The sequence below is a fragment of the Spermophilus citellus genome (genome assembly GCF_964194105.1).
Source record: "Spermophilus citellus genome assembly, chromosome: 5".
NCBI classification, from domain to species: domain Eukaryota; kingdom Metazoa; phylum Chordata; class Mammalia; order Rodentia; family Sciuridae; genus Spermophilus; species Spermophilus citellus.
Window position 1 is genome coordinate 120,005,919 of NC_138186.1, and position 144,179 is coordinate 120,150,097.

Genomic DNA, 144,179 nt, shown 5'->3' on the forward strand with positions numbered 1-144,179 from the left:
TGAGAGCACCAATTATAATTTATGAGATTGAATTAATAATGAAAATTCTCCCAACAAAGGAAAGCCTGGGACCACATAACTTTCCTAGTGAATTTTATTAAACTTTTAGAGAACTAACATCAATTTTTCTCAAACTATTCCAAATAAATGAAAGGGAACCATTCCAAACTCATTCTATAAGGTCAGCATTACCTTGTTATCAAAACTAGACAAGTAAACAACAACAACAAAAACAGACCAATATCTGAACATATAGGCAAAAATTCTCAACAAATTACTGGCAAAACACAATTGACAGTACATCAAAAATATGATTCATCATGATCAAGTTAGTTTCATTCCAGGGATATGAGGATGGTTCAACATAAATCAATAAATGTAATATACCAATAGAGTGAAGGATAAAAATCATAAGATTATCTCACTATATGCAGATAAACATTTAATATAATTCAACATTCTTTCATGATAAAAGATCTGAACAAATTCGTTGTTGAAAGAACATATTCCAATGCAATAAAGCCTCTATATGACAAACCCATAGCTTTGAAAAACCCATTACAGATATGACAAATCTTGAAGATCAGGGAAAATACAAGATTTTCTACTCTCAGTTTTTTTTAGAAACATAATACTAGTAGTTTTAGCTAGAGCAGTTAGGCAAGAAAGAAATAGTAGGCATGTGTTATCCTTTGGATGTGAGGTATCCCCTAAAAGTACACATGTGAGACAATGCAAGAAGGTTCCGAGGAGAAGTGATTGGGTTGTAAGAGTCTTAACCCAATCAGTGATTTAATCCCCTGATAGGGATTATCTGAGTGGTATCTGAAGTGATAGAGTCTAACTGAAGGAGGTAGGAATTGGGGCATGGCTGGTAAGTGAGGCCTGTGCTTTCTGATCATGATATGAGCTGCTTTCCTCTGCCACACTCTTCTGCCATGATGTTCTGTCTCACCTCAATCCCTGAAGAATGGAGCTATCCTTCTGTGAACTAAGACCTCTGAGACTGTGAGCCCTGAAATCAACTTTTCCTCCCCTAAAATTGTTCTGGTCAGATCCTTTAGTCACCGCAGCGAAAGAGCTGACTAAAACAGTATGGACATAGGAAGGAAAGAAGTCAAAATTATTCCAGTTTGTAGATGATGTGATTACATACATACAGAAAAATCTAAGTACGTCACCAAAGGGTATTAGAACAGATAAATGAATTTAGAAATCATGAAAACAATCCCATTCATAATAGCTCTTAACCTTAAGTGGAAAACCTCTACAAAATAAATAAATAAATAAATAGATGGATAGAGAGATAGATAAATAAAACACTGAAAAAAGAAATTTTTAAAAAGATGGAAAGACTTCCCATATTTATGGATTGGAATAATTAATAGTATTAAAATGTATATACTACCTGAAGCGATCAAAAGATTCAAAGCAATCCCCGTGAAAATACCAATGACTTTTCTTCATAAAACTATTTTAAAAATCCTAAAATTCAGATAGAAGCATAAAAGTTCCTGAATAAATAAAGCAATATGATCCAAAAGAACAGAGTTAAAAAAGGCATCCCAAGTTCTAATTTTAAAATAGACTATAGAGCCATATTTATCAAAACAGCATAGTATTGGCCCCCAAACTGACACACAGACTAATAGAAGATAATTGAGATCCCAGAAATTAACCCAAGCTTCTATATCCAAGTGGTTTTCAATGAAATTTCCCAAAGCATACATTGTGAAAGGACAGCCTCTTCAAAAAGTAATGGGAAAATTGGGTATCCAGTTGTAGAAGGTTGAAACTTAACTCCTGTGTCCCAATGTAAACAAAATGATCTCAAATTAGATTAAAAAAAAAACTATGTAAAACTTGGATCTGAAGCTAGTAGAAAAGCACATAGGAAAAACACTTCAAGGTATTGTTACAGGCAATGCTTTTTTGGATAGGCCCACAAAAGCACAAGAAACTAAAGCAAAAAATTTACAAATGGTATTACATCAAACTAACAAGCTTTTTCACAGCAAAGAACAGAACAGAGTGATTGCTATCTATGTAATGAGAGCAAATACTTGCCAACTCTTCATCTGAGAGAGTTAATGTCCAGAATATACAAGAAACTCAAAAACTTAATGGAAAAAAACAAGTAATCCACTTAAAAATGGGCAAATGGTCTGAATAGATAATTCTCAACATGTCCAACAAATACATAAAAATGTTCCCAGTATCATTATCCACCCAGGAAATTCTAATCAAAGATAATAAATACGACCTCTTAATTATTACATGAGTTAGGGGAAAAGGCTGGTTTGCCCAATAAAGAAGCCCAACCAATATTGTGGCTTAAGAACCTTGAAGTTTCCTTTCTGGCTCATTTAACAGTTCTGAAGTGAAACTTTCATATGCCCTATGGTAATTTGGAGCTGCAATCTGAACGGAGAACTGCTAACTTCTACTGATGACTTCTAAGGTTATCACAGTCATTACCTTTCAATCCACTAAAAAGGAAGTTTGGTAGTAGGTCATTAGAAATTGCACATTTGTATCTACTCATTTTCACTAATCAGAGATAGTCACATGGCCATCGTTAATTGCAGATAAGTGGGGAATTAGAACTTTAGATGGGAAATGGGGATGAGACACATCCCAAGTCCGATTACTATTAAGAATTAAGATAAAAATGCATTTCCGTCTTTTCATCTAGCAATATCTTTCATGTCTTACAAACTCTGAACAACTTTAGTACTCTAAAAAGGGTAATTTTTCAGTCTCATGGAGAGTGATTATCCACTCACTGTATTGGGTGGGCATAACTCTTCCTCAAGCAATTACAGTATAATTGCCCAGAAATAGACAATATGTTCTGATGATTTTCTGATTTATTTATCTATCTATCTATCTATTTATTTATTTATGACAGTGGAATGCATTACAATTCTTATTACACATATAGAGCACATTTTTTTCATATCTCTGGTTGAATACATAGTATATTCACACCAATTCATGACTTCATACCTGTACTTTGGATATTAATGATCATCATATTCCACCATCATTAATAACCCCCTGATGGTTCTCTTATACCAATTAGTAGGATCATCATACATCATTGCGTATTTAGGAAAACTTAGCTTTCACCTACTATAAAAACCAACGGAGTACCTCATTTAATGGTGGTTCATATAACAAGTTAAATTGTTACCCATCAAACATCAAGAAAATTAATCAGATCATCACAATAGACTCTGCTCAGGAAATTTTGAGCCTGGCCTAGAGAATTAGAATTCTAAGCCTCATGTTTTAGTCAGATTTTTTCACTGCTGTGACTAAGGAACCAACCATAACAACTGTAAAGGAAGAAAGGTCTCTTAGGGGGTCCTGGTTTCAGAGATCTTAGTCCATTGAAGGCTGGCTCCATTCCTCAAGGCTCCAGGTGAGGCAGAAGAACATCATGGCAGAAGAGTGCGGTAGAAGGAAGCAGCTCCCATGATGATCATAAAGCAGAGAGAGAGAGAGAGAGAGAGAGAGAGAGAGAGAGAGTCCACTCTTCATATACAAAATATACACCCCATAGCTATGACCCCAAGGAACCACTTTCTCCAGCCACACCCCACCTGCCTCCAGATACCACTCAGTTAATCCCACCAGGGATCAATTCTGATTAGGTCGAGGCTATAATCCAATCATTTCTCCTCCACACCTTCTTGCATTGTCTCACACATGAGCTTTTGGGGGACACCTCACATCCAAGCCATAACATCCCACTACAAATTTGCAAGAGATCTGTCACACCACAGTGATGCAAAGATATATTTCCATATCTATCATAGACTAGGAGATGATACTCTCATTTCCTGTGTATACATATTGCCTTCTTTCCATGTATACTATTAAATTTCTTAATTTATTGATTGAAATAACTTATTTGTATACTACTGTATGTACCATTTAATAAGTTTGTGTTTCAGCATTTTTTTTCCAACACTGTTCACCTCATAGTTAAATCTATGATCACTCTAGGATGTAGGCTAGTACATAAAATTTAGTAAAGACTGACCTTCAGAGGATATATGTTAAAGATCAATAGATAATGATCCATAGTTGTATAAGGTACTGATTAAAAATGGGGGTGAGAATAGAAACACTTGACATTTATACATATTATTTTTATCCTCTGCATCATCTTGTTATTATTTAGTAGTGTAAGACCATCTTTTTAACTTTTTTTAAAATTCTGTAACCTGTGTCAATTATCCCTTGTTTTCTAATGAATGCTTTCTGTGAACCTTCTAAAATATTCATCAATGGGCATAAATCTATTTCACAAAGGACAAAAAGAGCCACACTTTTTTGAATATAAAATAAAAGTATTTATTTCATAATTTCAAGCATATAAGCTATGGGATGACCTAATACAATATATAGATTTCTTGCTAGCAATTGTCATTAATAATCTGAACTTGAATTACAAATTGTGGTCTTTTTTATATATAAAGTGAAAGGTAGAGTTTATACAGATAGGGTTTTTTCTACACTGTAAATCTGAAAAGTAAAAATATCCTGTCATTGTTTAAAAAATGCATTAGCATAAAAATGTATTGATGAAAAAGAATAAAGCCTAATTTGAATTGTGTGTGCCTCAATGAACAAAACTAGATACCCTCCTAAAATTTTCTCCTAAGTCCCAATATGATTAACATTCACATTTCAGAAATTTACACCTAGAGGGAATTTATTTTCCATTGAAAAGTGCCTTCTATTCAGAAAGATTCCTATGTTGCAAAGTAAATTAGTCATGTTGAAGGATGTTGGTATATTGAGGTTGGGATGATTTATTCAACCTTTTGCAATTCAAACTTGGAGGAACATAAGTGAAATATCCATCAGTAAAGCTGTTTGTACTCATTCGCAAAGGCATAGAATTGCTTTGAGTATTATTTCTGGTGTCTTGCCAGAGCCAGGTGTTGGTATGTAAAAAAATAGGGAACAAGACTAAATAACATGTGAACAAAAATGAGTCCTAGGATTATTGATAGCAAAATATAGCTGCTGCCATCATCTAAAAGGTAGGTATTTGCTATTTGATCCAGGTTCCAGGAAAATTCTAAGATGCACATTTTGTAGAATTTATAAGCTGGCTCTACCTTTCACTTTATATGTCTGCCTCAGAGTGATTGCTCTAATTCATTAAAAGAGTTATTTCCATAAGTGAATTCACCTGTGAATGTTTGGAAGGAACCCTTATCTCTTTTTTCTGAAGCATGCTTTTATGTATTTTGCCTCTCTAGGGTTATGGCATTTTCTCTGAGTCAGGGGTCATGCTTTTCTGTCACTACTTGCAAAATCCCTTCACCTTAGAGAAGCATGGGTGGAGGCATCTGGTTTCTACTTACTGAAAGACTCTGTGCTCCATAACACAACTAGGAGAAATAATGTCCTCATAGTAAATGAATTTCAAAATGATTGCAAAGTCTTTGAAAAATTGTAATAACTCCAGAAGAATGCTAAATATATGAGTAATGTTTATTGAGCCAAATTCAATTTTGAATACTACCACAGTTTACAGTGGATTTGTTTGCAGTCATTGAAACTTAAGTACCTGTGTGTTTGTGATTGTGTTTGTGTGTGTTAATGACTCTGCTCTCATACTACTTTTAAAACTTACATTATGAAAAAAGTTCTTTTAAGAAGTCATAAAGGGGCTGGGGATGTGGCTCAAGCGGTAGCGCGCTCGTCTGGCATGCATGCGGACCGGGTTCGATCCTCAGCACCACATACCAACAAAGATGTTGTGTCCGCCGAGAACTAAAAAATAAATATTAAAAATTCTCTCTCTCTCTCTCTCTCTCTCCTCTCTCACTCTCTCTTTAAAAAAAAATTAAAAAAAAGAAGTCATAAAAATAAAGATACTACCACAGTTTAAAGTGAATTTGTTTGCAATCATTGAAACTTAAATACTTGTGTGTTTGTGTTTTTAATGACTCCGCTCTCATACTACTTTTAAAACTTACATTACAAAGTACTTTTAAGAAGTCATAAAAATAAAGTTTATTTCTGAGATATTAATGGATTTTTCCATTTAGTAAGTACCTTTCTAGGCATTGCGAATAGAAATATAAGCCAAACAGACAAGGTCCCTGCCTTCCTGAAGCTTCTGATCATGTGGAAGAAAACAATTCAGTTCAATTCAAAGGTATAAATGCAATAAAGATGGAAGAAATTAGCATGACATGGGAAGGAGAGGTTTGGGGGGATTTACTGGAATTAGGGTGCTCTGGAAAGGACTTTGAAGAGTCAATGTCTTAAAAACATGAGAAACATTCAGTTAGAGAGCCAGGAGGATGCTTCCTTCTGTGGCGGTAAATGAAAATGTGGAGGTCTTAAATGTGGGGAGGGGATGAAGTGAAGAAACCCAAAGTAAGATATTGTGTGTAGCACTGAGCATCAAGGCAGGGAAATGAGATGAAGTGGAAATATGTGCCAAGTCCTGTAGGTGTGTCATGGTCCCGGGGTTGAATTCCTGGGAAGCAGTCTCTGAGACACAAACCAGCATGTGGGACACTTGCTCTCCAGATCAACTTTGGAAGGTGTGCAGGATGCAGGGTGGGGCACAGGCAGAAGGTGTCCACTAACTCCTGGGGAGCTGGGATGGCCCTCTAGAGAGGTCCCAAGTCTTGTTGCAATGCTGCTCAGTCACTGGAGATGAGCTGCTCCTGAGAGGAGGTGTGACCTTGGGAGAAGCAGATTTCTTCTGCCAAGGCAATCCACTAAGAATGCTGATACCTGAGGGCTGACTTGGCAGCATTCCCAACAGGGAGTGAAATAAATCCTCATTCCTGACGGGAGAGCTGGGCATATGGATTTTATTTCAAGCACAATGGGGAGCCACTGAAGAGTTTTGAAAATGGATGTTGTAGTCTGATTTACATTTTCATATGATTACTCTGGATGCTTTTAAGGAATGGACTGAACAGAATGCAGGAGTAGAATTGGGGAAATGAAGAATAATTTTTGCATAAAAGCAAGAGGTTTGGTTAAATTTGTCCAATGATATTTTGTCTTAATTAGTGAAAGTCACAGGATTTGAATAAATTGCAAGAAACAATTTTTATTTGGATTTAGTGATATTAAACATGATAGGAAAACTAATATGACTTCATTAAAAGTTCCTTTGCTCAGTCTTTCCTGAGAACTGTTGAAATGAGAAATTATTTCTAACTGTGGTTTAATGAATATGAGAGAGAGAGAGAGAGAGAGAGAGAGAGAGTTTTAATTATTTTTTGTTGTTGAAAAGTTCAATCTGAATTTTTGACTCCTCTGGGTCTTCCCCTTCAGGATTTGGAATTTGGGGGTCTCACTTTAGAGATTCATGATGGTTGTACATGATAGAGCCACCATAAGCCATTAGTTTTGTTTCTTTGAAAATTCCAGAGTTTGTACTCAGCTCACCTCTAGTCCTTGAGAAGTCCATGCTCACTGGCTGATTAAAAACCAAGATGCCTATTGATAAAAGTGATGGTAGGAATATGGCTAGAAAATAAAAGCATAAAGAAGATCTTAATGGTGATAAGATCTTGATTCTGTTGGTAGCTGAACAATCTACATATGTGGTCAATCAACATACAACTATACCAATTCATTTCATTGTACCTGGAGCAGTGGCATGGTTTTGATATTGTGCTATTATACAAATATCACACTGGGAAAAACTGAGTGATGGTACGAAGTATTTCCTGTAAATCTATAATTATTTTTAAAAAGGTTTGAAAAATGATAAATCTGCTGGGCATTCCACTGCACATTTTCCTTGGGTCACTGCAGCCACTCTGATGACTAAAACTGTTTCAGGGGTGTGGAGGACTTGAGATCCTCTACTTCATTCAGACCTCTCCTCTAAACTCTACACCACACAACCAGATGAATGTCTCTATGGGCACCTTAAACTCAACCTGGCCAGTGTTCATTCTCTTTCCAAACCACAGAATAGATTTTATATTGAAAAGTTGTTATCTCTGGGCTGAGGTTGTGGCTCAGCGGTAGAGCGCTTTCCTCACATGTGCGAGACCCTGGGTTCCATCCTCAGCACCACATAAAAATAAATAAGTGAGATAAAGGTATTGTGTCCAACTTCAACTAAAAATAAATAAATATTTTTTTTAAAAAATAAAAGTTGTTATCTATATTTTATTTTCTCAAAACATTTAAAAATACGTATTTGATTTTCACAATATCCATCCTAGTTGTCTGGCAGAAGTATTATTATGCTAATTTAGGAACTAAAGGAATCAAAGAAGGATGTTAGGGACTTGTCTGAGAACTATGTATAAAATAGTGGAAGCAGAAGAATTAGAACCCACGTCTGACATATTCCAGTGCTTTTTTGTCAACATACTATTAATGCAATCTCAAGTTGAATACACACTAGTTCATCTATGATATATTGTAATTTATAATACCTGTCTGTTTATGTTTGTTTTCCAAGCACCCCGTTAAATAGTTCTCAAAGGAAACTCACATGAAGCAGTTCTATATTCTTGGGAATTTTAAATGGGCTACTGAAATGCAGTGTCTCTGATCAGCCATTCAACCTGTACTGTTCTCAATTTATCTCTGTTTCTCTGTGCTTTAATTCCAGGTGATAGGGGCACTTAATCTGACAAGGTATAGCATGCAGTTCTATTTTTTCTTTCTTTCTTGGGGATTTATAACCAATTGGAGAAATTAACATTCTTATGGAAGAAAAAAAATCTGAAATACAAAGTCTCTGACATCTGTTTCCCTCATTTATTTGGATCTTTTAAGATCTGCTTATCTCTCTTGGCTCTTGGAGTCTTAAATTGAAAACACTGCTTTGATTTATGTATGCTGCCATGATTTATGCACTGTTAAAATGAGTATCAGATGGCTTTACATTTTTGCAAAGGCAATAGCTCAAACAGGTAAACCTTATCTTACCATCTGAAAACCAAGATGCTAAGACATAGTATCAAGTAACCTTGCTTAATTGTTTTAACTACCTCAATATTTTAAAGGCTGAGCCTTAACAAAAATTAATACAAATTGAGTTGTGGGAAATAAATCCAGCAGATATTTATTCAGTACCTGGGCATAGATATAGAAAGCTAAGAGGCACCTTTCACCAAGGAAGTTAGGCAAAGATTCAGATAAATTCCATTTTAAAGAGAAGCAGATGACTGAAGAAAAGGCAAAACCCACCAAAGACAAGGTTGTGCTTGGATGGAACAAGCTATGAAATGAGCTGTGCAGCAGCATGAATCCCTCAAGAGGGAAATAGCAATGGCTGAACACTAAACACTAAGTAAAATGCCTGCGGAAACTCTTTGTAAGATATTTTCATAGGAAGGCTGGGGTTGTGGCTCAGTAGCAGAACACTCGCCTAGCACATGCGAGGCCCTGGGTTCAATCCACATAAAAATAAATAAATAGAATAAATGTATTGTGTCCAACTACAACTCAAAAATAAATATTGTTTTTTAAAAAGATATTTTCACAGGAAATTCAAACCTGATAAAGAACAATAAAATCCAAAGAGGTTGCTGATAAATTGTGACTTTTAAGCTTCTTTGTGTTTCTTTAGATGAATGATTTGATGACATAAAGTCAAAAGACACCAGACACTACATTGTCCCTTAATTCTTGGTTCCAAAGCAAATGAACTCCTGTTTCACTTGAATAGTGAATAGCACAGGAAACAGATTCAACTAACTGATACTACTCTTATTGATTGACTGACAGGTCTGAGGTCAGGATGTTGTCTATGTATTGGAGGGGGTTAGCTATCAAACAAAATAGGTGTAAATTTTGCTCTTGTATCTGTATGTGGTAAATTCCTGAAGTCTTATTAAGTCATATTAAGATTTTACACTTGTTGTGTCATGGTACCTGTAAATCCAAACTATTGAACATGAAACCTACAAGGAGGAACTTTCCAAACAATATAGTGAAAAGTGACTCTACCAACTCTTCCACTCAATGATTTGTATCTCTTCAAACTAAACTTTTCCATATGTCTACTGAAGATAATTGCTCATCAGAGATGTGAGGCTTGTTGACATGGAAAGTCACCTTTTCCACCAAGATTATGAGGCCTTGAAACTATATCACAGGAGAAACTGATTTCATGCTTGAGGTGCCTTAATAAACCCTCTTCCTCCTTCAAAGCTAGCCCAGACAAGTTTTGCTATGGTGATGGTAGTAGGAATGGAACAAGGAGAGCATAAAGGCTAGAGGAAGAAGAAAGATGCAGTAGCCACATTCTTATCTTTATACATCTACTCAAAAAATTTCTAGTAGAAGGTATGGGATACCCTCCTGGAAAGAAGACTGAAAGGAAAGGTGAAGCCCAATTGTCACCTGCAGAGCTATCTTTCCCTCACACCTTCCTCTTGTTGTTTCTTCCACCACAAACTGAGTGTGTGTGATTTTGGGTGGTGTTTCAGTTCTGAACCTGGGGCATGGATATGAGAGAATTTCCTAAGTAAAGAAACTAAAATGCTAACATTTTTCATTTTCAAGTAATATTGATCCTGAATCACAGGTTACAAACTTGATTCTGGAAATTTACTTCAAATTTCATGATTTTGGTAAACATTATTATGATACAAAAAGCAAAGAAAATAGATAAGTCAAGGCCAAAAATGATAGTAAAAGCAGCAAAGCAATTAACTTATTTGTAAATATCTCTGGAAGTACCTGTAAATAAGTAATTATTTAGGGATATATCTCTTGAAAATCTACATGTATTTTACAATAAAAGTGGAAATAAACCTATAATGCTTCTAAGTAAAACTCATTAATATGCACATGTGGTTAGTCTAATAAATGTTATTGACTTGAACATGGTAGACTTCAGAAAGATAACACTTTTGATCTTCAGAAAGATAACACTAGATTTTATCGTTCAAGTTTAGTCAATAGTAATAATCAAAATAATAACAAAGTTTGTAGTAAAATTACACTTGCTTATCAGCTTATTATTTGGTGATGAAATATTGATGAATTCATATACACAAGAGAAAAACATGACAAAAGTTCACAGAGGCTATGTCTGTAGCAGCATCACAAAACTATGGCTTTATGATACTTGCAGTCAGATGAAAACAATGTTTTTTAAAAATCAAATTTCAGTGGAAAAAATAAGATATTTTGCCTTTCCTCCCAATTTTCCTTTACACACTTCCTATCATGATTTATAATCCCAAAGTGAAATTCAATAGTATTCCCCTTTTCTGCTTTCAAAAGGAATATCATTTCGAATTCCAGTGTTTCCAAATCATTTTGATACTAAGATTGAGCTTGTATTTTGCCTTAAAAATTTTAACATTGTGGAGCCAATTACCTAACTATAAACTATAAAATATGCTTAACTGAAAATGATTTATCTAAGTCACAGAAATAAATAGATTAAACAGTAGAAAATTACATAAGTAAAAAGATTAAAGAGTAGAGAATTTTGATACCCAACTATTTGCTTTGCATGTTTTTTTAATCTACTTCCAATTATTTCATGCCTCACTTGCATCACTTATATGTATTTACATTTTTCTTAGATCTGTTGGCACAGTTAACATTGTTTTTTTAAAGTGTATTTTCCTGGTGTAATAAATAGTTTTTAAGATGAGGCATCACAATAATTTCTTACAGAAATAGTTTTATACTATAAGAGCTGCATGTTTTATTTCCCACTATCAATAACAAGATATTAATAGAAAGTATTGAAAATGAGGTGTCTGAATTATTTTGAGTTACCTGAAATGCAGCCTACTCTCATTTTATATAGAATGGCATAATCAAAATATTATAATTTTTTATATTATGTGATACTAAAGTGATCAGATACTAAAGTGAAATATACAGTGGAGCAGTTTTCATTTCAAGGAAAGAATAGACCATCTTCTGATATTTCATTTGGATTTGAGCAATGTATGATGAGTGAGAAATGATTCTTTGTTCATTGAAAGTGCTACAATGATTAAAAAAATGGGGGAGGTCATAGATTTTAAGCAAATACATTATCTAAGGATATCTATTTTACTGTAACCTACTTCCCATGGTATTAGAAAAAGCATAATGAAAAAGAAGAGTGATTGAAAAGCCTCTGATCAAATCCTCCCTGAATTATTCCATAAAACATTCAGCAAATACTATTCCTGTATAGATTTTAAAGCAGACCTGAATTGAATTACTGCTTTAGTTCTCAATCTCCTTGAATATCATTATTTTCTAAAATATGTAGAGGTGGGGGTGCATGAAAATTAATTTACTCAGAGCATTCCAACCATTTAATCATCTGTACTGCCCGGAGACAAATAATGTTTATGGGGGTTGGGAGATTGAAGAAATTATTCAATTTCCTTTTTTACCCATGATGATTTAGAAACAGCTAATGGAAAGAGATGTTTGACATGAGAATCTCTGGTATTGGGAGGATTAGTTCCCAAGCTACGATTCAATAAACATTTCTGAGACAATTGTCAAATGTGAGCATTCACATCAGCTTAATATTAATTCAGTCCCTGCTCCTATCTTAAACTCTGAACCAGATTATGAATTTGAATCTCATCTCTTACAGAAAGGCCATCCTTAATAAATGTAATACCCACGGCAGAAAAGGGATTATGAAAGACCCTAATGTTTTTCCCCTATACTTGTACTAGAAGGGAAATAGTGTCTTTCACTACAAATATTTCCAGAATAACATTCTATCAGTAAGTATGTTATCAGTCGAGGGTCTGATAACACTTCTATTCTTTCAAAATGTAATAAAAACTAACTACATGGATGTAATAATACTAGTAGCATTTGTACGGTATATTATAACTTAATAGCCTACCAATGTTTATTTCACTTGATTCTCACATTTAGAATCCATGCAGAATTAATTTTCTATCATTAATATCAAGGGTCACTGTCAACTCAGTTCTCTAATAGTATCCATGAATGGTGAACTACAAACTTCATTGTAACTGTGACTATTCCTAATTCATAGGTGAGGAAACTGGGACTGTGAAATGTGAGGCGACACACGAAGGTCATTTTCTCATTGAGTACTAAAACAAACTGGGCCCTCTTAGGTCAGAGATACTTGCCTCCAGCCATGTGGGAGTTTATGGAGACCTCCAGGTGTAGGTGTATAACGGGTGTTTTGCTTGTACTTGAATCTCTTTCTTTCTTTTCTTTCTCCCAAACAATCTCAATTGTGATTCTCATGAGAACATAATTTGTTTGGGGGGGAATTAGCATGGGAAAACAAATTAACATAGACATTTAAAACTTTATATTTATTTTATTCTTGAAAAAAATAAACATCTAACTGTTAGATCTGTTTTTAACATTAGAAATATACACAAGTCTACAGAAGTAAAGAATTCTAGTAGTATAATTTTTTTTCAGTTTGTCAAGATGGATGACCTGCCTATCATTGACTATGAGAATTACAAATATTACATTTGACCAGGAAATTGATGGATGAATAAAATAATAGTTTATTTTCAATTAAAGAGAGTTAATATCACTTTTATTTTTTACTTAATACATCTTAAGTGTACAATCTAAAATTATGTCTACTCAGAGAGTAAGATTTAATGATTAATCCCTCTAAATAATAAAATAATTTTCCTCATGAGCGAAATCTTAAATTTTAATTCTGTGCAAGAGTTATAAAACTAGTAAAGTTAAGGCCATATGCTTGCATTATCTTTCCTGTTTAATACATGTTAATCAACAATAAATGCCAAGAGCCCCTGGGATATCCCAGGATATCCCTTGGGATAGTTATAAATTAATGCAATCATTTAAAGCTGTCAGTTATTGTTATTTTAATTTTTTCCAATAAAACACTTGTATTCTTATCAACTTTACCAAAATCTTTACTAAAAGGTCAGCAATCAATATGTTTTTGTTGATGCATGAATGAAAGAATGGTACATGGATAGATAAAAAAATCCATACTCAATCCCCACAAGACTTTTCATTTCTGTCCTGCATAGGGAGACGGAGGCAAATATATTTTAAATAGAGCATCTTCTATGAAGTCAACACAACTTTCCTTCCTTTCCACAGAAAGAACATGGCAGAATGAAAGAGAATATAATTCCTGAAAAATGAATTAACCATAACAAAGCTCATTTGTCCATTATTCAATCCAAGTGCTCCTGGGCATCTATATCATAAACCATTACATCTTGGTCTCTTGTAGATTCTGCTAATAGTTTAACCAAATGAGAAACATTCTTTAAATTCCTTCTACACCAGCATGTTGCACAGTTACAGAGACTAGATCAGAGCCTTCCACTTTGTGAAATAGGGAAACCCTGACTGGTAAATATCAGTGTATGTATAACTCTTTAAAACTTCATCCTCTTGCTTTGCTCTAACTTCCTTCATTCTTATTTCAGATGGGCTTCTACTTGGGCTCTTCTTTTATATGTGATATATGATGATGCATATATGATATATGTTCTTGCAGCTGCCAGTTCCCCATGAAGCTTTCATGTGAGTTTAGGATTGATTACATAATGTCTAGGTCCAAGATTGCACACCTATGCAGGAGGTCACTGTCTAAGAGATGCACCCCTCTCCTTCAGGTGCAAAACCCCTGACTTGGGCCTTTTAATCTCTGGAGCTCATTCACACTGGGGAACGTGCATGTATCTAGGAGATGGCAAATTAATTCAGTCCACAGTTACCACGTCTGTTTGACCCAGATTTCATCCTGAGTCCTTCAAATTCATGTTGTCCTTCAGATTTGAAGAAGCTGCTGCCATTGTGCATACAGACGTCTTTAGTTCTGATTTTATTATCATTTTATGGTTAAGAAATTTCAAGTAAATAAAGAAATAATTATAATAAAGATATGTTGATTTTGTTGTATTTTTATGTTGATCTTTTTACCATAAGCATATGTATTTATCAAAATTGTTTTGTTTTGTTTTGTTTTTGTACTAGGGATTTAACCCAAGAAAGGTTTTTCCATTGAGCCACATCCCTAACCCCTTTTATTTCTTATTTTTAGACAGGGTCTCACTAAGTTATCTAGGGCCTGGCTAAATTGCTAGAACTGGCCTCAAACTCAGAAATCCTCTTGTCTCGGCCTCCTGAGTTGCTGGGATTACAAGTGTGTACCACTTTATTTTTCAGGTTTTTATCATGGGGAGAAAAAATGCATCACATGGACAAACATGCCACCCCCCACACACACACACATACCCACGCACCAGGCCATCAACAACATACATTGGATTAACAAAATCCAGTCTTCTTTCCTTGGTTTTGCATTATTTAAATTCCTTCTACAAGTTATTGAAATTGTGGGTATGTCTTCATGTGTGCATACTGTGGGTGTATGTGTGTGGACTCAAACACATTTTAGAAGTATCTGTGGGAAGCATTGCCCCACCTTGGGATCTAACATCTGGGCTCCCCCTGTGGATTATGTTACTTCTGTCCCCTCACCAGCTAACCTCTATAAGTGATGTTTAGTGCACTTTTCACGAGACCCAACATCAACTTGGGATCAAGCAGACGTGGCAAATTGTGGAAAGAGTGAACTTCCTTTGCCATTTTCTGGGCACATGCACTTGCCACAGTGTCCCAAAGCACTATCTCTAGACCTCAAATCCCTGTGTCTTAGTTTAGGTTTCCCAGGAGTGAGCCCTAAGTCAAAGATTTGAATGAAAATGGTTTACTTGTATGGTGAAAGAAGAATTGGTGTATTATTGTATTTGGGATGCTTTGACAAAAATATTATAGATGGGGTAGATTATAAATAACAGGGGCTTATTTCCTCCATTTCTGGAAGCTGGAAGTTCAAGATCCTTGAGCTGACAGATGTGGTGTCTGGTGAGGATCCTTTTCCTAGTTTGTAGTTATTTGCCTTCTCTGTGTCTTTGTGTGGTGAAGAGTAGATAAAAGCAATTTCTCTGGGACTTGTGAAAGGGCACTAATGTCATTCATGAGGGACCCATCCTAATGACTTCATCTAACTCTGATTACCTCCTAAAAACCCTTCCTCCTATACCATTGCATTGGGGATAGAGTTTCAGTATTTGAATTGGAGTTGGAGGGGTACACAAACATTTAGTCCCTAATGATTGAAAAAGAAAGGAACAATTGAGACTAGTAGGAAAGGCAACAGAGGTGCTTTGTCAAGTCAGCCACCACCATAGGCAAACTGAGTTTCATGCCACTGGAAACCATGGAAAATAAGGAACAGCATGTCCTCAGAGATATTCCACTTGGAAGTTCCCAGGAAGCTAAAGTATTTATGCAGAAACTCCAATAAGTCACAAATCAAGGGCTGCTCCCTGAGGCATGAATTCCCTGGCTTTTTCTGCCTGCCACATTCTAGAGGCAGGAGAACATTTTCAGGCCAAGGAATGCAGTTTCCAGCAGTTAACAATCAGGTCCTGTGCATTCAAGTGTCAAGGGTGAAGTGCTAAAGGAAGGATTCTGACACATCAATCTTAAGGCCAAGAGTCAGTCAGTCTCCTGACTTACCTAAGTGTTGAGCTGGTAGTCAGGCTATTCTTTCTCTGCTCCTCCAACTTCTGATCAGAGTTCAGAACAGGGGGTCAGATTAGAGGAGTGCATGCTAGGTCAGCATGCATGGACATAGCTCTTCCCTGTTCCTGAAGTCAACCCCACCAGAGCTAAATGACTTTTGTCCAGTTTGAGATGCTTTCCTAGACTCCTTTCTGATTAGTACCCAGGAAACAAATTCATAGATGCCAGAACACAAATTTGAAGCTAGTCTCAAATTTTATTCCCTAGAACACCTTGAAGCTTATGACTAGAAAATTTGCAGAAGAATTAGGTCTCTAAATGCAATGTTGGGTCAGGAATTGACCTTAAGAATGGCAGGTATGTTCGGGGGATGATGAAGTAAAAAGAGAGAAAACCACATTCTCAATCATACTACGAAGACAATTTATAGTTCTAGGTTATCTTCCTTAGGAATTCCTTCCTATAAGAGAAAAAATAACTTTTATGTTTTTTAATCCACTGTTATATATTTTTTGCTATATGCAATTGAACATATTTTCAACTAATATAGAATTTGTTGACTACCTACCATACCAACCTATCAAGGTCTATTCTCTCCTTAGCTACAGTATTGCTACACTAAATTGCAATAATACTAATTTGTGTTCTGATTTTTATTTCACTGTATTAATATTTCATAAGTCATTTCTTTGGTTATCATTTAAATTTTTTCTCACCAATTTTCTTGTTTTTCATTTTAATTACTTTATATATGACACCATTTATTAAGTTGATGGTATTTTAATTTGTTTAACTGCCCCCTCCCAATGTAGGCTATAAAGTTACTTCTACTTCCCAATGGTTACCACGCACAGAATTGTGCATATTATACTTAATTTTGTTGTCAATATCCTTCTCTGATAAAATTGATATGAATAAAAAATTTTGCAGCCTGCCCTGTATTTTCTCGGTTTAAACTCTATTGTTCTTTATTCCCCATTTCAGGGGCAGATTTCTTTTCAGATTATACATAATATGCTGTTTACTGCCTCTGGCCAGCTGATTTCTTCTTTCCCCATTACGTTTGTTTTTGGAAAAATCTCCAATATCACCATATTATCACCTAGCAATATGCTAAGGAGGATCAACTATTCATACAAGGCTTTTGATTTAAATTCAGTGATTCAATTTTAAGTAACTTAGAGGGGCACTTACACAGTGACAATTTTTGCCAACTACTTGCACAAGGAAAATAAAATTTCAACTCTATTTAACTTCAGAAAAGTTCCATTAGATCACAGAGCTAGGGTGGGATTGACTTGAGACACCAAGACCAGCAGGTCTCACATCTGGCTGCTCATTGATATCACCAACCAAACTTATAAAGTACCTTGATCCCATTACATACCTATTGAATCATATTTGTGAGAAAAAGATTAGGAAAAAGTTAAAATATGGAAATTTCATTACTAAAGCATCCTCATGTGATAGTGATGGGCAGTCAATTTGGGGAATTACTGGCATAGATATACCAGTCGCTCACAAGTTGATTTCATATTTTACAAAAATAAATGATGAGTATCTTTTGATTTGTCTTTCCTTCCAGTATTCTGCCATCATGCTAGTGTCTTCATTGGCCCTCACTTGGATTATTAAGCAGTCTCCTAGGTGGTTTCTTTCCATCCTCCTTCCTTGTCCATCAGCTACTATGGCACCACAAGACTCAGCTCCAGGATTATACAATTTTTTTTTTCTTCCCTGTCTCCCTGGAATTTATATAGCCAGTGTTATGGCAAGGTCACATACATTTCTTTATTCAGTCCAAATCTCTCAACTGCTTTGAAACATCTTTGCAACTGACATTGAGTGTCTTGGAATTCAATTTAATCAAAAGTGTTGTCACTATCTTCCCCACAATCTCCTCCAAATTTTCATAAAGAAATATTTGGTCGTCTTTGTCTAGCATTAGCATATCTGACTACAAGCAGCGTTTCAAATTTTGTCTTTTGTTACATGCTTGCATTTATCCCCTGGGCACACAAACCTGTGTTCTTTCCTCCAAATTTCTCAGGGTCCACTTATTCTTTCCCTTCCCAGTTGGCGGCATATCTGCAACTGGCTTTGCTAGTCTTGAAAAAGTCTCTTCTAGCCTTTTTATTTCCTGTATATATATTCACATATTTAGGCTTCTTCTATGTAAATAGTTGTATAGGTTAATTAATTTTCTATGGTAGTCTAATTTCTAAAGCAACAAATGCAGCATTATATTGGTCGTAAACATTAATACAATCAGGAAGTGTTTCTGAGACTTTTTGTTAACAACAGTTTTCAAAGATGGGAAATGTTCTATGGTATCCTATGATTCAGCATATGAATGATCTTTATTAGCAATTGAAAGAGTTTGGGGAAAATTGTATGAAATTTTGCCAGGACATCAAAGGAAGCTTTCTATAAGTAAGTATGCTGATTCTAATAATAAGACATTTATTCATGCATTCACTCTCCCACTGAAAGAACACATCAAGGAAGCAGATTTACATGTGTGCTGTCAAGGATCTCATGTTCTAACAAAGAGGATGCACAAATCATAGACAAAAAAAATGGAATAGTTTTATTTTATTTTATTTTATTTTAACTGAATACCTGATATTCTAGGTCCTGGGAAATAAATTTAACTCCATGCAAGAAAAAACATGAGTTTGCATCCAGGGCCACAACCTAATAGAAATGAAATCTTGGCCTCTTGGTTTGACTCCATAATTTCTTCATCTGCAATATGGGTTTCTTGGGAGAAGCAAAAGAGCTAAAGTTCTTAGTAAAGTACCTGACACTTGGGAAGCTACAGAAATTGAGTTAACTGTAATAATGGTAATAATACTAGACAATTATTGTCAATGATAATTATTACTATTTTTGGCAGATGATAGTTTTAAGAGGTTGAGAAATCTCATTTGATATACAGTCAGTACATTTCTAATGTTTTTCAAAGCATTCTCTGTGAATAAAACCATGCTTTAATAAAAAATTCCTTGCATATACGGTGACAAATGTCCTTTCATTTGACATTCATAGCCTCCTTCTGGTATATTTATAAAGGTCTCATTTCAGATGGTAGAAGCATGGTTCAGAAGATTTAATATCTTGCTTAAGATCACACAACAAATGCCACAACTTTTGTTCTATATTATTCTAAGCATGTCATGTAGTTCTGATCTCAGTTTTTTTTGTTAGAGGCCGGTAGTCCCAAACTGAAAAGAGCAGTACATCATTTTAAAAAACATGAATATAAATGTCTTCATGTGGATGGATCAGTGATCTTACTATTTACAGATCCTCATACTGTTAAATACACACACAGCTGGCAAGTTGAGAGTAACAACTTTAGCAAAAGTAGCTGCTTAATATGCTCCAAACCTTCTGGGTGTGATGCCTCAAACCTTTAATCTCAGCAACTCAGTAGCTTGAGGCAGGAGGATTGCAAATTCCAGGACCAGTTTCACCAATTTAGCAAGATCCTGTCTCAAACTAAATAAAAGAAGGTTGGATATGTAGCTTGATGGTAGAACTCCTTTGGATTCAATCCCCAGGATGGGGAATATCTATACATAAAATAAGGCATTCATTCATATGCTCACTCACCCACTGAAAACACTGTCCTTAAGAACACATCAGAGAACCAGATTTACATGTGTGCTGTCAAGGATCTCATGTTTCAGTAAAGAGGATGCACAAATCACAGATGCACAAATCATAGACAAAAGAGCTTTGTTTCTTTTTAATTTTTAGTATAACTTGTGTGGGTCTTGATTAATTCATTCAACACCTGTGGATACTTTTTCTGTGAAAAAATTTCCTTTATGTCTTGAACGAAAGAGAGCATCTCTAGACCATACTCAAGAAAAAGAACTAACTTAGGAAATCTTCCTAGGTTATATTTCCCAAAGCACTGGGCAGAGGTGGAAGATATATTGTGCAGCAGAAATGGTGCATTTACCCATTTAACACTCTTCCACTCAACTTCTTTTCCTTCCTGTAATATATAAAAACAAGTGTTAAAATCCCAGCTTCCTTTGCAGATAAAAGTGTTCAAGGAATACTGTTCTGTGCAGTGTCTACCAATGCTTCTTTCGCCACTCTTCTTTTTTTCCTATACATTGAACAAATGATGTTTGAAAGTAGCCAGTTTCAAAATGGTACATTGGGAAACTAAGAATCAGCCCATGCACTGTCCCTAAACCTCTGCATGAAAGGAATAAACTACAAGGTGTTGGAGCTGCCCTTAAGCAGGGTTTTGCTATCTACTGCTATATGGAATTCCTACAGGAGACTGGCTGGCTCTGAGGACTCTGGGATACAGGTACCATGTTTTATATTTGTGCTCCATGGAAGAAGCATCTGGTGGGAATTTTTGATAGTCTTTGAAGATAATGCATTGGAAGCATGAAGAACTGATCTTTCACTAGAGGTAATCAATAAATAATCATTATTTTGCTACCTAAAAGTGAGAATTTCTCTTATGGAGTAAAGTGGCTAGAAGCAGAGTTATTTCTTATTCAAGAATAAAATATCTCCTGTAGTGGTATTTAATAGACAATAAATATCAAAACAGATATGTGAAGACAAAGTAACCATCTTGAATCATGATCCCAATGAAAGGGTGACAACAAGGGAGTTTGGACTTTCATGCCTCTTTCATGCAGGCCTGAGATGGATGGACAGGACACTCATTTCCTGAGGGAGGTGTTGGTGGACACAGACACTGCATGGTCAGGCTGTGCTGTCAGGCTGATGGTAGACCCATTACTGGGAATCTACCTGAACTCAGCAAGTCAGAAGCCCAGAGGTCCTCCTTGACTGCTGTCTCCCTCCTCTTCCGTATCTGACCCGTTGACAGCTTCTGAAATTTATCATGTTTTCTTCTCCCCATCTCTTTCACTGCTCTGTCCTAAGCTTCTATGTTGGTCTGTCTCTGATGCATCCTTCATATTACAGCCTCAGCTATAATTCACTCCCTTATTAAAAAATAGACAACTGGTAATGAACAGTTTGACCCTTTTCTTTTGGGACCCTTGCTTGGCACAAATATTTCTATTTATCTTCACATTCCAGCCTCTCTGCATCTCTCTCAGTTCCTCATATTTCCCGTGTGCTCTTTTCACAACTACTCCACATATTAGAAAGTGCTCCTTTCTTCTTGTCACTTAGGTTAGTCTTACTTAAACTTCAGACACCAATTCTTGTTCACTCCCTCCAGGCTACCTTCCCTGACTCTCATGGCCTGACCCAGTAGCTGTGTAGACTCTCATACCCTCTGTGTGTGTTGCTCTCCTAGTGCCCATCACAGTTGATGCTGGCTTTATATTCATCTTTCTCACTCAGACGGTTAGATCCCGGGATGAGATTGTGTATAATGGCTTCCCACCATGTCACCAGTATCTTCTACAGTGCCTGCCATTCAGTGAGCATGCTAATAGACATGTTCAGGCCAGGAGGTTACTGGTAGCATAAAATTATTTATTAAAAGCATTAAGCTTTTTATAATTGGAATCTCATTAAATAACATAAAACTTCATTTTTATTAATAAAAAAAATGTTGAAAAGGAATTGGGGGGTGAACCAGACATTGAACTCAGGGGCACTTAACCACTAAGCCACATCCCAAACACTTTTTATTTTTATTATATATTTATTTTTTATTTTAAGATAGAGTCTCACTGAGTTATTTAGGGCCTCACTAAGTAGCTGAGGTTGGCTTTGAACTTAGGATCCTCCTTCCTCAGCCTCCTGAATTGCTGAGATCACAGGCATGTGCCATCAAGCCTGGATAATGTTGAAAATTTTTCAAACACCAATATATTTCAAATTCAATGAATTTCAAAAAGGTAAATAAAGTAGTTTATTTTCAGTCTTATTGAACAACAACTAATATACACTAAACTATACACCTATGTAGTATATGAGTAGACAAAGTTAAATTTAAGTTTATAGTAGGTTGTGAAACCTCACTACTATCAAGCAAATGAACATATCACATGTAAATTTTCTTCTTACTCCTGGAGAGTCCATCCAGCCATCCCTCTCCTTCCCCCATATCCTTGGGAAATCACAGTTTATTTTTTCTCTCTATAGTAGATAGCATTGTCAAGAATTTTCTGTGTCATCTCACTGTTTTCTTTTACTTGCCACAATTATTTTGACATGTATTCTTTTTGTGGCATCTACCAATAATATATAACTTTCATTGATAAATAGCATTTCATTTTTAGGAATACAGTTTGTTCAAATATTTACCTGTTAATGAACATATAAATCATTTCTATTTTTTTACTAATACATATTAAACTATTATAAATAGTCATTTACAAATCTTTTATGTGGATATATGCTTTCATTTATCATGGCTAAATGGTTAGATCTTAAGCTGGTGGATGTTGAAACTGCCCATTATTTTTTAAAGTGGTTGAATTATTTATAATTAAATGAGTAGTATATGAAAGTTTAAATTTTTATTTTTTATTTTTTAAATTTTATTAGTTCTTTTTAGATATAAATGACAGTAGATCCATTTGATATAATTATACAAGCATGGAATATATCTTATTATAATTAGCACTCCAGTCTTGTGGATGTACACAATGGTGAGATTCTTACAATAAAATGTGTGCATTTTTCTTCTAAAGCATATAGCAATTTTCTAGATGATCAATACAATTTTGGTTTACTTGAGAAAATTCCTCTTTCTTTGATATGTATGCTGTCAACTATCTATGGGCACTTTGGAAAATAACATACGGGGAAAACATTGAAAATACTTCAGTGATTGACTTGAGTTTTATTTTTCATCTGGCTATTTTTAGTGCCTGGAAGATTCTACTTTATTTCAGAATTAATTTCATTCAGTGACTCTTCAGTGAGTATACTCTGACCCTTCCCAATCATACCCACATATGCTTTTATCTCGTTATCAAGTATATTTTATTGTGCCATAGACCACATGAAGATCCACTCTACACCCAGGGACCTTTATGTAGAACTGCATTTAGAAGAGTGTCCAGATACATACAATATCAGAAGGAACACATGTATGTATACACACATACACTTATTTAACTATACACATATAAAGATACACACATATAATATGCTTTTAATTATCAAGAGCTTATCAGAAAAATAGAAATTAAATTTTGCTTAAGAAACTTCAATATATAAATAATCCTTCCTTTTATTATATTCTCAAATCTATCTTTGGAAAATCCTGTTATATGATTTTAGAAGAAACATATCTACTAAAAGTGTAAGTTTATATTATATGCACAAACATGCACACACTCACCCCCCTCCCCCCCCCACACACACAATTTGAGATAAAAATATAACTTCAGAAGTTTCCTATTTGGAAAACCAGTGATTGCCTAACTGACTGCTCTTGTTGATCTCCTCTAGGACTGACCTCCCAGGATGAGAAAACAAACCCTGGAAAGAAGTACAAATAAGCTATTATAAATGAAATTCTTACATTCTTGAGGAAGCTACTTTGAGATCAGGGAACAAACTTATTAACTTCATCTCCAGATGTGCCCCCTCTTGAATTTTTAGTCCTACACTGAACAGCTAATATAATTGTGTTTTTTTTTAATATTAAGAGCTTCTAAATCATATTTCATGTAGCATTTCTTAAATACAAAGTTTTAAAAAATTATGTAAGTTAAATGATACATAAAACTGATCCAAAGAAATTACCTGGAATCCTAACTAATATTTTTAAAATTAGTGCAAGAAGTGATCATCAGAGAAATGCATTAATAATTTGTGAAGTCCCTCAAACTGTCCCAAGAGCTCTCCATGTTGCGTTCCTCTTGGTGTATGAGAAGCAAGTGGCAGAAGTAGTTGAAAGTAAATGAGCTGTCCTTTCAATTTAATTCAAGATGTTTTCAGTACTCTAAATAAAAGACTTTAGAAACTGTTATTTTTTTTCTTCTGGTCTTTATAATGCCCTTTGAATTAAAGCTAAGCTGGCACTTTAATTGTGGTCAGGCCAAAGCAGTGTATTCATAGACTGGAACGAATGCTAATTTGTCAGCCAGGCTAAATTATGCATGTCCTCCTATCTTTCAATTTCCCATGACTGTTCACAGTTGGGGGTTGCTTCTCTCTCCCTGGTTTCACAGACTTCTCTAGAAATCTTTCCAAATGAATCACAGAGATGCTTCCTGTTAGCAAGATATCTCTCTTTCTCCTCCCCTACCTATTCTGAAGCTTCTGTTTTCTATAGAAATATTTCTGAGTCCAATGCAAAAAGAACACACAATGTGGATTATTTCCAAAATTAAGTATTTGAAATTAAAATTCATTTTACATCTGAAAATTTCCAAAAGCAACCAAAAAGAAAAGAAAAAATAGACAATCCAGTAATAGACAAAGAGAAGCACTGAAGGATTCTTATTTGTTATTGCAGAAAGTAAAGGGACTTGAACACATTTTATTTGAAATTTGTCATAAATTTATAAAGTTGTGTGGAATTTTATTCTGAGAGAATCTTTAACAGATCATAGTTTCTACATAAGACTAGAGAAAACCAATGAAGCAAAGGTAAAATACAAAAGTAACTAAATCAGTGCTGTTCAAATTACATTCCAGGGAGTCTCACAAGTCACCGAACTCAATGAAGGTGTTTCAAGCAATGGAATTCTATCAAGAGTCAACATGAGCAACCCCTCTTTTGACTGATTTGCATCTTGAGATTTTCTGTTTGGTTCTTATATTGAAACTATTAATTTATAAAAAAAATATGGTTTACAAGTCACTGAATTCAAGCTCTAGTTATGTCTGTCATACATGAATATTATACAATGGCAAAAACTATAAAAATAAGCTAATTTTTCAGGCTATTCTGAGCCTTCCAGCAAGATATCTAGCATTTCTTAAGTAGAGATCATGTTTTGTTGGTTTGGCTGTTGTTTATTCTGTGGATAGCAAAGCCTTCAGAAATGCTTTCCCCATATGAATAAATTAAATGTTCTGAACAAGGAACTTCACCATTTATTTGGTCCTTCAGCAGAATCCCTCTTCACTGGATAGATTTAGAGTTTGGAAAACAAAGCCCCAGGACTCAGGCCCCCACATAAAGCCCTGTTGGACAAGATTCACCCCTGAAAAAAAAAAGCACTCATTCTTCAGTACTAAAATAAAAGAAGTTTGAAGCATCCCGACACACACACACACACACACACACACACACACACACACACAAATGATAAGTGTTTAAGGAGGTGGAAATGGTAATTACCTTGATTTCGTCATTATGTATTGTATACATGTATCAATTATTACTCTGTAACTCAGTAACATACAATTACAATAATGAATTAAAAGCAAAATGGAAGATTTTTAGAAGATACATGACTTTCTTTTCCTACTCACACCTTTACTTTTTTTAAATCTGTAATGATTCATGCACTATCATGTGTGCATGATTCACTAGGAAGTGTAACATTTAAGATATCATAAATCAAATCCAAATTTTCATATGGTCACTTACCTGGTTGAATTTTTAAGACAATATAGAAGTTGGCAAACTATGCTTTGCAGATCAAGCCTGATTCACAACATGCTTGTTAAGAAAATGGTTTTATATTTTTAAATATCTGAAAAAAATAGAAAAAAAATTTATTACCCATGAAAATGACATGAAATTCAAATTTAGCATCTATAATAAAGTTTTATTGTATCACAGCTATACTCCTTTATTTACGCATTGTCTGTGTGTGCCTTGGCACAGTAGTTGATTAGTTGTGACAGGGAACATATGGCCCATGAAGTCTGAAATACTTACTGCTAACCCTACACAGAAAACATCTACTGACCCTTGGAATGGTGGAACTCTTTTATTTATAGCTGATTCTCAGTCCTAATTTTGCATCATTCATTCAGTTTCCCTATTTTGGTTCCAATTTGGGCACAACATTTTCTCTGCTGGCTCTTCCCCTAACATCTTGAAAAGATGTTGTGCTGATACCAATTAATTTAGTCAAATACCTAATATCCTCTGTGTTGGCTCATGTTAATACTTTCTCCTGTCATTTACAAAAGAAAAAAAAAATCTGATCAATAAGAGAGAAAGAACACCACATTTCCCTTTGTATTCAAGGGACCTAGAATTGGAGCTGGTATTTTAGAATATATCCAGAGGTAAACACTCTCAATCAGACCTGGGATAGTCTTGTTTTTTCTAATTCTCTCTTCTTGGAGTGTGTATGGGTGGGGGGAGAGATTTTCTTTCCTTTTCTCCTTAAAAACGCATGTGCTAAAACTTATCAGTGCTTAATGGTCTTGTCTGAGGTTACACCTTGAAAGATATTTAGGGAAGATAATTTTAATTTAGCAGTGATTTAAGAGGCCTGCAAAGATGTACAGTAGTTCATTCTTTTGTTTCTTTATGGTATAAGATACAGAGTTACATTGTGATATGGGACTACTTACTAACCTATGATTTTTAACAGATATTTTAGTGATGTGATTTCTTATTATCCAGACTCTCCCTAACTAGAACAAATCTTGTTTCCTGGATAAATCAGTGTAGCATAACAGCTTCATTATTTGCAAACTCCCTTCAAATATATCTATAGCACAATAAAACTAAGGAATAAGAAGCAGTAGGGCTGCATTCTGGAACATTTTCCCTAGGTGTTTCATCTGCAGGAACTGCTTTGGAGCTGTGAAAACACTTTTGTAAGTGTTTTCAATTTAAACTTAGTGAAATGTGTTAATTATTACTCCATTTATAGAATGTTTCTTCTCACATATATTTGGGAAAAAATAAATTCATTTTACAGTATATATACTATACACACAAAAGCAGATGCATCTTCTAAAGACATTAAGATCATGCAACCAAAGTTCTATACTCTGACTTTCAGTATTATATATATGTGTGATATATATATATATATATATATATATATATATCATATATATATATGATATATGTGTAATGTATAGATATATATGTGATATTTGTGTTATACATGTGATATCATATAATGGATCAAGTTTGATAATATAATTAGCACCTACTGTTTTCCTTAAATTTGACAATATTATTAGATTTTTTCTTTAAAAAAATTGTAGTAAAGAATCCAATATCCATCGCAGGTATAAGGTATAATGCAAAGGATTAAATATCAAAATATTTTATAGTACTCTACTGACTTTACATCACATATTTGTTTATTGTCTGCCTTCCTCCTTGAGAATGTAAGTCCCATAAGTAGAGTCTTCAGCTAATTCAACACTATCCCCCATCACCTAGAACCATGCCTGAAACATGGTAAGTGATCCATATGTATTGAATAAGAGAGCTGTGAACATTACTCAATCTTTGAGATCTGGAATAGTAGAATTAACATGTGATGGATGTTATGAATTTGCTGCAGAAATCACTTTAAATGGCTCCATAATTCCAAGTTGGTAAAATGATAGTAAAATCTAAGTCCTTCTTGACAATTAGGAATCTGTAACTGTGCCAGTGATATGAACATCTGAACAAAGGATATATTTACATAGAAGCCAGAGAAATGGAACCTATGTGAAAGTCTCTGTCATAGTGTTTACTTCCCTTTGAGGGAGAAATACTCTGAACAGGAGACTTTAGTAAGTAGACCCCTCCCTACATCAAAGCAGGTACACTTCTTCAGAGAATAGGATCATGAAACCTGATCTCTCTGCCCTTTTAAGTATCATTACTAGAATGTTCTATAGCATTTAGTTTGATTTTAAATAAAGGAGCAAGTCTTGCTAGTGTATTTGAATTGGTTCTTCTCATCTCTAAAACAGCATTTTAGTTTATTCTACGTACTTTTTTTTTTTTTGGTACTGGAGATTTAGAGACAGGGTCTTGCTGAGTTGCTTAGGTAACTACTGCCTCAGCCTCCTGAGCCAGTGGGATTACAGGCCGTGCATCACTACCCCCAGCCTATGTACGTTTTATCACTTCCTGAAACAGACCCATCTTGGGTCTCTGAGTATACTTTTTCATAGCTTACTCTTTGCTTAGGTATGGCATCCTGACTTAGAAGATTATCAACTTACTTAAGCTAGGGCTTGTTCTTCTGATTGTCGAGAGAACAGAGATTTCCATGTTCCCAATGTTTAGTATGTCAGTGATATTGTCTTAGTGACATCATGCCACATTACACTGGAGTAGTTGAAATTACATCAACTTCCAATTCATAGATCAAAGAAAATCGAATGGAGAATAGGTCATATTCAAATGTTTTGGAGAAATGTGAAAGTACTAGTGAGTAGCACTTATAAAAACTACCTGTTGAAAAAAGAATTAATTTAACTGCACCACTTAAATGATGGATTCACAATATTTAACATATCAGTATTTTAATGTAATGCATAATTTTTCCACATGCCAATATGTATTCACATATACATACACATACAATAATTTTATATAATTATATTCACATAACTGTTAACTTCTTGATGATGAATAAGCCTTTGTGCTGATACCATAAATTTGGTAAACTAATTTAGTCAAATACCATATCTGGAAACATGTGGAAATATTTCTTTTTTATGTAATTAAAAGAATTTTAAAAATCTCTATTCAGAATTTTATTCATAAGAATATGGGAAGAGAACCATTTTCCCCACATAATTTCATTTTCATAAATGAGGAGAAGTTATTTTCACTTCAATCTAATAAAAGTTTGAAGCAAGAATACTACTAACTAAAACCTAAGGCTTCACTTCTTCCAGAAAAGTGAATACATATATCTACTTTCCTGGATTTTAGGGGGAAAAAAATTAAGAGTTGTATTATTCACTACAGGAAAGATGTGTCTCGACACTGAGAGGGAACTTATCCTTCATACTGCTAGTCTTGAGGAGCAGTATGAAGATTTTCTGTTCTGATATAGACAGCAGGGACTGGATGCTATGGGCAACAGGGTATTGTGTCTTTGAGTAGGTAACATGGGCCTAGAAAAGGATTGTCTCAGCATTGACCCTGATGGACCAAAGACCAGAGTCTTTTGGGGAAAGACCCTCCATCAATCTTTTGGGGAAAGTACTTGTTTCCTGAAACTGCATATGTGAGGATCCCTATTTCTTATATTACACATCTCTCATCATTCAAAAAAAATGTTATTTGATAATGTGTTAGTCAACTTTGTTTGCTATGACAAAATAGCAACTTAAATAATGAAAGATTTATTTTGGTTATTTTCAGATGTTTCAGTCCACTTGGTCTTGTTGCTTTGGATTTTTGGAAAAGTAGAACATCATGGCAGGAAGCAGTGGTAGAGCAAAGCTACTCATCTCCTTATGGTGGCCAGAAAAGAGAGAGAGAGAGAGAGAGAGAGAGAGAAAAAGCAGGGTGAGGGAGAGACAGATTGGGAAGATGATATAATCTTCAAAAGCATGCCCCAGTGAGCCACTTTCTCCAACTAGGTCCCACCTTCTGAAGTTTCCACCACATTCCAATAGCACCACCAGCTAGGACAACTGGGAACCCAGCCTTCAACACCTTCGCCTTTGGAAGACATTCCAGATCCAAACTATGACAGATAAAGAAAAATAATGTAATTGGATTTTTTTTGGTAAGTAATTGTAAAGGAGCATGTGTGTGCAATTAAAAGAAAAGTAAAATTAGTTATTTGTATAAATGTAGTTATCCAGAGTATTACTTCTATGTCCTGCATTAATGATATAAAAATCCCAGATAGGAATATATTGGGTATACTTAAATTAGCTTAAGGCCTTTAAAAATTATTTTAAGACTAATTTTTATTTCAATGTTGCCTACAAGAAATAAATGATAAAATTTTATGTTGGTTAAACACATTATCATTTCATCTTTGCATATTTTATGTCTAATATAATGTTTAATAGGGCAAATGTTAGATTCTAAGTGTTTTTGATATCTCAAAGCTGTGCACTATATAAATAGTAAATAGTATACCATTGATGGAATGACTCTATTATTCTGGGAGAAGATCATTTGTCATATATTTAGTCTATTGATGAGATATGGTATTTTACCTTATTTAACAATATAATAGCTTTAACAATAATCATAATAAAATATCATCACTACCATAGATTCAATGTTTATCATGTACCAGAGTAGTATTTAGAAATTTACATTATGTAACTAATCCTTGAAGAATACCATCATTAGGTCCGTTATACAGACTCTGAGATCAAGTGACTTGATAATGGTTTCAGAATTGGAAAGGAGGGGAGATAATTTCTTGGGAATAATTAACAGAGTACACTGTGTCACTCTGATGACTAGAATAAAACTGTCCTGTTTAGATAAATTAATTCAAAGCATTATTTTATTAAAAATTTAAATATTCAAGACTCCCACATCTTTTTTCATAAATGAGAATATTTCTCTAATTTTTATAATCTTTTTATTTTAGAACAGCTTTAGAACAATTTTAGAACAGCTTTGCTCACTTTAGATGGAAAGTTTGCAAAAATTATTCCTGTTTCTCATACAACACTCAATTTCTGCTATTATAAACATTTTATGTTAGACATAACCAATGAATTATTTGACTATATTATGAATAAATTCCATTCCTTCCTTAATTTTACTTGGTGTTAACCTAATGTCCTTCTTTTTAAGATTCCATCATAATACTACATTGAGTTAGATCATCTTGTCTCCTTTGACTCTTCTTGGATGTAACAGCTCCTCAAGTATTTCTTGAGTTTGTCTATCATTTCTTTTATGATGTCATTATAAAATTTTTATTTGAGCTGGTGTGGTGGTGCACGCCTGCAATCCCAGGGGCTCAGGAGGCTGAGGCAGGAGGATTCCAAGTTCAAAGCCAGCCTTAGCAATGGCAAGGCGCTAAGCAACTCAGTGAGACCCTGTCTCTAAATAAAATACAGAATAGGGTTGGGAATGTGGCTCAGTGGTCAAGTGCTCCTGAGTTCAATCCCTAGTACAAAAAAAAAAAAAAAAAAAAAAAGTAAAAGAAAGAAAGAAAGAAAATCTTGTTTGATTTTTCCCTTTTTCTGCCCATACCTTGTTTCTTATTTGCTGCTTCTGATCTGCTAGAGATAGTGATTAAGGCTAAGTAAATATCTAGAGTAAATGACACACAAATATAATACCTAGCAAGTTTTTATGTCTGGGGATATTATGTCTGTTCATCTCAGCAGCATTCAAAAGTACCAATTTTCCTCAGAAAAGTCAATTAAAATTATGGTACCTGCCCAAGATTACAGGTGGAAGACAGCAAACCCAGCAAACCTTGTTTTGCCCTAGTAGATGACATGCTATTCATTTCCCTAGATTCTTCTAAGAGTGAACTCAAGAGTAAAGTACAAAGTTTTAATATAGAGATTTTTAAAATAACTTCATATTTAATAACTTTTTTCTCCCTTTCAGCTACGAAATTGTGGAGGTTAGAATTTACCAGCCATTTGACCTTTGAAATAAAGACAGATGAATTTTCTTTTTCTGAATTTATGGAGAGAAGGACAAAATTTCATAAGAGGTGAGCACAAATATGTTATTTCCATTTTACCAACATGTAAAATTCCACATCCATTGACTGTTCATACAATTAACAGCTATTGCATTGAACTTCTGATTTATAAAGCATGTCCATTATGTTTTTTAAAAACCTTATTCCAAATGACCAACTGATGAAATAAACCCCTTGTAAAATAATCTGTTATAAAGATCAGAAATAGGAACTTTCCACTTCCTCAGCTTCAGGTGGCCCTAATGATACAACACTTCCCAGTAGATTTGAGCCTCCCTTGTCATAACCACTTCAGAACATATCATTCTAAATAGAGATAATTTCAAATTAGAAAAAAAATGTGTTTCTAAAAAAAAACCTTATGTTTGGGGAGAGGGGTTTCTTCATTTCACTATAAAATATTGCTGCTTTTAGCCCCTCTTATTTGATTTATTAAGTAGAACATGACAACCTTAAGAATAATTTGCTTTAAACAAAATTTTATAGTAATATTTTATCATGTAGACCTATAAATCTCAATGGAATGTCACAAATAGAAACTGTCACTTTATTTTATAAGATGGAACTATGTTTAGCTAAAGGCTGCTTTTCTTTGAGTGTACATTTTAATTACTAGGAAAAATCTTTAGATGTGATCAACACCAACATACATTTCCTTTTTTAAAACATCCACAGCAAGATAAAATTACAAACAGCAAAATTTACTATTTAAAATATGCAAGTAGATGTTCAAAAAATTTTATATTCCCATAATCACGACCCAAATCATTTTATAGTAAATTTCCATCATCTGAAATTGTGTTTCTGTCCACCTGCCCTGCCTCTCTCCAGGACATCTTCTCTACCTTCCTTCACTGTAGTTTACCTTCTTTCAAAATTGCATATTAATGGAATCATATGGCACATGACATCCTGTGTCTCATTTTTTTTTTTTCACTTGGAAACATATGTCTTTCAGGTTCACCAAAGTTGTGGTATGTTTAATAGTTCATTCTTTTATATTACTGAAAAGTATTCCATTGTTTGAATCTGTTTATCCATTCACAAATAAATGGACATAAAGGGCTTGTACTGGACATAGTTCCAGGTGTGTGTGTGGGGGGAGGGGAGCAGTGGTCTCAGGATTAAAGCTGCTGTTAAAATGCATGTATAATTTTCTATGGCCATCTATCTATTTTCATTTTTATTGAGAAAAAATTTTGGAGTAGAATGGCTGGATCCTCAAGAAGATGAATAATTATCTCTATTAAAACAACTGCCAAATTGTTTTCTGAAAAAGTGTGTACTGTTTTCACTTCCATTAACAGCAGCAGCACATAACTCAAATAGGCTGCTGCTAATGAGGTGAAAATGGTATACGTCACAGCCTTGTTGAGATGGTTGATTTTGTGTGTCAACTTGCCTAGGATAGTTAAGGGATGCTCACATAGATATCGTGGCTATTTCTGGATGTGCCTACAGGATGTTTTTGGAAAAGATTAGCATTTGAATTGGTGGCCTTGTAAAAAAGATAGGTTTCACCCATGTGGTTTGGCACCAGGGAACCTACTGAGGGTTTGAATAGAACAGAAAAGAAGAACAAGGGTGGACTGGTTCTCTTGGGCTGTAATGTCCATATTTTCCTGCCCCTGGACATTCTTGTTGCTGATCCTTGAACCTCTGGACTCTGACCTAGAACTGCACCATTGGCTCCCTGTGTTCTCGGACTTTTGGGCTAGTACTGGACATAATCCTCCGGCTTTCCTGGGTCTCCATCATGCAAATGACATTTGTGGGGCTCTTCAGACTCCATCATTTCATGAACTAATCCTTCATTAAAAAAAATCTCTTCTTGTATACTTATATATTCCCTTGTGGTTCTATTTCTCTGGAAACCCCTAAAAAATATTCTTCCAATAATTAGTAATGTGGTTACATTTAATTTTTATTGGAAATTATATTAACAGTATTTTATTGTAATATAGTTGTAGCTCATTGAAATTTTCATTTAAATTCCTTAATGACTAATGGTGTTGAACATATTTCATGTGCTTATTTTTTACTTACATATCTTATTTTGTAGAGTATTCATATTTCTTCCTGTTTTTAACATCAAGTGGATTTTCTTCTTACTATTGAGATGTAAGAAATCTTTGCATTTGAAACAAATCCATACTGTGAAATTATTTCCTCCAAATCCATGAGATAACTTTCCATTTGCTTAAAATAGTACTCTGATGAGTGTTTAAGAAAAAAAATTATGAAATGCTATTTGTTGATCATGTTTCTTTTATGATTTATGTGCTATGGTTTAGATGTGAGATGTTCCCCAAAATCTCACAAAATGTGAGGCAATGCAAGAAGGTTTGGAGGAGAAATAATTGGCTACAGCCTTAACATATTCAGCTAATTAAACCCTAATGGGATTAACTGAATGGTAACTGCAGGCAGGTGGGGTGTGGCTGGAGGAAGTGGTTTATCAGAGTTGTGGCTATGGGGTATATATTTTGTATTAGAGACCTGAGACTCTCTGCTTCCTGGTCATGATGTGAGCTGGTTGAGGGTGCCATACTCTTCTGCCATGATGTCCTGCCTCACCTTGAGCCCAAGGAATGGAGCCAGCCTCTTATGGACTGAGACCTCTGAAACTGTGAGCCCTCAAATCAACTTTTCCTTCTTTAAAATTGTTCTGGTCAGGTCTTTAAGTCACAGCAGTGAAAAAGCTCACTGAAACATTATGTTTCTGTATCCTATGTAGAAAATCTTTATCTAACCTCATGACAGATAAAGGATCTGCTCTGCTTTGTTCTGGAAATTTTATGAATTTTACCATTATATTTCAAAGCATGATATAATAAAGTTAATATTTACATATAATGTGAAGTAAGGGTCACAATTCCTGTGGCCCCTGCTCTTTTGTTGCATATGAGATCCAGCTGTCTATTTATGGAAAAGAGTCTTCTTTCATCATTGTGTTACCTCAAACTTGGAATTTTTCTCTGTACAAAGGCTTTTAAATAAGAGTTCAATTTCTTTATACATATGTTTTGTTTTTGTTTTTTCTTTTGTGGTGCTGGAGATTGAACCCAGGGCCTTGTGTATGCAAGGCAAGCACTCTGCCAACTGAGCTATATGCTCAGCCCACATATAGGTGTTTTTTTTGTTTTTTAAACCATACTTCTTTTCCTTCTTCAGTACATTCTGGTTGTGTCTTTCAAGGTCTTTGTCCACTTATATCTAAGTTTTTAAACTGTATAGGTATAAAGATGATGTTCCTGGCATTGTTACACTATTTGTTAGCTTTTCAGTGCAGGATGTGAACTAAATACTTGCCTTTTTTTCCCCTGATACTGCCAATTTGTGTATTTAAGGTTGTTGTATCTTTTTAATAAATTGACTCTCTTATTATTATGAGATGACACCCTTTTTTCTGGTAATATCCTATATTCTGAATCATTATGGTGGTTCTTTGTTTTCATTTTTTATTGGGCATCAAACCCATTGCCCCATACGTGCTAGGTAAGCACTCTTCCATTTAGCTACATCCCCAGCCTTTTGAAGCATTTTAAAGTAATTTTCTTGACATGGTATATATTTCTGAATCTTCTGAATATTAACTTATTTGTAGGGTACTCTTAATTTGGGATTCACATAGATGACATAAAGTTGAATCTTATTTTTTCAGTCTGACAATTTCTGTATTTTAATTGGAATATATAGACTACTTAAATCTAATGTTATTATTTACATAGTAAATTGTAAATCAATTATCATACTAAATGTTTCTTTTATTCTTTAGTCATTTTCCTCCTTTCTTTTGTTTATATATCTATCAATTTTTATATAATGATGAGACTTTGTCTCCACTGTTGGCTTCTTAGCATGTATTTCTCTGTTTTATATTTTAGTTTTCCTTAAAGAGTTTGCAATATACACCTTTGACTTATCCCTATCATTTTTATGTTACCACTTCAAATAACACATTTCACATCTAGTCCTTGACTTGATGCTAATTTGGTCATGTATATTAATTTTACATATGATATAAATCTCACAATATACTTTTATATTTCAACTTAAACAGCCAGTAATCTGACATTGCTTATTCCCTCCAGAAGATCCAAATCTCTGGTTATTTTCCTTCTGTTTGTAGGCAGTCTGATGACAATAAACCAAATGAAACAAAATTTTTCTTTCTTATTTATTTATTTATTTTTTGTCTGAGAAATCTTTATTTTGCTGCCATTTGTGAAAAAAAAATCATGAGTACAGAACTTAGGGTTGGTAGATTTCCCCCCAGTAATTCAAAGATGCTATTTCCATCTTTCAGCCCATTCAACATGTGACAAGAAGTGTGTCATCGTGTCTTTGATCTTCCCTATCCTGTGTCTTTCCTCTGTCAGCTTTTTAAGATTTTTTTGTTTGTCACCATTTTTTAGAAATTTGATTTTAATGTGCCTTGGAATACTTTTCTGTTTATTCTCCTTGGAGTCTTTTTGAGGTTCTGAGAATCTGAGGGTTTAGTTGTTCCCATCACTTCTGAAAATGTTTCCTCCTGTCGTACTGTGAACACACTCTTCTGTCTCCCAGCCCCCTCCTCCATACTTCCTGGAGTTCTAGTTGTACTTTCCTGAGACAGCTCCATGTCACTCCATGGTTGCTGACACTGTCTTCTATCTTCTTCTTCAGCATGCTTTTGCTCTGAACTTCATTTTCATTAGTTTCTACTGACGTGTGCTCATTCATTCTTTTCCTCTGTGGTGCTCAGTCAGCTATTAATGCCATCAAGTGCATTTAACAGATTTCTCATTGTTAATATGTCTTTTTGTTTTTTTGGTGTGTCTTCTATTTTCCTTTTCAACATATCTAAGTTTTCTTTTTTTACTCTTGAATGTTCTTTATAACATTTCAATTTCTGTTTCATAGGCTTCATCTTGTAATTCCATATTTTCTGTCATTTTTAGATCTGTTTCCATTGATTAACATTTATACTTCCCATAGGTTATATTTTCTTGTTTATACGCCATAGACTTTTGGTTTGAATGACCTAACTGATGAATTTAAAGTTCTTGGTTACTGGTGTGTTGAGCTTTGTTTGGCTCAATGGAACTCTTCAGGACCAAGTGGATCCTTTCAATTTTCTTTGAAGGTTTGTTAGGACCAACCCAAAACAACTTTTACTTCAAGTCTTTGGCTTTCTTAACCAAAGTACACCTTTCTTTGACTTTCTCCAGTACTTTACTTCTCCATTTGGACTTCTGGGGATGTAATTTTCATGTCTTTGTGAGCTTGGAAACTTATTCAGTCTGATCCCAGGTGGGGTTTTTATTTGTTTTGTTTTTCCCAGAGTTTTAGTGAGTTCATTCCCATATGTGTTCTGATACTTAGTCAAAGATGTCCACACATGTCCACAACTCCTACACATGTCCACAACTTTTTCTGTATTCATCTCTGGATCCCATTGTATTCTGTCTACCCATTTCTAGCCATTTAAGCTCATCTAAAGCACAGTTTCTCTCTTTTCACCTCAGGGAGGTTTGAGTTTACCTTCCTTTGCCATGGAGTGTGAAAGTTACTTCCCATGGCATAATCATAGGACTCATCTTATTTGTTTTCCTTTTCTGAAGAAGCAGGTTTCTATTTCCTGATTGAAATATCTAGCAATCATTATTTTGCATCCATATTAAAAGGTTTTTTCAAGTTTAAATATTTATTTTTAGTTTTTTTTAATAATAAGAGAGTAACTTTCTTAGCAGGTAAATCTTTATGGATGGAAATAGATCTTGGTTTTATTTTGATAACTTATAAATGGAGTTCATTTTTTAAAGTCAATATTTCTCACATGTAGGCCATAGAACATCTCAATCAAATGAGACTGGTTGTGTATACTCATAGGATGCACATACAACTTATTATTTTAAATAAGATTATCTGGGAGGTTGTTCCAGGATATGATTTTGTTGGAAAAAAGTCTAAATGTTTGTTTGTCATAAGAAAATTTATTTAACTGACCTACATGCATTTATGTTAACCATTTCTTGTTTATGTGTGTGTGTGTGCGCGCTCATTTTCTGGAATTATTTAAATTGAGTAAGTACCCAACAGCAACATGGCTCCCTAAAAATAAGGTGCCATTTGTAATAAAATTATAGCTTGATCTTTTTTCAATACCCTGATATTAAAGAATGTCTCTTTTAAACCAGTGATTCACCCAGAAGGAAAGCTGTACTTATACACTGAAGTTTTCAGGATCAATCCACTAATACTAACTAAGACTTACTCCTTAGATTTTAAATTCTGGGAGATCAAGGACTCATTCTATCTTCTTCAGCCTTTTTATAGACTTTATAGATTTTTGTGGATTGTGGCTGGAATATGTAGGCCTCCAGGAAATATGTGCTTCCTGAAGAAATAAATAACAGAAACATACCTGTCAGTTCTTCTTCTTATTTTTTTTCAAATTAATTTGATATCGTAGAGTCTAAGGAAAATGATCTAAAAGCTAACAGCTTTGCAGAGTACACATGATCTCAAGTTCATAAATCCCTAATTGTTATATTTTCAAATTTAGCTGAAATTAAGATTGTCTTCCTAAAGATGCAGAGAAATGCTATAAATATCTGATGAGCTCTTCATTTGAAATGTACTAGAAAAATATAAGCATGCCTACATGCATTTGTGGATATGTACCTCATGTGTACACGTGTACATTCTCTCATCATCGCTTGAAAGATACGACAATACAAAACAATAATGAAATCGGGCAACCACTTTCAAGGATCACACTTTGCAACTTAATGTTGACTTAAATTGCAAACTAAAACACATTAAAATATACGAAGGAGCTATAAATAGTTCAATTGTGAAAAAGGCATTCATGTACTTTATGATTTAACTTTGATGAATATGGGAAGTGCACAAGGTGAACCAAATGCAGAGATATGAGAAGATGCAGTTGAATTGTAGGCTTTCCACATCACTCTGCTGCCTCCTTCAATGACCTTTCTCCTGGCAAAGCTTTGTAGGAGGGTGAGATGGCCTTAAGTCTCAATTCTCAGGAGGAAGGGAGCATTGCCAGGAGCATCCTTCTTATCTTTATATACAGCCTACTGATAGACTTTGGCAGCTACTTACGCATGTTTCAAAGTATATGAAAGGGTCGATCTTGGCTAAATCAGAATGTGCCTAATTGCTTTTGCTAGATGCCCTGTGGTATTTTAGACAGAAACAATGTGTGGCCAAAGGGTATCAAGCTTTCCTAACATATTCTACAGCTTAGTGACCCTGCTGACAAATGACCTTTCAACGCTCTGCCCTCAAATACCTACAGGAACTTTTTCCCTGGATCAAAAGTTAGAATAATTAGGAGTGTGAAATTTCGTGGAACTCTCTAGTGGAGTTTTGAGTTTTCAACAAAATAAATTAACACTTAGTCAGACATTGCCTCCTCACATACCCCATCTTGACTGCTTTAATGGTAATTTTTCTAAGACCATAATGCATGAGGCAACACCTACTCACCTAAGTTAAGGCCATCACTCTTACATTTCTCTGCATATAAAACAGCTTGTCACCTCACAGCTGTAAGGTGAGAAATAGGAAAATAGATCTTTTAAATGAAAACAGGTATTAAAGTGACTGAATGTTACTTCTGAAAAAGCAAAAGCACAAAACTTTATTGTTTAAATAATGAGAAGATTAATGATACACAAGTCCCTTTGGTCGAACAGTCACCCTAGTAATTTATAGATGTAAAAGGTCATGTGCACATACAGTATCAAAATTTCACAACTGCAGTGTAGTTGCAAGTTAAATTTATGAAGTCATAACTGCAGCATATTATCAAAATAAAATTGAATTTACTAATGTAATTACATACCAAGATTGCAAATTCACTAAATTTATAATAGACCTCTTGATGACTAAGAATAGTTTTGTCATTATGAAATCCTTGCTTCTAAGGTTGTGTATTCTTTTATTTCATAATTTTTAGATTAATGATTTTCATAACAGTTATCAATAGCATTAATTTATTTATTCTTTCTCATAAAAACCTATTTTGATAGGTGAATGGCACTTGTTTCAAATGGAATCTCATAACCATTTCCACGGTAGCATATGTCTTTTAAAAAATACTTTCTGCTGTGTGTGTGTGTGTGTGTGTGTGTGTGTGTGTGTGTTTTAACTGTAATGCCTTTTTTCTCCAAATAAATGAGACAGCTTGATAAAAGGAAGAAAAGTAGTAACCTGTAAAATAGGAGTAAAATTAGAATATAAGTAGAAGCACCAGAAAATGTATACTTTGTGGATAACTAGATATTATGATTTGAACACAGAAACACTCAAATACTAATTGAATATGGAAATATTTAAAGAATTCACTATACATTTGGAATCCTGGCTCTCTTATATAATCAACTTATTTTGTTGCTTTTATCAACTTTTAGTTGCATATATAAAATTTATGATAAAATGTTGTCATTATTGGTCTGGGGAGTGACTCTGTGTATGTGTGTACATATGTATAAATATCTATATATGTACACACATATATCAACATATTTATTTATACACATGCATTTATACATAATTACAACATTCATGCATATATAAATACCTATAACATATAAAATATACAATATAATACTATTGATTTAGTTAACCATTCAAAATTCAAATATGCATTTTAATAAAGGTACTATGGAGACTGGATCTCTAGTATTCTGTGACCATTCTGAAATGTTGAATAAATGCTCAATCTGATTTTCTCTATGAAAACAGTGCCCAATCACTCATGAGTCTTTCTGCCTCTCTATCACCTGCCTTATTTTCTGAGACTGTTTCTATTAATTTAGAATAAACAATTCTGTCAGTAAAACAAATATTTTCTTATAAGAGGAGCCTTGCAAATCTTGAAAATTTACTGCTTTATTTATTGACCTCAAAACATTCAAGCCATTCACATTTCAACCAATCCTGTAGTTATTGATTGAGGGCAGAAAAGATAATCTAAACAATATTAAGTTGAACAGTTTTAGTTTACTTATAAGGATTTCTGTCACATGGTAACTCTCAACTTCATTTAAAAAATTTTCTCCGTTTGGACATTTTTCTCCTTTGTAATTCAAAAGAGATTTTTATCTTCAATTGTGGAAGTGACATATTGAAAGGCATAAAAAAATGAGGGTTTTCAGATAAAATCTAGGAGGTCCAGATAAATTTAAATTTTGATAAGCAATAAATAATGTTAGTTTAACTTTGTCCCATGTACTGCATAGAACATACTTATACTAAACATTCCTTGTTTACCCAAATTTCATATTTAACTGGGCATCCCGATTTTTGTTTTGTTCATTTTTGGTTTTTTAATTTACGAAGTCTTGATCCTATATGAAACTGATCTCTAGCATCACTGACCAAAGATTATAACTCCTCACTGTAGACTTTAACCTGCAGAACAAATAAATGAAGAGTGATATTGCTCCTAAAGTGTCTGGACACATTTCTTATTTCATTATGTTAGAGGCTGGTTGATTTCAATGAAGAAGGCCAGAGTCATCATTAATTGGGTCATTAAATCCCAATCAGGGAAAAGTTACGTGGGCAGGAGTGATTTTTAAAATATAAAAATCTCATCAAATGTCAAGTTAAAAAGCTTCTTTTTTCATTCTCTGTTCATCTTCATTTCACTCTCCTCAGGTTTCTATAAAGAACTTGCTGAAGGCTGGAGGCTGTCAGGTGAATGTGAGCAGGGTCACTTATCACAGTGATAGGTGCCTCTGGCAGCCATAGCAACTGACTTTAGCCACATGGCACAAGGGCTCTGGGACTAGGGCATGGACCTGGCTCTAAGGTGCAGAAGCTCTGGGGATAGAGCCCACTGGGTCATGTGGCTTCTGAATCTCAAGTTAGCTCTGTACCAAGGTAGTGCAATGAAGTTTTTATGTTTTGTGGATCCAGAAAAGATGAATTGAGATCAACTGTGGATCTTGCTTTTTAACTTTATAATGAATATTCATACATAGGTAAAATAACTGCCAATCAGCCTTACTGGTGATTAGGAATCTAAGAACAGAACAATTTCTATGATAGTTATACTAAAGTTTAACCTGGAAATTTAAAAAATCTCATCAGAGATAGAATTCTTTTTCTGTAAGATAGTAAATAACAGTCCAGAAATAAAATTTTGTGTTAAAATGCATCTGAGTGCTGGCCAAGAGTTGAAAATGAAAAGGCAGTAGTCAACACCATCTGCCAGGGCTGTTCTTTGAGTATGGGTACAACCAGTGTCTCCACTTCCAGTTTTCTTCCAGAGAGAAGAGGCAAGACACTCTGAAGAATCTCCATAAATTTTCAAGTAAAGACTGAGAGGTATATTTCTGTCGAGAATTGAAGTCCATTATTAATTTGCAACTATTCAATGTTGAGGAATCTCCATACTGATTTCCAGCCTAAGGACCCTTCAACAGATGAATGGATAAAGAAAATGTGATATATATATATATATATATATAAATAATATATTGAAGTATTACTCAGCCATTAAGAAGAATGAGTTTATAACATTTGCCAGTAAATGGATAGATCTGGAGTCTATCATGCTTAGTGAGATAAGCAGTCCCCAAAAGACAAAGGTCAAATGTTTTCACTGATATGTGGAAGCTAACCTACCATAAGGACAGGGAGCATGAAGAATAGAAGTTCAATAGATTAGACAAAGGGGAACAAAAGGAAGGGAGGAGAGATAGGAAAAGGAAAGGCAGTGGGATGAATCTGACATAATTTTCCTATGTACATATATGAATATGCCACAGTGAATTCCACCCCTCTGTACATCCACAAGAATGGAGTCCTAACTAGGATAAGATATATATAATTTTTTTCATGCTTGTATAATTTTAACAAAATAGGGTCTACTGTTATGTATAACTAAGACTAATAAAAACATATTTATAATTTGTCATTTATCATATGGATACTTAAAATTTCAGAGATTCTTCTTAGTGCTTTGCTGATACTTTATAAAAACAATAGTGAATTACATGACCTATGTAATTTTACATCATGTACAACCAGGAGAATGAGAAGTTACACTCCATTTGTATATGACATGTCAAAATGCATTCTACCATCATGTATAACTAACATTAGAACAAATAAAAAATTTTAAAAATGAAGATGAAAACTTTATCTTCAGCATATAGTATATAATGACATTGAGTGTCAGTATAAAAAAAAGTTCAATTGGTATCTATATAAAGAAAATTAGGATAATGTCTACAATTCAAATTCACATTGAGTATTAATGCTACCTTTTAAATAAAATAGCCTGTATGTAGACAAGTTGCTAATTTCCAAATAATATTGAAAGAGAATTATATTTACTTTTTTTTTTTCTTTTGTAAGCAGACCTCAATTTTCCTGAGGCTGGCTTTGAACTCGTGATCTTACTGCCTCAGCCTCCAGAGCCACTGGGATTATAAGCGTGTGCCACTGCACCTGGCTTACACATTCATTCGTGCTACTATTGTTCATACTTCCTTATTTTAAATCACCTTTTACCATTGTCATTTCTCTTAAAGTAATCATGCTTTGCCCTGTCCTATCATATTACTCTAGTATAATAAATTAAACTCTGGGTTGTAGATTATCATGGTAAAAATAGTTAACTATTCCATTAAAAGAACGGATACAGCTGCATCTTACCCCATTGTTTATAAATCAAACCAATTTGTTATTATTACTAAATATATAGATCTGAGATGAATTCTTAAAAAGTCCTTTAGTTTTCAAAATAAACATTAATGCTTTATGAGTATGAAGTCAAACTAATTAGTGTAGCAACTCATTAAAGAGCTGGTATGTATCCTTCTTTGAAAAATAATACCTTCCGATGAATGGAATGTGAATGAAAATAGGGAAAGAAGGACCTAAAGTTCACCTTAATTGAGAAGAAATTTGGAAATGTTGAATGTGATAGATTAAACATGACTGCAAATTCTTTGCTATTTTTCTCATTGAAAAGTGAAGTCCAATTGTCTTCCTCTTGAATCTGAACTGGTTCTAGTGATGTCTTTGACCAATAGATGTAGCAGAAATAATATTTGGGATTTCTGTGTCTCTGTCAGGAGATCCTTCTGTCAGTGCTCATGAGGCATCCAGGATTCTGAGATCACCACTCTAAAGAGGTCATGTACAGGTGTTTCTGCTGACATTCTTAGCTGGGCCCAGCATTCCAGTCCTCTCTACCAAGATGTCATGTATGTATAGGCCCCTTGGGCCCTTCAGACCAGCCCTGCATCCACTAAATACTAGCAAGTGATGTTCATGAACACCACATGAAATATAAGAATCACTCAGCCAAGTCCTCCCCAAGTTTCTGACCCACAAAAATCACACAATAAAGTATTTGTTGCTTTAATCCACAGAATTGTGGGGTTATGCTGGAATAGATAATGGAAATAGAATACCAGAAACTAGAGTTGGTTTGTTGTTGTTGTTCTTTTCTTTTTCTGTTTTTCTTTATTGATTTAAAAATAATTAATGACAGCAGAATGCATTACAATTCTTATTACACATATACAGCATAAATTTTTCATATCTCTGGTTGTATATAAAGTATGTTGACACCAATTCATGTCTTCATATGTGTACTTTGGATAATTATGTCTACCACATTTTTTATACAGGGAATGTCTCTTTGTGTGGGTAGTAGCTTAATCTTATTGCTTTGACTTCCATCCTGTGGATGTGGTTGGACTTATTTCCAACAATTGGAAAACACTAGATTTGGGTTTATTAATTAGGATGCCAGAGAAAAGGTGAGAATTAGAATGATTTGTTAATCTCCACTGTAAAATAATGTTACTGTCCAAATACTCTATTTGTTTTAAATTCTGGCCCTCCCATGTTCTTAGAGGTTCAGAAGTTTGAGCCATGATTCTGCTCCTCAGATCTGTATGTGGGCTTGAGTAACTGCTGCCAGATTCCATTGCTGGACTGGCTGAAACCAAGAAATGCTTGCTTGCTGGTTACCCTTCTTCTTGCTCAGCCTTTCTGATGGGTATGCACTAACGCCAGAAAACTGCTTGAAAAATGTTCAGATGCAGAGGAGAAACTAATCAACTTTGACTGGTGTGCAGAAAAGAGTAAAAAGAACAAGCCTGGAACTGCCATCTTCAGAAAGGCCTCCTTTTAAGCTTGGCCTTTGGCTGATTTGGGAACTTAGATGTGGGGAGGTTTCTCAATATTTCCTAATTGATAAGAGGGCTCACCATGCCTAAACTGTTTTTACAATGTGATTTATGCTGACCACTTGTTTTTCTTCTGGGAGTCTGGAATTTTGGATGTGCTAGACAGAGAGTGCCTATGCAACCATCCCCCAATAAAAACCTTTGGGCACTGAGTCTCTTATAAGCTCCCCTGGTTGATAATATTTCACACATGTTGTCACAATTCAGTGCTGAAGGAATTAAGCATGTCCTGTGTGGCTCCATGGGGAGAGGACTGTTGGGAACTTGCACCTGGCCTCCTCTAGAAGACTTCACCCCAAGTGCCTTTCCTTTTGCTGATTGTGCTTTGCATCCTTGCACTGTAATAAATCACAGTCATGAGCCTGACTGCACACTGAGTCCTGAGTCCTCCTAGTGGACCCCTAGAACTGAGGTGGTTTCAGAGACACTGCCTGAACAGATATAGCAAGTGCAAAATCAAAGGACAATTATATATAATTGTATACACACACACACACACACACACACACACACACACACACATACAACAGTGTTTCATTTGAGACTTTCCTGCTGAAAAACCTTAAGATCTTTAATGAAAAGATATTTGAGTTTTCATTAAATGATACTGGTAACATGTATGCTATAATGATTTCTCTTTGCATAACTTAACTGTGTCCATTTCTTTGCTTTCTTTTAACCTTGAGTTTCCTCTCAGCCTACTCCAGTGAGGTCTCTTTCCCAATTACTGGGCCACAACAGATCTTATCCAGATCACTCTAGCCTCCATCTTGCCCAATATCACTTCTCATCCTTCCTCTTCAACGCAGCAGCATCTCCCACAGTTGAACTCTCTCCTTGAAACACTTTCCTCCCTTGACTTGTGTAATATTGCCAGTTCATGATTTTCCTTTGAACTTTGTACTTTTAAGTCTCCTTTCTTAATGCTGCCTCCTATTTCAATGTTCCAGGTGTGGGAATGACTTGGTTTTGAACTGCTTTCTATTCTGACATATTCTTCCTAGTCTTGTGGCTTCTAGTCTCATGATTTTTACATAGCATCCATCAGCTTGGTAATCCTAAAATTTTTATCCCTTGAGCTCTGGACTCATATGAAACTATTTAGCTCTCTGCTTAGATGTATGCAGACTTTCAAACCTAGAATGTTCAAAACTGAACTCCAGGTTCTTTGTCCCATTACTCCTGCTCCTGCCCAAACTTTCCTCTCCCCCTGTCTTTCTCCCTTAATAAGTGATGCACATTCAATAATTGCTTTCTCTTCCTCCTTGCTCTTTACACACACACACACACACACACACACACACACCTGCTATATAAATAAACATATGTGCTACATGTATATGTAAATTTTTAAATAAACATAAAAATTTCACATCTTAAACCAAGATGTGAAAAAAAACTCAAAATTTTAATAAGTGAATTATAAACAAGCTTAAGGTATAGGCTAGGTATGCTGTAGTTACAAATTGACCCTTTCAATATAAGATTAGAATCTGCTCTAAAACCAACCAATGTAATTTCTTTTATGAATGTCAAAATCCTTGTAATGGTCTCTCTTATTTCATTATTGTTCCTACCCATAGTCATTTATTTATTTATTTTTAAGTCATAATGGACCATGGAGTAGAAGATAAGTGAGTGCTGGAAGTAGCTTGAATGAATGGAAATCTTTGACCTGAATTTTGTCTGGTTTGGGCAGTTTTCTTTTATCTCAAATGGTGATCAACTATTATTAGAGTTGTCATGGAAGTTACATAGGGTGACACATTTAAGCCTAACATATTTATATAACACCTACTAGTGCTAGTAATTGTCTTTATTACTCTATTAGGTTTGCCAAGAAAACAACCAAGAGGAGAGAGAGAGAGGTGGGAGGGGATGAATTGAAATGGATTAGCTGATTGTAAAGTATGAGTCCCAAAGTCTGCAGTCAAGCCCATAATAATACAGATTGAGCATTTCTAATCTGAAAAAAAAAAATCCTAAAATCTTAAATATTCCAAAATCCAAGACTTTTTGAATACCAACATGGTTCTTACCACAATGGAAACTTCCACACTTGATCTGATGTGACAGGTCGAATTCAAATGCAGGTACATTAAAAATATTGTAAAAGTTACCTCAGGCTATGTGTATGGGATAAATACCCTAAGATAATTTGTTATTTATATGAAATATTCTACAATCCACAAATCCTGAAATCTGAAATATTTCTGATCCCAGGCATTTGGGATAAGGGATACTCAACCTACATATGACTTTTCTGTTAAGTGAGTTTATTTCTAGACAGTTCTGCATCATTGATTCATATCTTAGTTTTTTACCATGACCAGCATTAAAAAATTATTGCCTTCTCATAAGCATTTCATTGATTTGTGGGACTATATGGCAATATATTTAATTGAATTTAATTCTTAAAGAGTGTGTGTGTGTGTGTGTGTGTGTGTGTGTAGAAATGGAATAAAAATGTGAAGAAGTGGAACTGGTAGAGTCAATGTACAGACTTTATATAATTCTATGTACTGAGCACTGATTAGATCTTTGAAGACTGTTTTTCTTTGACTGATTAAACTCCTAACCAAGAAATTTATTTTGTACAGTTGATTATCTGTGAAGTTCTGAATGGAAATCAGTAGATGAATGCACTCAGAGGTGCTCTTTATTCAAATTATGTTTTCCTCCCCACTCCCTGCCCAAGGTAAGACACTTGAAAAGCTAGCCACATCTCAGCAAGAGATGTCTATGCTAGGGACCAAAAAAAAAAAAAAAAAAAAAAAGAAAAAGAAAAAAGAAAATTAAAGCCATTCTCTTTGGTCCAAACTCCTGGAAAAATTGATAGGGAAATTTATTAAATTCTTTCAAGGAGGACTTGTAAAATAGATTTAGTATTCTATTTTTGACTTTGAGGTACAAAATGGCAGGTTTTCTTTCCTATTCTTTTTATTCCATGATTGCTCAGATTGATGAGTAAATGCAGACCCCTAAATAAGAGTAATTAAAATAGTGAACAGGAAGCAGAATAAAAGAAATAAGCAAATAGTTTAATTTGGATTTGGTGTGCACAATTCTCTCTAAAAAGTGACCATCTCTGCCTTTTAATGAACACTTCCAAATAGGCAGTTTAATATGTTGGAACAGAAAATATTGGCTTAATCTCACCTTATCTATTAATTAAATGGGTAAACTTTAACTTTTTGTAATTCAAGCACATTTTTTACTGAGTCATCACCATTTATCATTTTAGCATCTTAGGAAAATAAAACTTTCAATATTATGATAAAATGGAAGTGTTAAAACTGTCTGCCAGATGTTTGGGCCAATAGTTCTTGGGTCCTGGAGAGTGACTTGATGGGCAATTAGTGGGAGGAGGATAGTGTGAGCCAATTTCCTTTCTCCTTCACTCTGTTTCCCTTAATAGTTTCATTTAAAAGACTCAGAAGTATTCTAGCAGTTTTAGATCCTCTGCAAGATAAGAATAGGTTTTAATGTAATCATATATCAGAATAATGCTGAGAGAAGTAATTGATACTCATGAACCCAAAGGCTTATATTTATTTTATTGTAAAACAAAAGATGTTCTAGAGCAAAGCAGGACTTGACCTTGCTAATAGAGCATCTCGGTGATAAAGATGACAAGAGGAAACTGAAAATATAGGCTTACATATGCTTGTGTGTGTATTAGAGGAGAGGAGGAGGGAGATGAAGATGTAAATGGAGGGGAAGAAGATAAGAATGAGAAGGGCATTTTGGATGCCTATGAGCAGGGACCTTGGCATAACCAAAGGGCAGCCCAGTGGGTAAGTGAAAACAGCTCTACCATCTCCTGGGTTCCAACAGCTTTCCTAAGCATCTCTTTAACAATCCAGGGTCCTTCCTGGTAAGGGGTAGTGCCAAGTGCCTTACCTACCCACACAGACACTACATTAAAGTTACATTTGGCACATGTGCTACTTTCTGAGAAGCCTGGACATGTCAGAGGTATCGAAAGATTTGGCTTTGAGAAGCTGATGATATAGCTGATGATGGTAACTGATGAACTGAGTTTAAAACCTTTATCCCTTCAGTGAAGAAGTTAAGCTAAATTGGATACTTGTCTATGAACCTAAACATTGTTAATTGATTAAAGCTTTTTCATTTTGAAGTGTTTCTCCGACAAATTAGAGATAGATAGTTTTCATGGCAAGAGAAAAATACACTTAGGAAGAATTAGTTTCTAGATTTTGCTATGAGAAGTGTTTTTGTTAAGAATGGAATCTGAGCATCATGGCACAGTTCAAAACTTTCACATGACAACTTTGGTCAAGCCAGCTCAGGCTTCTGTGCAGAATTTTAACAGAAATAGCCTATATTCTCAAATTTCACTTAGTAGACAAACCACAGGAGATCAACTTTTGTCTGAAATTATACTAGTGCTCCATGAAATTATACCATCACACCTTTAACTCAGTTATTAGGACACTGTATGTACACTTTCTTGAAATTTTTATTTTTGGTAAGAATAATGTAGAGTTAGTATATTTTTTTCCTACTACCCAAAGAATAATTGTGGATACTGTTAAGTTTCAGAGTTACCTATCTTGACCACTTTTTAAACAAATGGTTATACTATTAATTTTCAAAATAGCTGCCTCTCTCTCCCATGAAAAATTACATTTATTAGATTTATATAATGATGCATTCATATAGATGATGATTCTTCTCTGATAAATTACAGATTTATCAGGGTCAGTAAATGCTTTAAATATATCTATGAAAGAACTTCAGTCCAAATACTACCATTAATTTTGTTGTGTCCATCTACAATGAAAGAAAAAAGATGATTTTAATTCAGGACATTAAGATAAAATATGATAATGCCATAGAACATATTTTAATCTATATTCATATTTAAAAACCCTATAAGATCTCTATAAAAAGATAAATATTCTAAACAAATAGAAAATATGAAAGCCATGTTCACTATCATGGTTTTAATATAGACTTAGAACCAATATTGAATATCATTTTTAAAAAATAGACCATAAATACTACAGTATAGTAAGATACACTAAATATCTTTGTGAACAATTTACTGTAACACAGGAGACACAATTGAGTTCCCTAAATATTCCTCATGTGTCCAGTTCCCAAAAGTAGTTGTAGTTTGTCTGTGGTCAGTTCTGTGTAGAGAGTGGTATATGTCACTCTCATTCCAAGTCAAGTTCAAGGCATGCAGCAGTTCTTCCCATGCTCTCTCTTCCTATTCCTTTGTTTAAGTGTTCTAGGTCACATGGAAGAATATGATATTGGTGTGGGTCTTTTCACTAAACATTGCAAAGGAGCTACCCTGGAGAGTCAATAGGACCATGGTCACTCCAAATTATATAATTAAATTTTTTATACTTGGTTACGATGATTTTGGAGTTTGCTACTACAATATTGTATAATTTTCTAAGTGACCCATATTGCCAATTCTATGTAATATACTGGCTCATTGGTTAGACCAACAGGCACTGAAATTCACTAGGAATTTCATATGTGCATTTGTATATTATTATCTTAGTAAATGTACATCTAATAACACACAATTTGTACACAAGAGCTATATTTTAAGGCTTTTGCTCCAAAGGTTGAGGGACCATTTCTGTTAAGTATCTATTATGCTCGGCAGTATGCCAGGCTTTAATATAAGTTTATCGCCTAATACACAAAAACTATCTATGAGGTAAGTGTTTTTATTATTGTTAGTATTATTATTATTAAAACTACCCCATGAGGAAAGTGTTTTTATTGTTGTTACCATTTTTAGGATAGGTCCAAGTCACCCAACAACAGATAGCACGCCAAGACTGAAGCTCAGTCACTAGCCAAAGTTGGCTTTAGTCTCTGAACTATTTCTTACTTAGACTGATATAAATCAAATAAAATTTTCTTTCTAGTAGAAAGTGATTTTGTTACTAAGTAAATAGGATCTCCTCCTGCTTCTGTTTTATTTAAAGCAATTTATAACTCAGCATGTTTACAGAAGATATTTGAAAATCCATTTTTAGAGGAATGAATCGAAGAGAATATATGTTAGCAAAATAACATGACTGCTGATTTTAAAAACCTATTATCTTAAAAATGATATCCAGAAAATGGATCTAAACGTACGTACCTTTCTTAAAATGCACTTTTTAGGCTACGGTGTTAAAAGATGGGAAAGTATTCCCATGTGTAGCATCAAAAATTTAATAGCATTTTCTTTTTCCTTTCAACAGTGTTTTAGAATTTATGTTATAGCTTTCAATATATTCCAAGTCATGTATCAACCTGGCATCTTAGTCTCTGTAAATTTTATTTAAATTATCTGAAAAATACATTTGATCCCAAGCAAAGACCGAATACTTATTTTATATTGATTTTCCTGCTGCTTTATATTCATTTTTTTAAAAAAAAGATTTTGCTTTTCCAAATCAGAGAATCTTTTAATCTGTTCATGTATTTATAAGCACCTCTAGGGATCATAAAAAATTTTGATAGATTTATACAACTTTAAATAAAATGTAGAAAATGGATGTTATCTCCTCTCACTTTATATGTATTTAATAGACAACTTCAGCTCTGAAGTTGATCTAAAGTAGAGAAAGAAAAATTCTGCTTGTTTATTGCAAAGTTGTAAGCAATGACATTATATAAATATTCCATATTAAATCTATATTGCAAGTTATAATTCACCATGACATAAACTAGATATGAAGGTTACTGAGGCAATTTTGCATCGTAGGAATAATGGTTTCATTCAGTGGTTTGATTTTACTATTCACTACATTTAAATTAGACTTAAAAATAAACTTAAAAATGCACATAAACATAGATCTTAAGCTTGCAAAGATGAAGCCACATTCTACCTCTAACATGTTTGTCTAGGGTCAATTTAAATTTCTCTAAATTAGACAGCCTATCTGCTTTATATATCCTATTTCAGCAGAAAAGGACAGAGAAAGGATAAGTTTATTTTACCACTTCCAAGACTGACATCACTGTGTGAAGGCCATTCAACACTTTTAATTATTTTACCAACACTACCACCCGTAGCTTTTGTTCTATTACAACCAGCATATTTCTTTCAAATTATAAATAATCGTAAGTCCATCCAGGGCCAACTTTGATGAAAATTATTTTACCTAGATTCTTGGAAGGCTCCATGTGGCTAACGTTTGACATGTCATTTTAATTCTTAATTAAAGAATTACTATAATTGGGAGAATACATATATTTTAAACTATACAAGGAAACAACATGGTCATTTTAGTTGAATATGGACCCCTGTCTTCTCCATTTCTTCTAAGTCTCTGTGATTAAGCTCCAGAGTTTTCTAGATGGGGGACAGGAGCAGGAATGGAAAGTTAGTTCTATGAGTACACATTTCTTTGACATTAGATTGAAGGTCATTATTATGAACTAATAATTGGCCCTTGGTCTCTCAAACTCTATTAAGCTTAATAGTGTGATAATTTGCTTGGCTGGTCTTTACTCTAAAATTATCTTCTGCTCCTCCTACTTTTTCCTCCCTGATAGGAACAGAAAAGGCCTAATATTAATATGTTACATAAAACTACCAAAAGGAACCAATGAGCATCTATTAGTGAAAAAGATTTATGGTATATTATCTTTCACTTTATCACAGAGTGAAATTGCATGGCCCATACAGAGTGGGAAGACATATTTTAATGATGTTATTACCAAAATTTACTTCTCTGGCTGGTGTAAAAACTTGGCCTTCAGGAGTTAAATGTCCTTCTTTCAGTATACCTTTCACAATCTCACTGTTGTCTTGGACCAAAAACACCTTTGACTCTCCTAGAGGTTTCCATAGCTACTGTTTTACACTAATGTGCCTGTGTAACAATCTTTCATTATTAAGTTCCACAGGCATAATAAAAAGGAACAAAAAGACAAAAACATGAACTTGATATTTGCTGTCATTATTAAATAAATAAATAAATAGTAGTTAGAATTTAAAATCTGAAAACAAAATGGCTTTTCCCCAAAACAGAAGAGAGTACTCAATTAAATAAATCTATATTTTGAAGAGAGTATGGAAGGAAAAACAATAGCATCTTCCAATGAATCTTTTATTTTGATATGAGTTTAATGATTTATTTTTTTAATTACAGACCACTTTATATAATGTTATATTGATTTTTCAAAATTTCATCAGTTCCCATTTTTATCTAAATTATTTTCAAATCATTTTTATTTAAAATGAAGGAATGCTTTTCTTATTTTAAGGATGTGCTTTTTGTTTGTTTGTTTTATTTTGTTTGGTTTTAAAGCCAGATTTTTGGAAGCAATCTTTCCCTATGGAGTTGGACATTAAGAAATTACTTGCTTTTAAAACGCCTCAGGAAATTCACACCTGAAAGACAGATGATATAATGCAAGCGTTTACCTTGTTTCTTTGTTTGCTTATTTTGTTTTCTGAACTTGTTCATTACTCTTTTTTATGATTTGCCTATCAATGCTTTCTAGCTCAAATAGTAGTATGTACATGGCTCCCTGTAGGTGGCGCTGCAATCCTGTGAGACTAGCAGAGCCACCAAGAGGCTCCATTATGGTTTACCCAGATATTGATTTGGGACTCCTTCAGAAAATGGAAACACTAATGAAAAATTAGTTAAGTGTAAGCAATGGTGATTTGTATAATCTAAAAGAAAAGAGATAAATCGTATTAGATACGCCTGGAAATAAACACAGGCATGTCCAACACTTTTTAAACATCAATATAAAATCTCTCTCAATCCTAATCCTCTCAACTTATTCTTCTGGGGGCCTTGGTAACTCCAATTTACACACATTAAAAACCAGGGGTACAATAAAGAAGATTGCACTGGCATCCTAAATTGAGTGCAAAAATATAGTAAAATATTGAGATCAATCAATAATAATAATAATAATAATAAAATTTTTAAAAATTAAGCCTATCTGGGGGGAAAAAAAGACACTCTACAGGCCCTGTAAATGAAATGATTGCATTTGCCAAATAACTGAAATGATTCCCCATATTAGAACTTTAAATGTTTTCAGATTTTTTATTTGAGATTGATAGAGTGTGACTTAAACATAATAATAATAATAATAATAATAATAATAATAATAATAAAAGATTTTTTGTTGAATAAAAACCTTAAGTTCAGGATTAGTAGGGAGAAGAAGCAGAGAAAAGGATTCTTTAGCCTTTGAAAGACCTGATGAAGAAGGGATTGGGAGTTTGTGCTTGGAGTTTACAGCAAGGTTTCTCAATCTTTGCATTATTGGAATTTGGAGAGAGAAGATCCTTCATTATGGCAGATTGTTCTACACATTGTGGCCTGTTCAGAAATGTCCCTGTCCTACCCACCACAGGCCAGTAGCACTTCCTCGACTCCCCTCAGTTTCTAACAAGAAAACCACATAAAGACATTGTCAAATGTTCCTTGAAGAACAAAATTTCCCCAAATTGAGAATTACTAGGCAATAGTCAAGTACATTAAAAAGTTTGTAATTTGTTTTAATTAGTTATATATGAAAGTAGAATATATTTATGCACTTTGATATATTATACATAGATGTGATATAATTTCTCATGTTGTAGAATCATATTGGTCATGTAATCACTTATATGCATAAAGGAATTCTGTTTTGTTCTACTATCTTTCCTATCCCCACATCATCACCTCCCTGCCCCTCCCTCATTTCCCTCTCCCTAATCTATGGTAAGACTATTCTTCTCTAGTGCCTCTCCCCCAACCCCACCTTCTTGTGATTAGCATCTGCATATTAGAGAATTATAAGCTATTCATATGTATAGTAAAAGTTTGTTTTCTAAGAAATTAATATTCCAGAGGACCTAGAAATGTTGTGCTTTTGTTGACATAAGCATTGTAATTCATCTCTATTAGTTGACTTTGCTCAAACATGCACACATTATCTCCACCAAATTTAAACAAATAATGTTTCTCAAAGACAAATGACTATCCTTTGAAGTTTTATCAGACAATTAAATGGTTAATAAAGTTTCCATTGTATCGAAACATCAACAATTATACATATTATGTATGCTCTCTCTTAAAAGATTATTGTGACAAGAGTCTTCAAATGATAATGATTAATGAATGTGCCAGGCCTCTTTCTTGTAAGCATTTTATCTGGAATACCATTGAAATTATTCAACCGATTCTTCAATTTGAAGATGAAGATACTCTGTTGGAATATGATAAAAATACACTATCTGTGGAGTTCAAATATTTTACAGAACTAAAAATGGGATACACAGATTTATATCAGATGCCTAGGGCTTCTTAATAATCTAAATTGTGTTAAGCTAATGTGGAGGCTCAGGAAGGTTGAGGACTGTGCTCTTAATCATAGAATGAGGGCCCTGTGGGACCAGAGACCAGGTCTCAGAAAGCCCCCTTGTTGGCCTCCTCACCACATTAAGTTACCTGAATAGTGGCACTTCAGCTCAGGTCTACATGGAATAAATTTCTGTATTTTGAATTCATCAATATTAATGTAGAGGATGCTGGCTTGCCTGGGCATATTGTTAAAATAGTATTTGAAACTTTACAATCTCTAATTTTGAACCTGTTGTCCAACCTCTCCCAATCTTCCATCTTTTACATCTTTCCCAGGCTCTGGTAATCACCATCCTACTTTCTACTTCTATAAGATCATTTTTGAAAGATTCTACAAATGAGTGTGCTCATGTGGTGTTTGTCATTCTGTGCTTGACTTATCACACTTTATATAAAGTCCTGCAGACTCAATCACTTTGCCACATTGTATACATGTATTGGAATACCACACTGTACCCCATATATGCAAAATTATTTTCTGCCATATAAAAAAGAAAAAAAAGATTCAAGCCCCTGATATTTTAGGGTAAATGGAAATATTAATTAAATAAAATTGATGGTGATCAATTCTTAAGTATCTGTTTTATGAGAAATCACTTAATAATTCTGCAAAACTGTCATCTGCACTTTAATATGATAGTATTACTAAAATTTTAATTCAATAAATGAATGGATGGTTTCTCTAGGAAAAGAAAAATGTTTGTCTCAAAAAGAAAAATTTTAGCTTCATATTTATTGCTCTACTTATTAATAAATCCCCTTCAATATGACAACTATCTGCTGTGGCACATTTTGTCGTGGCTACTATTGTTCAAATTCCTTATCTTCTGTGTGATAACTCAATTCTTCCAATACCTACTTTCCCCCTAAATCATAGTATTAGAAAATGTTTGTTCATACAGCTTTGGAGTTATTTATAAGAAATGCAAATCCTGAGTTTTGTTTTTAGTATTGGATTGCAAGTAAGTGCACTGGGTAATCCAGAATATGGATTTTTTTTATGATCATAATAATAAAAACTAAAAAAAATAATATTCTTATACAGACCTTTCAGACCTTGGAAAGTTTTCTCAAACTTAGGTTGGAAATAAATTATTCTAATAGTATGAATTATTCTAATAATAATTCCTCCCTATTTATAAATGATATAATTAAGAGCTGACTATAAAGGCTATCCTTTAAAATGTTCTTACTTATTCAAATAATCTCCTTTTCATTCTATTCAAAGCTAGCTGAAGATGTCTTGCCTGTCCTTACCTGAAGTTCACTCAGCTCAACATCCAATGTTGGACATTTATCACCCAATGGTCTTACCTGAATTATAGAAAAAAAAAGAACATTGAAAATATGGTGTAGATATTTCAAGATGGGCATGAATAAATTTTAAAAGATTTATTTTAAGAGATGCAATGACTTTATGTAAAATTCCTATGTAGAGTTTCTAGTGTTTCTAATCCTAACATTACATATCTGCTTTCAACGAGAAAACTCTTGAGTCAATTACAATACATGTTTTTCAAGCCAGAGCTAAATAAGCCATGTTCTATACATATTATGTACTTGATGTCATGGTGCTGGGGCTGGGAATCAAATCCTAAGTTTAACATTTCAATGAGTGGGAGCTGAAAAAGTGCTACTTCACAGTGATCTTTCTAGAAGTGGAAACTTGAGTCATCTTCATTTTGTGAAAAATCCTAAAATGTTTCTTTTGTTGGAAAAATGAGGAGCAATTACTCATCAATGATCTTGGAAAAGACTGTGAAATGATCTGAGAAGAAAATGAGCCTTTTGTAAATTATTACATATGGTGGGAATCAGAGCTGTCATTCTGCAGATGTCTTCTTTATTTGTTTCTGGGGAGGAGTTGTTTGTTGACCTGTGATCTCATTTTCCTCTCCCGGATTGGTGATGACCCTGCTTACCCCGTTCTAGGAAGAAAACAATTTCAGAAATATTTCCCTAGAATGGACATGAGAAAGAACACTCTTTGTGAAGCACAGTGTTAGTGAAAGCCTGAAACAGAGAAAGGACATCCATGTCCCTCTCTCTTTAGCATTGTCACAGTGTGAAGCTGGCTATTGGCTTTATAGAGAAGTAGGAGTATGGAGACTTCAAATGTGAACTAAGTAGCAGAGCTATGTGGTCTGTGAGCCCAGTGAAGGTGACCTGTGCTTTTAGCACGACAGAGTCAAAAGAAAACTGGAAATATCAAGGCATCTCTTTGAATCTTGCTCCTGCCTTTACTAGCTGAGGCATTGAATGAGTCATGTAATCTCACTGAACCCCAATTTCTATATATGTAAAATAGGGAACAAAATACTTGCTCAATAGATTTGTTGATGAACAAGCAAACGAAAAAGGTCAAAAAATCAGGAAGTGCTAGAGCACTTCCATGCATGCTGAGAAGGAACTCCCCCTGGAGTGGTCGGCACCTGTACAGGAGATGAGTTCCTTTGCTCTTTCTCTCTTTCATCCATCTCTCCCTCCAAAGAAGGTTAGTTGCCATTTTTTGACTTCACTTCATCTTAAGTAACTTAGCCACTGACAGGATGCTGGACTACAATTTTCCTTCCCTGTAGCCTTGGAAATAGTGCCCTGCTTTTCTGGAAGAAACCAGAGAACCTTGGTGGAGAACATCAGGGAACTATCCTGAGGGAGCCCAACATACAGAGACTGGTGCTAGGCCAAATATATGGATAACTGGCTCTTTCACTCATCAATTTTAGCTAATGGACATAGTTGTTAACTGGTATTTCATTTGAGATTCAGTGTGCCTTGAGTATCTGATATTTGACGGTTCTGGCTTTACTGATGATGTCAGTTCTTTCAGTTCCTGGAAACAGATAATCCACTATTTAGTTTCCCTTTCCTAAATTTGAAATTGTTGATTATCATTGTTTTTCTTTATACACAGAGAAAGAAAAGACTTCAGAGTGCAAACAAGTTTCTTCTTATTTGTTTCTGACCTAAGACTCCAATAAAAACTAACCCTTAACAATAGTGATTGACATTTAAATGGTGTTTACTATGTTCAAGTTTTAGAACCAGTAACTTTACATGTAGGGCTTTAGTTAATACACACCATAACTCTATGAGTCAGATACTCATATTTTATCCATTTTAGAGATGAAAAAAATTGCCCAGGAGCTCAGCAAACCTTTGTATTATCAAGAATTGTTTTTCACACTTGCTACAGGGTTAGTGAATTTGCCATTGAAAATGTTTCAAAAACATAAGTTGGTTTGGCTCCAGAACATTTTATCAGTTTAGTTAATGATTCCTCTCTGGTTAGGTATTTTACCTGTTGAAAGTTTTGTTAATATAGATAAGGCTGAGAAAAAATGCTTTATAAAATGACTTTTTTCCCATATTCTTATCTACAGAAGTATTTCTGGAAATGGAATTATTGGTCAAAATACATGATCATTTTTAAAGGCCTTGTTTACTTTCTAGGATGGTATCACAGTGTTGGGGACTCCCTCATTACACTAGATGAATATGAGTAATCATTTAAAAAAACAAGAGAAGGAGAAAAAGTAGGTATGAATATGGTCATTATAATAATTATTTTTAGTTACAATTGAGTGGTTATTTTAAAATTTAAATTCTATCTTCTTTAAAAGTGTAGATATTCTTTGTTTGGTTTTCTATTTTTTATCAGTCCTATATATTCAGTGTAAATATGTCATTGATATGATAGTGACTTTTTCTGCCAAATCTGTGACAAATGGTTTCAAATTTTATTTAATTTTGTCCAACAATTTGTATTCATAACTTAATTCATTTTTCAAAATAAAAAATAAATCTATTAAATATCTCATGAAATTATGTATTTCTTCATGCAACTCTGATGGTAACCTTCTTGTTTCACTTTCTTTAGACTATATAATCATCATCTAAACTTCAATAGCATATTGAAAACTTTTTACAGTTTTACCCCTTAAACATAATATCTTTGAAAAAATTAATTAATAAACAGACACAATAGACACATACACACAATAAAAGTGTACGTACATAAACTCCCAAACTTTACTACTTGAAGGCCTTCTGCCTGAACTTTAAAAAAAACTCACCTAAAATTGTTTATAAGAATTAAATTGTGATAAATTAGTGGACTTCTTTATATCAGCTTTCATTTTAAGCCAATGTTGTGCACTTGCTATATTGTGCTTATAACTTTCTGATACAATTTATAACAAAACAATCTATCTTTACACATGCATGTACATATTCGTATTCATATGGCATAGTCGGAAAAGATCGAAAAGAAAGCGCTCTATACTGAGGACAGCATGTTGCCGCAGTCTGGCTGGGCACAGAATCACGAGCCACTCAAGCAGGAACAAAACTTTATTTTTGAAAATGCCGCCAATACCCCGTAGGCGTCCAGCAAGCAAGCCGGTCCACCCGCGCGGACCTCCCCCGGAATTCCCTCCTACTATCCTTCCCCAACCAATGGGAACTCTCCGGGAGTCCCGTAACATGAGTCCTGTAGCAGGCCAAGGTGAACAGCAGGAGTCCAATTTCCATATGAATGTAAATCTTAACATAATCATATCATCTCAATGGCTAGCTGGCATCACCTTACAACCAAAAGTGCCATGCATCATGTTATTTGGTTGTGGCTCCTAGCAGCATGTGGTAAATATTTTGTGAAGTTGACTAGATTTTACAATGTGCGAATATTATTTATATGATGCAGTCAATTGTTGTTTCCTTTTAAAGACATTATGAGCACAATATAATGGAAATCATTTGTCACTAAATTAAGGAAGAGAAACAGACTTAGAAGGCAACTACCTGAGACCCCATCTCATTGAAGGAAGGAAGGAGATTTTTTTTTTTTATATAAACAACCAGAATTTAAATATATGTATGAGCACCCCATATCTGTTTTAGTTTAAAGAAAGAATTTTTAGCTGGAAAAATCTGACAAGATTTGAAGATAAAAACCAAAACCTATCTGGCTCTTGTCTCCCTTTTATAAAGTGTGGTTTCTTCATGTCACTAAGGAATGTCTTATTCCAATTCAAAGCAGAACAGAAAATTGATTGATGCTGACAGTGTTTCCTATGTCTCTGTACTCTATTTACCTGAAGTATAAACCACAATTTCAATAAATGCATTTGTCAGATAAGAACAAAAAATTAAATCTGCCTGAAAATTTTGAATAAAATGTAAGCAGTCTGCTTATACTTCTTTCTTACAGGGGAACAAATGTACACAGGGGCTATCATATTTTTTTAAAAGTAATTAAGAAGAAATGACTAATACCTAGTGAAGAACAAAATTAATCCCCCCAAATTTGCCTTCTGACTAACTTCATTCATATTCAACTTTCAGAACCTTTTTCTTTTCCCCACGGATGACTTAATTTATTCGTTTCCCTGATTCAGAAGTGTTGGACATTTAGGGCAACTGAAATTATGTAAACCTCTTCTTCCTCTAATGACTCCTTAAGCGGCTCTGATCCAAATTGTCTCCTTGAGTTCTGGGAAGTCATTTATACCCACGTCAATAACTCTCTGCTTGACTGTATGCACTGATCCTTGCCACATTCTTTTGAAGTCTGTGTTCTAGATAGATAAGACTTTCTTAGGTTAAAGTTATTTTTGGCACTGAAACGCCCCTGAATGTGTTTTGGTGCACTTTTACCTTATGCTTTTTAAACTAATCTGAAGATTTAGTTAAAAACCTATGACTTCCTGTGAGTTAAAGCCAAAAAAAAAAAAAAAAAATCTGCTTAGGTTTCGAAAGACTTCACTCACTCAATCAGGATGATCCTAGTAGAGTACCTGTGACTGACATTTACTTAAAATCTTTTTCCAAGAGTGAGCAGAAATCCACTAGTACAACTTTATTAATCTGAAGAATAAAATGTGCATATTAAACACCAACTGTATTGATTTCCTGCGGTAAGAAGTCTGCTCTGACAATAGTCTTCTGAATAATGGTCTCTGTGTGGTTGTGGATTCAGAGAGTGAGTTGTGAGGCCATGTTGTAGGCATATTATATATCCCAGACAAAGGAAACTTATGATATTCATGATCATATGCAATAAAGAACCACATAGATACAGTTTAGTAAGTCTTTTTCATTGATGTGCATAGCCCTGAATTAATTGTATTCTAAGGAAAAAATATGTTAATAAAATCACACTGAACCAGTAATTTTAATAATCTGAGTCCTATTTTTAAAACTTTCTATAAGACACGGGACAAGTTGTGGATTTTATTAGTTCTTTGCAATAAGGTGGAGAATGATACGAGATGCTATGTTTTTGATGACAATTGGTAACAAACATGTCCTATGAATATATTTAAGAAAAATATTTTTATGAGGTTTTTTGGAATGCTAGTAAATCCAAGAGTGTAACACATTGACAGTGTTATTCACCCTAAAATTTCCAGTTACTCTCTGTTCTTATTTCTTTTTTTATTTCCTGTCAAGTGTTAGTTATATAGCTCATGCTGGCTCTAGATTGACACAATAGTCTTCATTCTAAAGAAACTATCAGTAGATAAAGGGTCCCATATATAAAAACTACTGGTTTCTTCTGCTACCATGGGCTCCTTTATTCCTGTAGAACTATGTATAAGACAGAACAGGAGGTTAATGAATTCAGAGGCGAGTCCATCACTGAGAAATTCTAGTGGATGTTTATGAATAACATTGTGTTCTTAGCAAAGGATTCCTCACCAGAGTGTCCAATACATTATGAATTATTGAATTTCTTGGAATATGAAAAGCTACAGTCATGAGAAACTCAATCAGCAATAACAAAACTGAAAAGTCTTTGAAAAGACCAAAGATGGTTGGATCTTGATAAAACTAAGGAGGTGGGGGATTTCACAAATTGAGGAAGCTCAGGAGCTTCCAATGAGACAGGGTCTAGGTTACACTTTCTATTTGTGCTCCTCATTCTGCCTAAATCTCCACCTTTATGCTGCAGGAATGTAGCAGTGCTAGCACCATTATTGCCAGGCACAGCAGGAAAAGAAAGAGGAACACTGTAGTCTGGTTGTAAAGGGGGTTTTCTGTCAAGGAGTACACAGTTCACAAAGTTCCAGAACATTCTTGGACTTAAAGGCTTTGTTTCCCTCTCTATGAACTAATCAGAGTATAAGCAAAGATCCAAGATGAAAGCTATGATGAAAGAATAGTTGCTGGAAGTTTCCTAAAAGTGGAACAGGTCTGGAAGAGCTTCAAATCTAGAATGAAATAAAATAATAACCTCTCTCAAGCAAGAAAAGCATAAGTTATACACTGGGTTTTCATAACTTTTCTTTGAAAAAAAAATTAGTCAAAGCAATTGATAGATTCAATAAAATACAAGTTCCTAGTTATTGAGAAGCTCAACAAGTATGCAATAAAAATCACTAAGGGAAAAATTGCCATCTAAAAAAATTCAATATTAGTACATCAGAAATAAAAATCTAAAGTCCCTATTATAAATATTATTCAAAAGGTAAGGAAAATTTAACAGAATAATTTTAAAGAATACATGCAGGTATTGGAGGAAAAAAACTGCAGACACAAAAACAATGGGTGGGTTGAATGAGAAATTATGTGCAGCAGCAGAATAAATTAGTGAGCTGGAAATTAGGTTAAAAAAAAAAAAAAAACAACTCTCCAAGAAGGCGTAGAAAGAATTCATTGGAGGTGACAAGAGAAACAGGTGAAGTAAAAGTAAATAAGTAAAAATAATGGATTCCAGCAAAATTTTTGAACATCTAGATAACAGGAATCATAATAACAGGAGTATGATTGTGATTCTTGGATTGGAAAGGATAGCTTAAACAAGACTCCAAGAAGTACAAATACCGAAGATAAAAACATAAGGTTGTGATTTTCATCAAAATTGAAGTTTTCTATTTCACAAGAGAACTGAAGATAAAAACTATTCGCAATGCCTAAAACTTGTAAGAAATGTTAACCTGTACACACAAAGACACTTATGTGCTGCTTCTGGGAGTATAAATGGGAGTAGGTATTCTTAAGAGGAATTAAGAAATACTATATAAAATAAGGTATCCATATTCCTCAAGATTAACCAGTTCCACTCAGCACATCCCAGAGTAAATTTCCCACTGGAAGAAATGTTAGAACACATTTTTCATTCCATTGTTTAAAGTAGATAAATTGAAGGCAACTTCATTGATTCTCAGGAGGATGGAGTTGTTTAAAATGTGGGGTATGCATATTATGGCATACCATGCAGTACTCCCAAATAAGAACCAGATTTACATATAGCAGCATAGATAGAACTGGAAAAAAAAACTGTTGCTGAAAATATTAAGAAACCACAGTCTTTATTTTTTCCCACATTTTTTATTAATGTGTTTTAGTTGATAGATTTGCTGTTATACATATTTGTACATGCACACAATATAATCAAATACTTTGGCCAATATCATTCCCCAGCACTTCCCCCTCTCTCCCTCCCCTTTCCACCCTTGGGTCCCTTTCTGCTACTGATTTTTCTTTGAATTTTAGGAGGTCCACCCCCACCCTTGTTTTCCTTTTTCCTCTCTAGCTTCTGCATGTGAGACAAAACATATGACCTTTAACCTTTTGAGTTTGGCCTATTTTACTTATCATGATGGTTTCTAATTCCATCCATTTTCCTGTAAGTGACATAATTTCATTTAAGAAATAAAGCAACATCTCATATATGGAAAATGACACACATATTTACCTGCAGAGACAGTATGTGTAATTACAAATTCTAAAATATAAAAGTTGTATTTAACCCATACATTTGGAATCACTGGAAAAGGGCTAAGTGTGCTGGGAAGGGAATTGCAGTAAGGTGAGGATAACAGGAAAAAATAATGTTAAAAGAAACTAAAACCCAATTTTATTTGGGAAGTGATTATAGAACATCACAAGAGAGATATAATAACAATTCTATCTATTATTACCTAAAACAAAAATAAATTAAATTATTTCAACATGCAATTATAAAGGAAACTAATAGAAAATCAGCAGGTATTCTTTTTTGGTGGGGCCTGAGTTAGGGGGAAGATGATTTTTGTGGCCTTTCATCAAAGCAATGGATTTTAGCACTTCCCACCCAAAATTCAGGAGGATATGATGCTTCAAGCAAATCTTGAAAGATGGACAACACTATTAGCAAAGAGATTTTTTTAAGAAAGCAGGCATGGTATTGCTTATAAAAAATACAGAGGGTTTAAAAGCAGAACACATTTAAGGAACTCTTCAGAGGTTACTATATTGGGGGGAAAAGGATGTTTCAAATTTAGGCAAGAGGCAGATCATGAAGGCCCATAAAAAGTAAATAGTGGAGTTTACCCTGAGGAACAACCTCTGCACAGGTTAACACAGGAAAGTAACATGACCACATTGCATTATAGGAATATCATTTTGAAAAGAATATAGAGACTGGGTTGGGGCAGGGGTGGGCATTGAGTTTGGGGAATAAAGACACCCAAATCCAATATGGGAAGGCCCATGCCATAAGCCTGAAAAGAAATAACTGAAATCTGAAATCGCACACAGTCAGTGAGGAAATGCAAAGTCAGGGTGAGGGTGGAGAAGAGGAATTCAGATCAGAATCAGCAGGAAAAGGGAAAGTAAATTTCAGTTAACATAGAGAAAGAAAAATCCAGAGGAGCTGCAGCAAAGAACACAGGTCAATTTGGAGTTCCCTGGGAGATGAAGATGCGGTCCCTGAGGCTGTGCATGAAGGTGTGGAGCTCAGAAGCAAGGCCTGAGTTGAGACCTGCCATCTGGTAATCAACTATTCATGATGTGGTGCAGGTAAGATTTCCTTAGCAAGGTGTTTGGAACACAAAACTATTTCATGAAATAAGGGATGAAATCCAAGGGAAAAAACCAAGCTAAGCAGATGAAAAGGGAAGTCCTCAGGATATGAGGTCAGCATGCCTCAGTTGAACTCCATTAAATTAAGTAGGATTTTATTTGAGGAGTCATTCTTTTCCCTTTCTTCTTCTTTTCTTTTTAAAAAATCTTTTAAATATCCATACCTATTACAAGATAAATTCTAAAGTATCTGAGTGTTTTAGGGAAGATGTTATATCTTGACATCATAGATGCAATTTTACATATTTCTCCACGGTGACTTCAATCTGGGCTTCTATTTCAGTTGCCTGTTTTAATGTTGTCTTAGAAACTATTTACTTCCAAATTTAATGTGGACAATTAAAGACTTAAATTAATTTGTTCTCCTTTTCCTCTTTCCGCATTCTCCCCTTTCTTCCTGAAGGTGATTGTTATACTTTAGATCTAGAATGCCCACCCAAGGCTCATGTGTTGAAGGCTTGGTCCCCAGTACAGCCATGTTCAGAGGTGGGTGGGGCTTTGGGGAAGTAATTGGATCCTCAGAGCTCTGATCTCACTAACGGATTAATCCATTGAAGGGTTCATAATTGAATGGATGGTTGGGAGGTAGTGAAAAGTCTAGGAGGTGGGGCTTAGTTGGAAGAAGTAGATCACTCAAGGATGCTATGGAAGGATAAATATTGTTCCTGCCTCCTTCCCCCGACCCGTCTGCTTCTTGATCACCACGAAGTGGGCAGCTTTCTCCATCACACCATCCCTGAGATGATGTTCTATTCAATGCGAGTCCAGCAGTGGGGCCAGCTGACCATGGACTGGGGTCTCTGAAGCTGTGAACTCAAATAGATCTTTCCTCCTCTAACTTAATTTTCTTGGTTATTTTGTCACAGCAATGAATGACTGATGAACACTGATCTAAATTATAATATAGTCATTGTGATATTAGGAGAAGGTTGTCTGCAATGTGTGCAGTCTCTCTTTTCTCTAGCTTCTACAGAGGTATCCCTGATTTTGCCTGGTATTGAGCATCAGCCTCTTTTCTCACTGGCTCAGCCTTAGCTTCTAGTGGCAAATTATACATGTACCCTGAGAGCCTTACTCTTATTCTTGATTCCTACAGATTTGTCAGTCTAAGCAACATTTTGGAAAACACTTTGGGATTCTCATCTACTTTTCCAGCACTGACTCTGGCGTATACACCCAAGTACTTCCATCCACAGTGGCTCCTCCAGCATTTTAACCTCCTGCATTGCAAAGGACTTCTCTGTGTGACTTTCAGTTCCCCTGGCGATGTGGGCCTTTCTCTCTCTCAGACAGAAACCATTTTTGTACTGTTGTGAAATCATAATAAAGATTTCACAATAAAGGCTGGCTTTTGCACATCCAAAGCACATTATCTTTAAAACAGAAGTCTGCATGTAGATTTACAAAACTAATATGACTCAAAAGTGACTTACCTTGCTTAAGTTTCCACAATATACCCCAAATTCAAGCATGTAAACTGTCTATCTGCAGGAGAGGCTGGGAAATGTAGATTAATGTGCTCCTAGAAGGTAAAGAAAATAAATTGGTAAGCACATACCTATGACTTCAACACTATTATCTACTTTAGCCAAAGTTAACCAATATTCTGGGACCTTTAAAAGAGTCATTCTGATAGTTAAATAGTATTAAATCTGATTCACTCATTCATTTTTCTCATAATAATGACAAATGTAATAGCTGTAACACAGGATCACCAGAGAACAATGTGAATATTTAGGCCTGATTTTCATCTTAATATATTATTTGAGCTGCAACAAGTTATTTAACCACTATGCTTCATTTCTGTTTCTATAAAACATCAGTGAGTAATCTAAATCATACACGAAAGGACAAAAACAACCTTTCATAGAATACCTGGGGAGAAGAGCTTATGTACAACCTAACAGGCATGGAATTAAAATTATTCCCTCTTGTGAAGCTTCAGTGATTCTTTCAATGCACTCTGATATCCTCTGTAGGAAAATAAATATGACTGAGGCTTGGGTTCACTATTCTCTCTCTACTTTTCTCTGAAAAAAAATCTTTGAAAACAAATTTAATACATGGGAGGGTATGTAATTTTATAGTGGCTTTTAACTCATTTTATTCTGAATATTTTCCCAGAGATCTTATGCACAAAAGACTTTTTCAATCTATCATCTGTTTTTTCTCTCTCTAGCTCAGGTTTGTGTATTGTGATCCAAACCCTTATTTTCAGCTTCTTCATTGACATTTCTATGGTATTAAATCAAACTGAGACTTAAGAACATTTCAAAGGCTGTACTCACTATATCTCAACCCAAACCCACAACATTTCATGGCTGGATTTTGTATTTCTTATCTTATTGAATAGTAACACATCCATTCAGTCCTCCAAGTCAGAAATTTGGGACTAACCCCAAACTCTTCTTTTTCCATTATGTCATCCAATTTGTCACCAAGTCCTGTCTTCTGTTATAAATATTTCTCTTCTCCATTTCAATAGGATCCCAGGTCTGCCTTAGCTCTTACCCAGGATACTAGAAGAGCTTTTTAGTTGATTTCTCTTAACCTGTTCTGTCAGATCATCCATCAAGCAACTGCCAGAGTGACATTCCTAAAATGTAAACTTTATTAACACCTGATTAAAATCATCCAGTGGCTCCTTTTTGCATTTAAGCAAAAGTCCAAAATTTTAGGAGTGTTTACAAGGACCTTTTTTGATCTGTGTCTTTATACATTTCTATTTTAATATCTTCATATAGCCTCAAGAAGTAAGTTCTATCCAGCTTCTTAGATAGTCTTATAATTTCCTGAGTGAGGCATGCCCTCTTGTACCTTTTAAGTCATTTCAGATAGTTTCTTTTACCTTAGAGATCTTCCCTTAAATGATTGCTATTAAAGAGTCTTAAATTATTACCCTGTTTTAGAAGCCTTCTCAAACTTTCTTGGATCAAGTGAATTACTCTATCAAAGTTTTGTAAACTGTGTTCCTCTACCATGAACACTTTTCAAATTATGTTGTTGTCAGTTCTTGGAGTTCTCCTACATTTACCAAAAGTTCTTTAGGAGTGAGATCTGTAGCTTTTTAAACTCTATTTTCCCAGAGAATATTTTAGCACTTGAAACATGGAGGACACTCAAGAAAGAGTTCTATGAATGGACAAATACATGAAATGCAGGAGGGGAATTAATTTAAGAGGAAATTATGAGAAAGTAATGGTTGCTTATTTCTGGTTTGTTTCTTGGTCTGGTTTTTCTTTTCTTTTTAGTTCCCCAAAGAATGCATCTAAAAAGTAAACGTAAATCAAATGTAAAATTGTTATACTTTGTTTAAATAAATTGCAATTCACAGCATAAATATATAAGGCTAAGGTTTGAATAAATCTTTTGAAATTTTATGTGATTTCTATTTAGACTAATTTATGTCTAAAAAGAAGAGTAAGAAAGACAGGTAATTTCTTATCACTTAACAGAACAAAATGTATCAAGCCAATTTTTAAGATAATTCATCAACATCATCATTCTCCTAATATTCTTTCAAAAATGAAACAAACAATTCAATTCTTCAAAATGGTCTTTTATTCTGCTATATTTAATCACACTCAGGAAGATATGGTAAAGTACTATCAGGTCCAGTTAAATTTTGTAGATGGCCTTTTGTGGGAAGACAGACTCAGAGTTTTTCCCAGTTTTAGAAAATTATTACACTAAAGTCAGTTTATGATGGTAAAACTTAACCTGAAGTTTATATTTCTCTCAAACTCAACCCTCTGTAACATAGTTGCAAAACAAACAATAGGGAAAAAATGTATGAGCAACTAAAATAGATGTCCCAAGATTGAAATAACAATGCTTTGCACTTGAATCCATTTGCCTGAAACCTACAAACCTATAGTTTAATTTTAAACTCATCACACACTTCTGAGGGTTGGAGAAGGAGAGAGATAGGGAGAAAGATTTATATGTGTATATATATGTTTGTATATAATTGTCTTATTTCTGTATAAATAATCCATAAAGTCAAGCTTACTGTTTTAGTGAAATTTTTAATGTTTTTTAAATTAATGTTTTTAAAATTAAAAGTATCTTTCCCTTTCCTTTCTATATATATATATATATATATATATATATATATATATATATATATATAGAATTTGGGCTGCCAAGAAGTGAAATTCAACTCAAGTATAACCAATTAAATTTGCATCTTCTGCATTTGAACTGATTCAATATCCCAGAATTGGGAGAAGTTTGAAAATCCCTCAGTGATTTTTGTTACTGTTTTGGGTCTTTAGATTTTATAGGTTCCAAATTTTCATCTTAAGTTTGAATACAAAGAAAACTTGCTTAATGTTGTGCTATGTGAAATACCATATATGTTTTCCTTTCCTGTGTCTGATATTCCTGCATTCCTCATGTATGATGAATCCTGTTCTCAGTTTACAGGTATGTGGGCTATTTGGGGGCATGTCCAAGAATTTAAAATTCTAGAAAAGGCATCTGTGTTTTAAAGGGCCTCTCCAGCAGAAAACCTCTGAGATTTCACAACCATACAAAAATGAAAGTTATTCTCAGAGTAAATTACTTCATACTGCATTTCTTATTTGTCTAGAAGTTCCAATCATCCTTAGTAATTTTATTTGTTGACATTGTATTTTCTTTGTATAAAGAAAAATGAACTTTGTGGTCTCCCAGTAAAAGAAAATATGCTTAAATAAGTATCTATATTAGATTATGTGAGCACACATTAGTTAGGTTTTAATATTTGTTGAAGGCAGTATTTCTGTTTTGCTAATCTTGCATTATCTAAAATTATCAGTGATAAATGCTCTTAGATATGTACTGAATTTTCCCAAGTGTAGAATAGTAGTTTTTGTTCATTTTACTGATGTCAAGAGGTACAATATTTCAGTGCATATTTTACATAAATTTCTTTATTTACATACTCTGTGTAATTTGGCACTTTACCTGGAGAAGTGTATTAAGGGACCTGAAAATATATATATATATATATAAATCTATAATTGTGGTCCTTGTTTAAGCTAGTCTGGTAAGTTAAGGGACTAAAAATATTATTATTGGTCTTGCTAAGTTACAAATAGAGAAATAATCTAAACACTGATTGGCAGAGAGATTTACTGGAATGAATTAAACATACTTCAAAGTTATATTTAAGGAATGGGCTGTTGGCAAATTATTATATGTCTCTGGTAACATTCATGAAAAGTAAACTATGAACACATAGTTATTTAATGAAGAGCAATATACTTTGCATTAACCTGGGTACTAAGGAGTTTACTGTATGACTAACACTCTGCCTACATTAGAGTTTCTATTTGTTGAGGAAAGACATGCCCAGTGGAAGCATCGTTGCATGTGGCAGTTTATTTGAATTCAAATTTTAAACTTGTGATGCATTATTTGGTACAAAATAAAAATAGAGAACAGAGTTTCATATAATAGAATGATATATGGAGTACAATGTACAAAAGAAGGCACAATAAGAGGATATTTTCATCACCAATAGGAGTAAACTGATGAGTGACAATAAGTTTTGAATTTTCAAATAGCTTTGAAGAATGCCACATCCAGTATGGTTGTAAATTGGAGGATATTTTTAAAGTAAGGTAAGAAGCATTCTATTTTGATTGTAATTTACTAACCATCACTATTAATTGGTTTCTTTAATGTAAAAATGAAATAAAAATTCTGACATCACTAAATTGGCAAAAGAAATGTGATAACATAGTAAAATGACTTCTAGTGGCTACCAATCAATAAGTGATGACTTCTACTATATTACTTTGTGTATAATTTTGAAAATAGAATAGAGTAAATCAGAATTACTGACTTCTTAAGTGTTAAATCAGAATTACTGACTTCTTAAGTGTTAATTAACATTTCAAGATATAACACATTATCATCTGGTTGCAAGTATATTTTATTTGCATGATCCTGCCATATATTTATTTCATCTATGTTTTTACTTGTGTATGTTTACAGGTGTGTACAGAGTAATAAAAATATGAATGACTAGCACTAACATATATTCACATACATATGTCTGTACAAAAGTGTGTGTATGTGCACACAAGTATCTGTGTATTGATACAAATAGATAAACCTCCTCTCATGTTGAAGCAGTAGACTGGCTTTAAAACTAGCTACTTTTATGCAAGCACTTATGCAAACTACTTTTTAATGGGAAAATTATCTATTTTCTTTTTATTTTAACAAAATTTCTTGCCTCATTATACAAATAAAAAACAAGGGAAAACAAGAGAAAATGTTTTCTTTTATAATGATGTCAAAATAACAAGTATTCTCCAAATAAATGTAGTAAATGTGATCATTATATGCACTGAAGTATAATGATTTTGTATTTTGTATTAAAAAAAAGTTTTATTTAATGAGACATTCTGGGTTTTGAAGGTTACTCTGAACTTCGGGCTATATTCCCAGTGTGAGAAGCTTCAGGGCCCTGTCTCAGCACACTAAATGGTGGTGAAAACCAGGGATCCTGAAGTAATCACAGGGTTAGTGAACCTTCAGAGGGATGAAACAGGGCATTCTTCAGCTGGTTTTGTTCACATAAACACTTTCATAATCCTGGAAGTAAATTAATACTAATGTGCTTCTTCCAGTTGTTGTTCAAACACCCATTTAAATAAACAAACTTAAAATTGAATTTTTAAGTCTTTTTCAAAATAGAAATATCAGTAAATGGCCATCCTTTCTCTCTTTTCATAATGTGAATTCTGTGCCAACTTTTTCACAAACATAAACTCATCCACTCCTCAGTATAAGCCTATGGCATAGGTACTATTGTCCTTATTTTATAGATTACATAATCTGTAGTTTTGTTGAATTAATTACTAGCTAAGTTTTGTATTTTATTTTTTTAAAGAATAGAAATTCCTTGTGATTTTGAGAATGTCTTTGATTGTGTAAAGGAATTGTGAACCTTTAGTCACTAACCAAAAGAGAAAATATAACAAAATACAAACTTCTTTCATCAGGTTCTGATATTGACTTTCTTTCTTTGGCTTTATATAATAGGCTTACTTACAAAACAACTTCCTTCATTGCTTTCCCTTTTCTCTTTTCCTTTCTTTTGTTCTTTTTTCTTTCCTGTTATTGAGTTCTCTTGTTTTTTCACTTTACAGTTTTTAGAAAATCAGAGTTTTTTTTTAAATTTTTACTTCTTAGTTCAGTTTAGTGTGAAATAAGTTACAACCAAACAGAATTGTAATTTTGATATATGATTGCATGAATTATGGTATATCCTTCAAAATATATAAAGTCATGAACATAAGGTTTACGTAATTTTTGCATAATGCAGAGAAACTGTATCACCTTCACCTCAACTTGAGAATAGGGTATTATGTGTATTTAATAAAAATTTCATTTATGCAAACATTTTTTCAAGGTTGAGTTCCAATTTTTACTACCTAATCACTTTTGTGTAGATTTCATTCCTTAAAACTTGCATGTGGTACTTTCATTACAAAAATTGTACCTTGGGCTGGGGATGTGGCTCGTAACATGCTCGCCTGGCATGCGCGGAGCACTGGGTTCGATCCTCATACCACATAAAATAAAAAAGAATAAAGATGTTGTGACCACCGAAAACTGAAAAATAAATATTAAAAAATTATCTCTCTCTCTCTCTTCTCTCTTTCTCTCTCTCTCTTAAAAAAATTGTACCTGATTATTATGAGCAATACATATTTTAAAATAGTTTTCAATAACATTTTAAAGCTCTATCAAATGAAGTTCATGATGAAGAAACATGAAAAGGCGGGTTAAAAACTGGTTCCACACTCTAACAGCATGCAAATAAAAGTGGAGAAAATTATCAAATACTTGTTTTTCCAACACTTCCCCCCAAACACCTCTAACCTCTTTCCAAATTTCTTCATGTTACTGCCATGTCTTTATCCAAAATACCATATTTACTTTCCTGGATAATTACAGCATTTTCCTGGCTAATATCTCTGGATCCTCTGGTCTCACTTCAATCCAAAATAATCTTTGAAAAATATATAACATCACTCCCTCAACTAAGTTCCTGAGTTCCACTGCTTTTAGAAAAAGTTCAAATTCATAACACAAACTGCAAAACATTCCATCATTGAATCTTTGCTATTCTAACAGTTTTTCTTCATTTCCCTTTTGCTCTATTACACAATGATTTTAGTTTTTGTCTTATTTTACCTGCTTGTGGAAATAATGCTGTCCTTTACATTCTTGAATTCACAAAATAAAATTAGATTTTTATATTACAACCAGTTCACGTTCTTGCACTGTTTTATTGAAACCAAGTTTTTTCCAAAACATGTTTATTCTTCCTAGACATGATGTATTCTAATATTTTTATCTCTTTACTCTTTCATTTAAAACAAAAAAAAACCTCAGTAAATTGATTTCTTGACCCTTTACTGGGTCAGGGTGTTCAGTTCAGAAAACACTTTCCTTTTTTTAAATTTTTATTTTGTTTATTTAATTTTATGTGGTGCTGAGGATCGAACCCAGTGCCTCACATATGCGAGGCAAGCACTCTGCTATTGAGCCACAACCCCAGCCCAGAAAACACTTTCATAGTAGTTAAGAGTTCATATTTTTGAGTTGGCAAAAATTGATTCATATCTTCAATTGACCAGTAGCTGGATTGTGTTAACCTTGCCACATCATTGGATCTCTGAATCTCACTCTTTTCATCTAAAAAGATATATAATACTAGTATTTTCCTAATATTGTTGATGTGAAAAACAAATGAAGAAATACACATCAAATATTTGAACAATGTCTGAGAGTGAAAAAAATGGTGGTTATTATTTCTACTATTGTTAATAGTTTTATGTGCTCTACATGTAGATTTTTTTTTTTTTACTAAAATGTTGTTTTCCGGGGGAGGGAACATGGCCGACGAGGAGGAAGCAGTGACTCTGATGTCTCTGCACTAACGGGATCAAAAAGACCCTTTGGAACAGCGGCAGTCTTCACACTGAGGAACTTCTAGCAGAATTCCATGAAGAGGGGTCCTGCAGGGATCTGGTAGGTCTATTAGAAGTGTCGGTGTGTGGCCGCCGGGACTCGGGGCCTGGGGACTGTGATACTTGCCGGAGTCAGGCCGTCGCCTCCCTGGCCCCGGGCGCCGCGAGCCATAAAGACACGGACCGGGCCGCGGTGCGGCTAGAAGCCGGGAACGCTGGGGGCGGAAAGAGCGAATAGGGCAGCGCCGGCTGTAGAAACCGCGGCGGAGAGAGGCGCGGGAGCTCGAGGCAGAGACACACCGGAGAGAGTGAGCCAGCACCCCGCCATCATCCCGAAATAGCGAGAGGAGAAAGATGGCGGCAGGAAGTGAGTAAGCCCCTCCTGTTCCATGCCCCGCACCACCGCGTCTGAAAAGCTGAGACAGACAGCTGCGACTCAGCATTAAGCTATCCGGCTGAGGCGGCTGGTCAGCGCTTCTCATTCCCCGGAGGTGGATGCCTGCCGGGCCTTCGTGGGTAGTGGCCGCAGGGTCCAGGCGGGACTTGGGAGACAGTGGGGACCCGCCCGAGGCGTTGGTCGCCCGGCAGGGGGAGGCGAACTGCAGCCGTTTGCTGAGGACACCACTGTGGCAGAGGGCTGGCGTGTCAGGACTGCGGCGGAGGAGATAAATTCATTGAAGCCTGCTGCAGCAGGTGTGTGGTCTCCTGGTTCTCCCTCTCCACGCATCAGGGAAACCTTAAGAGCCCCTTCCAGCTCTCCCGAGAGTGCTACAGCCAGCCCAAGGGAGTCAGAGGTGCTGCGGGACTGCCGCTCCCTCCAGGGCTGGCTGTTGAGGTCTCTTGCACCAGCTACGGGGGTGTGGCTACAGGAGGGCAAGCAAAATTCGCTGAGGATTCTCAGCACCAAGCTCTACAAGCTTAGGGTCTGAGGGATTGGCAATCTGGAGGAGTGAGCCCAGTCGTTCATGAAAACAGGGCTCCCGGGAGCAGCAGACCTGGCCTGTAGCCAGTATTGTGGTGAGAGGGGCCTGGCTAGAGGAAAAGTGGAAGTGTTTGGACACAAGAAGAGGCCCTAGGCACTCAGGATTGGAGACTCGCCCAGTCTGGGAGGAGCTGCTGCACAGTGATTGGTTCCCGCGTACTGACGGGAAAGACTTGACCTGGTGGGCACAGCGCCACCTAGTGGAAGAGAAGTTAATCAAACTCTAAGACGGCATTTATTAGTCTTTTTTATTGTTTTTTTTTTTTTTGATTGATTGGGGTTTTTCTTTCATCTTCATTTTTCAATCTTGTTTTTTCTTTCTTTTCTCTTTTTTTTCTCCTTCTTTCTCTTCTAATCTCAATTTTATTTTTTTTAATTATTATTAATATTTTTTTAAATTTTTGTTCTTTTTTAGTTCCTATTTCTTTCTTCTTTTGTCTTTTCATTTTTCTTATCCCCCCTTCCTTGAATTCTACCTGCCTACTCTCATTCTCCTTAGTGACTTCTTCCCTTCCCTTCTAATACCTTTCCTCCCTAGCATCAAATAAATTTATAGGAAAATAACAGTAACCCAGCAGTCAACCAGAACAAGAAGCAACATGAGCAGCTTCAAGAAGCAAGGAAGAAGAGGAGTACAAGCAATGCAGGACAGCCTAAATATTCAGGAGGACCTAGAGTCATCAGAAAAATGGTCATATAAAGACCTCAAGGAACACCTTAGACAGATGGAATGGAACCTCAAAGAGGATACGAGACAGCAAATTCAAGCAGCGAAAGAACACATTGAGAATGAGTTACATAAACAGCTAAAAGAAGAAGTTAAGCATCTTTATAAGGAGATAGAGATTATAAAAAATAATCAAACAGTAATTCTAGAAATGAAGGAAACGATAAACCAAATTAAAAACTCAATCGAGAGTATCACTAACAGAGTGGAGCAAGTAGAAGCCAGAACGTCAGATAATGAAGACAAAATATATCAACTTGAAAAGAGTCTAGCCAACTCAGATAGGCTGGTTAAAAATCACGAGAAAAACATCCAAGAGATTTTGGATAACTTAAAAAAACCAAACTTACGAGTCATCGGGATAGAGGAAGGCACAGAGATTCATGCCAAGGGAATGAATAACCTGCTGAATGAGATAATTACAGAAAACTTTCCAGAAATAAAAAAGGAAACAGATATACAAATTGTAGATGCATACAGGACACCGAGCACACAAAATCACAGTAGACCAACGCCAAGACACATTGTTATGAAGCTATCCAATATACAGAACAAGGAGAAAATATTAAAAGCTACAAGAGAAAAGAGACAGATTACATTTAGGGGTAAACCAATAAGGTTGACAACGGATTTTTCATCACAGACGCTGAAAGCGAGAAGATCCTGGAACAACGTATTTCAAACACTGAAAGACAATGGATGCCAACCAAGAATTCTGTATCCAGCAAAATTAAGCTTCAGATACGACAATGAAATAAAAATCTTTCATGATAAACAAAAGCTAAAAGAATTTGCAGCCAGAAAACCTGCATTGCAAAGCATTTTGAGCAAAACACTACACAAGGAAGAGATGAAAAACAATAACCAAAACCATCAGTGGGAAGTGCCTCAGTAAAGACAGAGGGCGAGGGGAAAGATAATCACGGAGAAACAAACTAAATATTAAAAAAAAAAAAAAGGATAAACATTCAAACATGGATGGAAGTTCAAACCATATATCAATAGTAACTCTGAATGTTAATGGCCTAAACTCTCCAATAAAGCGACATAGGCTGGTATCATGGATTAAAAAAACAAATCCAACAATATGCTGCCTCCAGGAGACACATCTGATTGGAAGAGACATACACAGGCTGAAGGTGAAAGGATGGGAAAAAATATACCACGCACACAGTTCTCGTAAGCAAGCAGGAGTGGCCATCCTCATATCGAATAAAATCGACTTCAAGACTAAGTTAATCAAAAGGGATAAAGAAGGTCATTATATACTGTTAAAAGGAACCATTCACCAACAAGACATAACAATTATCAATATTTATGCACCAAACAATGGTGCTGAGACATTCATAAAACAAACTCTCCTCAAGTTCAAGAATCAAATAGACCACAACACAATAATTATGGGTGACTTCAACACACCTCTTTCACCGTTGGACAGATCCTCCAAACAAAAATTGAATAAAGAAACTATAGAACTCAATATCACAATCAACAACCTAGACTTAACTGACATATATAGAATATATCAACCATCATCAAATGGATATACTTTTTTCTCAGCAGCACATGGATCCTTCTCAAAAATAGACCATATATTATGCCATAGGGCAACCCTCAGTAAATATAAAGGGGTGGAGATAATACCATGCATTTTATCTGATCATAATGGAATGAAACTGGAAATCAATGATAAAAGAAGGAAGGAAAAATCCTACATTACATGGAAAATGAACAATATGTTACTGAATGATCAATGGGTTACAGAAGACATAAAGGAGGAAATTAAAAAATTCTTAGAGATAAATGAAAATACAGACACAACATATCGGAATCTATGGGACACAATGAAAGCAGTTTTAAGAGGAAAATTCATCGCCTGGTGGTCATTCCTCAAAAAAAGAAAAAACCAACAAATAAATGAGCTCACACTTCACCTCAAAGCCCTAGAAAAGGAAGAGCAAAACAACAGCAAATGTAGCAGAAGGCTAGAAATAATTAAAATTAGAGCGGAAATCAATGAAATTGAAACAAAAGAAACTATTGAAAAAATTAACAAAACTAAAAGTTGGTTCTTCGAAAAAATAAATAAGATCGACAGACCTTTAGCCATGCTAACGAAGAGAAGAAGAGAGAGAACTCAAATTACTAACATACGGGATGAAAAAGGCAATATTACAACAGATCCTACAGAAATACAGAAGACAATTAGAAATTATTTTGAAAACCTATATTCCAACAAAATAGAAGATAGTGAAGACATCGATAAATTTCTTAAGTCATATGATTTGCCCAGACTGAGTCAGGAGGATACACACAATTTGAACAGACCAATATCAATGGATGAAATTGAAGAAGCCATCAAAAGACTACCAACCAAGAAAAGCCCAGGACCGGATGGATATACAGCGGAGTTTTACAAAACCTTTAAAGAAAAATTAAAACCAATACTTTTCAAGTTATTTCAGGAAATAGAAAAAGAGGGAGCTCTTCCAAACTCATTCTATGAGGCCAACATCACCCTGATTCCGAAACCAGACAAAGACACCTCAAAGAAAGAAAACTACAGACCAATATCTCTAATGAACCTAGATGCAAAAATCCTCAATAAAATTCTGGCGAATCGAATACAAAAACACATCAAAAAAATTGTGCACCATGACCAAGTAGGATTCATCCCTGGGATGCAAGGATGGTTCAACATACGGAAATCAATAAATGTTATTCACCACATCAATAGACTTAAAGATAAGAACCATATGATCATCTTGATAGATGCAGAGAAAGCATTTGACAAAGTACAGCATGCCTTTATGTTCAAAACATTAGAAAAATTAGGGATAACAGGAACCTACCTTGACATTGTAAAAGCTATCTATGCTAAGCCTCAGGCCAGCATCATTCTGAATGGACAAAAGTTGAAGGCATTCCCTCTAAAATCCGGAGCAAGACAGGGATGCCCTCTATCTCCACTTCTATTCAATATAGTTCTCGAAACACTGGCCAGAGCAATTAGACAGACGAAAGAAATTAAAGGCATAAAAATTAGAAAAGAAGAACTTAAATTATCACTATTTGCAGATGACATGATTCTATACCTAGAAGACCCAAAAGAGTCTACAAAGAAACTACTAGAACTAATAAATGAATTCAGCAAAGTGGCAGGATATAAAATCAACACGCATAAATCAAAGGCATTTCTGTATATCAGCGACAAATCTTCGGAAACGGAAATGAGGAAAAACACTCCATTCAAGATATCCTCCAAAAAAATAAAATACTTGGGAATCAACCTAACAAAAGAGGTGAAAGATTTATATAATGAAAACTACAGAACCCTAAAGAGAGAAGTTGATGAAGATCTTAGAAGATGGAAAAACATACCCTGTTCATGGATAGGCAGAACTAACATCATCAAAATGGCGATATTACCAAAAGTTCTCTATAGGTTTAATGCAATGCCAATCAAAATCCCAACGGCATATCTTGTAGAAATTGACAAAGCAATCATGAAATTCATATGGAAAAATAAAAGACCCAGAATAGCAAAAGCAATTCTAAACAGGAAGTGTGAATCAGGCGGTATAGCGATACCAGATTTCAAACTATATTACAAAGCAATAGTGACAAAAACAGCATGGTACTGGTACCAAAACAGGCGGGTGGACCAATGGTTTAGAATAGAGGACACAGAGACTGATCCACAAAGTTACAACTATCTTATATTTGATAAAGGGGCTAAAAGCATGCAATGGAAGAAGGATAGCATCTTCAACAAATGGTGTTGGGAAAACTGGAAATCCATATGCAACAAAATGAAACTGAACCCCTTTCTCTCGCCATGCACAAAAGTTAACTCAAAATGGATCAAGGAACTTGATATCAAACCAGAGACTCTGCATCTGATAGAAGACAAAGTTGGATCCGATCTACAAATTGTGGGGTCGGGCTCCAAATTCCTTAATAGGACACCCATAGCACAAGAGTTAACAACAAGAATCAACAAATGGGACTTAATTAAACTTAAAAGTTTTTTCTCAGCAAGAGAAACAATAAGAGAGGTAAACAGGGAGCCTACATCCTGGGAACAAATCTTTACTCCTCACACTTCAGATAGAGCCCTAATATCCAGAGTATACAAAGAACTCAAAAAATTAGACAATAAGACAACAAATAACCCAATCAACAAATGGGCCAAGGACCTGAACAGACACTTCTCAGAGGAGGATATACAGTCATTCAATAAGCACATGAAAAAATGCTCACCATCTCTAGCAGTCAGAGAAATGCAAATCAAAACCACCCTAAGATACCATTTCACTCCAGTAAGATTGGCAGCCACTATGAAGTCAAACAACAATAAGTGCTGGAGAGGTTGTGGAGAAAAGGGTACACTTGTACATTGCTGGTGGGACTGCAAATTGGTGCGGCCAATTTGGAAAGCAGTTTGGAGATTCCTGGGAAAGATGGGAATGGAACCACCATTTGACCCTGCTATTGCCCTTCTTGGACTATTCCCTGAAGACCTTAAAAGAGCATGCTACAGGGATACTGCCACATCGATGTTCATAGCAGCACAATTCACAATTGCTAGACTGTGGAACCAACCCAGATGCCCCTCAGTAGATGAATGGATAAAAAAAATGTGGCATCTATACACAATGGAGTACTATGCAGCAATAAAAAATGACAAAATCATAGAATTTGCAGGGAAATGGATGGCACTAGAACAGATTATGCTTAGTGAAGCTAGCCAATCCCTAAAAAACAAATACCAAATGTCGTCTTTGATATAATGAGAGCAACTATGAACAGAGCAGGGAGGAAGAGTAGGAAGAAAAGATTAACATTAAACAGAGACATGAGATGGGAGGGAAAGGGTGAGAAAAGGGAAATTGCATGGAAATGAAGGGAGACCCTCATTGCTACACAAAATTACATACAAGAGGTTGTGAGGGAATGGGAAAATAAACAAGGAGAGAAATGAATTACAGTAGATGGGGTAGAGAGAGAAGCTGGGAGGGGAGGGGAGGGGGGATAGTAGGGGATAGGAAAGGTAGCAGAATACAACAATTACCAATAGGACATTATGTAAAAATGTGGAGGTGTAACTGATGTGACTCTGCAAGCTGCATTTGGGGTAAAATTGGGGGTTCATAACCCACTTCAGTCCAATATATGAAGTGGGTTATGTCAAGAGCTTTGTAATGTTGTGAACAACCAATAAAAAAAAATAAAAATAAAAAAATAAAAAATTATAAAAAAAAAATGTTGTTTTCCAATAGTCCACACTCATATTTTATGGTTAATTCCATCTTGTTCTTCTGGAAATTTAAATTTATGAAATCATTTCATGTGGGTCATACTTGGAACAAAATAAAGACATAGGTCAGAAAATGGACACACACCATTACATGCTCATACATGACTGTGCTGATTTGCAGTCTTTGCCTGACATCAGATCCCCTTTCTGCAGTGTCACATAACAGCCTGTGCTTTGCTTTTTACAACACTCATCAATATTTCAAATGTTTGTTTGCCATCTGTCTCCCTGTAAAAGACATAAACTCTCTGTGAATAAAACTTAAACTGCTTTATTTACTTTGCATCCCTAGTTCCAAGTACAGTGTTTTGCATATGGTATTTCTGAATGGACCACAACAAAATGGAGGGAAATGTACTTTTGGTAGTGTCCTAACAGGAGCCTAGCATGTGCTTAGTTGAGAGGTACAACAGACTTTGACTCTTTTGAAAGAATGCCTGGCATGACAATGCCCAAGCTGGCAAAGTAGAGGTGCAAGGACAATGGGCCAAGCTGGAGGAATATGTAGGAATACAGTACAGATGACAATGGCAACCTTGTTCATTGGTATCATCACCAGCACTGTTATCCTCTGGCCCCCTTCTTTATGGATTTATGCTTAATCTTGGAAGAATCTAGAATCCCAGCTATTTTATTAAAACCACATTGAGAGACTGAGTACAAATCAGCATGATTGGATTCAGCAAAACTGGTGCCAGAAACTGACGGCAACAGAAGGAGTCAGTGTCAGCTACACTGTGATGCTGTTTTATTCTGCTTAAGCTACTGGCAGGCTCAGTGACAAGAGTGTCAGTGTGGGGAGAGAGTGGGATGTCTCCAAAATGACCATCTCAGTATGAACTGTTTTTTTTTTTTTTTTTTTTACAGGAGACTTCTTGGCTACCCAAGTTCTGAGTTTAGGAAATTTGTCAGACATCTTTAATAGTCTCAGAGATAAAAGTTGGAAAGGCTTTGAAAGTTTAAGTCGGGATAAAATTTTAGAAAATATGGATGAGGGCAAAGCAAAATACATATAGTTAGGAAACACACTGAGATCAGTTTACTCTTTGATGGGAGAAACCTGAAATGATTACAAATGGTTATTTAGTTGGAATTATGGCTAATTCTTCTTTTTTATCTTTCCTGAAATTTTTAATGTAGTTATTATTTCCAAAATGAAAAAATATTTTAAATGATAGAAATAATATTGGTATACATTGCTTGAATAATTCATATATGTTAACAAATTTGATAATACATGTGGAGCTATATACATATATTTATATATATATAAGAACTGTGTATCTATATAAATTTCCACTTATTTTGTGTGTGTGTTTCACAAATGTGTAACAGAATGAGGATAAATAAGCCAAAGAAATTGCTAAATGCATTTCATTAAAAAAGAAACTTGAGACTTATGATTTGCCCAGATTTCCCCCATAAAAGTAGAAATCAGGTATGGATTAGAACCATAAATACACAGATAACTATTTTTTAGCTCTCAAGGGTAGGATCTTTCAAATTAAGTACATAAATAAAATAAAATTCCCAACATAGTGGAAAGATTATAACATAGTTTTCTTCTAAGATGACGAGTCACTGAAAGTACTCGTGGAACTGATTAGGAACAGGAAAAAAATGATAGAAAAATAGCAGCTAAAATAATAGGGTATGCAGTAACCTTCATTTCCCCTCACCTAAATAAATTATTCCAGTATGTTTCATAGTTTCTTGATTGTTTTACTTTCTCAAAAATTATTTGTTAATGGCACACAAACATTACCAAGCATCATTTTTAGTATCACTAAATGTTAGAGAGATGTTTAAGTAGCTCAGTCGCCTCAGGGAGATAAAGCAGATAACATTCAGAGGTATCAGACTAGCTTAGCAAATGTTTTCCCAGTGAAAATGGAATTAAGTGCTTATTTACCTCAGTGGAGTTAAGCTCATAAACCAAGTAATAGTAATTTTGTGTATTGCTAAAATTGTGTTCAATTTTGCAAAAGAGGGTTTTGGTGAATCCTTCTGCCTCCAGGCGTGTGCATATTCTCATACCTGCCATCAGAAGAACCTCCAGCAAAAGGACAAAAAAAAAAATGGCATGTATATTCAGTATTGAACAATTTGTTCTGGCCCTGGAATTGGAAAACCATATGTGTTGAATAAATCTATTCTATACCTAGAATTTGAAATTGATTATAATTCTTTTTTTTCTTCATGTGTATGTGGTTATGTGTATGTGCACTGACCCACAATATTTATTTTATAAGCTCTCAGAGGAAATGTAAAACAAATCATAAAACAATAAAGCTAGTTCAAATAATTTCAGCCTGCATTATGCAGTGATTAAAATTTCTGTGGATGGGTATAATGTGTCTCCCGAAGAATAGCCTCAAAATCCACGCAGCCAACTATTGGAAAATCACTGTCATGCTCCATAAGACATAAGCCATTAGTTCCCGCTCATGTGCCATTTGCCATTCCTTTGGGGTATGTAGTGCAGTAATGCTGAATGTCCTTTTTGATTCTAGGTCTTTAAATCCCGCGTGTTGCAAGCTCATCACACTTCTGGCTGACTCTGAAAAATGGCAGCTAGCTTTAGAGCCAATGGTGAGAGAGAAGGATGTTTAACTACCTCTAAAGTACAAAGAATGTGCTAAATTATGGTCCAATGTTCCACAAGCTCTGGGCATTTTGGAAGTATTAACAATAGCAAAAAAAAAAAAAAAAAGAAGAAAAACAAGCTGTTATGAATGTTATGAATCACTCAAGAATAATTCAGTTTTCTACTTAAAATGTAATTAATAAGAGGAGAGATATAAAATATATAGCAAGCCTTTAGTATCACATGTTGGTAAGGAAGAGAGATACTATGATTTAATGGAGGACTTGAACATAAATATTAAATAACAGACTTCTTGGATTGCTACTTCCAAGGCAGAAATGAGTAACACACAAGAGAATACCATTTTAAAACAAAATACTGGGGTGCTTCATAGCCATTTGAAAACCAAGAGTTGGTTATATATGCTAAGATAATTTTGATAATATATTAATTATGTCAGGTCCTACATCATTAATAGCATTAGAGAAATTTACACATACATTTGATACTCTCATTGACTCTTTTCTGTAGGTATTATTATTCTTGTTTCAGATGAGGAAGTCAATCAGCTTGTCTAAGATTGCCTAGCCAGCAAGTAAGATAATAGTTTGGGGATCAAGGTTTCTCATTCAAGAATATTAGCTTGCACAGAGACTCACTTTTCAGCACCTTTTGGCCTGAGGGTTGCTTTGAATCTATTTTATCTCAAGTAGGTTAGCTTATCCAATGACAGTGCTGGGACCGCCCTCTGGCTATTTGTACATGATATCAAACATTCTATTAAACATTTTGCTGATCAAAAGAAAGACATTTTGTTCTAACACAATACAGTAAATTATGTGAGTTTTTAAATTCTAAATAATCTTTTAGGTTTTTTTTTTTTTTTTTTTTTTTTACTTTTTTACTTCATATATTCAGCTACCCTAAGACTCTAGGTAAATCTCCTTGTTCCTTTTGCATGAGATCCCTGGAAGCAATATTGCTCAGTGCTTTGAAACATGCTTAACAGCATTCTTTCACAGAGAAATTAGGCATGCCTTTTTCTTCTTAAGAAGTACTTATCTGGAGTCACTTCCTCCAGGAAACTTAGCCCACCTCCTTGTCAAAGCAGCTTTGTAACACCCATCTAACATATTTCTTACTTCTCCCATAGGTAAAGAATTCTCTCTGGAAGGTAAGTATGTTTTTCAGGTCTGTATTACTGCAATTTTTAGGTATAAAATTGATATTTTTATGCATTTCTAAGCTTTTCAGGGGAATACCAGTTCTTTAAAAGTGAGTTTTCATTTCCAGCTGAGGTTATTGTTCTTTCCAACCCAAGGAGGCTTCACTTTCTTGCTTTCTGGCCAGAGACTACGCCTGACAGTTTCCTCAGCCTGAGTGTCATGAGGTCCTCTATCACCTCATGGCCACCTTTCCAAAGGATGGTGACTCATATCTCATTTCTACCCCAACCCACTGTAGCCCACTTTCCCCCCACCTCTTATGAAACTTCTATTCAAACTGGGGAAACAGTGTGTGCTTATACAAATAATTGAAGTTATAATAGCTGGTAATAAGTGCTAAGAACAGAATAAAAAGGGAGATATCAAAAAACTTTGTGGGAGAAAGCAAAAAACAAAACAAAAATTCAGCTCTTGGGCCCTCTTGACTTTGGGCTACTTCTCCATCTGACTACCATCATGTGAGAAGCTGAAAGTGAGCATCATGTCATGAATCTGGGTGTGCTGGGTGAATGGGAAGTTGACGAAAAGAAGACAGTAGAAATGCAGGCTGAAAAGATTAAGATGGAGGGCAGTTGTACAGTATGCATTATGTAAATGCTGCATATCTACAATGGCGCTAGCGTTAAGAACATTTTGGTCAGGTTTACTAAGTTTCAGGCAGGTCATAATTCAGCTGAAATATATGGGAGCAAAGGCAGCCAAGGAATGTCAGAGTAGTAAGAAATAGCCTACAGATTAAAAATCGTGAATAATTCATACTCTTTAGAGTCATCCATGTGATTTAATATGAGATGTTAGTGATATAAAACAATTAAAAAAATTTATCAAGATAATATTCAGACATTTTCCATTTCCATGGACTTTTATTTCTATTATTTAATTTAAGTAAGATGGAATACAGACCAGCTTTAATCGATATTAGGTATAAAATTCCTCCAATATATTTGAATTTTCCCTCATCTTTTTTTAATTTACCTTTTCCTTATATTTTGTCACATAATAAAAATTTATCCACTGAGTATATGGAACTCATGTTAGATGGTAAGTATAGAAATTTTGCTTTCAATAGTCTGTGTCCTTTTCAAAGTAATGTAAAAAACCAATGGTTTTTGTCAGAATAACAAAGAGGGGCAATGTGCTGTTGCAAACAGTACTTTGAAAAAAGCTTGAGGCTACTTTTTAGCTTTCTTTTTTTAACTGTATTTTCTCTCTCCATATACATGTATGTTACATTCATACACACACACACACACACACACACACGCACGCACACCTTTGCTCAAGAAGGTAGAATAACATTTTCTGCTATTTTTCTGGAGGAAATACTCTTCCAAAGTATCTTCTTTGAACTTTTTAATGATATAATTCCTTTGTTTCTGGTGATGAATTTGGATATGAATCTATCTTTTGGGTCTATATTTGGTTTCAAAATAATATAACTAAATTCTGCTTGAGTCATTCCTCTCTATGTACCTAGATTATGTTTGATTTCTTTCTTTTTAATTTGAGCAAGAAGACTTGATATTAATGTTTTCTATTTAATCATTCAGGTGCGTGAGAAGGGAGGAAAGAATGGTCAAGGTCCTGAGGGTCTGCCATATGGGAAGTTCATATTTTTGGTTCCTCTCTGTATTTGTTTCAGGCTCATTTTCAAAAGCCAATTCTTCTGAAGTGGGAGCACATCCTTTCTCGATTGTGGAGGTGTCCCTCGAGTGTCCTTTCTTTCTAGCCACTCTGAAGAAGATAGGGAGAGAAGAGAACTTTTTGTTTAATGTAGCTGCTGCAGCTTATGTTAAAATCAATTGGAAGAAATTGTCCCTCAGTCTCTTCTTTGCCTCACTCACCTTCCTGTCTCTCTCTCCTCCTTCCTCATCTCTCTTTTTTTCCCTCTCCCCCTGCCCCGGGTCCCCCAGCTCCTCATGCCTAGTTTCTCCAGCTCAAGAGTTACTTTCAAGAGTAGAAGCCATCTGAATCACTATGAGAAATCAAGTTCAAGGTAAAGAATTGGTGAGATATAAATGCACATTTTCCTCTGACTGCCTGACTGAGAATTCTGAATAGCAACAGGCAGGGGTGTAAGATTCTCCAAATGGAGCATCTCCCTGTTTCCCATACTGCATCCACTCCAAATCCTAAGATTTACCTATGTCAGCATAAACTTCAACCATTCTTCCTACCCTTAAGGTAAGTTAATAATAATAATAATAATAATAATAATAATAATAATAACAACAACAACACATCAACTCCAGGATGTTTTCTTTTACCTAGTTTATCCCAATTTATCAAAATAATAAGGTTGTCATCCAAGTTCATTGTATGAGCTACACTGTTTTGTGGTCTCAACAGTGGGATGTTTTCTTCAAAGTATTAAGGACTTATCTGTTTATATATGTCATGGAGGTTTGGGGAGGTCATTAGCAAACTTGGACTTTTTCCAACTTACTTAAATGTAAACTCAGATGTTTAAAAGTATATACTCACCTTATATTTTTTAAAATAATAATTATTTCTAGAAAGAGCTTGAAATGAGTTAAGTATGAGTTTAAATCCCATTTAAGCTACTTGCATCCAATAGCCTTCAGCAAGTTTTCAACTTAATAAATCTATAAATAAGTCTATAAATAAATCCTTACATGTAAAACTAGCAATGGTATCTATTCATCAGGAAGAGCTCTTGCAGAGATTAGGCTTAACAGATGTGAAGCATTCAGGGCAGGATCTGATACATAAAAAATATTTGATGAATAATAAGTAAATACATTCGTTTGGAGCTAGTTGCTAAGATTATTCTTAGTTTTTAAGCTTCACTTTAAGCCAATTGCCTGTTTTATAGGTGAGCTTGATGACCATTTTGGGTGGCATTATATGAGAAAACTGGCGCCCCTTCTCTGAAGCCTTCTACGGAGACCAGACTTTCTTATTCTGAAAAGAAGTCCTGTGTGAAAATTCACCCACATGGCATTCTCAACCATTTCTCATGCCTTTACCCTCTTCACAAGCCTGTGGGATATTCTGAAAGAAAAAGTTCTGTTATGGTGTTCTCCATAACAGTTCTCTCACTTTTGTATTATAAGTGATCAGCCTGTATCCTCAACTATTCAAATAGGTAGGGATATTTTCAGGGTATACTGTAGAAATAAATCACTTTTTAAAGAAAAGAATTTTTGAAATAGAATCATCCATTTCATCCTGTAACTTGAGATTTATCTCTACTCGATGTGCATGCTAGATATCACTAAGACATAATAAAGTACAGTAATGGTTTAGGAAAAAATTTAACACAAGTTTTAAATTTCTGTTGATTATTATTTTAAGGTAAATAGAAAAGCCTGCTTCTTGTTCTGGATCTTAACAAGAAGACAGTTCTGCATGTTGATGTTTGAGCTTTGCAGTAAGTTTTGAACAATTTCTCTTCAACTCCAAACAAGAAAGGCTGAACTGGCAACTCAATTATCTGATAATATATATTCTTTTCTTAAACAAAGACTTTGTTTTTGAGGTACATATTATTTTTGATCAAGGTCTATCAAAAGAAAGGGCTATCTTCTTCAGGCTAAATGAACCCATTCTGTCTCTGTAAAGAGAATGATTATTTGCCACTTGCTCCACTGATCTATAATTTGGTTTTATACAGAAACAGTCTGAGAAATGGCACTGTCCCAGGAGCTGACTGAGCTGGTTTCTGGCTGGGGCAGGAAGTCTCCATAGTCTAAGTCTAGGAGGAACTGAAAGGAGACAATCCCTATTCAGACTCTTGGATCAAACTACAAATGTCAATTGAAGTAAGAAAAGCTCATTTAGCACTTTTTGCTTTTGACCACAAATTTGCAGGCCTTATTTCAAATTCTAGTATGAAATGAGGTGGAGATTTTTTGTGATCTCTATAGTTTCTAAGTTGCTTTTACAGGTTAGAAAGCACAAAGGGTGCAGTAGAACAAGGAGTACTACTGAGCTAACTTGATGGCTCCATCCTTCCTACTCTTTTTGGCTTTAAAAAGAAATCATTATTATGTACCCTAACATGTGCAATGTGTCCATGAAATTTTTATATCAAAACTCAGGGATAGGATACAGTGGTGTTCAAGAGGGAAAAAAAATTAAGTCAGAAAGTCTAAGTGCAAATCCTAGCTCACATTTTACTAGCTGTGTGACTATGGACAAGTTGTTCAATTTCTCTGTCCCTCGGTTTCTTGCCCTAAAAATGAGAAATAAAATTGTAGTATTTAACACATAAGACTGTTGTGAGGCTTAAATTAGCTGTTGTATTTAAAACACTTACTTTTACAGGTAGTACTCAATAAAGGCCACCTATTTTATTACTGAATTAAGAATATTCAACAATTGGCTCAGAATCCAATATATAACAGAATCCATCTTTAAAACACAGAATCTAGATTTCTGAACATGACTTATGAGAGGCTACAAATATCTTGGGATGCTCAAGGCCAACCCCTGAGCTTGAGGGCACATGAATATTGATCTTTTTGAGTTAAAATTCCTAAATAACCACCTTATCCCTTCTTTTTTTCCCCATGTTTACAGAAAAACAAAATATATACATTGTGCTTTGACCAGCTAAGAGAATATCCCACACTACTGTGTGAGGGCCTCATGAAATGCAAATCAAATGACTTGCTCAAAATAGAGTTTCCAGATAAAATATAGACCCAGTTAAATTAAAAGTTTAGATAAACAGTAAATAAATTTTAATATTTGTATGTCATATGAAATATTTGACACCTACTTATATGTAAAATAAGTCAATAGGTTTTCAGACATGAGGAAGACTTTACCCAAGAATACCCAAAGATTGAGTTATTTTTGTCCTGTCCAGTGTGATCATAAAGCACAAGAATATACACCATTCTGCTTCTTGTTTAGGAGTCACTTAAAATGGTAACTTGTCTTATATATACAAAATCTGGACTAAACATTATAAATGCTTTCCATTTTCTTACAATAGTAAGTTTATTATATATATACATATATAATAAATATATGCATATATAGTAAGTGTGTGTGTATATTTAATTTTGTCTTCTTTTCATGTAAAAGACAAAACATGTTCAAGGTCACATAGAGGGGTCACATATAAAAGACAAATGGTAGTATACATCAATGTTTTCACACAGTCATCAATTCGAGGATAATTATCAGCAGAAGATAAATGAAGTTTGCTACAAAGATGATATTTAAGTATGTTACTTAGGGTACTCTGGCTAATGTATCTATCAATAAATAAGCACTACTATCTAATCTTTGTAATTTTTACTACCTTCTCTATCCTCCATCATTTCCTCCAATCCAAAGGGATTTCCACAACCCATCTCCTCTTTCCTATAGGTTCCTCTTCCCCTCCTCACATCATCATCTCTCCTTCCTTAGAAAACCCCTTCCTCTGCCCCAATATTCACCATCTCCCTTTCTCCACTCTCCCTCAACTCTCCGTCCTTTTATGTACCCTTCCTTTACTGCCCACCACCCTACCTTCTCCCACCACTTCATCTGCCACCAGTACCCTCCAGCAACTGTCCACCTGCTATTATGGCAAGGAGGCATTTTGGAGTGGTGGTTCAGTTGCATGTGTTCTTCCTTCCCTCTCAACCTCCTCTTGCTGGTGCCTTTTGAGGAGCGTTTGTTGCATTATCTCAGCTGGTCTCACTCCTTATAATGATCTTGGCTGGATCTTCATGAGCAGTAAGTAGATGTATCAAGGTCATAGCTGTTTGGAGTAGACAGACAAAATACCTCAGGTATTAAATTCTTGCTATGCTGTCATCATTTTTAATTTTGCAAAATTCACATATCCTCTATATAATTGTTTACTCATAGAGTACCATACCATATGAGTATTGTGACAATGTAGCAAACAGCCGCTTATGAATACAATGTCTATGGATCATGATATCCAAATAGTCAGTGGCTTAAAGTAGAACTTAAAAAGTATAACTAATTTAAAGAACCATCTTCAGGTAAATGTATTTATTTAATCATCCAACATGTGCCTTTCATATATCAAATGCTACCCTAGCTGTTTTATATATGTTTTACTTCATCTTTACAACAACTATTCTGGATGGATACTATTACCTTTCTTTTAGATGTAGAGAACTAAGAGTCATGAATTTAAGAACTTGCTCAAGCTCATTTGATACAAGTGGCTTGAATGAGATTTAAACTCAGAGAGACTGGTTCTTATTCCATGCACCTTCTAAAAAGGATTATTATAATGCAAATATAAATTGATCATATAATTTTGAAATATGAATTTACATTCAGGTAAATTGGGACAAGAAAAACAATTATTTGTTTGAGAGGGAGTTATTTGAAGTATCACTTGAACTTCCAGATGCAATTGTCTGGGTGGCCTTGGGGAATGTAAGATTGGAGCTTGGGTGGGGTCAGGTAGATTTGAGGGTTATCTGTTTGACATATTTTTTTCTGAAATTTGGGAAATAGATGTATATGCCAGTTAAGAGGATGTAGGGAGTACATCTCCTCTTTGTTGAAGTTACACAGTTACAGTGATATTTGCTTTTCCTTTTCTGTGATTGACAGTGGTCCTCTTCAATCATACAAATTACATCTATGTCTTATTCCACTTTTCAGATTAAAAAAAATATCTCTTTTTTCCAGAATTTTATGTTTCAAAAAAAACCCCATAATTGGTAAAATTAAAATTATTTTATGGGTGAGTACTTGAAAAAGAAATTACATATAATAAAATTATTATGCTTATCTATACCAGGAACTATGCCAAGCACTACATGCATTTTTTTGGTTTTATTTAGTACATAAAAATAATAATAAAAGAAAACTGAAAGGTGGATAGCAAGTGTGGCAATATTCTGTTAAATTTGGTTGACAGATTAATTTGAATATTATCATTAATATATAATATATATGTATATATATTATGTATTATTACTAATATATATATATATATATATATATATATATATATATGTACATGAAAGGGATGAAGAGGGAGGTATCAAGGCTGACTGCTAAGAAATGACTTGCTATAAGATGTCCATCAGTCTGTACTACTTAGAGAGAAATGGAAAAAGAATGTGTATTATCTTACTCCACAGCATCTGTATTGTACAGCTGCTACAAGTTTAGCTTCACTTAAAACAAAATATTAAGATACTTGTGATCCATATTGTGTCACTGTAAAGCAGAGAAAGGGCTTTGGACCCTTTCAACAAAATTCAAATAATTTCATAATATTTTTCTTAATATAAAATTTAGTTTTCAACCTTGAGTCTGTTCAACCATTTCCTGGAGAAGAACCTGACAATGTTTGAATTCTCTAGCATAAAAACAGAATGCCAAATAAGGGTTGATTGCCAATGTTCTGCTATACACTGTGATGAGTACAAACCACAGTTTCTCACAAGTGAAGATTTGGATTATGGTGCTGAAAATATGTTCCTTCACAAGATGCCAGGTGGCCTCAGAGCAGCAGTTACTGCCTATTCATGAACCACTTTACCACAGAATAGAGCTATGTACATATTAACAGAGACATCTTTGCTGTTATTGTGGGAGTCATGACGTTCTACAACTTCTCTCAATCTGATGTTTGTGTGAATCATAAGCTTTTTCTAAGGAAGAGTTTACACCTTTAATTATAGAGTCATTTGCACAGAATTTTTGGCTAGATGCTTATAGCTACGTGATAGCTGCTAATCTTAAAGCCTCCTTGATTATTGCAATTCCAAGATGGTTTTCTTTCTCCCTGAGGCCCACTCCAACCAAACTTGAACAAATGGAAAGCCTCCTTTTCACGCTATGCTTTTTCTTATATTTTCTGTTGCATTTGTCTCTTTTAAAATATACCATATTTGTCACATATTATGTTTTATGATTCATTGTCCATTTCCCTTGGAAGTAGAGCTCTGATTTCAATTTACTATTCTATCTCAAATATTCGCTACATTATTGGTGCTCATTAATATTTGTTGAATGAGTTTCCTGGTAGATAGCCATGCAGAGAAAGCTACAGGATTAACTCTGTGGAGCATGCCGATGACATTCTTTCTGCGAAAAAATACTTTGATGACTTCCCATCATCAATGAAATCTAGTCCAGCTGAGGTCCAGCTGAGGTTTCACTAGTTAAATTGACTGACAGTTTCTACCTTTCCATTACTGTCATCTAATATCTAATCAGAGAAAAGTAATAGCCAGGCTCTTTCACATAGTATTCTTCTCCCTAAAAAACCAACCAACCTCTTGAGGGGTATTATTTGGTTATGTGGCATAGCACAAGAAACTACATTAAAATCCATCGCAGTGATTTAAAGCAGCACACGTCTTCATTTGCCACATAAGCATTGAGTGTGTCACTGTGTCTCAGGCTGAGCTCAGCTGTGATCTGCTGGGCTTGGCTCCAGGCTGTAGATTGGAATTAGGTCAGCTCCATATGTTTCCTTGTTCTCCGTGATCCTGCAGCTGTACAGAGTGCATTTTCTTACCAGATGTAAGCAGTCACGCTAAACCACACCCACCCTTTTTAAGGAGTCTGAGTTCATCCTTCTGCTCTGAGTTCATCCTTCTGCTCGGTTCCACTAACTAAAGCAAAACACGTGACACAAAGCCACTATCAATGTGAGCAGTTCTAGAAGCAGAGAGGTGGTTATTTTCTGATCAATACTTGTAATCCTATGCCGCAGTCTGGCTGGGCACAATTCAGGAGCCACTTGTCAAAAGAAACTAACTTTATTTTTAGAACTACAAACGCCAAACAAAACAGCTCCTCAGGAAAAAACCCTCAGAGCCCAACTGCCACCACCGGCTTCCCACAAGCCTCTCACCCCCACACAAACCTCACCACCTCCCACAATCCTCCTGCTCTTGAGGCTGATTGGCTGGGTTGTGTGGGCGGAGCCAAAGAAGTCCCCCAATGAGCAGCTCCGTGGAGGAGCCAATCAGCTAGATGTTGCTAGGGCCGCTGTGAGCCAATCATCAGCTGGCAGTCTGAAGGGCAGGGAAACAGCCCAATGAACATCACCGCAGAGGAGCCAATCAGCTAGATGTTGCTGGGGCTGCTGTGAGCCAATCATCAGCCAGCAGCTGGAAGTTTGCTGGCAGCTGGAAGTTTGCTGGGGCCCCTTTGGCTGTGGCTCTCAACATCTCCCCCTCTCTGTTTAAACAACAAGCATGTGGCTTGGGGACCGTGCCTGCCTTAGGTTGTCCAATACTACATATGGTCCTTACCCGTCTTCGGATGAGCTGACCTCAGGGCGTCAGCCTCCTGTCTTAGGTTGGTACCATTGTAATTGGATCTTACCCGTCATTGACTACCGGTCCAGTATACAGCCACACCTGTGGAGAGGTCTTTGTCATGACAAGCAGAAGGGAGGAAGATACACCAAGCCAACTGATGGCTCTTGTTGGAAAAATTGTACCACCAATGACATCATCAGCAAAAATACCCCAACACTACCACAAGTCACTGCACCAACAGATAGTTCACAATGCATAGTCTAGACAAGTCTAGGCAAGTTCTGCAAGTTCTGCACATAGTCTAGGCAAGTTCTGCAAGCAGTTCAGTGATGGCTATTGCAGAAGCTGTAGATTAGTTTTATCTTTGTCTTCACCGGCACTGGGGTGAAGATAGGAATTCTGGCAATAATGGCTAAAGAAAAAATTATGTAACATTCCAGAAGGCACTAAAAGAAAACAATTTTCTTAACAATTTACATTGTCTTCACCGGCACTGGGATGAAGATAGGAATTCTGGCAATAATGGCTAAAGAAAAAATTGTGTAACATTCCAGAAGACACTAAAAGAAAACAATTTTCTTAACAATTTACATTATCTTGAAGAGAATTATTAAATATAATGAAAAGGTAAGGTGAGAATTATTAAATATAATGAAAAGGAAAGGTGAAAGTAAACAAACAGATCTGTTAACCTCCTTTTTTGTTTAGATATTAAAACAATTCTTAATAGTTATTTACCCAATTTAAACCATTTAAATCATGTGAATAAAAAAAAAAATTTGGATCCACTTTTTCATGAGTGCTCATCATATATGATATATGGACATACGTACATTCAAACATATAACACAAAACACAAGTGTGCACACATAATATAATACATATAACACATAACATGATAGTAAAGGCCTTATAACTTTTTACAAGTGAAATCTCCATTGCAATGTTTAAAAACTCTATAGTCAAAAAAAAAAATAGAACTGATCAGCAAAACATTAATCTAGGTCTGTATGAGCTCAAAAAACAAAATAGAACTTCATGATATGGGAAAGGGCAATAATAAAATAGATATTGAAAAAAGCATCCTGGTTCTGTCGCAGATGTAAGGATAGCCAAATTGGAGTTTTGGGTATCAGCTGTTATGGATTTGAGCCAAATCATCTTCTTTTTGGTCTGTAGAAATCGCTTTAGTTAATCTCTCTGGAATCCAAATCGGCTGCTGTTCTCCCTGTGGAAATACACAAACAGGCCCCCGACTCCAGACAATCACTGGGTCAGGATTTTAGTTAACCTTTCCGGAATCCAAATCGGCTGCTGTTCTTCCTGTGGAAACACACAAACAGACCCCTGACTCCAGACAATTACTGGGTCAGGACCTTTCCATTGTCCTGTTAGAATATCTTTCCAAAGTACCTTGGGCTTATGTATATTTTTTGGACACATATGCCTTTCTGCAGCACTAAGTCCTGATGAATCCAAATTTAAAAAGTTTAGAGTAAAAAGGGTTATTTTAAGTTTATCTTTGGGGAATATATACCCCTTCCCAATTCCGTCTTTTTGCTTTAATAAGTACATTTTAATAGTTTGATGAACTCTTTCAACTATGCCTTGTCCCTGTGGATTGTATGGGATTCCTGTTATATGAGTAATGCCAAATGATGAGCAAAATTGTTTAAAAGAGGTAGAAGTATAACCAGGGGCATTATCTGTTTTTAACTGTTTTGGAATGCCCACAGTGGCAAAATTTTGTAAGCAATGAGCTATAACATCTTTAGTTTTTTCTCCGGCATGAAGGGAGCCCATCAAAAATCCAGAAGAAGTATCAACTGTAACATGCAAATATTTTAATTTTCCAAATTCTGGCAAGTGTGTGACGTCCATCTGCCAAATATGGTTAGGTATCAATCCTCTAGGATTGACTCCAAGATTAACTTGTGGTAAAAAGGTCACACAATTTTGACATTGTTTTATTATTTGTCTAGCTTGTTCCTTAGTTATTTTAAAATGCTTTTGTAAAGTATTAGCATTGACATGGAACTTTTTATGAAAATTTATAGCTTCTTCTAGTGTAGAGAAAATATGTATGTCATGTGTAGTTTTATCTGCTAAATCATTGCCCAAACTAAGGGCTCCAGGCAATCCTGTGCCCTGATATGTCCTATAAAGAATGGATCTTTTCTGTCCCAGATTAAACTTTGTATAGTGGAAAACAAAGAGAAAACAGTAGAAGAAGGGGAAATCCTACCAGCATCTTCAAGGGATACTATAGCATTAACTATATACTGACTATCAGAAAATAAATTAAATACAGAATCTTTAAACATCACAAAAGCTGGTATTACTGCATTAAGCTCTACCTTTTGAGCTGATTGTTTGGGTACTAAAAATGTAAAAGTTTGATCAGGTGTAACTATTGCTGCTGTACCATTATTTGACCCATCAGTGAATATATTTGGAGCATTCATGATAGGTGTTTTTCTTGTCATTTTTGGAAAAATTACAGGATGCAATGACCAAAAAGACAATAAAGGATTAGATGGTAAGTGGTTATCAAATGAAACATTAGATTTGCACATGATTATTGCCCAAGTATTTAACTCATTAGCTAATTCATCAATTTGATTCATAGTATATGGAGTAATAATTTTATTGGGAGAAATTCCAAATACTCCCTTTGCTGTTTTTATTCCTTTGAGTATTAATTGTCCTACAGCCTCAGGATACCTAGTAAGAATAGTGTTAGGAGAATAAGATAAATGTATCCATAATAATGGACCTTCTTGCCAAAATACTCCTGTAGGAATATTTTTTGTTGGTAGTACAATAAATAATAAAGGCAAACTTATATCAATTCTATCCAAATGCATATTTTCCATATATGTTTCAATGATTTTTAATGCCTTTCTTGCTTCAGGCGTTAACATTCGGGGTGAATTTGGATCTGATGGACCTTTTAGGATATCAAATAAAGGTCCCAATTCTCCTGTTGGAATACCTAGATAAGGCCTTATCCAATTTATGTCTCCTAATAACTTTTGAAAGTCATTAAGTGATTTGAGTTGATCTACTCGTATTTGAATTTTTGGTGGATGGACCATGGTTGAGGATAATAGAACTCATAAATAATTAATTGGAAAATTTAATTGTACTTTATCTATTGCTATCTCTAGATTATAATTTTTTAATAAATTTGTAAGTGTGGCATAACATTCTAGCAATGTGTTTTTAGCTTTGTGTGCTAATAATACATCATCCATATAGTGAAATATTTGTAGTTCAGGATTTTGATTTCTAAGTGGCTGGATTACTTTGTTAACATAAATTTGACACATAGTTGGGCTGTTAGCCATACCTTGAGGGAGTACTTTCCATTCATATCTCTGATCAGGACCTTCATGATTTAGTGCAGGGATATAAATGCAAAACGTGGACTATCCTCAGGATGAATTGGAATTGAAAAAAAAACAATCTTTAATATCTATAACTAAAACATACCAAGTTTTTGGCAAAGCAGACAATTGAGGAATCCCCAATTGAGCAGGTCCCATAATGACAATTTCATTATTAATGGCTCTTAAGTCTTGCAATAATCTCCATTTACCAGATTTCTTTTTGATGACAAAAATGGGAGTATTATGGGGAGATACAGAAGGTTGTATATGTCCTTCCGCTAATTGTTGTTTGACCAGATCATGGGCTACTTGTATCTTTTCTTTAGTCAAGGGCCACTGAGGAACCCATACTGGTCTTTCTGATTTCCATGTAATTTTTATTGTCTCAGTGGCCCTTTGTGAAAATCCAACCCATGTCTGTCCGTTCCTTGATCTATTTGTATTGGTGCTGCTATACCTTGTTCTTGTTTTTCTAATCTTTTTCCTTTCCTAAAACCTTGTCTAGCCATAATAGTGGGTGCATTTTGATTGATATTATTTGTTAATGTCAAACCTAATTGATCTAAGACATCTCGTCCCCATAAATTTACGGGAAGATGATCCAATACATATGGTTGTATAGTTCCTTCACATCCTTCAGGATCCTTCCAATCGAATACCATTGCACTTCTATGGGGATTAGTCGCCACTCCTAGGCCTTGAAGCGTTTGAGTGGCTTGTTGTAATGGCCAATGTTTTGGCCATTCTTGACGAGAGATGATGCTAAGGTCTGCACCTGTATCCAGTAGCCCATTAAATTCATGTCCTTGAATATTTAGTTTTAGCATGGGGCGAGAATCTAAATTTAAAGAAAGCATAGCCCAATCTACACCTGTGGAGCCTAATCCCTTGGAACCTCTTTCTACAGCATGACTGGAAAATTTATCACGTAGGCTTGGTATTATTAGTAACTGTGCTATTCTATCTCGTGGTGAAATTATTGATATACCCTTTGGAGAACTGGCTATAATTTTTATTTCACCTTCATAATCGGGATCAATTACCCCAGGACTTATCAAAAGTCCTTTTAGAGTAGAAGAGCTGCGTCCCAATAATAAGCCTACTGTTCCTTTGGGAAGAGGTCCTTTTACCCCTGTGGGAATGATTTGAACTCCCATCTCTGGAGTTAGTACTGATCTGGCGGAGGCGCAGATGTCCAACCCTGCGCTCCCTCTGGTTTGTCTGAGGAGGGATCTGATGGACAATGTGCCCTGGGCAATACCCTGATGGGAATTGCTGGGTTCCTCCAGTGCTCCATATATTTGTGGTTTGGGGCCCTGGAGCATTGGGGCCCCCTGTCCATTTTTTGGCAACGGAGCCTGATGCCTTTGTCCACGATATTGTGGATAAACACCTTGTCCTTGTTCGTTTTTTGATAATGGAGTACCTTCTAAGGTGGTTTGAGAACGGCATTCATTAGCCCAATGTAATGGAGTACCCTCTATGGTGGTTTGAGAACGGCATTCATTAGCCCAATGTCTCCCTCTACGGCATCGTGGGCAAATACCCGGTATTCTACTCCTTTGATACCTGGTTTTGTTAAACCCTCCTCCTATGGGGCAATTCCTTTTAAAATGTCCTGTTTGTTGACAATTGTAGCATGTTCTTGGCCTGGTATATAAAGCCTGTTTTACTGCAGCTGCCACAATTTGCCCTTGTTCATTAATGTCTCTGGCATCTAAAGCCTGTTTTACTGCAGCTGCCATGACTTGCTCTTGTTCATTAATGTCTCTACATAATTTAATATATGTGTTTAAATCTTCCTGTTTCCATGGTCTAATGATATCTCTGCACCAACGATTCACTTGGTCATAAGCCAGTTGTTTTATTAATGGCATTGCTTGTTCTGTATTCCCAAAAACTCTGGTAGCTGTTTGAATAAGCCTATCTACAAATTCAGCGTAAGGTTCATTAGCTCCTTGTATTATCTTAGATAATTGACCTTGTAAACCTCCATGTCCTTGTAAAGTCTTCCATGCCTTAACTGCATCTACAGCAATTTGTAAATATACACCAGGATCATATGCAATTTGTTGCTGCCGATCCTCATAAGGTCCCTTTCCTAACAACATATCTAGATTTCTCTGAGAATAACCAGCTGCTGCATTTCACCTAGCCATCTCCTTGCAAAATTCCTCATTGGCAACCTTCCATAACAGGTATTGTCTTCCATTTAGCACAGGTTTACAAATATTAGCCCAATCTGCTGGCGTCATGTTTAAGTTGGTAATGGATTCGACCAAGCTTACAGTGAAGGGTGCTTGAGGACCATAGGTTGTTACAGCCTCTTTTAGCTCCTTCACTGTTTTGAAATTTAAACCCTGTTAAATTCACTGCCCTCCTACCTCAAATACAGGGCATACTTGAGATCCTGTCTCAGGATCCCAACTATCAACTGCGGGGGTTGGGAGCCTCCTAGCATATGGAGGTGGTGCTGTTGATTGGACACTTATGCCCTCTGGTGATAGAATGCTGTTAGTAGCAGTCTCCTGTAGAGGTGGTGCTGTTGGTTGGACACTTACGCTCTCTGATAGAAAGGTGTTATTAGCAGTCTCCTGTTGTAACTTTTCCCCTGATGGCTTTTTCTGCTCTAAACTTCCTTCCTCTGTCTCACTAGCTTGAAAGACCTTCTCTTTTACTTGAATCTTTTCCTCTTTCTGACTAACTTGAGAGACCTTCTCTTTTACTTGAATCAATATGTCTTCTCCTTCCTCTACCTCTGTCTGAACTGAAGGCTTTGGACTAAGCAAACCAGATACGAACATCCACAATGGCAATGTGCCAACTGGCAGAGTCCCTGGGTTGTTCTTTTCTATTCTTTTTAAATCTTCACCATGATGGTTCCATTGTGATATATCTAACAACTCCTCCTTAAAAAGCCATGGGCTACATTTTTGTATTGTATCAACGTATGCCCTGACTGTTCTTGATTTTACTGAGATGCCTCCTTCCTCTAACAATTTACTTAACAGTCTTTCGGTTTGTTTTTTACTAATTTCTGATCCCGTATTTCTACTATAATACAACCCAACAAGATAACACCAAACAAAACCGAGACAGAATGAAATAAAAATGGAACCACACAAAATCATTATATCAGCCTTTCTATCCTCCTGACTTTTATCCTCCGTCCTTTCTCCCTATCTGTTCCTCAGACGCAAATAGTTTTTCCTCAGATATGAGCGGTTTTTCTTCCGTCTCACTCATCTCCAGGAACAGGCAAGTTAAAACAAAAATGAAGCAAAACAAAAGAGGAAACTTAGAATGGCTACCCATCCTCTTGCCCTGCCCTCAGGGGCGAGCAGTTTACTTACCCTCAGTCGCTCCCCGTGCGAGCCACCAAATGCCGCAGTCTGGCTGGGCACAATTCAGGAGCCACTTGTCAAAAGAAACTAACTTTATTTTTAGAACTACAAACGCCAAACAAAACAGCTCCTCAGGAAAAAACCCTCAGAGCCCAACTGCCACCACCGGCTTCCCACAAGCCTCTCACCCCCACGCAAACCTCACCACCTCCCACAATCCTCCTGTTCTTGAGGCTGATTGGCTGGGTCGTGTGGGCAGAGCCAAAGAAGTCCCCCAATGAGCAGCTCCGTGGAGGAGCCAATCAGCTAGATGTTGCTGGGGCCGCTGTGAGCCAATCATCAGCTGGCAGTCTGAAAGGCAGGGAAACAGCCCAATGAACATCACCGCAGAGGAGCCAATCAGCTAGATGTTGCTGGGGCTGCTGTGAGCCAATCATCAGCCAGCAGCTGGAAGTTTGCTGGCAGCTGGAAGTTTGCTGGGGCCCCTTTGGCTGTGGCTCTCAACAATCCTACACACCCTCTTTCAAGACATAACCATCAAGATCTGGCACAAATGTTGCTTATTTCACGAACCTCTAATTTAGCAGGTAGTGAGATTTTCCCATTTTTGAGATCCCAGTGAACTCTACTTATACCTACATCATTTCACTATGTATATGTTTGACTCCTTTCCTGGTCTTTATGCTTCTAAATAGCAGAAAAACAATGTCCTATTAGGATCTCTATTCTTAATACTTTTCAAGAATTGCATGAATAAATGGAGTAGTCCATTTTTAAAAAATCAACCCATTCAGATTTCAACAGTGTCAATTTTCTGTTCTTGTGGGATGGGGAAAAATAACACTTTAAAGTTAGAAGATATTGACTATGTGTGGCACATCTAGGAAGTATTCACATTTAAAACTGACAAGGAGCAGGAGATCCAAAATTAAGTCTCATACTAAAAACACCGCAGGGCATGCTACAGTGTTCAATACAATTACTCAAGTATTTTTCTGCAGGAAGGAATAAAATGCTATTGGCTAAGAATTTATATTAAATATTTAGGAAATTGACAGAAATAAATATTTGGCAGTCAAGAAGGTAGAGCATTCTTCATTTTCTTTCAAACTTCTCCTACAAAAATGTGTTTTTTTGTGTGTTTTTTTGTTTGTTTGTTTGTTTTGTTTTTAAATGACACACTTCATGTCAACTGGCAAATGTCTGAATTTGTTCTAGAAGTTTTATTCTTTTATTCACCCATCTATCCATTCACCCATCCATCCAACTGACTGGCCAGCCATTCATTTACTAACACATTCTTTTACTCACTCATATTATTCACTTTTCTCAACCAACTAAGACTTGTTTTACTTAACTTGACTCATAATCCGGTTTAGAATCTTTATTAGTCCATTTTCTGTTGCTATAACAAAATATCTGGGACTATGTAAGAAAAAGATGTTTATTTACTCAGCTCACAGTTTCGAAGACTGAAAGTCAATTTGTTTAACACATGAAGAAGGCCTCATAGCAGATAACTTCATTATGTCAAGAGTACATGCAAAAGAGATCACATGATAAGGCAGGAAGACAGAGAGGTTTAGGGGTCAGGTTTGCTCTTTTTATGCAATCACTCTCATGAGAACCAACTTACCCATAAGATCAGAACTAATCCCTTCTGAGTATGATGACCTGATGACCTATTACTTATAACCAACTGCTTTCTATCTGCCCTACATTTTAAAGGTTCTACAACATTTCAGCACTGTCAAGCTAAGGTCTGAGCTTCCAGCACATGAACCTTTGGGGAACAAACCCAAACCATATCTAAACCCTGTGTCATCTATGGTTTATAATTTCAACACATCCTAGTCAATACCCTGAACTGCTTTTCCTGCACTCTTTTATTGCATTCATCTAGGTGGAGAATAGATGATCCCAAGTATTCATTTGCATTTTATTTCCTTGAAGCCATTAAATTCCATTTTTTTTAACTAAAAGAGTCAATTCTCCTTCCACTGTCTCCATAGCAAATACACTCTTGACTTTAACCTGTATATTTGTAATATTACAATCACCTGCATAATGGTTGTCAAATAAATTAGATCTATGAAAAAAATGTTTTGACCTTGGAATCAGCAGCATGCTGTAATATTATCAACTACATGTTCACAGTTATAAATACGAATTGATAAAATTTTATATGCTTTTTTTGGGTGATCAGTTTTATTGATTTTTTGGTGGATATGTTAATTTGCTATCTCTGACTTCTGGTGTATGTTTTTTAACTTGTTCTTTCTAGAGATACATGAAAGTAGAATGTATTTTGAGATATTACATAACTTGTTTCAATTAGGATCCCATTATTGGTTTGCTGATTTTTTATGATGAAATTCAAGTTTCCTTCCCCAGACAGGAAAACAAGAAATATTGAGTTATTAATTGGTAGACAAGAAATTATTCACTTTTGGATAAATATGAGGAGCAATAACTGTTTTTATCAATCCTCAAATAAATTCTTGTTTTAAGTTCTGAAGTTTCCATTATTTTTATTATTTCTCCAATGTAAGGCATGGTATTTTTAGTTCATTTATATTCTGACCTTTCAATCTGTATTTCCCTTGTCTGGGTAGGATAAAAACACACTAAGATTGATATCTAACATGTCTAAATAGATCAATTTAACAGAAAAACAAACTTCAGCTTGAAAAGTGGAGCCAAGTCTTTATGAAATGGGAAGTATATGGAAGTTTTGATGAAGATACAGCATGGCAAGGGAATAGCTAATCCAGGAAACACAAATGTTTAATGTCTTCAGGGTCAGGAAGAAATCACATAGGAATGATGTTAAAAAATAGTAATGGTAGAAACTATGAATAACCCAATAGTTCCCATCTTACCTAAAAACATAGAAGTCCAGTATGTTTTATCAGCCAAATAAAACAGCCCAGAATCCTCACTGTAAGGTTACTGGCCCAGAGAATTTTTTGATAAAGTAAAGTAAAAAATATCTGGACAACAGGTAATCAAAGAAATCGAGAAGAATATTTGATAAGAGTCTTCCAACACAAAGAGATACTTTCTGCATTGCCTTATCAATGTCAGATATCCTACAATCAAAACTCACTTACTTAAGCTTTACATCTTATACAAATACAAGTGATATTTGAAGGGAGGATTAGTGGTGATTCCGTGCTTTAAAATAGATTTAATTAAAATTTCCAAAAATAACAAAAAAGAATTATTTTGTCCTGTAGATGTTGTAGGTATTCACAGAAAAAAAAAAAAAAAAAGACCTGGAATTGGAGTTCAATGCTGTCAGAAGAGTCTCTCTTTTCCTCTCTTGCTCCTGCCTCCCTCTTTTTTTCTATTCATGTCTTTCATTTGCTTTGCGTGCATGCCTCATTCTCTTCTGCAGACAGGCCTTTCCTGTATTCAGCAACCTCCTATCAATAATCATGAAAGAACAAGAGAGAGCTCTTTTTCTCATGTTATCCATATATTGATCTTAAATAATCTCATCTACTTGATTTGTGTCACATGTACTGTCCGTGAACCAATAACTGTTACCTGGATTACAAAGCTTTCCATGACTGACCATGCTGGCCTGGAATAGATTTTTTTGTCCTCTCCATGTGACCAAGGGACAAGGTGTATAATCAGGGAAAACGAGCAAGAGAGCTTGCTAGGCAAGAAAAATCAATACCCATAGTCCACTCTAGCTTAATGTTTATCACACTGTTGCACCTTAGTGCAGACTTAAAGTCTGTCTTTAGAAAGGGTTACATGGAGAACCTAAAGGCAGAAGACCTCAAACCATACAATAGTTAAGACTGTTGACAATGAGATCAGATATTTTATGTTGGAACTCCAGCGACTGCATTCACTAGATTTTTCACTAAATGTGCTAACGCTCAATTTAGTGTTCTTTAAAATGGGAATAACTTTTAAAATGAATATCTTCTTCCAGTAAAGGTAATAATATCATGATCTTCATCACCTAGCACAAGAAAACACTCAAAAGCAATCCATTGGATTAATAATTAAATGAATGAATAAACAGAGTCCTTACAGCATAGATTATTTTGAAGATTAAGGGAAATATCCATGTAAAGTGCTCAGTACAGGACTAGACATGTGCTCTCCCCTCACTAAATAGTATTCAAAAATCTGTGATGCACTGATAAAGGGAAGAGAGAATGAAAAAGAGATCCTATTAGCGGACTAGGGCAAGATAAATGGAAAGGGGCCAAGGTATGGGCTTCATGGTATAGTGCTTTCAAGATTAATTTCAATTATATTGAAACTTATTTACTTGCATTCATCTACATTTAAAAATCATCTAGGTACTGCACAGTCTATAAGTGCAAAAACTAAAAAATTGTATAAGGAAAGAAAACAGTCATATCTTGTCTTAGCTACTTATTATCTTCTCAGGTTTAATTCCATGTTAGCTTGATGAATATTAAAAATTAGTCTGAGGAACTTCTGAATATCCCCAAACATCTGGATAGTTGACATCATGGAGTCAAAATTTCCATACATATTTTTTCATCAAGGAACTTTGAGATTAAGTAACAATTTATATTGAATATCTGAAAGTTTTCAGTTTCTCTCTCATGGTCACAATACTTTATAATAATGGTTAGTTTATCAGAATTTTAAAAGCTTATCTGTTTGGTTCTTGTATATGAAGATTACATGTGCTGTGAATGTGGGACATAAGTTTTTCATACCATTGGGACTAATTTATATGGCTGTATCCAAGTGCTCATTATGGCCAAGAGTGTACATTTTATGATGCCATCCACAGAAGAACAGTGGCACTATCAACTTGCAAAAGCAAAGATCACCAGGTTGGCAGGATCTCTATGAAGATCAGGTTTTTATACCTGACTCAACATGAGTTGCAGGAAATACATTATCTTAAGGACCCAGCTAAAGAGGAACATGTTCATAAATAGAAAAGTTTAGTGTGCCTCAGATGTTCTTCTTTCCAAACCAAAAAAAACTTTATTATTTTCTGCTAAGATTTCAGTTCATAGTTATCATTTAGTAAATTTAATTTAATAATGTGATTTTATAAGGCCCTTCAGCATGGAGACATAATTAAGATTTGAGCTAATACTTGCAATTTAGGGATCTATGTGGGAACACTTCTGTGCTGCTCCTGGGTATACTTGCCCTCATCTCAATTCCTTCCCTTCCTCTGCTAAGCTCTGGGTCACAGAGGACCCAATTTGCATGTGTCATTTCCCAGCCTCTTGATCAAGCTGGACTTTCTTGTGTTTGCCCAACAGACGTCATGGAGGAGATTGAAGAATGCAAGGACAAGGAAAAGTCTGGGCAATTCTTCCTGCCTCAGGAAGTGTGTCCAGAAGCTGTTATCTTGTTTATGGCTCCAGGTTTTATTAGGAAAAAGAAAAGTTTGCCACTTTTCCGACTTCTGTTGAGTAACTCCAAATTCTAAACTTCAATAAAATCTCTTCCCCTCTTCTTCATTCCAGCCTAGGAGAGGGTAGAGGCTTAAAGTTATTGCTAATATTTGGGTTGCCTTAACAAACTGAGTTATTGGTTCTTCCATCATTAATTTGCAACATTAAATTTTCTCAACTTTAAAAGGTTTCTATTTTGCTGGATGGACCCAGAATGAAATACTAATTTATTTTAACTCATGAAATTGTTAAATAGAGCAAGTTAACTATAAAGTATGCAGAGCAGTCACAGATTCTGATCATTAAAAACAATTCCTTAAATCAACTTTGTAAGATGAAAAGAGGAAAGTGTAGTTTTGCAATGCAGGCGCATGACCTGAAGCCACAATCATAGTCCTCCTAAATGATTCTGCTCTCCTGATTTAACTAGAAAGCATTGAAATGAAATGAAGTTGAAGAAGATTCTGTGTGTTTGTGTAGATTAGATTAAAGATGGCTTTATGAATCCTCAATCACTTTCTAACAGTGCTTTCAGGGGTGAATGCATCAGATAATGGCTTAATGAAATCCAAAGAGGTGTTTGTTTGCTCTTATTTTTATTTTTTCCTGCTAATATTTTGCTTACATCAAGAAAAGGGAAGAGAAGTTCAGCAAATTTCTAGAAAGAATTTTGAACTCACTCCTTTGAGTGTCTTCTATATCTCCTTGCATGGATACCATATAAGATGCATCTATATTAGTCTATTCTATTTAAATCTGCTTAATTGTACCATTTTAACCTCTTTATAATTGCAGTCCTGTGGATTGCTGACCTAACGAGTAATAATTTATTTCTTAAAAATGGAAATGTTAATGTTCTATTAAATTTTAAAAATATTCTGCAAAGATTCCCTGCAGGTGGAATGAATATCTGTTCAAAGGAAGTACAGACATGGATAATTCAGCTAAGATGTTAGGTTTGCTAGAAACTAGTTTACCAAAACACACACATACACGCATGCACACACACACACACACACACACAGATCCTTCTAAATTAGGCATGTTATTACTAGTAACTGACACTTGTTTAGTATTTTAGAAAACATGCGCCTAAGTATATTTAATATGATCAACAAAATTCTGAGAAAGCAGAGTACTTTAGATTCATTTTAGATAAGAAATTGAGGCCCAGGGTGGTTTAGACCCAGGTTTGCAGGTCTCCAATCTGTGAGCTTTGCCCGACTGTATCATATTGTGTTCTAGAATTTGGTGTTCATGAAAATATACCTTGAACTAAAACACTAAACCCAACGATCTCCACTAAAATACCACCAAAATAACTTAATTAATTTGGAAGACTCTATAGAGATGATATAATACTCCTTGTCCTTCTTTGTCTGTTTCTCATTGTGATGTCTCACTCTTTCCAGCCTTTCCTTAAATATCTTCCTTGTATTGAAATTCACTTGCATAGTTGTTAACAGAGCCAGTCTCAGGAAAACCTTGATTTCAATAGAATGCCTTCTTATCCTGAGTCAAATTCTATCTTTGTTATTGTATTTGTATTTATTAGCCCCAGCTTCACCATTTGGACCTAATTAAAACAAGAATTATCTCTTTCTCTTGAAAAATATTTCCTAAAACACATTATTCTTGAATGGCTGCTTCTCTTGCTTAATGTTTCAGTCCCTTCACTTGGTCCTCATAAGGGTAGATTTTTTCAGTTCCCTCTCCACCCTGGGCTAGGGGTTCCTCTGTGTAGACTTTGTTATATTCAGGTTTTCACACCTGAGCACACTACTCCTGGTTTGAACGTCCTAGAAAAAAAAATAGAGATGTTTATGGATACATTGCTATTTCTGTGTCTGTTTTTTATTGTCTCATTTCTACAATGCCATACATCACTCAGGCTCCGCTCACAGTAAGCACAGGTTCCCACTGTTTGTCTTTGTTTCTGTTTCTTTCTTTCTTTCTTTTTTTTTTTTTAGTCTTGATGTAAATTGATGCTTCCTCCAGCTGCTTCTACCCACATGTTTATTTGAACTCAAGTCAGTTTTTATTTACTAAATTTCATCTTATGAAGCCATGTGACAGCATACATTTTGAAATTAGACTTGGTGTGGCAGAGACCATTCTGCATTCAACATCTATTTCTGATTTTGGCCAGGCACCCAGGTAGGCCACATGGATTACTTTCCTAGGGGACCCAGGTAGGTCATTTGGGTGATTCCTAGGGTTGCTGTACAAAGTAGCATAGACTGTGTGGTTTAAAATCACAGATTTATTCTGCCACAGTCTTGGAAGTTGGAAGTCTGAAATCAAGCTGGTGTGTCAAGTTTGGCCAGCTCTAAGGGCTCTGTGGAAGAATCTGTCCCATGCTTCTCTCCTGGCTTCTGGTGGTTGTTGGTAATCTTTGACATTTCTTGGCTGGTATGTGCAGCCCTTTAATCTGTGCCTCCTTCTTCATGAGGTGCTTCTCCCTGTGTGCTAACATGACCATCTTCTGATAAGGACACTAGATATAATAGATTATAGACTGACTCTACTCCTGTATGAACTCCTTCTAAATTTAATAATATCTGCAATGACCTTATTTTCAAATATAATCACATTATGAGGTATATTGGATGTTAAGATTTTCACATATCTTTTTTAGGAGAGGAACATTTTATCCCACAATACCACTTTACTCAAACTTGCCTGCAGTTGCATATATAATATAGGTTATATGATAGTTCTAGCTAGTAGAGTGTGAAAGCCACTGGGGTGTGACAACTTCTGCTTTGACCTACAAAACTATCCTATGTTCTCTTTCCTTTCTGTTAGCTATACACAACAATAAGAAAGAAGAGTCATATGAAGCAATGACATAGGGATTCCAATTCACCATTTGGAGGAGGTCACCCCTGGGGTAGCAGTACTTTCTTTAGGTGGTTTGGAAATTGATTTATTTTATGTTGAGACATTATTCTTATTTTATTTGATTTTTTTCTTTTAATTTATTGGTTCTTTTTAGTTGATAACGGAATCTATTTTGATATAAATATACAAGCATGGATTCTAGACAGAGGCCCCTTCTTGTGGATATACATGATGGTTGGTTTCTTTGTATTGTTTTCATATACATACATCGGAAAATCATGTCGGATTCATTCCACTGTCTTTCCTTTTCCTATTCTCCCTTCTTTCCCTCTATTCCCCACTATCTAATCTACCACACTTCTATTCACCCTCCCCCCACATTGTATGTTAGCTTCTGAGAAAGCATTTGACCTTTAGTTTTTTTCAGAACTGGTTGACTTCACTTAGCTGATAGTATTCAGATCTATCCATTTGCTGACAAACGTCATAAAGTCACTCTTCCTTATGACTGAGTAATACTCTATTGTGTATATATACCACATTTTTTTGTCCATTCATCTATTTAAGAGCACCTAGGTTGATTCTTTAGCTTAGCTATTGTGAATTGAGTTCCTATAAGAACATTAATTTTCAGGATATATAAAGAACTTAAAAAATAAGTTAAACACCAAAAACAAACAAATAACCCAATCTAATAAAAGGGTAAAGGAAGTGAAGAGACAATTCATAGAAGAAGAAATCAAATGGCCAACAAATATATGAAAAAAAAATGTTCAACATCTCTAGCAATTAGACAAATGCAAATTGACACTACACTGAGATTTCATCTCACTTAAGTCAGAACTGCAAATATCAAGAATAAAAATAACAGTAAATGTAGGCAATGATGTGCAGAAAAAGGTACACTCGTATATACATTGATGGTGGGACTGCAGATTGGTGCAACCACTCTGGATAGCAGTATGGAGAATCTTGAGAAATTTGGAATGGAACAACAATTTTAATTTATTTTAGCATTGTACTATAAACTTGCCAATTCAAAACTAAATATCCAAACTGACTCTGGTTCTACCACTTACTAGCTATATGAATTTGGGTGAGTTATTTAAACTAAGTTTATATAATCTGAATAAGAATGGATATAATTCTATCATTGAATCATTTATTTCTGAGTCCCTACTAGATGTCAGGACCAGGAGTCTATCAGGGAATTTTAACAGATTATGCCTAACGAGGCCTGCTCCGGGAACACGCAATGAGACATGGAGGAGATAGAGCTGAGAGTCAAGAGACTGAAAATCGACCTGGAGAAGCTTCCACTCAAAAGGAAGAGATATTAAAGAAAAATGAAGACAACCCAGCAAGACCCAGCTGAAAAGCTGATCTCATGGGAAGACGTGAAAGAGCTGACAACACACGCTTCACAAATGATTGGACTGGTAGAGAAAAATAAGACCCCATTAATGATGATGGTAGCTACAGTGATTGCCCTGCTGGGCTGTCAGGGTGGCGAGTCTTCAGAGCGAAAGTGCAGAGACTCTAGAGAGTAAATCATCGCCTACTTTTTAAAAGAAAAAAGAGGGACTATGTGGGAGGCCATCCTCACATGTGATTTGAGTTATCTCCCTGGCTGGGTGAGAGGCGCTTAGATACAGCTGTGTCAGAGCTTTCCCCACCCTTCTCAGGTCCGAGGGTTTGTCCGTGCAGAGGCGTGTCTGGCCCTAACCCTGAAGACCCAGTCGTCGTCCCTGACCTTGGGATGCTGCCCCCCTTAATCTTCATTGGATGGGGTTTCCCCAGAATTTTTTGTTCCCCAATAAAAGTCCACTCCCTGGCGTGTTCTCTCTCTCTCTTGCTAACCTCTTCAGTAAACCTAGCTACCACAATAGGTGGCTGGAGGCTGGAGCTAGGAGGAGCTGTTTGGAGCTGGTTTAAAGGTTTAAAAAAAAAAGACTTTGGTTTTATTTTAAGGATTTGGTAAGCAATTAGAGCAGTTTTAGCAAGGAAGTCATATGATTTTGTTTTTTATTTTTAAAAGATCTCTCTGATGACTCTACTTATGTATAGCAAAGAAAATATGAAAACATTTACTAGGCATTTGCAGGAATCAAATGAGAAATGATAGTTACTTAGACTAGAATGGCAACAGGTGATATAATAGAATTAGATGGTTTTATGGACAAAATATGTAAAACTTTTAGTAGAGCACCTGCAATAATAATGATGATGATGAAAATAGTAATTGCAATAATGATAGCATAATAATAATATTCAGCAACCATTTCAGCCTTGAGAATTCTATTCTTTAGCTCTCCCTTTCAATTTCATGTACTGTGAACATTTGAATTGCATTTAGTTAATATTCTTTCTTGGATCATTAACAAAGTTTTCAACTTTTAATTCAGAGTTTTATCTTCTATCTACTGATACCCATTAAAATGATATTAAATGCATAAAGATGATATAATTATACAACTACAAACATAACAGAAAGTGAGGTGTCAGCAGAGCAGAACTTTGAAGATAAAAATCAAATGTACTGATGAAGCCCAGAGAGCGCTGCAACCAACCAAGGAGAGAGCAAAGCTTCCCCTGACGACAGAGTACATGGCCATAGAGGACTGGAGTGAGATATGGGTCTGAAAGAGAAAGAATGATTGAATTCCTGTAGGTGTAACAATCCTCCTCCATCCCTGATGAAGACTCCAGGAAATAACTACCCAAGAAAATGGAACAAAACAATTTGTCAAAGAAAAATTATTCTCTGATTAAATACGATTAGTATATTTTGCCACTTAGGAAACTCCAGCCCCAGTGACTAACATCCATCCCTAGTCACAGTTTGGCAAATCTACCACTTAATAAAACCCATTTTTGAACAGAGTGGAATAGGTCAGCTATTTTATTAAATCACTTTGAAATATGAAAGGAAATAAAGGTCATGAAATAAATAGCAAAATTTATCCTTAGAATGATTTATGTGTGTGTTTGATATAAAATATATGCACACTATATACTATATGTACCTACATATACTATATGTACATACAAATAATTCATAACAAATTAAGGAGCAAAGGAAAATATTTAAAATTTGAAATACTGTCAAAATTAATAATAGAAAACATTACTTGATGATATACTTCAAATATATATTAAAACACATAATTATGAAAAATCTGAGAGTAAACATAGCAGTTATTTATGCAGTATCCATTTAAGGTACTCAGCATTGAACTGGAATTCTAAGACAGGAAGACAAAAAAGAATGGGGAAGAAATTATTATAAAAATAGAAAAAAAATTCTATATTATGGGAGATGGGTTCAAACTAAAAGAGCTTGACAAATATTGAGAAAAATGAGTGATAATTATAAAATCTCTTTGTAAAATCATAATACACAGCAATATTCTGAGAATCTAATGCTGCACGAGTAGCCACATTGGAAATGTTAATTAGTTTGATTTAGTCATCCCCCAATATACACATATATCAAATTTTTATATTGTACATCATAAATATACATGATTTTTGTTTGTCAATGAAAAAAAAGTTTAAAATCTTTAATGACTTCAAACAACAGCAACATTTAATTTACTCACAAATCTGCAGTTTGGGCAGGGCTCCTCTCATCTCTGTTCTTTGTTGTGTAAACTGGGGCTGTACAATGACTGGGACTGGAGTCATTTGGAAGTTCACTCTCACATGCCTGGGACTGGGAAGGCTCAAACATCTGGACTGAACAGCTGGGTCTCCTCAGGCATTTCTGTCTCTGTACAGTCTGTCCATATGATGCTTCCAGCATGGTGGCTTTGGGGTTACTAAACACCCTACACGTTAGCCCAGAGATCCTAAGGCATATATCCCAAGGGAGAAAGGCAGAAAGCTTTTTTTCTCCCCCAATAAACATTTTAGTTTAGAATTTAAATTTACAGACATCTAAATTGAAATTGAGAGTGGAATGGTAAGTACCAGAGGTTCAGGAAAGTGTGGGGAGAGAAGGAAAAGGAAAGGATGATCAAGAACTTCTAGCGTGCTATTCTATAGTAGGGTGATTATAGACACCAATTGTGTACTGTGTAAAAAAAAAAGACTGAAAGAATTTTGAATGTTTTCACCATAAAGAAGTGAAAAAATGTGTCAGGAAATATGTTTAATACAATGACAAATGTGTACATGTATCTAGGCAACCCATTATTATATAATTTTTTGTGTTTTTTCTATTGCTAAAAATTAATTTAATTTAAAAATTACAGAAATGTTGCAAAGGGAGTATAACATCCCTATAACACTCTGTAGCTTTCCCCCTGTTATTAACATCATAAGTCAATTTAATACATTTGTCACAATTTGTCAATTGACGTGATATTAACCAATATTGACGTGATATTAACCAAACCCCATACTTTTTTCATATTTCATTTGTTTTTCCTTTTTGGGGATTATTGGTCAGGTATTTTGTAGAATGGCCTTCAATTTGAGTTGAGGTGATCTTTTTCTCCTGAGGTTGTGTGGGTCTGGGAAGGAAGTCCAAAGAGCTAAAGTGCCATGCTCCACAACATGGTGAAGCAACAGGACTCATCACTGAAGCTGTTGGCCCTACTCCTCTCATTAGGCAGTGTTTCCGCGTTCTGTTCCTCTACTGCAGAGTTATTATATTTTCCTCTTTTATCTACTGAAGTATGTGGAAGCCAGTCAGTAAGCAAAGGCCACAATGAGGGGTGAGGGTTTATGTTCTAACTTCTTGAGGAGCACCTACCCTATAAATAGTTTAGAATCCTGTATGGAACATTTATCTCTTCTGTACCATTTAGTTTGTAATCATAGTAATATGTAGTCACAGATATTTATTTTATATTTTTGCTTTTAATTTAATATACTATGTTGTTGCTCAAATTTTGAAACATTAAGGGTTCTTTCAGTTGGTAGGTAGAAGGAGGACAGGGGAGTGTAGGAGAGATTATGAATAGTATTTACTTGGTTAGCAATAAAGGGACTCAGTAACGCTATCTATAGTTGATAAGCAAACAACAAACTTAAAACAGACATTTAAACCAGGGAGTAAATATTTTAGACTTTGTTGGTAATGTGGCCTCTGTTACACTACAAAAATCAACCATTATAGCACAGATATAACCACAAATAGGTGGCTAAGGTCGTATTAAAAAAAAAAAATTCCTTACAAAAGCTGGTAGCAAGCTTTATTTGCCCAATAGGATTTGATTTATCAATGCCTGTTTTATTTTTAAATTTTTTAAGATATAAAAAGTGGTACTGTAACTTTAGTGAGAAGAGGTGAGAATGAAGCATATTTTTATATAAGCTAAATATCTAAAGCCATAAAATTACATGAAATACATTAACGTATAAATTGGTACATCAACAAATGGTAATACGGGCATACCTTTAAAAACCATTTAAAGGGGGCAACTAATGGCAATGTGGATACGTTATTTAGAAAATGAAGATGAAAAAACAAAATTGCATGCTTCTGAGGTGTGTGATTGAGGTGAGAATAGGAACTATGGTTTTTAATCATAAGCTACTCTATATTTAGGAGAGTAATAAATATTTTGTAAGTCACTTAGATAAAAATTTTAAAGAATAAACTATTCAATGAAATAGATTCAGAAACAGATTCTCAATTTGCTAATTAATACTTATTATCCTTATTATTATTAAAACCAACATAAACAATCCAAACTGCATTCTTGCAAAGAATATAATGTTTCATGTTATTCTGAAAGCTATAGCAAAATGTTTTTTGATTTCATGCTCAAATTTTGAAATTATGTGAAGCAATATTGTTAAAATTCTCTGAATCACCAGTTTCTGTCTTATTTTAAACAAGGTCAGAAAAAGGACCAGTAGGCAATGCCTTGACCTTAGTGAATCCATGCAAGTTTCTCTTTGAAGAACTAAATAAAACATCCTTTGATTATGACTTTGTAGAAAGAATTTTTTTTAATTTCAATTCATACTGAAAAAAATTCTATTACATTGTCCATCTTTTAAGATATGGAAATTTTCTTGTTCTTCCTTTTTCTTAGAGATTTTTAGCAGTGACTCTGCTATCATGTATCTAAACTTCCTGGGACTTCAGTAATTTACCAGACACTATTTGTACTGCTCAGAGATTACATTTCAGTCCATCAAACTGTTCTCTTTAATATCCTCATTTTTAAAGACTTTCTTTACTACTTATTAATGCATATTTTCTGCATTTCATATGAGAAGCATTCTTCTTCATGTAAGAAGTGCAATAAAAACAAGAAACAAGGAATTTTAGGTTTTCTTGACATTCATTCATATGAATTGCTGTAGACAAGGAATCAATACTTTCTTTGTTGCATGTCAAAACCTGTAGGAAATATGAATTCCACATAACTATTTTATTGAGCAAAAGAACATCAGCTGTATTGAAATCAAGAGAAATGATAGTATTTTTAATGAAATATTACATTAGTTTTATAAAATTATGAGCTGTTTGTTACCATCTATTTGAGAGCGTTTTATTAAAAACCATTAATAATAAAATCAGCGCATCATCAAATTAACAATTTTTATGAGTACCATTAATTTGGTTAACACTCAGATTGTTCTTTCTATAACCATATAATTATGAGAAATAAAAACATAATAAAAGTACTCTTGGGAAATAGAAAACTGGTTCGAATTAACCTATTACAGTTTTGTTTTTACAAGTGTTTTCACTGTCGGAGAAGTATAATATGTCACTCATTTTGAGCAAGTCTAAACCAATGTTAATCTCAAAATGAAAATGAAAGGGTGTTTTCTCTTAAGAGTGCCAGTTTAAACTATTCCCAAGTATAGTAAACTGAAGTTTTCCTAATTATTTGACTTGCCCAGTAGTATTTGTAACAGTTATTATAATAAAACTATCACATATAGCATGCCTATCATTTGTTAGGCATTCTACCAAGCACTTCACGTATGATGTGTTTCTTTGAATTATCTCAACATGTCATGAGTATGTGAGATCCCCTTTAACTACATCAAGAAGATTGGGTCTGAGGTATTACCTTTTAAGGTATACCTTTTAAGATAAATACTTATAAAAAACATCAGACTCAGCCTTAATTGAACTTGAATTATAAAGTTAAAATTCAGTCCTTCACTACATATCCCCCATCCCTCACCCTTGGGCTATAGATAGAGAAGAGGAAAGATACACCCCTGAAATAAACACATACCAAGAAAGTGAGGAAAGGGCAAAGTAGGTGAGGGAAGCACACATTTAAACCTAAGGACCATGTAATTTCTTTACTTTTATTTTCTACCCATATCTGTGCAATCACCAAACACTTTTGGTTCAACATGTCTACACTCCTACCTCTGGAAACTGTAATCACTTCAAATTGACTCACCTTGCTTATTGTCTTGCCACCTTTACAAACACCCTGTCTGTCCTCTTCGATGCATCCAAGGTGATGCTTTTCATAGCACACATGCACATTTACTCACTATGTGATTTCTATACTCACAGTTCTTCAAGACCTTATCTAGGGGAGTCATCTTTTGCAAGCCTCTTCATTGGTGCCATTGACAATCTTTCCAGCTTTAATCTGTAGCTCTACCAAGCCCCATGTTGCACTTTATAATTCTAGTGAAGCTGAGCAGCCTTTGTTCCTTACACATATCTTGATCTCTCTTCCTTTTATCCTTGTATTTCCAATTGCCTAGAACAGTCTCTCTAACATCTACATGGATTTGTCCAGCTTCAGATATCCTGAAAGTTATGATCACTTGTTCCTCTTTTGAATTTTGGTCTCAAGGCAGGCTGTATGCTTGCTTGTCCTCTGTTCTCTTTCCATGTATTCTGGATGCATCTCCATTCTTACAAACACCCTGATCTATAATTTATTTTCTTGCCTATTTGCTTTTCCCACTATACTTTCATCTCCTTGAATGCAGGAATAAATCTTCAAATTCTAATATAGTGTCTGATTCACAGTGCCTGAGTTGTAATAATAATTTTATAAGTATATGTGAATATTAGATGAATTAAAGTAATTTATTTTTAATCAGAACTTTTTTACTCTAATGATGACCTCCAGTCATGACATTAAGTATTGGATACTTTTTTGTTCATGCCTTTTTTGGGAAGTGTTCATATGTTTTCTATTCCAAATTTAATGAAAAATGCCTGTACTGAAAATGATTGCATTTACTTTTTGCTAGCACCTGAAATAAAACAGGCTTCACAAGATAAATTTTTATCTTTCTCCTGACAAACACATAAAAAGATGTAGGGAAATACAAACAGAATCTGTTCCTGGTGTTGATGCTGTAGGGAATGAAAGCTAGCAGCAGTGTTATAAGGATGATTTCTTCCTAGCACAGGCACTTTTTCTAAAGTGAAAGTATTTGCAGCTGAAAGGACTCCATCTCTTCAAGCTGGCTACAATGTGCTTTGATATGGAGGAAGTGTTCCAGGTAAATTACCTTTTCTCATATTTTTAAATGATTATTAAACAGAGAAAAATATCTTTCAAAATTTTATAATGAATCAGTATAAACTAATTTGTCAACCATACTTATCATCCTGTGAATATTATAAGAATACATATCTTAGGTAGTAGTTCTGCAATAGAAAAAACTAGCCGCCTTAAGGTTTATGAAACAATCATGAAAAAAAAAATGTACTCAGTTTAACAACTACTTCATTTAATGACTTCTGAGTATACACTAAGTACTTAAAAAAAAGTATAAAAAGTATATGACACGTCCATATTCTGGCTGCTAATTTCACAACATGTGGTATAGAGGTTAACAACATCAAAATTTGCAGACAATAAATACATGAAGCAAATGAGAATATGTCATTTTTGAGTTCTTATGTGCCATTTTTAAATTTCTGTATTAGATGTTCTTTTGTTTCCATGACTGTGTGGCTGATGCTAAAGGTAATGGAATTTATTGGTGGCCTAACAGTGAAGACAAGTAGGAGTTAGAATGCTTCCCTTTGTAAGGTATCAGGGGACTTCCTTCTTCTGTCTGGACAAATCTAGCCATAGATTTATTTCTTTTTAATTATAATATGAGTTCAGCTGATTGAGGAGGGACAGATGTCATGGTGAGAGGAGTCTGTGAGAGAGAAAGAAGAAATCCTTGAAAGAAGGTGAGTGGTTAGTTCTCTCCCTGCCCCCGCCTCTACACACACACACACACACACACACACACACACACACATTCTATTATTGAAACATTATATGGATTTTTTTCCACCTATTCTTCTAAAGGAGAACATAGTACCTCAGAAGAATGTGGGTTTGAATTTAAAATGTGCATCTATGTGAGTAATGCCTCTAAGGATATTCATGTTACAGAGCTATAAATCACAGGAGTCATCTGTGAACTAAATAATAAGTGGAATTTCCAATGACAAGTTTTGAAGAGATGTATAGAAAAAGCAAGAGGCCTACTTTTAAGAAAATTGATCTTAAACTTACCATACATATTGTTTTGAGCATTTTGTTTCTGTGACTAAAGGACCCAACCAGAACAATTGTAGGGGAGGAAAAGTTTTTTTGAGGGCTCTTGGTTTCTGAGGTCTTAGTCCATGGAAGGCTGGCTCCTTTCCTCAGGGCTCAAGGTGGGGCCAAATATCATGGAGGAAGAGTGTGACAGAGGAAAGCAGCTCACATGGTGATCAGATAGCAGAGAGAGACTGATTCCACTCTCCAGATACAAAATATATACACCGTGGCCACATACCCAATGAACCACTTTCTCCAACCACACCCCACCTGCCTCCAGTTACCATTCAGTTAATGCCATCAGAGATTAATTCACTGATTAGGTTAAGGCTATAACCCAAACCTTGCTTTGTCTCACACATGAGCTTTTGGGGGACACCACACCTAAATAATAGCATATATCATTCATGATCTAAGAATTTCAAAGCTTTAACAAATACCTACCTTCTTATATATATTTGTTGATTGATTGCACATCAGCTTCTGAGAAGTGTCTATTCAGGTCCTTGGCCCATTTACTGATTGGGTTATTATTATTATTATTATTATTATTATTATTATTATTATTTTGGTGCTTAGCTTTTTGAATTCTTTATATACCCTAGAAACTAGTGCTCTATCTGATGTGTGATGGGTAAAGATTTGCTCCCAAGATGTAGGCTCTTTATTCATCTCACATATTGTTTCTTTTGCTGAGAAGAAACTTTTTTTAGTTTGAATCCATCCAGTTTATTGATTCTTGATTTTAATTTAATTTATTATCTTGATTTTATTTATCTTGATTTTAATTTAATTTAATCATCACTAGCAATTGGAGAAATGCAAATCAAAACCACTCTAAGATTTCATCTCACTCCAGTCAGAATGGCAGCCATTATAAAGACAAACAACAATAAGTGTTGGCAAGGATGTGAGGAAAAAGGTACACTCATAGACTGCTGGTGGGACTGCAAATTGGTGCACCATTTGACCCAGCTGTCCCTCTCCTCGGTCTATACCCAAAGGACTTAAAAACAGCCTACTACAGGGACACAGCCACATCAATGTTTATAGCAGCACAATTCACAATAGCTAAACTGTGGAACTAATCTATATTTCCTTCAATAGATGAAGGGATAAAAAAATATGGTATATATACACAATGGAATATTACTCAGCAGTAAAAGAGAATAAAATCATGGCATTTGCAGGTAAATGGATGGAGTTAGAAAAGATAATGCTAAGTGAAGTTAGCCAATCCCAAAAAACCAAATGCCAAATGTTTCCTTTGCTATAAGGAGGCTGATCCATAGTGGGATATGGAGTAGGAGCATGGGAGGAATAAATGAACTCTGTATAGGGAGAGAAAGGGAGGGAGCATGGGATTATTAATGATGGTGGAATGTGATGATCATTATTATCCAAAGTACAGGTATGAAGACACAAATTGGTATGAATATACTTTGTATTTAACGATAGATATGAAAAATTGTGCTCTATATGTGTAATAAGAATTTCAATGCATTCTGCTGTCATATATAAATTTTAAAAATACCTATCTTAGAAAGCTAAATTCTCAAAACTAAAATTGATTATTAATTGAATTTTCATTTTATTCACAGGATACTATAGATATTATGAATTTCCAATCATTCTGTATATGACATTCATTGATTTAAAAATACCTCTATAATTATTTATATTTTCTAATATAAAACACTTAATAGTAAATGTTGGTGTGATTGTTTGAGATCTATATGTTGAATATCGGGAAAATAATTATTTATGAATCATTTCATCTGCTGCAAAATGAAATTGTGACTTGATTTAATTAAATATGAGTAAGTAGAAAAGCTCAATTTCACATCATTCATAGAATTTTTACTTTCCTTAACCAAACGTAAACATGAAATAATTTGCCATTTTTATACTAAACCTAGCTGGAACAACCAGTTGCTGTGCTAAAATGGAAACAGTTGTTATTATCATACACTTGAAAAATAAAATGTTGTAAATATATCAAAGCATTCACTGGATATGAATTAAAGTCTGCATTGTAGGAATTGATTGCACCAGTCATCATTTCCTTCTGTAGAATCAGACTGGTTACCTCAGCATCAGATCAGGACACTGTGGTCAGCTCCCAATTGTTCACTTAATGAAGATGACTGGGAATGTATATTATGTCTAAGAAAATTCTGAAAGTGGATCCTAGAATCACAGAAACTACTGTTCTTTCTTCTCTTACATTTCGGACCAAATCTGAAAAGGATGAGCACACACTTTATACTAAATCCTAACACAACACTGATGGAGGAAAAGCCTTCCTCCCACCAAATATCTTTGTATCAGAAATCACATGAAATGTCTGGGCAAAATGTCTACACGAATGGGACATACAGGAAGAGGTCTGCAATGTAAATTATATTCTTCGATTCTGGTGGCAGAAATGAGCTAATTATCCACTAGGCATTATTCCTTTTCTTCTGGGTGCACAGTATTATGGTATGGATATGAAATGTCCCCCAAAGGCTCATATGGTGAAGACTTAGGCACATGTGCAACAATGTTTAGAGATGGGGCTTTGGGAAAGTAATTAAATAAGAGCGTTCTAACTTCCTCAATGGATGAGTCCATTGATGGATTCGTAGCTGATGGGAGTACTGGGAGGGGGTGGAAGCTGTAGGAACTAGAACCTAGTTGAAGGGAGTAGGTCCTTAGGGAAATCCCTAGGAGGAGGGTACATATTGTCCCTGAAACTCTCCCCTCCACCCCTGGCTTCCCCATCACCAGAAGGTGAACAGCTTGCCCTACTCTGACCCTCCACCATGGTGTTCTACATCACACAGGCCCAGCAACAATGGACCAGGTTGCTATGGCCTAAGACGTCTAAAATCATGAACACCAATAAATCCTTTCACCTTTGAGTTATTTTTCTCAGGTGTTTGGTCCTAGTGATGAAAATCTGACGAGCACACACAGTAATGATAGTTCAACTTTATTCTTCAGCTGCCCTTGCTGTTCAATGTGGTTGTGTGACTGTGTTTGAGCCAAAGAAATGCAGGCAGATATGTTTCACATGCTCAAAAATCTTTCTGTTATCTTCTATTTTCTTTCCTCTTATTTCTGCCAGCTGGATGCTGATGTTCAGTATGCTTTGGAATCATATTTTAATTTCTATATTAACAATGACATTAAATAAAATTTGTGATATTTAATCTCTTTCACGGATATGGGATATGAAAAGACTAGGACTCAAGTGTGATTAAGAGTCCTGCACATTCAAACTAGGAACTTCCAATGAATTCCACTACTCTACATTTACTCTGTTTTACTACTGGGGACAACTGACAGGGCCACAGATGCATCCTCCATCTTTTCTAATAATCAATATTGGTGACTTCCATTCTGATTATGCTCAAGTTCATGTGATTTTATTATTATTTTTTCTGTACTTGCTTTGGAATTTGATATGCTTTAATCATCCAGCAAATATTTTTTGAATCCCAGGTATATACCAAGTACTATTCTAGCTCTTTAGGATGCACAGTGAAAAAAACACAGCCAAACAATCCTGCCTCAAAGATTAAACTTCTAGACTGCAAATATTTGGAGTAAAGAGGAGGATTTATTAATTATGATGCAATATACTGAGCAAACATTGCATTTAATATTAATTTAATCTTGTATTTCTGCAGAACATTTATAAAGAATCCATGATGTTTGAAGTAAACACTAGTAGCTGTGGGGCACACAACCTTTCTGGGCAGATAAGTCATGGATACCCATTATTTGTGCCAGATACTCTTAGACACAACTTAAATCCCTTCATCATGACTTCTTTCTGGGGGCTTTGTCCACCTGTATCCAAGTTTCCTTGCAGTTGGCCAACTATGAATGGGCCTTATACAAAGCTGACAATGCTTTGGCTCCTTGTGCTCACCACTCTCCTCTCAGCATCTCAGGCTGTGGGAAGTATTGTTCAAGCACAATTGAGAAGAGGGGGAGAATGAACGAGCTCCCGAGCAAATTTTTGGTCCCTGGGAGACAGAAGTCAGAGGATAATTGTTTCTCCCCTCTTCACTCTGGACAGAAGCAGTCACCCTCATGGACTCTGTGAGGATGATTGCTCAAGAATAACCATGTAGTTGTACTTGATACCAAGTAGTACCCATTTCAGGAATTCACCACTCACCTACAGCCCTCCCTATCTCTTTCCCCTCATTCTGCCTGTAATTATACCCTGTAATTAATTAGCCTATAAAATTTTACCTCAGCTTCCATTTCCTAGGAACATTTAATTTTATACCTAACAGAAATATGGCAGATATTACAGAAATGTGTGAATGATATGATGTAAGATTTATTTCTAGGTGTGTCAGGAAAGTGACAAGAAGGAAGTGGGTTATTAAATTTTATTTTGAAAGATGAATATCATCCTGAAAGATGCAGATGGATACAATTGGCCTGAATTGCTGAGATTGAATGATGTTAAGAACACAAGTGTGAAGGCAAATTAATCATTGGATGTGATTAGGAGAGATTCTTGAACAGTAAATAGGAGGTAAGGCTAATAAATCAGATATGTGAAAATGGTGAGTACTATGAGCATGTAAATGATATAGACAGTATGCTCTTTTGTCCGGTTAGTCACTTGATGCCAAGTCATCAGCAAGCCACAGTCCCATGAGGGAACACAGAAGGAGACTGAACCATGGTTGAGAAGCATGCGTCTCATTGTATCCCGAAAAAGGATTTCCTGGAGACAAGTCTGTGTCTTATCCTCTAACAATCTGATCTAGTAGCTCTGAAGCAGGACCTCAGGTCTTCACTCACTAAATTCCCAAATGTTTCTCATATGTCTGTTCAGCAATCACATTTCAGTAGCATTGGTTTAGAAATGTCCTATCTTTTCTGCCTACTATTCCCAAATAGAGGTAAATTGGGACTTTCTAAAAATGGAATATGGCCTCTTCAGCCATCTTTTAAATGCTTTCTTGGTACATTTGCATACCAGGGAGATAAATGTGTCTATTTAAAGCAATTTATAAAGTACCTAAGTGTGCACAGCTCTGTGGTTGGTGCTGACAGGAAAACAGTGCCAGCTAAGCCTGAGATTAACTTTTCTAATTAACTGAACACTAATCCACTTTCTTCAGAGAAGATCAGGTTCCTGTTGGGACAAGACACACAAAAGGTAGCCTTGACAAGATCGAAGAATACCAATGTACATGACAAAAATCATGCGATCAGAAAGAAATGAGGATCCCAAATAAGGCAGATTCTCATATTCTTGTTGTAATTTCCTTACCCATCTGCCATGGGTTGTAATGTGGCCAAGGGAAAGATCAGGCTTTAAGTCAATTTCAAATACAGAAAAAGAAGCAGAGCATAGGATTGGTCATCTCAAATTCACCCACTGATATCACATATCTTCAGATCCAGTTCTGAGTGCCACAGTTCCAGAGGGAACAGGATGACATACGAGGTATGAGGGGAACTGGAGTTCTGGCCTTGAAAAGGAGATTCATTGTGCTAGGGTTCAGAATAATAAATGTAGTTTTTAAAAGGCTATCATATAGGATACTAGGAGAGAAACAAAATGAAAGATGGATGATGAATAAAAGAATGAAAAATATCAGATCCAACATAAAATTTGTTCAAAGGAAACAGGCTGCCTGATAAGGAATGAAGTTCTTTATAATTGGAGCTGTTCAAGGAAGTCAGGTTAACAAACTAGAAATGGCTAGAAATGGATTTGTAAAGGTTGGAAAAATTCTCTGTCACTAATTCCAAGATAACAGGAAATCAAGATAATATTTTTTCCTCTAATTTGTATGTTTGCATAGATTCCAGAAAACTTTAACTCATAGGTGAGAATGCATTTCATTCATAGTACTAGAGACCCTATGGAAGAGTGATCTAAAAGTTAATATGGTAATAAAAAAGCCATTTTCCTAGAAGGGCAGTTGGTCTGCATTAAACACAGCAGAGCCCTGGTGACCTCTCAGTGAGAAGCAATCATCTCTCTGTTCTTTAAGTTTGCTTGAAAGTCACTAGTGTTTTCCATGCTGTGTCTTGGAATGCAAAGGGAATTATTTCACTGATGGCTTAATAAGTGAGAAAGGGGGTCTTTTGCTTCTGTGTCAGGTTCAGATGAATAGGGTTTCATTTTTCATATATATATATATATATATATATATATATATATATATATATATCCTATTAACTTATATTCTTAAATAGCACTATTAGTTTTTCTCAACCAGAATGTAAACTTTTCATAGAAGCTATAATTGGTGATCTAATTAGAGTCAAATCATTTATCTTGTTGCTGTTGAGAATTCTTTACCAGATACTTTTAGTAGCATAAACTATGAAAATGATGGATTTGCTAGGGAATTCTGGCAATACATAGAGAAAGGGCAAATATCACTATCCAGTCTTATTTACATCTCTGGAGGGTGGGGGGAGAATGAGAAATTTTAAGACATAAAATAGCAATGGTAAAACATAAATGGATTTTTAAAATTTTTTAAATGTCTTTTCCTTACTTCATGCTTGAAACAGATTGTGTGTACTAAAAAGTATGAGGCTCATTTCTCCTTTAGTAGTAAAGAATTCAAATGTTGTGTTTCACCTTTTGAGTAACTGCTATTTGATTATTTTAAAAAAACGAATATCCAGAATTAATGCCTCTAGAGAAACCTAAAGAAAATAGAGGGGAAAGAAAAGGATGCTCAAGGCCATGTTAGCCTCTAATATCTACAGCTAAAGCAAATACAGTTTTGGAAAGACACCTGGCATCAGAATAAAATTCATATATAGCAGAGATTTCAGAATGATCAGACTAGGAATTTAAAATATCCATGATTATATGCTAAGGGCTATAATGGGAAATGTGGACAACAAGTAAGAACAGATGGCTAATGTTGGGAGAGAAAAAAAAATTCTAAGAAGGAACAAAAAAGAAATGTTAAGCATTGGAAACCAAAAGGAAGAAAATAGAGCACACAAAGATGAAAGGAAAAAGAAAATGAAACAAATGATGAATGACTTCGATGGGCTCATAGGTAGACTGGACGCAGTTAAGGGAAGCATCCGTGGGCTTGAAGATATGTTACTAGAAGCTTTTCAAACCTAAAAGAATGAAAAAATAAAGTGGAATAGCATATCCAAGAACTTGGAACATTACAAGAGGAATGCCAGAGGGAGAAACAGTTGAAGAAATATTTGAAGTAATGACTGAGAATTTTCTGAAACTGACAATTGTCATCGAACTATAGAAAGAAATTCAGAGAACACTAAGCAAAACAGATCCAAAGAAATCCTAACTCAGTCACGTCTTTAGAAAATCAAAAACAAAGAATTTTGAAAGAAGCCAAGGGAGAAAGCAGAAACCTTACTCTAGGGGAATTTTGCCTTCAGAAACCACACAATCAAGAAGAGTGGAGAGAGAAATATTTAAAGCGTTGCAAGAAAAATATCAGCAAACGAAAATCTTACTTTTCAAAAGTAAAGTAGAAGTAAAGACTTCCTGAGTCAAATTTTTAAAAGGTGTGTGTGTTGGAGGGACATCTCTCTTCCTTCTGATCATCATGTGAGTCGCTTTCCTCTGCCATACTCTTCCACCGTGATGGAACTGGCTGTGTATGAACTGAGACCTCTGAAACCATTAGCCCTTAAATAAACATTTCCTCCTCTACACTTGTTCTGGTCAGGTCTTTAATTCATGACAGTGAAAAAGCTGACCAAACCAAAACCCCCAAGAAGTGGGGTTATTGCTGACTAACCTGATTATGTGGTTCAGAAGCTTTTGGAACTTTTTGAAATTGCTTGGAGGAACACTGAGATTCTTAAACAGTGCATGCTGAAAATGCCTTGGATTTTCAGTGGAGATTAATATATGATTCTGGTGGGAGCTCAGAAGACCAGAATACCAGTAGGACCATGGACAGTGAGGACATAACTCCAGAGGGTTTAGAAGAAAAGGAGGACACTATCAGTAATTGAACTAGAGGCCATTCCTGTTATGTTCTAGTTGAAAAGTTAGCTGCATTTTTCCTTGTGCTAAGACTTTCTGTGAGGCTGATTTTAAAAGCAACTGACTTCTTAATCTGGCGGAGGAAAATTCTAGACAACAGAGCATTCAGGCAGTGGCATGGATATTGTTGGCAGCTTTTAGCCAAATTTATTTTGATAATCAGGAGCAAAATGTAGAGCAAAAAGATTTGGAAAATATGGACTTGAAAAGCAAGAGTAAACCTAGGGCTAAGGAAGTTGCAGTTGTTAAAGACATTACTGCCAGTAAAGAAATGCTAAAGACTTTACCTAGTCACAAAAAGAAAGATGCCTTGAGGGCATCTCAGGGGCTGGCAAGGCATCCATCTCAAACTCAAGGGAGTAAAAGTGAAAATTCTCTTGAGAAGAGATCAGTGGGGAATCCTTGCACAGGGGAGCCCAAGAAGTTTTTTCAATATGCTCAGCGATCTAGACACTCATGGTCTGCTGCAGCCAAGGTCCTTGGAGGCTTGGCTACTGCTGGAGATGGTAGGAGACCTAGGCTTCAACCATATGATGCTGGTTCTGTAGGAATTCAGGATGCTGGAGTTAGGGGTTCATGGAGGCTTCCACCAAGATTTCAGAAGAAGGCCTAGGAAGCCAAGCAAAGTGCAGAAGGGTCAGAGTCCTTGGGGGAACCCCCTGAGACGTCAAAGTGAGAAGATGTGAGGAGGAAGCCAAAGCTGCAGTGGAGGCCACCAAGATTAAGAAATGCCAGAAATGTGGGGCATCATTCTAGGAAAGCTGCAGGAATTGAGCAGAGAGAAGTCAACAGAGAGGTCACTTTCTGCTGGGCTGCAACCAACAAGGCCACAGGAGTGGAGTTACACAAGCCCTTTGGAGAGAACATAATGATGCCATGTGCCCCAGATGCCAGATGTAGAACTACAGGACTTGTTTGCCCAGCTGGATTCCAGTGTTGCTTTTGGTCCTATCCCTTCTTTCTATACCCCTTATTTTGTGAATGAAAATATTTATTATATACCATTATATATTGGATACTTGTAAATTGCTTTTAATTTCACAGGAGCTCATAATGTGAGATTGCCTTGAACCTCAGAGAAGACTTTGGACTTGAATTTTGAGCAATCTTAAAACTGGTGAGACTATGGGGACTTTTGAGAATGGACTAAATATATTTTTCACTGTGAAATGGTTGTGAGCTTTTGGAGGCCAGGAGTGGACTGTTATGGTTTGGAAGTGAGTGTGCCTTAAAACCTCACCTGTGAGACAATGCAAGAAGGTATGGAGAAGAAATGATTGGATTTTAAACTATACTATAGAGCAATAGTAACAAAAACAGCATGGTACTGGCACTAAAACAGGCTGGTAGACCAATGGTACAAAATAGAGGACACAGAGACAAATCCACAAAATTACAACTACCTTATATTAAACAAAGGTGCTAAAACCATGCAATGGAGAAAGGATAGCATCTTCAACAAATGGTGATGGGAGAACTGGAAATCCATATGCAACAAAATGAAATTGAATCCCTTTCTCTCACCATGCACAAAAGTCAACTCAAAATGGATCAAGGAGCTAGGAATCAGACCAGAGACTCTGCGTCTAATAGAAGATAAAGTTGGTCCTAATCTTCATCACGTGGGGGCAGGCCCCAAATTTCTTAATAAGACACCTATAGCACAAGAGATAAAACCAAGAATCAACAAATGGGACGAATTCAAACTAAAAGCAAGAGAAATAATATGTGAGGTGAATAGGGAGCCTACATCCTGGGAACAAATTTTTACCCCTCAAACATCAGATAGAGCTCTAATCTCTAGAGTATACAAAGAACTCAAAAAGTTAAACACCAAAAAAGCAAATCAACAAATGGGCCAAGGACTTGAAAAAGAAACTTCTCAGAAGAGGATATACAATCAATTAACAAATACATGAAAAAATGCTCACCATCTCTAGCAATCAGAAAAATGCAAATTAAAACTACTCTAAGATACCATCTCACTCCAATAAGAATGGCAGCCATTATGAAGTCAAACAACAATAAGTGCTGGCGAGGATGCGGGGGAAAAGGTACACTCATACATTGCTGGTGGGACTGCAAATTTGTGCAGCCAATTTGGAAAGCAGTATGGAGATTCCTTGGAAAGGTGGGAATGGAACCACCATTTGACCCAGCTATTTCCCTTCTTGAACTATACCCAAAAGACCTAAGAAGAGCATACTACAGGGACACAGCCACATCAATGTTTATAGCAGCACAATTCACAATAGCTAGAATGTGGAACCAACCTAGATGCCCTTCAATAGATGAATGGATTAAAAAATGTGGCCTTTATACACAATGGAATATTACTCAGCACTAAAAAATAATAAAATCATGGCATTTGCAGGCAAATGGATGGCATTAGAGCAGATTATGCTAAGTGAAGTTAGCCAATCCCTAAAAAACAAATGCCAAATGTCTTCTCTGATATAAGGGGGGGTGACTCAAAATGGGATAGGGAGGAAGAGCATGAGAAGAAGACTACCACTAAATAGGGAAGAGAGGTGGGAGGGAAAAAGAGAGAGAAGGGGAATTGCACAGAAGATGGAAGGAGAACCTCATTGTTATACAGAATACACGTATGATGTTGTAATGAGAAAAAGAAAAAAAAAGTGTGTCACATTAGATTGGACAGAAAGAATGGGAGAGGAGGGGAGGAGTAGGGAGGATAGAAAGGGCAGCAGAATAGAGTAGACAATATGATTGATGTATGTACATCCTATGTATGTATTATATATCAAAATACATTCTACTGTCATGTATGACTAAAAAAAATAAATAAAAATTTTTAAAAAAAGAAAGAAATGGTTGGATTACAGACTTAAACCAATGAATGAATTGATCCCTGATGAGATTAACTGACTGGTAACTGGAGGCAAGTGGGCTGTGGCTGGAGGAAGTGGTTCACTGGGGGGCGTGGCTATGAGGTGTATACTATGTTGTAAGGGAAAAGAGGAAGAACTGGGAATGTTCTGTGCTAGGTCCCGGCTGTGCCCATGAAGCCTGCCCTCCCATAAAGTGTTATTTGAAAATGGACTTAAACTAGTTATAAGTGAATATTGCAAACCTAAGGCAGCCACTAAATAAACTTTTTAAAGTATAATGAAGATATTAGGAGAAGAGACAAAATTAAATCATATTAGAGCTCAATTTTAAAAAGGGGAAGACAGTAAAAGAGTAGAAGGAAAAAGTTACAAACAAAAGGACAATAAAGTGAAAAGTTGCAAGTAAGGTAGAGAGTAATCCAAGCAAATCACTATTCACTTTAAATGTGAATAATCTAAATACTTCAATTAAAAAAAAAACCAGATACCTTCATGTTAATTGTTCTTATCACAATAAAATTAAAATAAAAATACCTATGTTTTCTACAAGGAAACCACTTTAAACATAAAGAACAGATACATTAAATTCAAATTCATGTGGTTGAGCATATGGCGCAGTGGTAGATCACATGCCTAGCATGTCTGAGGCCTTGCATATGATCTCAAGCAAAACACACATACACACACACACACACACACACACACACACACACACACACACACAAAGTAGACACATAGGGAAAACTATGCCATACTGAGAGTAAAACCTAAATGATATATATATATATATATATATATATATATATATATATATACACACACACACATATGTGTGTATTTACACACACTATATCATACTATGTATGTATAAAATTTGTCTATTAGAGGATAGAATTCAAGAATTGACTTTTACATTTTTAAGAACATAAAGAAACTACTAGTGCCTTGTTTTCCTCTTCTACAGTGGTCTTTATGATGCCTTGAGAAGACTTTCACTACCTCTTTTACCTACATGACCAAAATGTGAAGTTTACCCCAAGTTGATCACAATATAATACTGTAGGGACTCATTGGTGGAAATGATATAGGATAAATTTTAAAGATCTTTCTCATGGTTATATATACCCAAAGATAGAATACTAAGGGTTTTCTTTGTTGTTGTTGTTGATTTTCTAAGTCTCTTGCCCCTGGAAAGGTCAAATAGATTTAAGGACAGCTTGTCAGGTTATGATATCAAGGATTCAAATATATGTCAGGAAGAATTTGATTAATAGATTCCTAAAATCCCCTGAGTGCAAAGGTAAAAAAATAAGTAGAACACATGAAGTCACCTTCTCCGAAGATTCTTGCACATGAAATATGTAGGTCTCTAAGTCCATGATGTCCTTATTTCTTCCAAAAAAGTACTGGCAATTTTTTGAAATAAAGGACACAGATGTCATAGTAGCCAGAGTGATATTTTTGAAATGAAAATCTGAACAAACACCATATTCAGTTTAAAATTTTCAATGACTTCCCATTGCATCCTGTGATTAATGAATATAATCTTCACAAGGACTTAAAGTTCTGCCTAATAACTCTGCCATAGAGTCCTACCTCTGTCTTCAGCTTCTAATCTCAGGAAGCTTCTTAATTTCTGTGTTCCATCCACTCCACACCTCCATGTCTTGTATATTACACAGTGACTCCTATCACAGGGCCTTTGCATACCTATTTCCCTTTGCCTAGAATACATTTACCTACCATCTTCATCACGATCATCACTACTGATTCACATCTGAACCCAACCCAGTCACCGCTTACTCAAGTTTTCTCTTATGTCTTTGACCATAACAAAATCCTTTATTGCTTTCTCCTTTACTGTTTGTACTTCCCATTGACAATACCTATGAAAATTGTACTTACATGGTGTGTCATCACCTGATGTTGTGTCTCCCATGTGAACTCTAAAATATACTATGGCAAGGATAGATCTATTTCTTTTTACTATTTGTTCCCTTAGTCTTCAACTAGAAATAGTGTTGAGATTATTAAACCATTTTTGAAAGAATAGGTGAAAGAATGGTAAATAATTTCTAAAAGAAAAAAAATCCCACTTGTAGTTTCATTTTTAATGTGTAGTTTCCTTGTCATCATAGATAGATAGATAGATAGATAGATAGATAGATAGATAGATAGATTGATTTCTCGGAGCTCTGTATATAGTCAGAGATTAGGTGAATAGCTGCCTGTATGATTACATTTCACCAGGGACCTACTTTTTTTCTTCTCTCTGGTTATTGCTTGACATTCTACTAAGATGAAGCTTAACTTGAGTCTCAGCCTCTGAGCTCTGTTTGGTTGAAATATTCCTCTAAGGCAAGGAAAAATACTTTATTGGGAAATTGCCCCTAACTGGGAACAACCCCATTAGAATAGCCTGGAGGACCCTTAATGCAACTACTGATTGTTGCCCTTACACTATTAACTTGTAACACACATGTCAAAGTTTAGAATAACCTTATTTTACCTTTAATTGATTTGTTTCCATTCCTTTATTATACTGAAAAACTAGAGAAGTTTGGGGATCTCTTGAACTTTTAAAGGATCTGGGAATCTAGGCTATATTGGAGGAAATAAAGGGCAGAAGGAATCTGGTGACCAAGAGAACCTTGGGTGGAAGGTGGAGGATGTCTGTAGGACATAATCTGTCCTATTTGCATCACTTATGCTGCTTTAGGGAAGGTACTCCTTCCTCCCTCAAGGCTGAACTGCTTTCAGAATGACACAAGGAAAGGAAGGGGCTGGTGAGATGTCAGAAATTCACTCATTACATCCTACATTTTATGTAAATGAAGACTACGCTACTGAATCAATGATTAAGTCATGAAATGATAATGGTGATAAGACACGTGTTTATTCTTATTTGCCTGCTACCAATTTTATAATGCTTCTGAGATCAATTGCTTGTCTTCTTAGTATAAAATATGACAGATATTAAATGCTGTTTATTAATGTTTAAAAAATGAAGATGCATAGAAACAATAGAAGCTATTTGTATATATTATGTAGACCATAAATGTAAATATTTAGAAATAGTTACATTGTTATATATTTCTTGAGTCAGGGAAGTTCAAGGTAGATTATGTAGGTTATTTGTTCTAATATGCTTCTCTTTTGAAGAGTATACATCTTTTTGTTCTAGTTAGTTGTTAGGTAAATTATGATGGAGTATTTTGGATCTTATCCTCTATTGATCTCACATCATCTGGTACAAAACAGTGGTTTTGACTTTTGTGGGGAATGTGATGCTTAGGTGACTCTTCTACCTGCATTTTAACAATTCAACCATTTCTACCAATAATTAACAGTTCTCAGAGAATGAATGCAAGGGAATACAGTTAAGATAATAAATATAATAGAAGTCAAATCCAGTTGAATTTGTTTAAAGATGTAAGTGAAGGATTCTTCTGAGTTCACTAAACTCTTTGCTCAGAAATAAATGCCCTTCCCTTGGCCCAATCCAGGTATGGAAGATATTCTTCATTCTTCCCTCTGCAAAGGCAACTCAGGCAAATATAACAATGTAAAGTGAGAATACACTCCTGTTCTTCAAGATGGGCAAACTCATTGACTTATAAGGGTCATCAAGCAGAGAAACCACCCTTTTTCTGTTCTCTCTCCTAGTTTTCTTTTTACATTTTCCATTAACTATTCAGATGAACTCATCTTGTGAACTCGACTTATGATGATAACCTTCACAATATTTATAGAGGAAAGTGAACTAACAAAAATATTCAAATAAGAATTGACTCAAAAGAGGATTAGCGCTATTTGGAAAATGTATACTGTAGTAACAATCACAATTTTTCCGAACACTTATGGAGCAATTACTGTTTGTCAGGCAGTTCCTACATATAACACTTTATACATTTTTTTTTTAAATTTTGGTATTTGTTCTTTTTAGGTATACATGGAAGTAGAGTTTATTTTGACACATTGTACTTACATGGAGCATAACTTATTCGGATTGCATTCTTGTGGTTGTGCATGATGTTGAGTTACATTGGTAGTGTATTCATATATGAGCATAGGAAAGTTATGTCTTATTTATTCTACTACTTTTCCTATTCTCATCCCCTTTCCCTTCTTTTTATTCCCCTTTGTCTATTTAACTCTTAATCCTCACCTCACCAATACTTTATGAAAAGAGAGAGCCTATGTGATTTCCCCGGTACCATCTAGTTAAGTATTTGCTCCAGATTTTTTATTTTTCAATGAATTATCATGACTTGCATTAAATAATCCCAGGTGTATTTGTTACAGCACTACTTTATAACCCTTGTACCTTCTATGAGTTCATCTAGTAATAAAAGTTGTATACAGGGAGCAGAGCTCTCAACACTTGGTTAAATTTGAAAGATGGCCAGTAATAATCTCTCCCCCCCATTTTTTGTCCCTTTCTGAATTAAAGGTAAGTAACATCTCTTTCTGAGTTTTGTGTACAGCATTTGTCAAAACAAAATGACCAAACATGGAAGAACTAGGAACGGTGAGCTCTGAGTATTATTGGTTTATCAGTCACTGTGCTATGACTCATCCCAGGTCCTCTCCAGTTGTCTATGGGGTGTATAATGCCAGTTTGATTGAGTTGCTGGAATTAGGGGGAAACATGGGAATCTTTACCTGGCATATTAGCCATTATGATTCATTAGTAGACAAATATTCTTAACCCACACCTCTCTATTTTTTTTTTTAAATCAAGGGAAAAACTTAAAAGCACCTACAGTACATTGCTGATCAAATGGATAATAATTAGTCACATGATCAATACCCAGCCTTAAAACTCTGATCCTGAAAGGGCTAAATTCTCAAACATAGATAAGAATAAGACATTGTTTTATTTAAATACTATTCATAAATTACATGCAGTCTTTACACCTCAGTGTCTTAGGTGGTGGTTTTCAACAACAGATCCTTAAATGAAGCATACATGCAAGTAAAATGTGAAGTGTTCCGAGGAAGGGGAAAAACGTTACATAACTGGGAATCTAGGCCAGAGAAGGGGAATGCAAAATTCAAAAAAGTCTCAAGAAAGATAGGAAGGAATTCTAATGTGGCTTGTCAGATTCTAAAGAGTCTGGAGTCACAGGTGAATTATTTTTCTCTATGTGGAATTTTCAAGTGCCTAAGGGCAGGTTGTGGAGCTTCCTGAAGAGGAGAAAAACACCTTGGGAATGAGGAGGAAATATAAAAGCGGAATCAGAATGTATTCCAAGTAAACATTTCTAAATTTACTATGCTACTAAGCGCCTTGATAATGACCTTTAAGAGTCACTGAAAACAAGTTTACAGTTACTTTGGCTAAGGTATCAGAGGTAAGCTACAGATCACTGGTTCTCAAATTCCAACATTAAGACTTGCCTATTTTCTTATCTTCTGAGCATTTTCCCCTGATCTGTTTTTAAAACATTCTGCAATGTTTTGATTACCAGACAGGTCTACATTTTTTTTTTCTGGACAATTCTCTTAACAAACATAGACAACTAAAAATTGTGTTGTCTTCTTAGCAGTGAAATTATATGGTAGCAATGAGAGTACATGGATCCTATATTTATATAATTTTTAGAGAAGACCAGAGTGGATTGACAGAAGCACTTCACAGATTCCTTTGAAGATCACTGAAGTGATGGTTATTCGGTTTTCCAATTTGATAAAAACAGTTAAACATGGACTTTTTATTACAACATCAGTAAATCAATCTGTTCATTAATAGAAAACTACCATATTCCTGTACTTTGCCAGGAACTGTCGATTATATAGAGAATTTTCAGTTTCTGTTGTTGGATGTTTAGTCACCTGAGTATTGAACAATTTGCATCACACATCTAATTCCTCTAAAATTGAAATTGAAATTTAAAAATTAGATGCAATCATCATTTATTGGTTTTATTCCTGATAAGCATGGTGAATCTGGCTAAAATGTATGGAAACAAACTGCCTTTCTATGATTCTTGCCTTACCCTATCCCTTCTCCTCTTATGTAGATGGAGGAATAAGCCACCTGAGGAAGAATGTGGGTCTGCTAAGCACACACTCAATCCCTGCTTCATGCAAATCAGCCCCTGGTAGATGAACAGAGTGGAGGCATCCTAAAGCAGGGAATATCCCACTATTGGGAGTAGAGGAGAGTCCAAGGTACAACAGAGCAAATTCATTTTCTTGTCTTGATCCCTTGCATCAGGTATGCTAGTCAGGTGTGCTATTTCTGGGGTCAGTAAAGATAAAACTAGGGATGCTCACTTTCCAAATGATGAACTTCTCTACCTCATGGACCAAGACAGGAATATTAGGGTATTAAGAATAGAAGTCCCTTCATAAGTGTTATTATTGTATCAGCCTCATCCTGAAGGCTTGGGAACTCCTGAAAGGAAGGGTTTGGGCAGAGTCTCCTGGTGGAGCATTTTTGACAGTGACCTGAGCAGAATCTCTTTATTGACAGATGCCCTGACACATAGCTCTGTGTCTCCCAGGATGGGACAAGTAGAGGATAAATAAACAATCCTGAATTTTACTTTGTATTGCTTTATTCAGTCTTTCTCAGGGCAATTGGATTTAAATTTAAGTCACTACAACTTAATTATAGGAGAAAAGAGAGAAATCAGAAAGCCACTCTAGATCCCAATCTCAGATTTAAATGTCAGTACAGTAAAGTTACCATGAGAAATGAATTGGGGCTCTATTGAATTAGACAGCTCCATAGCAAATGTAGCAATAAATGGATATCTGTTTGAAATCTCAAGACAGCAATTTTCTCTGGTTGGATAATTTGTAGATAACATTTCAAATGAAAGCTCTACTTGAGCTACTTGTAATCAAAACACCTGCTCAAGTCATGCTACTGTACCCTATACTATTTTTTTGGTAAATTAAATGTCTCACACACATGCATGATGTCAATTTACATATTTCTACAATTGTGACTATTGATTAACTTAGAAAGGTCACTTTAGCTTAAAGAAAAATAGTGTGTAAATTTATATGAATATAAAGGATGCAATGCTGTTTCTATGTGCAAATACTACTGCTAAGACAATATATTCACCCACATACACATAATGAAGTGCATTCTGCTTTTGCCTACACACAAACATGAATCAGACTATAATACTTGTTTTTGTTGTTGTTGTTAAAAATAATTGGATGATCAGGTTCTTTTATCTTGTTGTTTGTTCTTTAAACTGATTGTTCCATCTTCATAAAATCATAATTTTCGACTTATTCTTTGTTTTAGTAATAGGGTGATGAATAGGCTTACATATTGAGCTATAGTGAATGTCAGCATTTTAGCAAATGTTTGTTTGTTTGTTTTAACTTTGGCATTTTAGGCAAGCATAATTATGAGTGTTGAAAACTAAACAACAACAATACAGGTAAAGAAAACGTACTTTTTATGTTAGCCGTTCTCTGCTGTAACCAAAATACCTGACAAGAATGATTTAGAAAAGGAAAACTTATTTTGACTCATGGTTTCAGAACTTTAGTCCATGGTCAGGCCACTACATTGTTCTGAGCCCAAGGTGAAGCAGAAAATCACGGTGGAAAGGGCATGTCAGAGGAATTTGCTCCAGTCATGGCAGCCAGGAAGCAGAGAGGTGGGTAGAAGGGCCACAGAGAAAAATGAACCCTTTCAGGGAATACCCCAATGATCCACTTCCTCTAGCCACACCCCACCTGCCTATAGCTACCAGCCAGTTAGTCCATACAAACTAGGATGGACTAGTCAGGTCACAGCTCTCATAATCTAATCATCTCACTTCAGAATATTTCTGTATTAACACAGGAGGTTTCAGGGGACACCTTATTCCTAAACCACAATACCTTTTAGATACCAGAAGACTGCTTCTGATATGTTAATTAATATAGGGCTAATAAAACAGTTCTCTGGAAGTCTCTTCCAACCCTCAGTATTACCTGCTGGGGATAAACAATCACTGGTGAAACAGGTTTTTTCTTTTGCGTAGGGGTGGGAGAGGGATAATTCCTGTACAACATCCAACATCAGAACACTTCCAAGTTTTTAACTTTTGCTCAGGAAAGAAAAAGAGAAAAGCACACATAATGCTAAGATTAAAAATGTTTTTATTTATAAGTATCTATATCATGAATGTGAGCAAGATAATACAGGGCTATATTTTGTAAAGAATGTTCCCCATCAACAGAAAACCACCTTAGATTAAATGAGTCTTTAACCTGACATTGATTTTTTAAAAATTAAATTCACTGCCATTATGCCAAAAGGTCACAATAATCAATCTGCTTAAACTGAGTAATACCCTGTGTGCTACACAGAACTGTGAGCACCTGGCCTGAGGCCTACCATTCCATCATCTCTGAATGACACTCAGATAAATTCAACAACCTAGCTGACAGTGCTTTCTCTGTGATTTCTGGCTATGTTTTTCATCTTTGGTTTTCTATTGTTCCCACTTTGATTGAAAACTATTATTTCTTTTATTTTCTTCCTTTATGCCTTTGTAAATAACATTCTATCATTCTATATTCTTGCAAAAATACTCCAAATATTTCATGTTTTAAAAAATCCTCAAAATGTAATCTTAATCTACAGAATAATGAGAACAGTTAGTTTAAAAATATCAGATACTCAATAAAAGTAAGATGTTAAGTTTATACTTTATTCAGGAACCTGAATTAAATTAAATGTAGATACAAAAGGGCAAGATTTCTTGTATTTCCCAAACAAAATATTCACTAGCAAAATACATTTTATCATTAAGCATTTGGGATGATTTACTTTATAATAAAAAATTCAAATGAAATTTTAGTAACAGCAATTTACTATGACATAATAATGAGGAAACTCTCATCAAAGATCTGTAGAGTGCCTTTATAAGAAAAAGAGAGAAGGACACTGAAGGTCACAGATCAGACAGGCAGAGAGAAGATAGCCATGGGCAAGCCAGAAAGAGAGACTTCAGGAGAAACCAAACTTCCCAACCCTTTGACGTCTAGCCCACAGAATAAGTTTCTTTTCTTTAAGGCACCCAGTCTGTGGTATTTTATTATGGCAGGCCTCACAAACTCATGCAGAGGGTAATAGTGAGAGTTTAGTTGTCAAGAGAAGGAGAAATTTGGAAAGGACATAGAACTTGTTTCTTTTTTTTTTTTTTTTTCCTTTAGGCATTCAGAGCCTGCTAAGATAAACTCTGCTCTTTAAAATACCAACATGCCTTTCAAAGTTCCCTTTGAAAAGGTTACTTAATATTGTTCATGTCTTTCTATAATTTTTTATTCACTTTAGAAAATATGCTTTTTAGAAGTCTAGCATTTGCATTTGACTATCCAAATAAGATTTAAAGATTGTTAACCAATGTGAAAAATAAAGATTACTTGGAAAGACACACACACACACACCAAAAACAAAAAACAAACAAACATAAATAAATAGAGCAAAACCAAAGTGGGTAGAGAAGGGTGGATTATGAGAAGTGTAAGGCCAACAGGCTGAGTCAGCTCCTGTGCTTCCATCCGGAGGGTTCTGGTTCACTGGGGAGTGTAGCAAGGGCCTGTGGTGATTCACAAAGGTCCTGAGCCTGCTCCGAGGGTGGTCAAGAACCAGGGTGTGCAGAATACAACAGTCACTAATATGCCATTATGTAAAAATGTGAGTGTGTAACCGATGTGATTCTGCAATTTGTATTTGGGGTGAAAATGAGAGTTCATAACCCAATTGAGTCAAATGTATGAAAGATGATATATCATGATCTTTGTAATGTTTTGAACAACCAATAAAAAAAAAAAAAGAAAATGTGTTATGTTAAAAAAAAAAAAAAGAACCAGAGTGTGACTTTCAGGCTACATCTTGCTGATTAGCACTTTTTCACTTAAATCTGTGATCCAAAAATTTCTTGCTAATGGACATTTTTTTATGATAAGGAAAAATCAGTTTGTTCTCTGTATTTTTTTTTATTTAAAAAATTATTTTCCGAATTTGGGTTTGTTTTTTCTTTATAAACATAAGCTTTATCTCAAAAAGGACAACAACAGTTTCTACCACCACAATTTTGCTCACAATTCTTCTATAAAGTGTTCTTTTGTATACCACAAAAACAGAATTATGAATTATTTTATCACATGATATTAAGCATATAATATACTTTAAGAATGATGGTAGGATGTCCAATTTAAATTATATTGTCTGTTCTACTGACATGGTACTAAATATACTTTTCAAGCACATGAAGCAAGGGATTTAGGCACATCTGTACATTTAGAATTAAGTTCTCCTCTTAAACATCTTTAGTGAGTTCAGTTATAATTGTCTTTCTATATGTTATTAGCATTACTAAGCTCTTAATAGTTGCAATAGTCACTATTCAGTAAATTTTTTACTTTTGTCTCAAAGTGGAGCTATGCTTTTGAATTATTTTATATTTTGATTACCATGTATTAATTATACACATTAGTGGGGTTCAGTGTGATATTTCCACACATGTATACAGTGTGAACTAATCAAATTCAATCTTCTTCCGTTTCTCTGTCCCCCTCCCATACCCTTTCCAACCACTAGTAATCAATATTCTACATTGAGGTCAATGTTTTATGAGCAGTATTTGTCTTTTTTGTGTCTGGCTTATTTCACTTATTATTATTATTTTTTAAATTTATCTGCTAAATAGAAAGACTGTGAAGTATTGGTCACTGTATTCATATTACAATTCTCCTTACCTAGGCACTGAGCCACCCTTGGCAACATATTATTTAACATATCTAAGCAACAACACAGTACATGGCATTGCAGAAAGCAAAGGGTGGACTTATTAGTTATAATTGCAGGTTTCAGAAACTGATGTCACCTAACTTTCCCTGAATTTTGAAATTAAATGACTACACAATTTTCTGTCATTTTATCCACCGGTGTGTCTGCATTGTTGCTGAAACGAATTTAGTGTGTCAGCAAAAGCATTGCACTCTTGGTGATACTCATCTAACACATCTGGCCTCTGCTCATATATTAGAGCATGTTCACAATTACCAATTAGAGCACATGTTCTACCTTCAGAAGTTCAAATGTATCCTCTTGTTTTACAGAACACAATCTTCCAAAGAAACTAATAACTGAAAAGATGAGGCTAAAACTTGAGCCGCCTTGAGAGAACTCGGAGTGCGACAACATCCTAAATCATTCTTGCTGTTGACCTTTCTTTGTTACCCACCATTGGCAAGAATTGACAGCCTCCATGTACTGTTTCATAAGACCCTTGTGAGTCAAGTTCCTGTGGCTTTATAGAACTCCTGTCTCTAAGAAAGAAGACATTTGATGACTCTTCAAGATAACTCAGACATCCTCAAGGAGAAGTAGAAGTGTGATTGAAGGGCAGGGTAAACATTCCCTGTAATTCCTTATCCTGAAAAATAATCACCTGTTGCAAACAGAATGTGTTATCTATCATCTATCTATCTATCTATCTATCTATCTATCTATCTATATCTATTTATTTTTGTTCCTTTATGTGTCGCTTCAATTAGAATGTTTTTTAGACTTTCTCCTAAAATCTTATAGTTATTTAGGAAGGGTGTGGCATTGTAGAAGTTGGCAAAAATTCCAGGTGGTAGGTATCCTCCTGACTGCTGTCTTCCTGAACACAAAATGGAGATGTTCCTATGGGCAGGTCAGATGATACACCTCTTACCCCATTGGCATGCTCCTTTAAAAGGTTAGATCTGAGCTTAACTAGCCATTTCTCTTAGTCTTAATTGTCAAAGCAGAAGTGCCCTGCGAATCCATGTGAATACAGAGGTTTTTGTGTTTCAGAAGGCCTTAACCTGCATGGCTTTGCTATTTCCTGGGATACTCCAGCAACCATGAACTACTAATCATAACTCTTCCTGAAAGCAACTGCACTGGAGCCATAAAATGTTTTCTTTAGACTTTAAGGCATGACATTTCAAGGAGAAACTCAACATTCTTGGCCCAGTAGAGCTAACACAAGTAAGAAGTCTTATATAAACTATTTGCACACATGAAATGTCTATAAATGTGAAGAAATGTATTATTGTAAATGACTCATACTCTCAAAAATGATATAATTTTATGTGACTTATATTGCATACCAAAAACTATGGTAACCTGTAATAGGCCAGTGCCTTATATGAAATATTAAAAATTTTATGATGAAAAATGAATTCCCCTGATCAGACCTTCTGGAGTAGTCAGCCAAAAGCATGAAGGAAAAAGCACCAGCCTTGACATCTCATCATCCCTGGAATATTGGGCTGGTTCTGATTTTACACCTGTGTCATCTTGGACAGATCCACATGGTAAGCTGCTCTGGGATGGGCAGGTTTCTGCTATGGATGCCTGTGATGGTAGTGTTCCAAACGACAAGCTCTCCTCATCCAGGCTATGAAGAAGCAGAGCAGCTTGCAGACTTACTGTAGTGGAGCTATGCACGATATCTGAGTGACATTCAGTAGATGTCTATTGGAGAGACTCAGAACTTTAAAAAGTAAGTAAATCTAATTAACATTACAGAAATAGTATATTGCAGCCATATAACAATAACTGAAGCTCTGTAAAACTCCATGGAGCCGGGAGGTTTTAGAACTCAAAATGAGGTAGCTGGAATAAAATATTCAAAGGACTGAAAAAAAAACCTGAAGAGATAGTTGAAACAGGGAAGAAAAAAAATGGTTAAGAATGAAAGAGACATCAAGACCAATACAGGGGGCACAATGTTTAATACAAAGGGCATTATGAATTATAAAGAGATTAGGGAGAAGGAATAAAATATCAAAATTGAAAAGGAATAGATGACTAGTAGGAGTGAAGTGGGAGTTATCAGATTCATGCCTAAGTATCAGTAGAATGAACACATTAACCCAGCTAAATGTATCCCTGTGAAATTCCACTGAACGTGAAGAGAAGATTTGGTTTCCAGTGGGCTAGAAAATAGATCATCTGCAAAGAAATTATCATAATGGCGTTGGACTTACTAGCAACATCTTAGTGGAAAAAGACAAAGAAATATCTTTGTCTTTCTAAGGGAAGATCAGGTTGGACCCTTATTTGGGTACTTAGCTAAACTACAACCAAATGAAAGAGGCAGACACATAAATACTCAGAAACTTTACTCTTGCAGAGATGGTTACTGAGGACAGATCCACAAAAGATATACAGACTCTGAGAAAAACTAGGGAAAATTCAAAAGTTTAGGGAAAGGAACTTTTGATTAATAGGTTCACATCAAAAAGAAAAGAAGTATATTAACTTTTGTAAAGCAGATAAATATAACTTTTAATTTCGGTTCAATGAAGGAGACATCAAGTCTTTATTTTATATATAAAAAATGTGTTTCAGGCTCATATTCATCACTGAGTAAAGTAAGAACAGCAACTAATATTTTACTTCAAATACACAGCCCAGATGAAATGTTTAGGCAGAACTCTGACAAATATGTTTACAGAGTTTATCCCAGATGTTAGTCTAACTCAACTCTATTGTCATCTGAAGTTTGAAACAGAAGTAGCCAATAGAGGAGATTTTACTTGGTGTAATTTCTGTAATTAAGAAGTGTGCATACTATTTGACTAAGCATTCTACCTCTAATGCCTTATCACAAGGAAATAGTTGAATAAAAATGCAAAAAATAATTTAAAGAAGTTTTATTGTAGAATTCAACCTGTTCCTTCAGCAACTGTATAATTCGTTGTGTATTTATCATATTTATCATTTACAAATAGTTATAGAAAGAAGCTGCCTGAATACAAAAGAAAAAAAGAAAATTATGGTATATTCACACACTGAGTTGATAGTTGAAGGTTGAATGATGATACAGAAATATATTTAATAAACATGAGAAGTCCCCCAATATACCTTTAAAGGAAAGAGTAAATCACAATATGCAGCATAATCTTCTTTACATAGATGAAACAGGAGAAAGATTGATCAATAATTTATATATTCTTCTGGTCAACCACAAGTTGTCTGTCTTCCTGGAGTTGTCCTCTTGAGATTTTCTTCCCCCACAATAGCAGTTTTTTTTTTTTTTTTTTGGTCTTTTAACCTTTTTCTAAGGGTGCCCCTTCTCTACCCTACTTTGGATAAAATTATTGACCACCTGACTGTGCCCCAGTCACCCCATGCTGCCCTCTCCCCTGTCTGCTAGCCCCTAAAAGCTTTCTCTGCATTTGCTGGCAGTCATCAAGTATAGTCATCCTTTCCTTCTCTCTCCTAAAGAACATCAACTATTAAGTGTTTCCCTGTAAGTTTTTAGTCAAGGATTTGAGAACGT

The 144,179-nt window shown here is 35.2% G+C and overlaps 1 long non-coding RNA gene across 1 annotated transcript; it reads right to left on the minus strand.

Moving 5' to 3' along the window:
- Window positions 1-26,039: 26,039 nt before the first annotated feature.
- LOC308650195 lies at window positions 26,040-113,139 on the minus strand. The gene is made up of 3 exons (XR_014022275.1): window positions 113,113-113,139; window positions 66,891-66,979; window positions 26,040-26,144 (listed from the first exon to the last, which is right to left on the minus strand). It is a non-coding gene; the product is annotated as an uncharacterized lncRNA (long non-coding RNA).
- Window positions 113,140-144,179: the final 31,040 nt, after the last annotated feature.